The 121,896-nt window shown below is 50.5% G+C and overlaps 7 protein-coding genes across 17 annotated transcripts in view; all 7 read right to left on the bottom strand.

Moving 5' to 3' along the window:
* Positions 1-206: 206 nt before the first annotated feature.
* On the bottom strand, positions 207-4,245 carry DDN (dendrin). 2 transcript variants are annotated; one of them, XM_070789185.1, is made up of 3 exons: positions 4,027-4,245; positions 1,789-3,601; positions 207-1,556 (listed from the first exon to the last, which is right to left on the bottom strand). In XM_070789185.1, the coding sequence occupies exons 1-3, from the start codon at positions 4,233-4,235 to the stop codon at positions 1,548-1,550; spliced, it is 2,031 nt and encodes a 676-aa protein (XP_070645286.1). In that variant the 5' UTR covers positions 4,236-4,245; the 3' UTR covers positions 207-1,547. The 2 variants fall into 2 exon arrangements, with proteins under 2 accessions (XP_070645286.1, XP_019816227.2); XM_019960668.2 differs by having other exon boundaries at positions 207-3,601.
* Positions 4,246-7,195: 2,950 nt separating this feature from the next.
* On the bottom strand, positions 7,196-22,145 carry PRKAG1 (protein kinase AMP-activated non-catalytic subunit gamma 1). The gene is made up of 12 exons (XM_019960666.2): positions 22,025-22,145; positions 16,967-17,015; positions 10,106-10,215; positions 9,810-9,891; positions 9,655-9,713; positions 9,471-9,516; positions 9,314-9,368; positions 8,897-9,023; positions 8,634-8,799; positions 8,448-8,485; positions 8,033-8,179; positions 7,196-7,902 (listed from the first exon to the last, which is right to left on the bottom strand). The coding sequence occupies exons 1-12, from the start codon at positions 22,031-22,033 to the stop codon at positions 7,798-7,800; spliced, it is 993 nt and encodes a 330-aa protein (XP_019816225.1). The 5' UTR covers positions 22,034-22,145; the 3' UTR covers positions 7,196-7,797.
* Positions 22,146-22,273: 128 nt separating this feature from the next.
* Positions 22,274-62,906, bottom strand: KMT2D (lysine methyltransferase 2D). Of its 8 annotated transcripts, none has more exons than XM_070789176.1 (56): positions 61,434-62,906; positions 57,162-57,247; positions 56,786-56,912; positions 56,388-56,611; positions 56,163-56,272; positions 55,867-56,029; positions 55,133-55,298; positions 54,926-55,040; positions 54,619-54,776; positions 54,277-54,422; positions 52,516-54,138; positions 51,323-52,428; positions 50,433-50,546; positions 49,975-50,085; positions 49,330-49,434; positions 48,456-48,637; positions 48,140-48,304; positions 47,937-48,046; positions 47,796-47,843; positions 46,912-47,133; positions 46,278-46,397; positions 46,077-46,190; positions 45,732-45,862; positions 45,498-45,645; positions 45,249-45,314; positions 44,955-45,065; positions 44,658-44,795; positions 44,469-44,553; positions 43,995-44,236; positions 43,825-43,898; positions 43,563-43,613; positions 41,628-43,439; positions 41,361-41,540; positions 41,147-41,283; positions 39,068-40,929; positions 37,395-37,518; positions 37,164-37,248; positions 36,992-37,073; positions 36,668-36,900; positions 33,643-36,567; positions 33,367-33,507; positions 33,075-33,242; positions 32,757-32,916; positions 32,053-32,128; positions 31,695-31,870; positions 31,456-31,586; positions 30,673-30,805; positions 30,467-30,594; positions 29,173-30,313; positions 28,076-28,212; positions 27,831-27,961; positions 27,295-27,342; positions 25,853-26,138; positions 25,547-25,620; positions 25,311-25,419; positions 22,274-25,178 (listed from the first exon to the last, which is right to left on the bottom strand). In XM_070789176.1, exons 2-56 carry the CDS (start codon positions 57,208-57,210, stop codon positions 25,086-25,088), a joined length of 16,896 nt encoding a protein of 5,631 aa, XP_070645277.1. In that variant the 5' UTR covers positions 57,211-57,247; positions 61,434-62,906; the 3' UTR covers positions 22,274-25,085. The 8 variants fall into 8 exon arrangements, with proteins under 8 accessions (XP_070645277.1, XP_070645284.1, XP_070645280.1 ...); XM_070789183.1 differs by having other exon boundaries at positions 32,757-32,847; XM_070789179.1 differs by having other exon boundaries at positions 36,992-37,058.
* Positions 62,907-65,636: 2,730 nt separating this feature from the next.
* RHEBL1 (RHEB like 1) lies at positions 65,637-68,889 on the bottom strand. The gene is made up of 8 exons (XM_019960665.2): positions 68,623-68,889; positions 67,942-68,013; positions 67,517-67,584; positions 67,158-67,240; positions 67,011-67,067; positions 66,763-66,810; positions 66,345-66,426; positions 65,637-66,173 (listed from the first exon to the last, which is right to left on the bottom strand). Exons 1-8 carry the CDS (start codon positions 68,672-68,674, stop codon positions 66,084-66,086), a joined length of 552 nt encoding a protein of 183 aa, XP_019816224.1. The 5' UTR covers positions 68,675-68,889; the 3' UTR covers positions 65,637-66,083.
* A 19,508-nt stretch (positions 68,890-88,397) lies between these two features.
* Positions 88,398-93,212, bottom strand: DHH (desert hedgehog signaling molecule). The gene is made up of 3 exons (XM_019960663.2): positions 92,624-93,212; positions 89,658-89,919; positions 88,398-89,393 (listed from the first exon to the last, which is right to left on the bottom strand). Exons 1-3 carry the CDS (start codon positions 92,924-92,926, stop codon positions 88,768-88,770), a joined length of 1,191 nt encoding a protein of 396 aa, XP_019816222.2. The 5' UTR covers positions 92,927-93,212; the 3' UTR covers positions 88,398-88,767.
* A 2,047-nt stretch (positions 93,213-95,259) lies between these two features.
* LMBR1L (limb development membrane protein 1 like) lies at positions 95,260-107,830 on the bottom strand. 3 transcript variants are annotated; one of them, XM_019960662.2, is made up of 17 exons: positions 107,427-107,830; positions 104,790-104,874; positions 103,742-103,775; positions 102,601-102,740; positions 102,311-102,414; positions 101,298-101,424; positions 100,719-100,787; positions 100,517-100,581; positions 100,149-100,221; positions 99,974-100,057; positions 99,800-99,876; positions 98,761-98,838; positions 98,536-98,609; positions 98,210-98,300; positions 98,015-98,081; positions 96,031-96,192; positions 95,260-95,868 (listed from the first exon to the last, which is right to left on the bottom strand). In XM_019960662.2, exons 1-17 carry the CDS (start codon positions 107,496-107,498, stop codon positions 95,801-95,803), a joined length of 1,470 nt encoding a protein of 489 aa, XP_019816221.2. In that variant the 5' UTR covers positions 107,499-107,830; the 3' UTR covers positions 95,260-95,800. The 3 variants fall into 3 exon arrangements, with proteins under 3 accessions (XP_019816221.2, XP_070645276.1, XP_070645275.1); XM_070789175.1 differs by having other exon boundaries at positions 107,604-107,726; XM_070789174.1 differs by lacking the exons at positions 103,742-103,775; positions 104,790-104,874; positions 107,427-107,830 and adding an exon at positions 102,885-103,234.
* A 10,850-nt stretch (positions 107,831-118,680) lies between these two features.
* Positions 118,681-121,896, bottom strand: part of LOC109559142 (tubulin alpha-1B chain) — a 3,547-nt gene continuing 331 nt past the window's right edge. Inside the window, exons 2-4 of the mRNA XM_019960661.2 lie at positions 120,492-120,714; positions 120,200-120,348; positions 118,681-119,834 (exon numbers count right to left, since the gene is read on the bottom strand). Coding sequence (XP_019816220.1) covers positions 118,854-119,834; positions 120,200-120,348; positions 120,492-120,714 — 1,353 coding nt within the window. The 3' untranslated portion in view covers positions 118,681-118,853. The remainder of the gene's footprint in view (positions 119,835-120,199; positions 120,349-120,491; positions 120,715-121,896) is intronic.

Below are 121,896 nucleotides of genomic sequence, written 5' to 3'. Positions count from 1 at the left end.
ATCGAAGCAATGGGAAGAGTCAGCGGGGGTGGGGTGGGGGGCAAAGAAGGGAGAGTCCTCACTGGGGGAGACAGGGGTGGACCACCGGAGTTTCCATCAGAGAAAGGGGTCTCCTCCACCGCCCACCGAGCAGGAAGGAGCGCAGGAGCCCTGGGGGGAAAGATGCTGTGGGCAATGGGTCGGTGAGAGGAAAAAGATGCCAAGGCTGGACAAAGGGAAGGTTAGATTTATTGAGCGCCTGCTGTGTACCAGGTACTGTGCAAGGCGCTTTACATACATTATCGCATTAAGTCCTCACAACAACCCTGCGAGGTAGGTGTTTATAAACCCCCATTTGACGGATGAGGAGACTGAGGCTCAGGGAGGTGAAGTGATTTGGCCGAGTTCACATGGCTAGTAAATAGAGACAGAGGAGGTGTCCGAGATCGAAGAGAAAAAAATACTTCAGTGTCTGAATCCCAAGCTGTTTGCTGTGGACGAGTACAGAGAGGGGCTCCGCGCGCTCCAGAGGTCTGCAAGGCCAGAGGCCTACTCGCGATCTCGCATGGCTGGAGACGGCAGGGCAGGGGACCCGCGCGCAGGAACTAGGGAGCAATTGATTAACTGGCAGTGCCGGGGTTGGCAAGACTCGGGGACTAGCTACGAGGGAAATCCGCGACCTGCGCGCGCCCCGTAGTGGCTACAGCGAGTATCACACCCCACACCTACAGGCTTTTGGGGACTAGCCTCTTCCTTCCCTTGTTGGTTTCTGGAAGAGGCAGAAACATGTAAGACATTCTCAGGATTCTCTCAGATGGGTAATTCCACCTGGGTGGGAAATCGTGGTAACTATTTAGAGCATCACCAAGGGACACTGGGGAGGAGGAACAGGGGAAGGCCTAAAGGTCCCAAGCTGCTTCATTGGGTGCCTTCCCTCCCCAGCTCAGACCACCACAAACTAGGGACAGTGACAAGGCCACCATCCTGCTCTGCCTCGGGGATCCTACACCTAAACCTGAGAGACTGGAATAGGAGCCCTTGCCCACTTACTTGGCTCTTCTGCAAACCCTGCACAATCTCTTGAATTGAGCCACCCAGGGACCCTCAGACTCTGTTCACTTATTCCTGTCTTGCGGAGGGGAGGATTGAGATAAGAGCCTCTCCTAGGACTCCAAAACATCAGGAATGGACCTTAGAACTCCCTCATTTTACATATTATGGGAACTGGAGAGGGGAAATGACTTGCTTAAGGTTACCCAGCAAATCAGTGTCAGAGTTGGGGTTGGAACCCAAGATCTGTGAAACCAAAGTGACTCCTCTTCTGCTTTGCTGGTGGCTTCTGCCAAGGGCCTCTCTGTCATCTGATCCTCAGTCTGAGGCCTCTCCATCACCTTCTTCCTCCGGCCCAGAGATCCTGTCCTGCAGTTGCCCTGACTATCCCACCCCTGCCCTCCAGCCTAATCCCACCTAGGCCTCTCTGCTCAGCTCCATGTTAGTGCACTGGGCCCTGCTGAAGACCTTACCCACAGGCACTGAGTGGAACAGGCATTCAAATCTAGTGCACACCCTCAACTCTCCTGAAAAAAAAAAAAATCATGAATTGACATGTGCTCCCTCTCATCTGTGTGCCTTCTATGCTGAGTACGGGAATGGGTGGGTATAGGTAAGGGGTACAAGGAAGTCTGTGAGGAAGAAAGGGACACAAATACAATAAAGGGCCTCTCACTGTTGCTCCCTATTTCCCTGTGGAGTCCCCGTAATGTCCCTCGCCCCGTAGAGGACCTCCTCGGTTTTGCTGATGACACCTACAATCTCTCGGGCATTGCCGCTCAGCTCCGCTGTCTTTCCGCCTTCCGGGGGCCCGGTCCGCTCTTTCCGCCAGGAGGCGCCCGAGGCTTCTGTGTCGCTCGCATCAGAAGAGCTGCTATGGACGCTGAGCTCCGCAGCTTCGTCTGAGTCGGAGTCCGGGGCGGTGTGGCGGCGGATGCGGGACACGGCTTCCCGCAGGGCCCCGGCATAGGGTCCAGGGGCTCGCGCCCAGCCCCGGCCTGCGCGCCGCGTGCCGGACGCCACTTTCTCCGATCCCTCGGCACCGCGCGCTCCCCGCGAAGCCGCTGGGCCTAAGGCTGAGTGCTCTGGGCTACCTGGCTGCGTGGGGGGATCCTGTAGGTTTACTTCGCCAACCGGGAGCCCCAAGATGCGGGAGGCGCGCTCCTCCAGTGAGGAGTCCGCGGGCTTCCCGCGCTCAGCTTCGAGCCCGCGTCCCTCACTGGGTTGGAGAGAAGGGCGACTGCTCAATGGCAGCTTTCGGCAAGGGGAGGGAAGGACCGCGGCCCCCTCTCCCTCCTCTTTATTGGGTTTCGGTTGGCTGGGGGCATTCCCTACAAGGCGCGGCACCCCGGCGGGCAAAAGCTGCACATGCTGGGTTCGAGGGGTCGGGACGTACTGGGAGCGTATCACAACGCAAGTGGCATCAATGACAAAGACGCCTTCCCCACGAGCGGGGCCACGGGAACTTCGGGGCAGGGTGTGGGGGCGTCGGGTCGCCTTCCAACCCTCTAAGGTCTCGGGTCCTGCCTCCCCTCTATGACCCAGGGACTCTATCCATCCCGTGCCTCCTGGAGCCCAGGGTCTGGGGAGGGTCTGGCTATGCCGGGGCGGCTGCTTTTTAATGGAGGGAACCCAGCGTTTGGGGAGCCAGGTCTGGTCTCTACCTTCCCTCCCTTCCCCGGAGCCTCTGGGATGGGGTCTGGACCTGGGAGTGGGACGCGGGGGGCTAGGGGTGGCAGTGGCAGACCCCGCAGGAACTGTGCCTGGGCTCCCAGCGGCTTTAGCTTGGGGATGGCCGTCGCTACCACTCTTCAGACCAGCAGCAGCCAGCCTCAGGCTTTTCTCCGCGGACCCCTTACCGGACTCCAGCCTTGGCCTGTCTGTTCCACAGCCTGGGGATCCCCCCAAGAGACCCCGCCCCTGACGGAGACCCCAGGCCCCTAGGACGTCCCGGTAGATCCGAGGATCTAGCCTCTTCTTTGCGCACCCTCCCTCTGTCCTAGTCGGCGCACAGGTTGAAGAGGAGCGCGCCTGCGAGGGCTCGGGGCCTCGCTTAGTCCCCAGGGTCCTGTGGGGGCCCTCGTAAGAAGGTGGAGCCACGTAGGGTGGCGGCCGGTCCCAGCGGCGTCGCGGGGCCATCCCCGCAGCGCCTCTCAGCAGCAGGTGAGCCTCGTAGCTGGGGGGCCCTGGCCGCCGACCGCCCCAGGGCCCCGCCCACGCCGCCCCAGGATTGCTCTGCGGCTGCGCAGATGGACGGGGCGGTCGCCCCACCGACCCCAGGCGCTCGGGCCTTGAGGGAGCTGGGAGCCCTGCAGAGTGGGCCACCCGAAGGGCGTTCCGAGGCTCCGGGCGGGGCCGACCAGGGGGACTCCTTCGGGCCCCACCAGCCTTGCGCCTTTTTCGCTCGGTCTCCTTGGCCTCCCGCTCCTGCGACGCCGCTTTCCTTTTCTCTTGCTCCCGGGCTCGGGCCTCGGCCGGGGGCCCCGCCCGCCAGTTGGTCGCCTCCTGCAGCACCCTGGAGGCCCAGGGCCGGCGGGGCGGCGGCTCAGGGGATCCCGGGCGCGGCCCACACCTGGGACAATGAGCAGGAACCCAGGTGAGCAGTTTGTGGGGGAAGGGAGCCGAGGTCCGGGGAGCTGGGAGCGCTGGAGGCCACTTGGGGCCGCCGGGTGGAGGGGTGTGTGTGAGTGTGTGCGCGTGTGCGCGTGTGTGCGTGTGTGCACGTGCGTATATGTTAGGGTTGAAGTCGAAGCGGGACTCCTCACCATCTCTCCATGCACACTTTAACAGTATCTGCCCCATCTCACCTGCCCTTTCTCACGCCCACTCCTGTGCCCCCAAACAAACGGGATGAGTCAGGCCCCAGCCTTCGGGATGGGGTTGGGGGTGGCGTGGGGAAGAGAAGGGGTAACAGCAGCGCTGGCTGGTGCCCACGGGAAGGTCCAGACCCCAATCCCTGCCCCACCTCTCTCTTCCCCTTACCCGTCCTTCACTCACGTGCGGCTCTGGGGCCCGCGGAGCCAGTGGCTGGCCTGGAAGTCCATGAGCTGTCGAGGAGGGGCGCGGCGACTATAATGACAGGAAATAGTCTTCACTTCGATCACCAGCAGCTTGGATTTCTGCACCCAGAGGCAGCTGCCAGACTCCTCATCCTGGAGCTCCCGGGGGCTATCGGGCCCCTCGGAGAAGAGCTGGCCATCCAGCATCCTGCCCCACCCCACCCCGGCCCCCCACCCTCCCACCCGCCCCGAAAGCCCCCTCCCAGCCCGGGGAGCCGGCGCCCACTGCAGAGCGGCAGGCCCAGCGACTGGGGACTATATATACCCAGGCACACGTGTGTGCCTGTCTGTGTGTGTGTGCGCGCGCATGTGACACGGCGCGGACGGCTCCGCGCTGCTACCTCCCCCACGTGCACGACCGCCCCCTGGGGCCCGGGATTGGGCGCCCCTTCCCACTGCTCTTGTCCCGCAAGCCTAATGGGACCCGCACGAGTGGGCAGGGGATTTCTTATTCTTGCCAAGATGACAGTGCCCCCACCCCCGCCCCCGTCTCTTCAACCTTCCCGCCGTTTTAACCCTTCAGTCTCCTGCTTCTCAGGGTGCCTGACCAGCAGCATTCTGTCCCTGACATCCTGCCTCAGACTTTTATTTCTTCATCAGGGAGGTGATGGGAACAGAACTCAAGGTCCCCGCCTGCCACTCTCTGCTGGTTTCCAGGGAGTTGGGGTGCAGGAAGGGCTGGCCCACGGCTGGGGGGTTTATTTTTAGCGGCAGTGGCGTTCGGGTGCAGAGGAGATGAGTAACCAGCTTCCATGCGGTGGAGGGAGGAGGTGGTGGCTTGCCCGCAGCCTTTGTGCAACTCTGGGGGAGAGCTGCCTCCAAGCTCAAAAAGGGTCACCCCCACACCCTTAACTCCTTACCCTCTCAGTGTTGTGCCCAGGGCTGATGCCACAGCAGGACAGGAGTCTGTCTTAGCCATCGAAGCGGCCCACACTTTCATCCTTAGATGTTTGTCCTTGGGCACCCATGGAGCCCTCTCTCTGAAGCAGGCTCTCCCAACCCCCAATCCAGAAGCCAGGATTTGGGGGTCCTACTGTTCTCAGCCTGAACTCTGCTCATACTTGTGGAGGAAAGAGTGCTTACGCACTTGCACCCTTTCAGAGGGTGTAGAGGCGGAATGGTGTGCTTTCTTGGCTAAACTAATCCCCTAGCAACTGAAATGATACAACTGGCCCCCATTTTCCAGTGTAGCACTCTCTGTCACCACTACCACAGTGCCTAGCTCATTCAACCCCCACCTGGAGTGGTGCTCAAGGTGCCCCCCTTTTAGGCTCATTCTGTCCCGAGTGGGGGTGTTTGCCTGCATGATCCCTCCCCCCAAGCCTATACCAGGTGTCCCCTGATTCACCATGGTAATGTTAGTGGCAGTGCAGCCCACGCCAACCCTTCCATGCAGAGACTTAGCAACCATGCCTGGCAACCATGGCAGCAGCTCCAGTGGAGAGGAGGGGTGCGGGGAGGTGGGAGAAAAGTGTGTGTATGGCAACAGTGCTGAAGAACGGATAATGCACCTCTCCTGAGGAATAGGTTAGAAGGCTATGAGGCTCCCAGACTTTATCCCTTGTTTTTCCTTCTGCTCCGTCCTCATACCCTGAGACTGCCTGGTTGGGTTTTTTGGGGGGACAGGAGAAGCAGATCCCAATTTGTTTTCCACTAAAGTATACACAGCCCTTGGACACAGACCCTTCCTTTTAAGGTGATGAGCCAGGAGGGTTGTTTTAGAATGGGCACTGACTTACTGGGAACCACGGAAACAAAACCCAGGCCTCCTGCTCCCTGACATGGACCTTTAGAGAGAACCCAAACATCCTCTATCCCATATGCTCAGCCCGCTTTACACCTACCAGCTATACCGGTGGGATGGCTCTTGCTTGAAGATGGTTCCTTCTACCCAGGTCCCACCAGAGCCCCAAGGCTTTAAAAGTCCTTGCCTCCTCCCTAGACACGATGGAATGTGACATAAGGCGACATCTGTCCTTTCCATCATGCACACACCCACACTCACATAAACATACCCTAATTCTAATAACTCCCTCCCTCAAGTGTGGGAATGTGCTGTGAGAGCTTTGAAGGGGTGAATGCAGAAGCAGGGGCTTTGGAGAAGCCCCACAACGCAGCACTGAGAGCAGAGCTTGTATGAGTGCCCAGTGCTTTTCCCTGTGTTCCATGGAGAAGCCTGGTTTGGAGGAATCAGTACAGAATACCCGGGGTCATGAGTTATCAGGCCTGGTCTGGGTGGGGGCAAGGAAGTACTCAGAAACTCCTTCAAATCTGGGATAGGAAATGGTACCATATCTCTAAGGCAGTGGTGAGACAGTCCCCAGAATGTGGTTCATACCCAACCATCTAGCAGCCCTTATGGTGCCTGTTGCTTGGACTCCTGCTTTGGTCCATGTAGTTTCAGCACTGGGAGAGGTCTGACAGGGTGACCATAATCCTGCTGTTCCCCACCCCTCACTCTCCAGATCTTATCTACCTTGGAAGAAAGGGATTTATGAGTTCAAAGACAGTGTTGGCTCAGCAAAATCCAGAGTCCAACCTTCCCTAAGAAAAGTGGATGGTAGTGGCAGGTCTTTCTGTCTAATAGAGAGACTTTCTTTCTCTCTTTCTACTCAGTTCTACCCTCAGTCTTTCTACTCTCTGGAGACAGAGACCTAGCACTGTTATGGAATTTTCCTTGGGTGCCAGCTATGGTCCAGGCAGAGGAGAAAGCGAGGTGATAAGGAGACTGCAGGGAATAGGGTGGGAAACAGTTATGAACGGAGAATTAGAAAGACAGTGCATCTACTGTAGTGGTAAAGTGCATAAGTTCTAAAGCAAGACTGTTTCAGCTCAAATCCTAGCTCTACTTTTTATTAACTGTGTGGCCATAGGCTAGTTACTTGGCCTTTTTGTACCTCAGTTAAAAAAAAATTTGTAAAACTGAAATAGTATCTACTATTGTTCTGAGGATTAATTGAAGTAATATATGTAAAGCACTGAGAATGGTGGCTGGCACACAGTTTAATATATGTGTGTGTGCGCTATTATTGTTGATCTTAATGATGAGTTGAAGAAGCCATATGAAGTAGAAACATTGGAGCAACTACAAAAATCAAACACCGAAATACCATGAAGAGGCTCCTGTCATTTTAATTAGGTTTGCCAGGAAAAGCAATAACCTCAGCTAACCACTCTGCCCTCCCCCTCCCTGCAACTCTCATCTCCTTTCATATGCATACAGCACAGGAAGCCAAGGGCCCTCCTCCCCATGATCCTCCCCACTCGCATTAGAGGAAGAAATGCCACTACATGGACTCAGCCTCCTCCATACAGCATGAAACATGATGAATAAAAACATCTTTATGCAGAGTTCTGTTGTGCCTATTTTCTTAGGGTGGAGTCAGGGACAGAGGCAAAGGCTGGATGAGGTCTGGGGATCTCTTAGAGATCAGGATTTGCCTGAGGAGCACAGAGTCCATAGGTCACTCAGATAGGGGGCTATGTCTAAAAAGAAAGGGGCTAAGATGGGCTGGGTGAGGATAAGGAGAGCTAAAAATCCATTTTCCTTCCTCCCCCACACGTTCCCTCCTCCCATGTAGAAGGGTAGGGGGCTCCTGGGCAGGGAACAGTCACAATTCTCTAAAGGTCTCATTTGTGGTTCTCAGAGCTTTGGGCAGGCAGTGAGTGGGGCATATGCCCTGGTGCTGCACGACCCCTTCCCCCGGGCTCAGGGCTTCTCTCCGCCTGTGAGCACCAGCGCCTGCAAGATGTCAGACAGGGATACAATCCCCTTGACCACATCATTCTCATCCACCACTACAAGTCGGTGAACCTGCATAGAGCCATGAGGGAGAAAGGGATGTTCAGTGCCAGCCTCAGTGAAGGTGAGCCCGTCAGTCCCCACCCTCCATGCCAGACCAGAGCTGCTCCCCCAGCTCCTTCTGGGTTGCTGGCCCTCCTACCTCTGCTTCTACCAGCCTATTGATGATGGTTTCCAGAGTCTCATGCAGGTAGCACTTGAGAACACCCTCAAAGTAATGTGATCGATGTTGCAGGGCTTTGGTCACTGACACATCTAGGTTGTTGTAGGTCTTTTCTGCTGCCAGGTTCTGGGGAGAGAGAGGAAGATTCATGCAGGGAAGCAAGGGAGCCAGCCGCCAAACCCTGAGCCCACCCCACCTCACAGAGTGATTTAAAGTAGGTGTCAGCCATGCCCACAAGCCTCGCCCAGCTCATTCAATTCCTTTTCAAACAGAATTTGAAAGCTTGGAAGCTTCCAAAACCCTTAGGTCCCAGAAGAGACTCTTCTTCTCCCTCTCCACATTCAACACCCCACCCCTTTCCCTACCTCCCAACCCCGCCCCCACAATCACTCACGATAACATCAAACTTGGAGTAGATGTCCACCACACGCCCTAGGGGGACAGAGGCAGCTCAGCAAGGAGGATCTGGCATCCAAGGCTCCCCCTGCCTACAGAATCACCTTCCAGGTTGAGCTGAGGGGACAGCAGATTTTCCCACAGCCTCCCTGGAGCCCTCCTCTCCCTGTGCCCGATCCCTCACCTTTCTCATCCACCACTGGCAGGGCTGAGACTCGGTGCTGTACAAAGATGCCCAGAGCCACGTACACAGGGGTGGTGGTGCGGACCATAGCAATGTTGGCATAGGTGCCAATCTGTAGCTCTTCCAGAGACTTAGACATGAACTCTGGCTTGGGGAACTCGGTGATCTGAGGAAACAACCATCACCTTGATTTTTTTCAAGGCCCCTCAAACTACCCTTGGATACTCCTCCAACCAGTATCTAAGAAGGTGAGGAGCACTTACAAATAACTTGAGGAACTTGAGGATGCGCTTGTGGGTGAGGATGTACAGGGTGTTGCCTGATTCCGGGTCAATAACTGGCAGCCTGTGGATCTTGTTTCGAATTAATGAAGAGACAGCATCAAACAAGCTGTGGGAAGGCAGGGATTAATGGTAAGTCCCACAGTGGTGGGCCTGAGGGTGCTGAAGTAGCTCTAATTTAGGGTGTGCTTACAAACAGGGAAAACAGGTGGTTAAGGAGAGGAGCAGGGGGTTCAGACCAGACCTAAAGAATGTGCATGCGTGTGTGTGCATGTGTGTGTATGTGGGAGGAGTGTCTTTTTTTCTCTTCTATTCCCGGCTCTTTGGGTATCTAGGGCCTCAGCTATGCTGATGGCAAGGCTCTTTCCCCTTCCGGACAAATGGGTAGGTGGAACTCACCTGGCATTAGGAGAAATGCAGACAAGTGGTTTAAAGGAGTCCTGTAGGTACACCTCTGAAGGGAAAAGGGAGGTTCACAAAATATTACCATGAAAAACTGTTTCCCAGGAAACTCTCCATCCCTTTATCCTTTTACAACCCTCGGCTCTCCACATACCTCTCCAAGTTTCTATCTTGTGTTCTTCCAGCTCATAGATCTGCACCTGAAAGCAGAGGCAACAGAACTCGAGACTCAATCTCTCTGCTGTATTAACCCCTTGTAGTTTGCTTGGAAGAAAGGAAATGAGAGTGAGGGACTCTGGGCAGGAAAGTGGTTTTGGTCATGGGCTCAGGAGCCTTACCAAGGCTGATTTATAGTAGCGGTGCAGGATATTGATGAAATCAGTGATGGTCAGCATGCCTAGAGGCCAAGATAACAGCCCTCAGCACTGCTCAAAAGCTTCTCTCCATGCCCAGTACAAGATGCCAATAAAACAGTGTTCCAAAAACTGCTTACCCACAAAACTCTGCTTCTTACTATCCCACAAAGGGGCCGCCCGGACACCATTAGTCACCAAAGCAAAGAAAGCTTTCTTCACCTGTAGTGAAAGAGTAATAACCACAAAGGAAAATTCACAGGAGGCAGGGCTGGAAAAGAACAGGGGTTGGATATGCTGGGGAAAATGGGACCCTAACCACATAGAAAGACAAGCTCATCACCCTTGGGATGAGGTATTGAACCAGCGGCTCTGAGGAAGGGGTAAGGGAAAAGAGGATTTCACCCACCTGAAGGGAAAAGAGGATTTCACCCACCTGAAGGGAAGTATCAAATACAACCAGTTTTGAGCTTGTGGGAATCAGGTCATAGCAGCGATGAGACTTCATGAAGGAAGTATACACGCTATTATTGGATTCCGGAGTCTCTGCATGGGGTGGGATGATTAGTAGCTTCCTCCCATGCAACAACTCGCAATCAAAAGAGGCAGCAAATAAAAGTGTTGTAGTTGCTCAGATATTTACAGCATGATTTATAAGGCCCCCTTATAAAGGACAACAGGAACAGGTATTCTGTTTTGTTGCTATTGTTCCCACAAAACCTGGATAAACTCCTTAGAAACCATTTCATCCAACTTCACCCCCAGGCAGAACTGTATCTACTGGCTCCTTATGCAAAAGATGGCTGACTAAAACAGAAAATCTATTAAACTTTCATTAACCTGTTCTAGTCTAAAAGTTTTTTTTTTTCCTCACCTTTAACTCATTTTCCTTCTCATATATTTAGCACATTTTCACTTGTTCTCTTTCTCAATTAAAATGTAATTAAGCTTCTTAAAATCCAAGAAGTAAACTTCTTAAAATTTCTTGTTAGATTCACAGATGAGGAAGTCATGGACCAAGGTGGGCCATTTTAGAACAGCACTAAGTTAGAGCCCAGTGCTCAACTGACCTGGTCCCAAACAACCTGAGAGTCCATCTTGGGATGACCGTGTGAATCAGAAGTCACCCCACCTACTCTAGACAAATGGCTTTCCATTCCTCTGATTTTAACTGCTTGCTCTACTGGAGCAGCAACCCCCAAAAGAACAGCCCAAATGTGCTACATGGTATGCTTGTATATCTAAAAATATTATGTCATTTAATCTGTAAGGCAAATATTGTCATTTTTCAGCTGAGAAAACAGACAGAAAGCCATAAAACAAAAACTGTTCAACGTCATATCATTAGTAACAAGAAAGGCTCAAACATAGATCTACGTGATTCCAAAGTTCATGCTCTTAAATCCTAATCAGTTGTTTTTCATTTTTAATTTTTTTACCAAAGTCATATAGGTACACAGTTTAGAGAGTCAAATAGTTCTATAATTTTGTTAAGACAAAATGCAGTTCCTAGCACCCACCTCACTTCACCCCTCCCCAGAGATGAAACCTCTTTTAGCTGATTATTTGGTACTTATTTCTATGTATATAAATAATATGCTTATATTGCTACCTTTTTTTTTTTTTCACTTTTAGGCATTAACTATTATCATGCAAGGAAGATGACAAGCACTCTCTATTATCATATGAGGAAGATGAAAATTTTCAATTCTATTTCCTACCAGGACCCCATTATAAACCTGTACCTCCTAACTCTCCATTCTCCCAGAAGTTAAACTGCATCAGTATTTAAGTAATTTGACTGAATATTCATTATTCTGAGCTATGTCAAGTAGTAAAGTCTGATTTTTTTTTTCCTTCACAACTTTGTTTTCCTTGGAGTTAATAATTGTCTGTTTGCTTAGTTCTCTGTGTTTAGTACTTATAACTAATTCAATCCCCAAACTCTTTATCAATTGTTTAAGTCTCCTTTCAAGAAGTTCAGAAGCATGGGATAGTCTATCAATTTAACTACCCAAAGAAGTCTCTCTGGAGCCTTCTGACCTGCTCAAATCTGGGCTGGTTTGCCTGCCATGCACTTCTGACATCTTGAGATCTTCCTTCATTTCCATCCTGGGACCCCTTTTACGTCTCTCCTGTATTAGCACTCTTGTGTCCTGTATCCCATGATTTCCTCTTTTTTGATTATCCCCTTGTTTTGGTGAAGCACATTTTCCAGTAGCTTCCTGAGAAAGGGTGCATGGGAGGTAAATTTTTTGAGACCTTGCACCCTGCAGACATCTCTATGTTACCCTCGTCTTTGATTTAAATTTGTCTGGCTACAGAATTCTAGGTTGAACTTTATTTTCCTGCAGAATATTGAGGGCACTGCTTCACTGCCTTCCAAGCTTCTGGTGTTATTGAGAGTTTGGGGTCCTAGGCCCTTCTGATTCCTTGTATATGTCTTGTTATTTTCTCTCTGGAAACTCAGGATCTTCTCTTTGTTCGGTGTTCTGAAATTTTATGATGATTGTGCTTTGGGTGGGAGAATTTCACCCGTTGTGCTGAATATTCAACGAAAAAACTAATGTTCTTCAGTTCTAGGAAATGTTCTTGAATTACTTCCTTGATTGTTTCCTTCCCTCTGTGTTGTCATTTTTCTCCTTCTGTAACTCCTGTTATTTGGACTTCCAAAACTAACCCTTAACGTTTGTTTTTGTTGTTTTTAAAACACAGTAGTTCCCCCTGCCCCGCTCACCTAATCCAGGGTTTTACTTTCCACCGTTTCAGTTACCCACAATCAAACCTTGTCTGAATATTAAATAGAAAATTCCAGAAACAAGCAATTCATAAGTTTTCAATTGTGTGGCATCCTGAGCAGCGTGATGAAATCTCTTGCTATTCAGCTCAGTTCCAGCCCTGGGAGGCAATCATCCCTTTGTCCACCACATCCCATCCACTACTCATTAGTAGCTCTCTCAGTGATCAGACTGTCATGGATGTTATCACTGTGCTTGTGTGCAAGTAACCCTTTTTTTGGAGAACATCTCTGATGGCCTAGTGGTTAAGACTCCGAGTTTCTTGGAGAAGGAAAATGGTAACCCATTCTAGTATTCTTGCCTGGGAAATCTCATGGACAGAGGAGCCTGGCAGGCTACAGTCTATGGGGTTGCAAAGTCTGGCACTACTTTAGCGACTAAACAACAATAACAAACCCTTATTTTATTTACTAATTGGCTATAAAGCATATGTAAAATTGAAGCCCTAATGCTGTGTGTGTGTGATTAGTCGCTCAGTGGTGTCCAACTCTTTGAGTGTCCAACCCAGGGATGGAACCCATTTCCTGGACAGCAGGCGGATTCTTTACTACTGAGCCACCAGGGAAGTCCTAAAACCTAGAATGCTTCCTATAAGTGAAAAGGTGAAAGTTCTCAACTTAATAAGGGAAAGAAAAACAATCATATGCTGAGGTTGCTAAGATCTATGATAAAAATGAATCTTCTATCTGTGAAACTGAGAAGAAACAGGAAATTATGCTAGTTTTGCTGTTGCAATTCAATTGCAAAAGTTATAGGGTCAGTGTGTGAAAAGTGCTTAGTCAAGATGTGAAAAGTATTATGTTTGTACAGTAAGATATTTAGAGGTAGACAGACTGAGAGATGCAGGTTTGATCCCTGGGTTGAGAAGATCCCCAGGAGTAGGAAATGGCAACCCGCTCCAGTATTCTTGCCTAGAAAATTCTTTGGACAGAGGAGCCTGGCAGGCTATAGTCCGTGGGGTCACAAAGAGTCAGACACAAATGAGCACACATACACCTTATTCTTATTAGACTGACCAACTACATTCACATAACTCTTAGTACACTGTTATCATTGTTCTATTTTATTATTGTTGTTGTTAATCTCTTACTGTGCCTAATTTGTAAATTAAACTTTATCATAGGTATGCACGGGGCTTCCCAGGTGGTGCTAGTGGTAAATAACTCGCCTGTCAATGAAGGAGACACAAAAGATGTGGGTTCGATCCCTGGGTAGGGAAGAGCCCCCAGAGGAGTGCATGGGAACTGAAGAATCCCTTGGACAGAGAAGTATGGCAGGCTACATAGTCCATATGGTCACACAGAGTCAGACATGACTGAAGCAACTTAGCATGCATACACTCATAGGTATGTATGTATATAAGTCAGGATATATAGGAAAAAACATTATATATACAATTTAATACTATCTGTGGTTTCAGGCATCCACTGGCAATCTTGCAATGTATCCCCCAAGGATAAGGAGGTACTAACCACTGTTTCTTTTTTCTATTTTCTCTTTTTTCACTTTTTTCATTATAGTTTATTACAAGATACCAAATACAAAACATCCTTGTGCTATACAGTAAGACCTTGTTGTTTCTTTTATATATATAGTAGTTTGTATCTGCTAATCCTATACTCCTAATAAATCCCCCTTCTTTCTTCTTTGGTAACCGTAAGTTTATTTTCTATGTCTGTGAGTTCACTTTGATTTTTAATTCTTATGAGAGATTTATGAGAGATTTCTTCAACTTGATTTTCCAAACCTCCTACTTAGTTTAACGCTTTTGCTGTTATATTTTTAATCTCTAAGAGCTCCTTTTTTCTTTTCTGAACATTCCTTTTCTTTAAAAAATTGCATCCTATACTTGCTTCATGGTGGAAATATGTTCTTTGAGTAAGTATTAATGTTAGTTTTTAAAGTTTTCTTCTTTATGCATTGACTTTTCCCACTGTTGCTTTTTTTCCTGTTTATCTTTTTCTTTTTTCTTCTTCATTTGGGGGGACAATTTGGATCACTCTTTTCACATTAGAGGCTTTCTTTAGATGTCTGGTAATCCTTGGTTTAAAGGAGGATTCAAACCATATTTTAAGAATGGAGTCTTTAAAGCTGATTAGAAGTTCTATGTGTGTAGATGAGCCTTGTTAACTGTGAACCATTTAGATGGGGAACAGTCAGTACTAATATTTTTAGGTTTTTCCTTCAGTGGGATTCTGAAGAAAAGGATTATTCATTTGACTTTGTGCTTGAGGATGAAGTCTTTTCTGTCAGCATTCTGAAAACTGAGTGCGGGAAAAGGACTAGGGTCTCAGCATCTAGTTCACCTCACGCTTATGTTTTCAGCACAGTACCTCAGCCCCTTTCTGTACCTCCAGTCTGTGCCAAAGTTAGGATGGGCAGTTCTCCAGCTGCACTTAGTGGGGTAGGAAGTCTTGGGATGTGACTCCTCCTTAGACCTTCAGCGCTTCTAGGCTTTCCCCTCTGCTAGTTACAGTTGAGTTTTCTCAGGTATGCTAAGTCATTTACCACCCTTCTGTCTGCTTTCCAGCTTCCAAAAATTCATTGCCATTGTCTCCTTGCTTGTTCTCCCTATTTTGATGGTTTTTGTACCTTCAAGAATAATTCCTTCTGGTGGCTTTAGTGGCTTTTTTTTTTTTTAGTAGGTTTGTTTTTATAATGGTTTGAAAAAAGCAACTCTGAAACTATTTTAGAAATATTTTAGAATTCAGCAAATTAGTGCTTTTATGGGGATAATCAGCATTCTTTTGAAAGTGAAGTCGCTCAGTCGTGTCCGACTCTTTGCGACCCCATGGACTGTAGCCTACCAGGCTTCTCAGTCCATGAGATTTTCCAGGCAAGAGTACTGGAGTGGGTTGCCATTTCCTTCTCCATAGTGGCTTTTTGTGAAGGAACAAAAGTAGATACATGTATTAAATCCACCATCTCTTACTGGAAGGCCACCATTGTTCTTCGAATTTGAAAACTCACAGACTCCCAAGAACGTGTCTTTTGATACCAGTTCAAGACATGCTACAATGATAGTTAAATAATATTACAGGCTGCTGCTGCTGCTACTGCTGCTACGTCACTTCAGTCGTGTCCGACTCTGTGTGACCCCGTAGACGGCAGCCCACCAGGCTCCTCTGTCCCTGGGATTTTCCAGGCAAGAATACTGGAGTGGGTTGCCATTTCCCTCTCCAATGCATGAAAGTGAAAAGTGAAAGTGAAGTCGCTGAGTCTTGTCCGACTCTTAGCGACCCCATGGACTGCAGCCTACCAGGCTCCTCCATCCATGGGATTTTCCAGGCAAGAGTACTGGAGTGGGCTGCCATTGCCTTCTCCAGTATTACAGGCTACAGGCCTGCAAACATATTTGGTTTGGTTTTCATGGTATTTAAATAATTAATTTAAATAATTAATTTAAATAATTTAAATTAGTGCCCAATTAAAAAATTCTGGAGATTTATAAGAATCCAAATTCTAAGTTTCTTTTCATAATCAGAAGATCTGACAAAACTAGGTCTTGAATTCCTGAACAGCAGCAATTAACCAGACTAGGCTAGTTGCTGCCTCCTTTTAGATGCAACGAGAACCACAGGTTATTGTAATCATATGCAACCCACGTCACTACTTGATCCATGTAGACAATTTGAGTTTCTTACGCCTGCCTCAGTTGATGCTAATGCAAATGCACTCAGAAACACAAAATAAGCACTGACATCACGTTGCAGTCATCAATTATAAAGAATCATCCAGATAAATTCAAAATATGACTATATTAATTTCTGGATACTAACGACATGGAAATAGAACATTTAAAAATTCTTGTGGCGAACTCACAGACCTTTAATAATATATCCCAGAATCTCATCCCATATTTTAATCCTCTGAGAAAGTATGTATTCCTAATGCCATAAACACGTCCAAGAAAGACTAAGAGTGTTCCTGGGCAAAACCCTTTACCAGAGATGCCTATAATTTTGCTTCTTTCCAGATGACCGGGTTGGACCACCCTGCTCTAACCAGGTATTTGGGCAGATGCTGGAATTCCCTTCTCCTGTGTCCTGAATTTTAGGGTTTAGTGCCTCTATTTCTGGATTAGTTCTAAGGGTTTTCAAGTCCCTTCTATAATTTCTTGTGTATACTCAGTGGCTTTAGTGAGATCGCTAGATGGTAAAATCCTAGTGGCATTGTTTGGGCTACTCAGAACATTCCAGGGACTTCTAAAACATGGTTAGCCATCCCAGAATTGCCTATGGAAGTTCTCCCTGTACCTCAAAAGTTTCTCTCAAGTGGTTTGATGACTGAAGATATTAATCATCCTCACCATGCCCAAGATTTATTCTTAGGATTTCTCACAAAATCACTTGTTCCTGATTTATGTGGTTTGGCACATTATCTGGCCCAGCCTTGATTTTCCCAGGGAAGACTCTGGGAAAAATTCAAAAGCACTGCTGAATACGAATTAGGATCAGGTTATTGTTTTCATACCAGTTGCCTTTCCTCAGTAAACTTACCTTGAAGATGCTCATTTTCCACAGCTGGGTAGCTATCTGAAGAAGGGACCTGGAAAGACAAGAGAAACAAAGATTCAGCCTGTCTTACGCTCCATCCATCTGAGCCTGGAAACATTAGGGGAAGGGCTGGTGAACTAATGACTTCCTTTAAAGCACTACAAGGTCCTTCAGAAATATTATCTCATTTAATCTTTATAACCCTTGCTGCTGCTAAGTTGCTTCAGTCGTGTCCAACTCTGTGCGACCCCAGAGATGGCAGCCCACCAGGCTCCCCTGTCCCTGGGATTCTCCAGGCAAGAACACTGGAGTGGCTTGCCATTTCCTTCTCCAATGCATGAAAGTGAAAAGTAAAAGTGAAGTCGCTCAGGTTGTCTACTTGAAAGTTACACAGTCGTGTCCGTCTCCTAGCGACCCCGTTGACTGCAGTCTACCAGGCTCCTCTGTCCATGGGATTTTCCAGGCAAGAGTACTGGAGTGGGGTGCCATTGCCTTCTCCATATAACCCTTAGGTGAATACTATTATCAGCCTTATTTTCACAGATTAGGAAACTGAGGTTCAAGAAATATTAAGCAAACTGCCCATGGCTGGCAAGGGGTGAAATGGGGATCTGAATACAGGTTTGTGTGGTTCCAAAGCTCATGGTCTTATATACTACATTGCCTAATGAAACATTAGGACTTAAAAGCTGACACTAGAAAATATGAGCTTAAAGTTGGCCCCACAAGACTTTCACAGACTTATTTATAAAAACCTGGAAGCTGGAGAGACAACACTGCTTTCCTTCAAATAGTCACTAAGTGTAGGCGCAGGCTCCTGAGTCACCGACATGCACCTTACCATGAGAGGGCCGCATCTGGGGAGGGTCCCAGCAGTTGGCTGTCACCAAGGATCAAAGTTTGAATGACTGAGGGGTAGATGATAAGGATAAATGTTCTGAAACTAGGGAACTGAGTCCTCTCAGCACCCCTGTGAGTCAAAGCCTGCTATAGCCCAGAGGGGACTGGTTTTCTAAGCTTCCCTGTTTAAGACAGTCTGAGATTAGAAAGTGCTCTGAATACAGAGAAACCTTCAGAGCATCTCAGTGCTCCCTCAAGTGGGAACATTTGGAAATTTCATTGTTATCTAGAAACCCAGGAGAGATCATGATCATTTTTGTCTGCTGGAATCAATAGTTTTGACTCTATTTGCTCTTTTTGGGTAATATTCCCAAAGTAACTTAAAGTCACACTTCACCTCCACAGCTGCAGTAGTAACATGAATTTAAAGGCCTTGGCTTGAATCTGGGAGGGTGGCTGGTAAACAGGGTCAAGTTGGTTGGATAGCTCTAAATTTCCCTCCTCTAATAGGCCAGGGTTGGGGCAGGGGTGTAATCTCCCTCTCTTCTCTCTAGGCTGCATAAGACTTTCATCATGGCCTGGCATTTTGGCATAGCTATTGGAACAACAGCCTCATCATTTATAAGTGGGAGAGAGGTCTGTTTAGCAGTAAAGCAGTCTCACAAAGACCTATACAAAGAAGCAGAAACAGTGACTTCTGTAGAAATTATTGTACCGACCATATGATTGATACTTACTTACTTCACTGTGCTACAGTTATTTTGTTCATTATCTATCTGAACAGACTGTAAATTCCTGGAAGCCTGAAACTTTCTTACACTTCTTTGTATCTTTCTCTCATATCACCTAGCATGTGGGTTTGCATATAATTCTCAAGTGTTTTGCTTCTCAACACTCAAACTGGTAATGATTCACACTGATATGGACAGAGAGATCTAAGACTACATTACAGAGAGAGAAAAGACATACAGCTAAACAGAGACATATATACCTACATAAGAGTCAGACACAATTGAATATGACTTTCTTTCTGCCTGTTTCTCCACACAGGAGTGGGGCAATTATGTCTACTCTCTCTACATTTAATAACAGAGGGCACTTGAGACTACTGTACTACATAAGTACAAAATATTATTCACAGAGACACACCCTACATCTGCTACAAGACTCACAATTTCTTCCAAACTCCTGATCCACCTTTCCAGTTGTTTGCTGGACCACCACAGTTGTCACAGAGACGCCTCAAATGCTTCACTACAAGACAGAAGAGCATCTGTCCCTCCAATCCTATTATTCTTTTTTTTTAATCCTATTATTCTTAACTGTGGTTCCCACCTCTGCTTTTGTATTGCTCTCTTCCCAGGTGCCTGAACTGTGGTCTTGATTTCTCCAAGAATGAGCTATCCCAACATGCCTGCTTAGAATGATAGAGCAGGGTGTGACCTAAACTTGTCCTTAATGTCTATCAACTAAGCTGCTATGTTAGAAATAAATGCCTCAAATCTATCTCGCTCCTTTCCACTTTCACAGCATTAACATAGCCTCTTACATCACATTTCTGCAACATTCTCTAAACTGTTATTCCTGACAGTTCAAGAGAAGAGGAAATCTATTTCCTCTTCAATTTGTCTTTCATGCTGTCACTAAGTTCTCTCCCCAGGCATCTCAGGTTTCAACTCCAGGAACCAAGAACTCACTACTTTCTGAAGTAGCTCCTCCATTTACAGAAAGTTATTAGGAATATTCTTAAAGTACACTCACTACCTTGCTCATATATCTGTGTGTGTGTGTGTATGTGCATGCAGTGTCATGTCCGACTCTTTGCAACCCCATGGACTATAGCCCGCTAGGCTCCTCTGTCCATGGAATTTTCCAGGCAAGAATACTGGTGTGGTTGTCATTACTATTCCAGGGGATCTTCCTGACCAAGGACTGAACTTGTGTCTCTTGTGTCTCCTGCATTGGCAGGCAAGTTCTTTACCACTCACACCACCTGGGAAGCCCCAAATCTTCCATGGGTCCCCTTATTACAAAACAAAGTTCAAACTTAATGTGATATGCAATATCTTCAACCTGACCTCAACCTACTTTCCCAGTCTTTTCTCCAACTATGATCAAAATCCAAAGTTCCAGCAACATCAGCCACTGTTCAGTTCAGTCACTCAGTCGTGTCTGACTCTTTGCGACTCCATGAATCGCAGCACGCCAGGCCTCCCTGTCCATCACCAGCTCCCGGAGTTCACTCAGACTCACGTCCATCGAGTCAGCAATGCCATCCAGCCATCTCATCCTCTGTCATCCCCTTCTCCTCCTGCCCCCAATCCCTCCCAGCATCAGAGTCTTTTCCAATGAGTCAACTCTTCACATGAGGTGGCCAAAGTACTGGAGTTTCAGCTTTAGCATCATTCCTTCCAAAGAAATTCCAGGGCTGATCTCCTTCAGAATGGACTGGTTGGATCTCCTTGCAGTCCAAGGGATTCTCAAGAGTCTTCTCCAGCACCACAGTTCAAAAGCATCAATTCTTCAGCGCTCAGCCTTCTTCACAGTCCAACTCTCACATCCATACATGACCACAGGAAAAACCATAGCCTTGACTAGCCGGACCTTTGTCAGCAAAGTAATGTCTCTGCTTTTGAATATGCTATCTAGGTTGGACATAACTGGCTGGTCAGCCACTGGCTGACCCCCAATTAATCGCTACACACCCCAGTTTCTATGCCCTTGCTCACACTGTTCTCTCAACCCGCAATGCCCTCTAGTGGGCTGACAGTAATTTCTCCCTCCCCTAAGGTGCCACAGTCCTTTTTTTGCATCTTAATGATAGCATTCACTACAATCTACCTTAAATAACAGCTGTCACTGACTTGCCCTTGCCTCCACTGCAGTTAGGCTAAGCATTTTCAAAGTGGGGTTTCTCTTTTTTCTTCATTTTATTTATTTATCAGCTGCACCACGTGGCCTGTGGTATCTTAATTCCACCAGCAATCAAACCCAGGCTCTAGCAGTGAAAAGGTCGAGTCCTAACCACTGGACTGCCAGTGTACTCCCTTTTTTTTTCTTTTTAGAACAATTTCTATTCCAAGAAGCTTCTAATCTAGTACATAAAATATGATGGCTAAATTAGAAAATCCATATAATAAGTAAAAAATAATGTCATTTTGAATTTAATGGAAGAACACCTTTTATTTTTGCTCAAAATTCTAATCTATAAGAACTTACTCCCTTGCCTGGGTGACCAGCTGCAAATCATTTTACTTTGGTTTGATTTCTTCTTTATAACCTGAGGGACATGACCTCTCTGCAGGCAGAGAAAGAGCACAATAAGGGAATTACTCTGGGCATGTAACTGATGGAGAGAAAGGTGAACCTGCAGCCGTCATACAACTACAGTAGGAGATGATAAAAAAACCAGGAGAGGAAGAGCTACTCTGACAAAGAATACATGGAAGGAAGGAAGAGAATGGGAAGGGTTCCAGAGTGCCAGACCAAGGCTCCTGAGAGTGAGGGGAGGTACAAGCAGATAGTAGGGGGCCTGCAGCAAGTTAGGGAGGATGACAGGGTCCTGCCACAATCTGTCAATGCCTGCTACCCAAGAAGGAGCTAGGCCAACACACCTGCTCAGAATCGCAGAGCAGGGCATGACCTAAACTAGATCAGGGACACAGTGGCCTCAAACACTGGAAAAGTCCCTCCTTCAGGGAAACCCCACTTTTCAGTCTTATTAAGGCTAAGTTATCTCGCTGAACACCTCAAAGCAGTATAAGTCTTTCAGACGTCCCTCCTGCCAAAGATTCTATGGATCACACTCGGACAACTGGGGACCAGGTGCTACCTGCAAGCGGGGGTCCCTCGGAACCCCCTGCTTCACCTAAGGAAGCTGGCTCACGACCCTTCTCTCTCAGGCAAACCTCTGAAGGGCTTGAGGTGCTAAATGAGGAGGAGGTCCGAGATCGCCAGAGAGTGCGTGGGTTTCAAGGAGGGAGGCAGGAGTCATTGCCCGCTCGGGCTTAAAGTATCGTGGACCGAAGGCAGGCACCGGCGCGGCCCAGTCGCTGAGATGCGCTCAGCCAAAGAGCGGAGGAGCAGGGTCACGGTCTAGGACAGACACCCTGCTTCTCGTTGACTGGGCACCAGCGCCGGTCCCGGTTCCCCAGTCCTCTGACTGGGGTCTCGGGCTCCACAGCGCACCCCCGCCCCCCGCCACATTCCCGCGCTCCTCACCGCCTCCATCGCGAGACGCCGGCTGGGTTCTTTCGCTTTAGGAAGCTGGCCCGGGGCAAGGGGGCGGAGAAGGCCCCGCCCCACGTCCGGTACCGCGACGCACTTCCGCCTACGTCAGAACCTACGCAAGCCAAGGGTGGAAAGCGGGGAGCTCACCCTTCTGGTGTGTCCTGGCCTCAGAAACCGCCCTCCCCGGGTCCTCAGACCTCACTGATCCCACCGGCGGCGAGGGTGACGGGACGGAGTCGCTTGTATTTAAAATGTTCTTTTTTTTATTTGTCGTTTAAAAACAAACTTGGAAGAAGCAAAATCCAAAACTTGCCCTTTGCCTCTTGCAACATAAATTATGTACACTTCAGAATGATCGCTGATACAAAACATGCCAAGGACAGGGGCGCTGGGGGTGGAAGGAGAGAGGGCACTTTAAAAAAGGGAATCATTTCATCCGTTGTTACGAAGGACCAACCTTGCTGTACAGGATACACACAACACAAAATAAAGTCTTCACGGGATTCACACTTGTCAGAGATTTATTTTTTAAAAAGGGGGAGGGTCCTGGAGGTGAGGGGAGAAGACCATAAATGGGAAAAAAACTGAAAATTGAATATGTGCAAGTGTAAACCAACCCAAAGTACAAACATGGGGGGGGGCGAGGGGGAGGGAGGGAATTCTGATGCAATTATACAGGCGGGGTACTTAAAAAAAAAAAAAAACCAACAACCAAAATTCCAACCTTGTAGCTTGGGTCTGAGTTAGTTTATATAAAAATTAAAAACTGTATAAGGTTTCTTCACTAAATTCTACAGGACTATCAGATACCTAGCATATGCTTACAAAGTCTGCCCCATCCCCTTTTCCCAATCCCAGGGCCCAAGCCCCAATCAGAGCCTGACTGGCAGGAGCCAATCTCCCCTTCCCTGTAACCTAGACCTTTTGCTCTTGGAAAAGGAACATCCAATACCTTTGGGGGCAGAAGCCCAGTCTCCCCACTGTGATTTCATTACAGTGGTTTCTGTGGGGGTGGGGGATGTTATTCTCTTAAAACATTTGCAGCTTGAAACAGTTGAGGAAGCAGCTTAAAAAAAAAAAAAATTCCCTACCCCCATCAATCTGCAACCCCCCAAATTCAAAAACAAACAAAAACAAACCTAAAATCACAACAGCGACCGTGCTCCCCCTCCAGCAGGCCCACCCATACACCACCACCAAGCCCACCCCCACACTCCAGACATTTGATTCTTGAAAATATTAATTACAAAATGCCCTTTGCCCACAGCCCCTAGGAGAGAACTGCATATAAGCTTCATCTTCATCCCCATGGCTCCCTACCAGAGAGGGGTCTGGGGCCTCACCCACCCCCTGATCTACCCCTACCCCCAGGAAGAGGTTCAACTGCAGCACAAGCTTGGGCAGAAAGGGGAAGGAAAGGGAGGCAGGGGAACCCATTACCCTCTGGCTCCCCCTGGGGCCAGCTCACTTTTGTGCGTTATAACATAGTCCAACTATACAAAAGGGGGTGGGAATCGCCCAGCCTCTATACCCCCACCTTACAGCAGTCACAGCCAGGGGGTGGGGAGGAGGGGGTGAGGAAAAGGGCGGTAGGTTGGGTAATGGAGGGGGCTCCCCCACAAGGGGAGCTCCATGTATCCGCCCCACACCCCCCTACCATTTATAAACTGGTTTTGTAAAAAGAAAATAGATATATTTATATAGAATATATAAAGCACAAAAATTAGTAGTTTTACATTTGCTCTCCCCGGGGGTGGGGGGAGAGGGGAGGGTTCTCACCTCCAGCCGGCTCCCCCATGCCCCACAAGACTATGTACAATCCCATGTATAAATAGATAAATACCCCCCACCCTCCCCGCGCTGACACTAAGCTCCCCCACCCCCACATCACCACCCCTTCTCACCAGACCAGCAGCAGTTTGGTGACTGAGGGAAAGTGGGAGCTCCGGGCCACACCCTGCCTCACTGGGTATGGGCATGCCACTCAGGGATAGCCCTCACCCTACCACCCACCCACCCCATCCAGGGGCTGGAGGGCAAATGGGCTCATGATGGGGTTGGGAAAACAGGAGGGAGATACTCTGGTCCTAAGTTGAGCACACCCCTCCTGCCCCCATGTCCAGATGGAGAAGGAAGTCCTAGAGCAACTAGGGGCCAGTCATCCCCAATCTTCATCATCATTAGCCTCAACCACCATCCCATGCCCGTAATTAAAAACAAAGATGGATTTTTTGTTGTTGTTTTTTCTTCTTCCTCCTACCCCCCTTCCACCCACTCAGAAGAGGGCAGTGAGGTGGGGGAGAGGGTTGGGGCAGTAGGGGGCTTGGAGAGGGTCTCACATTTCAAAACAGCAAAAAATCCAACACTTAAATGAGGTAGGTGTGGGTGCGGGGTCTCCTTGCCCGGCTTGCCTGGCTTGCCCTCCTGGGCAGCTGGGCGCCTCTTTCCCATTCATGTTGCATTTGTCAGAGTGGAAAACAAGGAAACACAACCCATAGAGAGACAGAAACACAGAGGAGAAGAGGGAGACAGAGACAGATCGAGAGGGAAGGGGATGGGGGTGAGGGTGGGGGCAGGACCCGGCAGGCAGGGCCAGGTGTGGGACCCGGCCTTTGGGATTGTCAAGCTTAGTCAAGTCTCTTTGCAGCCTTGAGTTGGGCCAGAGAGGTCGGTGGGAGCAGCAGGGCTGTGAGGCCCGGCCACACATCCTCCTCCCGCCTCCCTGCTGCCTCCCAGATGCTTCTGGGTAGTTCCCGGCCCATATCCCCCTCAAACCTGAGATGCCCAATGGCTGCTTCTGTCTGGCCCCTCCTGGAGCTGGGGGCAGAGATGCCAGCCTGGGGGCCGGTGGCGGGGAAGAGGGTCATCCCTGGTGCCCAGGGTGGGCTTGGCCTAGGGCCCTCTGCCCCAGCCTCCTGCTCCAGGGGCTCCGGTCAGCCGGCAGCCCCAGCCCTGGGTCCTGGCTCTGGCTGCTACCTCTCTTCCCCCTCATCCCTTTCAGGGAAGAGGTTGGGGGTGGGGGGACTCCCCTGCCTGGTAGCCTCAAAGCTTCTTAGTTCATCCATTTCCGACAATTCCAGGCTCCACAGTGGCAGGGGATCTTGTGCTGATCGTCCTCAAAATCAAACTGATAGTCATATGTCAGCTGGAAAGAGAAGAGGGCACAATCAAGGCCAGTCCGCCAGAGGAAGTGGGGGAGGGCGGTGGCCTTGGGATTGGACTTTGGGCAGAGAAGAGGGAGCTGCTCTGTCACTCACTAAGAGACGCTTCCTCTTACCTCCTCTCCTTTGGGGATTCGCCGGCTGGAGATGATGATGATTTTGTCCTCCTTGTCAAATGTCACAACTTCCGCCACACAGTTAGGGGCACAAGAATGGTTAATGTACCTAGGCAGTGGGACAAAGGCAGAAATATCAAGCTACTGGGTTGGATGATGCTGGTTCCTTGTTGGCCTACCCCCAGAGTACCACCCTGAGGGACTCTAAATCCCTTCTTGCTCATCCCTCTTCTCACCTGGCAGGGCCTCCGGTCAACGTAGCATCAATGACATGTTCATTGTTTATTCGAAACATGTAGATGCCTCGATTCTAGAAAGGCAGAGGTTGCAGAAGGGGCAAGAGTATCAGAGAAGGGCAGGAGTGGTGGTGGTGGGGTCAGGTGGTGGGCTTGGGCAGTGAGCTCATCTTCATTTCTTACTCTTCCTTTCTCCTGCCTCTCCCCTCCTCTTCCCACAGCAGCTTTCCACCTGCTCCTCTGGCCCCAATCCTGCCCCTGCCCCTTGGCTAAGTGCACCATGATGGCCCCTCTGCCAGCCCATACCTGCTCCTCATAGATTTTCTCCCGCCGGTTGGCCACCTCATTGCGAATGATGGTGCCAATGTACTCAATGACCATTGTGTGCTTTTCTAGGTCCTTGGCTGCATAGAGACCCAGGCCCTGGATACGGGAGCGAGCCAGATAGACATTGTTCTTCCACTCAGTGCGCAGCCGCCGGTACTGAGATGACTTGGAGTGCACAAACTGCTTGCTGTACGGGGTGTTGGTCTCTCCTGTGAAGGTGCTCTGATATGCCTTGGACATGCTGGTGCTGTTCAGAGTGTGGGGCCTGGGAGGTGATACAGTCCATAGTCCATGACAAGACAGCTCTAGCCCAGACCGGGCACACACCACCCGCTTCCTCCCTGGGGTGTGTAACACTCCAATGAGGGCACGTGCTGCCTTGGGAGTGGAGTAGAGGCATCTGAGTCTTGGCTGTGGTGAGGCAGCAACTAGCTACGGGGACCCTTCCAACACCCTGTGTGGTGGAGAGAGCCCAGGATGGCGGGGTGGGGTGTGAAGGGAGGGGAGGGGCACTGATTCCCCTACACTGAGCCTGCTCTCCCATCTCCCCGCCTTCTACCACCCTCCTGCCAAACCAGACTCAAGGCCATGCTCACGACCTCTGGGAGGTCTTCCCCAAGCAGCCCAGGCCTGGAATTTAGGCTCACGGATTTGTTCAAATCTCTGAGTCCTATCTCCTGCTCGTGCTGGAAGCTCCGCAAACGGGGGCCATGTCTACCACACTGGGCTGGATTTGAATTAAAACTGGCCCTGAATTCACAGCCAAATGGTGGTATCCTTTCCTTTCTTTAGACTGTTCTCTTTCTCTGCCATAACATTGGGCTCTGTGCAGATGGCTCAGTGCAGGGGAATGACTGCTGCCTAGCAGGATGCCTTTTCACCACCCTAGGGCCCCAGCCAAGTTCTTGCCCATCCCAGAGCAGTGGTTTTCAAACTGACTCTTTCTCATACAGCAGAAATCTTGTATTTTTCTTTAACAAAACATTATAGGAATGCCAATATATAAACTAGATGGAAACGGAACTCTTCTGGTTGAATCCAATATGGGGAAGGGGAGAGTTATGCATGGAGAGGGCCAAGTTCTGCCCACTCAGTTTATGTATTCCAGGGCTTTCTGAAACACAGTTTGAAAACCACTGGTGTAGAGCATCAGGGACCAGGGCTGGCAGGGGTAGAGTCTGACACTCTACGACAGCCCAAAGAGCAACCGAAGACCTTCAAGAAAGCCCTCCTCTCATGGATTCTGCCTCCCTCTACCCAGGGACCAAGGTCAGGCTACTGTGGTACACAGCAAGAACAGTGAACCACAAGTCAAGAGGTAAGGCTCTGGTCCCAGCTGTGACCTTTGTCTAGTCACTTAACTTTCCTGGGTCTCAGTTTTCTCAGCTGTAAATGGGGATAATACCACCTGCCCTACCTACCTCATAAGGTTGTTGTGAGGATCAAATGAGATAATGGATGTGAAAACGCTTTGAAAAAAAAAGTATAAAGTGCTATACAAATGTAAGGTTTTATTATTTTTTTCTATTATATTCCTAACTATTTATTTTTGACACCAACTCAGCCTGAGGATGGGAAGGTGAATCTAGCACTTGTGGGGCATCTGTCTAAGGTTGGGGAGAATCACAGGCCCCCTGGAAGCAACACAGGAGAGGAGGTGGCATCTGGGTCCTTTACACATAAGATCTCACCACCGTCTTCCCAGAACCTCCCCAAGGGCCATTCCCAGGACACCCAAGAGAAGTGTCCCTAGATGCAGGTCAACCCCAAGCACCTGAGAGGCTGGGGGAGGAAAAGGATACCCTAGTGGTACCTGTATACCCTCAAGTCAGGAGGCTAGAGTGAACCCCCAGTCTTTCCAAGGGAACTCTGGTCTGTAACCCCAAACACTCGTAATTAGCCAGAGGGCCCTACCAACCACATACCCACAACCCTTGGTCCAGCCCCACAAGCTCACCGTTTGTAGTGTGTGAGGATTTTAGGCTCTGACCGAGCACAGCCAGTGGGGTTGATCATGAGCGGTAGCTCCATCAGGGGGTGGCGTCCATAGCGGAATAAATAATTTTGACAGCTTTCCACTCCAGGCAGCTGTGGGCACAGGTCACACTCACTTCAGCCTGAGCACTTCTGGGGCAAGACCAACATTTCCAGGGCCCTCCCGGCCCCCAGCCACCAGCCGCCAGCCCTCGGCCCTTTCCTTACTGATTCAGCTATGCGCAGCACGGCATGCACTGTCAGCCCAAAGAGCTCCTCGCCTTTCAGGTACTCAGGGAAGAGACGCAGCATGTCGGCCTCTTTCCTCATGGCTGCCACAGGCTCAATGATGCGATTCCAAACGGCTACGAGACAAGGAAAGACAGCAGCCCTCAGAGGCAACTTCTGCTTACTGACCTCAGCCCTCCATCTGATGCTAGGGTGGTTTTCTGTAGCCTGCCCACCTTGCTATCAAGAGGGTGTGTGGTTCTTCAGGAACCTCTCTTGGCCTCCCAGTCTCAGTCTCCCTCAACAAGCCAGGAGGTTTCCCACCCTGGAGGGGCATCAGAGAGCCTTGTGACACAGAAACATGAACCCAGGGCCCAGGATATGCAACACAGTCCATGCATCTTACATGAGAGCCAGAGCAACTCAAGCTCCAGGCATGTTCTGGAGTGAGAAGACTTAGGTTCAGGTTCTAATGCTGGCCATGGGGCCCTTAAGGCAAATATTAGGTAGGTGAAAAAGTTTGTTCGGGTTTTTTCTAAAACCTGAACGAATATTTTTTTGGCTAACCCACTACTTAAATCTCTCCACTACTCAGTTTATGTATAAACTTGGCATAATAATAGTACTTACCTTGAAGGGTTGCATGAACAAAATAACCTACATAAACCACTCAGCTCAGTTTGTGGCACATAATACACACTCACTACAACGTTAATTCTGTTACTTTTACCATTAATACTGAAACCAAGATCAAAAGATTTTATCCAGGGGAAAGCAACCATAAGGAACTCAAGCCTAGGATGAGATTGGGTAAACTGGGTGACAGGGTCTCAGACCCGTATCCTTCAGATCCACTGAGATTAAGAAAAGGAGCTGGAAAGAGAAGCAAAGTATCTTCAATTACATAGAGAATTCAAAGTGGCTGAGAAAGGCCAAAACACTTTCTCTGGAGAACTTCAAGAGACCTCTACCGGCTGGAAGTGGGGGAACAAGATCACTCAATAAGGAGCCTGAAGGTCTCGTCTCAACATCGGAAAGGTGACTCTGGGAGAAACTCGCCCAATGCTATACTATGGCTGCAAGGGTCCCGTGCTCACCCTGCGGAGAGGCGTCCGTGAAGACCATGTCCTCCAGGCCCTGCTCCATGACTTTGATCACGAACTCCGGCCGCCCATTGTTCTCGCCGATGGAGCAGCGGTAGCAGCAGCGGCGGTTGTTAGTGCGGAGGCTCCAGTAGATGCGCGTGGCCTCATAGCCCACTGGATAGAGGGCAGTGGCACTGTGGAAGTCGGCCATCTGGTGGGGCAGCAGCTGTCCGATGGCGTGGAACACAAGGCCCCCCACCCGGAACATGTGCAGCCGCTCTCCCCGCTGGATGATGCTGGCAATCTGCTTCACCTCATCCCGCTCAATGTAGACCCTCCGGAAGACAGCAAAAGAGCTCAGCTCCTGCTCACAGGGCCCCTTGATCTTATGCATTGGACATAGCATGGTCTTGTCCTTGAAGAACATGCACTTGGCGCGGATGGCGCAGGCAAAATGGTAGACGTTGGGGCAACGCATTCGATTGCAGCTGCTGGTGGCACCAGTGCGCTGGCACAGGGAGCACTTGGTGAGCAGGCCTCGGTGCAGGGCAACCTCCACGTTCATCAGCGCCCCGCCCTGGGTCTCATATACCTCTGTGGACCACAGGGCACAGTTGAGATGCACCCACAAGTCCAAGTCCAGGTTCAGCAGGCGGGCAGGCCCATCCGTGGCCCCATCCCCCTCCTCATGACAGAAGCAGCAGCGCCGCATGTCTCGAGGCACCTTGTCAGGTCGCAAGGCTGTGCCGAGCTGTTCCATGAACTCAGCCACTTCCCGCTCATCCTCCTGCCGCACACCACCCTTCTGGATAGTCAGCAGCAGCCGGAGCCGCTTCCAGCGCACCCCCTTCCACTTCTTGAGGCGAGGGGGCCGGGAATCTTCACCTTCTTCAGGAGGCCGGGCTCGGGGCTTGGGCCGGGTAGATTCAGGGGATGAGGCCAGTGGCAGAGGCGAGGGGATGGGTGGCTCAGCTGAGGGTTCAGCTGGAAGTTCAACCAAGGGTTCAGCAGGGGGGCTGGCAGGAGAGGGTGCCAGAGGGGAAGGAGGTGGGGAGGGTTCTTCAGGAGGTGGGGCCGAGAGCTGTCGCACATCCAGGTTGGAGACGTTGTAGGTGTAGCTGTGCTGGGCGGGGGGCTCTGGGGCAGGGCTCTCCTATGGGAAGATAGGAGAGCCCTGTACTGTTAGTGCTGGCTCCTCAATTAACTAGTCACCTCTTTCCTCCCACCCAAATTCCACTCGCCCCAAAGCCCTCTGCCTTCTCTGTCCTAGCCAGATACCCACCCTGTCTTCTAACAACAGACCCACCTGTTTGAGGAGACTCAAGATGTCTAACTGACTCTTGAGTGTATAGCCAGGCAACACAGCATCAAACTGCTTCAGCCAATCAGGGCCAGCCTCTGGGCTCTTGCCTCCCAGACTCTTTTCTTTCCCACCTGCAGGAAGGAAGGGGTCAGAGATTCCCACCACAATCACTCCCCGTGGGCCCCAAGGAGTTTTTCTGCCATACTCACCAGGGCCCTCAGCCTCCCCCTTCTTAGGCTCGATGCCAGCCCGGGCAGGGCTCTCTGGGAACAGCACCTCATAGGAATTGGGGATCTTCATGCTCAGCAGCTCTGCCACTGCCACCATCATGCCATTCAGGTTCTGCCAGGGCAGGAAAGGGGATATGACAGCCATGTCGGCAGAGTGGCAGAGTGAGAACTATCACCAGCTTGGTGGGGACCAAAGCACCCAGAACGCAGGTCCCTAAGCGGCCTGTCAGTCCTGCCCCTGTGCCATCTGGCTTCTTCTCATGCACCTCTTTTAAAGGCAGCCTTTCTCAAATCGCTGTGGGCATTAATGGGAGCTCACAGAAAGAGACCTGCGGTAACTGGGCTTAGGAAATGACACACTGCATCCACCCCTTGGCAAGTCCCAGTACACATGAGCAAAGTAAAGGATCTGCAGAGTCTTGTAACAAAGAAACCTGTTTTGCTATTTTAACTGAGATTTCCAATTTCCTTTGATCACAAGACCCTGATAACATTTTCAAAAAAAAAAACAAAAACAGAATTCCATGCAATGTGACTGGGGGGACATGTTTGGTAACACTTTACCCCTGAACTATGAGCTCCTTGAGGGCAGGGCAGCCCCTTGTGCTACATTTTTTCTAATCCCACACTCCAGCTCAGTGTGGGATTTCATTCACAGGAGGTCCTCAATACACAGGTTTAAATGACTGGATTTATCCAGAGAAGCTGGACTGCCCTCTGACCGGCATCCCCTCCTGGCCCAGAGGCATCCCCAGGACATACCTTGGCGGCAGCAGCAGAAACCGTCAGCATGACTGACACCTCGCTTCCTTTGCCCTTTTCCCAAGTTGGGGCAGGCAGCTTCCTGGTGGTCTCCAGATCCAAGACTCCATAAGGTTTGCTCTCTGGGAAGACTGAATGACAAAGAAGGACCTGTGTAAGCTCCAGCTGCCTCACTCCCTGACCTCTGACAATGCAGCCTGGCCAGGCCAAGCCGGGTCCAGGCCCAGAGTCACCTCTACCTGGAATGCTGGCCCGAGGAATGATAGGGATGACGGGGGAGAGAGCCCGGTCATCCTGCTCCCACCGGCCTGAGCCCAGCTGAGGGAAACGGGGAGCCTCCTCCCCCAGGATGCTCTCAGGGGATGAAGCTGGCACGATGCTGTCAGGAGAATCGCTGTCCTCATCACTCTCCATCCTGTGGGCCAAAAGTAGACACTCACTGCTATAGCCCAGCAGGTGCCCCCTCCCAAATCTAGAGATTTGTGGATGTTACAGCCCTATTTGAAATCTGCCATTGGTCAAAAGAAAAAAACAAGGAAAAATGAGCAACTGGTACCCCACCCCAATTCCTCATCCCCATCTCTGCCCCCTCCACACCTGACATCCTCAGTCTGATTGTGAGGGGGGGTAGGCAAAGCGGCCAGCAGGTCTAGACTTTTCACTTCTGAAGCATCTGCAGGGTAGGGAGAAGAAAAGTCAGGCTGAGGTCAGGCCAGAGCTGCTTGTGCTTTCTCCCACGATTCAGGCCTAACGGGTATAAGATCTAGCTCAGTTCTATGACCACTATCTACTCATCCACCCATCTGCCAGTTTGGGGTACATGAGCTATAAATTTATTGAGCCTTTCTAAAGAATGTACTCTGCAGTGTACGCTCATTGGTTATAGTCTTTCAACAACTCCATTAAGTGAGTATTGTTTTTATTTTAGAGTGAGAAAATTGAGGCTCACACAAGTCAATCAAGTTACTCGGCTGCAGTAGCCCAGCTAAATGAATGCAGGAGCCAGAGTTCAAATCCAGATCTGACTGGAGTTCATACCCTGTGGGTAAGGAAACTTGGGTCATTCCTCAAAAACAAAAGCTTCATTAATATTCTCCCTGCCCTGCTGCCTTTGCTCTGGACTCCAGAAGCCCCTCCTTGGCTCCAACAAATCAGTCCCGAAGAGGCCCTTCCTATCTCAAGTACCATCTGTTGTGTATGCACACACAGCAACACACAACCCACTCCTACCCCAAACCCTACCACAGGACCCTAGCCACCAAGACGGGGCCGAGAGGCAGCCCACTCTGCCCCTGACTTACCCCTCAGCACCCCTTCAGTATCCCGGGCACAGGCGGCATCCTTGGGGTGCTCCCCCAGCTCTTCGGATGGAGTGACGCCATTAACCATCTTCTGCTGCACCGATGGGGGTGGGGTGGGGGGCAGCGACGAGGGTGGTGTCGGCGGGTTACTCAGGTTATTCTGGGGGCGGGGTGGGGTGTTGTGTGCAAGATGGCATAGGGAGACTGACATAATCTCCTGGCCCCACACTCCATCAGCCCTTTGCTCAAGTCTGCCACCCCCAACTCCACCTCCCCAAGAACCTCATCATCCCCAAAAGGTACTGCCATTTTTCTGACCTTGGTAAGCAGCTGGGAATAGTAGTCAGGGCCCGTGGGCAGCACCCCACTTCCAAAGGCCCCCCTCAGCTGGCACTGCCCACTGATCGGGCAGCCGCTGCCAAAGGGAGCAAAGAGGCTAAAATTGGCGGTGATGGTAGGCTCCGTGAGGGGCAACAGGGACAGCTCCTAGAAGGGGAAAGATGACAAGGTTGGAATCCTGCAGCATGTACCTCTCTGCTACTGCACAGCTGGGGGCCAGGCTGCCCCCTTATCCTGGGATGGGACCAGGGGACTGGCTCCTGGGGGTCACCTGTTTCAGCTGTTTCAGCAAGGCCTCGCTGGCCCTGACCCCGTCCTCCTTCCGCAGCTTCTTTCGGGAGCTCACCAACCTGTCGCTTGCCTTCTGTACCCGCTTGGGCTTCGGTGTCAAAGGCTTCCTTGCTGCTGTATCCTAAGTCGGACAAACCCACAGTGAAGGCCACCGTGCCCCTCAGCGCCCTCACCTCTTGTTTCACCCAGACCTGCTCGCTCTGCCCCTGGGCTCCAGGCCCCACAAAGTCTGCTCCACTCTAACTGGAGTACTCACCTCCTTGGTGCTGGGGGTACCCTGTGGTTTCTGCTCCAGCCCAGCAAGCTTGCTGTCAATGTGCCCGTTGATCTCAGCTCGCAGCCCCTCAGGCCCCCGCCCAGTGCTGAGTTGCACATTCTTTGCTCGTAGAAGCTTCTGCAAGAGCAGATGCCCAGCTTCTGAGCGGGGCCCTGCCAGCAGGAGGTGGTTGCTGGTACCTGGTGCCCCCACAGGCTCCCCGTTGGCCTCCCTCTTCACCGCCTGGGACCCCAGGGCACACGGCTCTTCCCGAGGCTCCTGCTTGATGTTGAGATGCGGTGGCTCAGGTACCACCTGCCCATTCACCTGGTCCAGATGCCCAGGTACCAGGCTGCTTTGCTCCAGCTTCTGGGCTTCCGCTAGGTGGTCTGGGGGGTCCCAAGGTCCCAGTCCCTTGCCAAAGAAGGTATCCGCAAGCTGGGCAGCAGCAGGTGAGACCCTCCCAGGAGGAAGCTCCAAGGGTGGCCCCTGGGGCTTGGGGGTTCCTGGCTGGGTGGTAGGGAGCTGGGCCTCTGAGGGGAGCTGGGAGCTAGGGGAAGGTAATTGGGAGGAAGGTCTCTTTGGCTCTTGGGGGCTGGATGGTGGAGGTGTGGGATGGACAGGGCCAAGAACTGGTCCTGTGGATAAGGCTCCTTGTGGGGCGGGGAGTCGGGGTGGGCCCTGAGGTCGAAGCCCGGCCCCTAGCTCCTGAAGAGGGCCTGTCTGGGATCCAGGGAAGCCCCCAAGTTGGGGCTGGCGGCCCAGGAGGCCTTGGAGGGGAGAGGGCTGGGTCCCAGGCTCCTGGTATGGTGGGGCCTGGCGTGCTGCCTGACTCTGCTGTAGCTGCCGCTGCATGAGAAGTGCATGGAGCTGCTGCTGCTGCTGAGGACTCAAATGCCGCAGCTGTGGGTTTTTGGCCAGGACTCCTTGGAGCTGTGCCCGAAGCTGACCCACTGTAGGCATGACCCCAGCCCCTGGCAGGCTCTGCCCAGACTGCGGGACAGATCCCGGCTTGGCAGGCTGTGGCCCTATGTTATTTTGCATGGGCCGCTCTAGTCCAAGGGGCTGTTGGGAGCTCAGAAGGTTCTGGGTCACGGATCCAGGCTGTTCCCCTAAGGAAACAGAGGATTGGGCCAGTAGGTGGGGCACAGACGAGGCCTCAGATGATCCACTGCCTGGTTGCCCATGGCTTCCTGCGCCTGCTGTGTGGAGCAAGTTAACCGGCGGCTGCTGTTGTCCTGGGAGCCTCAGAGGTGGCTGCAGCTGCAGAGAGTTGGGCTGAGGCTGGGCCTGGGGCTGGACAAGAAGGAGTTGTGAGTCCCCAGACAGTGAGGGCTTCACCTCTCCTGGTTCAGGGGCCACGGACTCTGGTACAGTCCCCATTGGTAAGGGCCCTCCCTGATGTGTGGAGGACCCCTCACTGGCCTCTGAAGGAAGAGCTGTCTCTACAATGCTTTGTTCCTTGCCCGTTAGGATAAGGGTTGGGCCCAGGGCTCCGGGGCTAGAAAAGTGTTGCAGAGGCTTGGCTGGCATGCCAGGGCCAAGTGTCATCTGTTGCTGCTGCTGTTGCTGTTGAGGAGACAGTAAAGCTCGACTCTGGCTCAAGAGGCCTATCTGCTGCTGCTGTTGAAGCTGCTGCTGCTGCTGCTGCTGTTGAAGCTGCTGCTGCTGCTGTTGAAGCTGCTGCTGCTGCTGCTGTTGTTGAAGCTGCTGTTGCTGCTGTTGTTGAAGCTGCTGTTGCTGCTGCTGTTGTTGAAGCTGCTGTTGCTGCTGTTGCTGTTGAAGCTGCTGTTGCTGCTGCTGCTGCTGTTGTAGCTGCTGCTGCTGTTGTAGCTGCTGTTGCTGCTGCTGCTGCTGTAACTGCTGCTGCTGCTGTTGTAGCTGCTGTTGCTGCTGCTGTTGTTGAAGTTGTTGCTGCTGTTGTTGAAGCTGTTGGTGTTGTTGAAGTTGCTGCTGCTGCTGCTGCTGTTGCAACTGTTGCTGCTGCAAGGCAGCCATGGGCTGAGCGCCCACTTTGGGCTGCCCACTGTGTGGCATCAGACCCTGTTGAAGATGGGAAAGCCCAGCCATGGATCCTTGCTGTTGGTGCTGTTGCTGCTGCTGCTGCTGGGATGTGACCAGCCGGTGTCCCATAAGGCCCTGACCCTGCTGTGCCATCTGGGGGGAACTTAGCACCCGTGGCTGGGTCAGGAGCACCTGTCTGTGAGGGCCCTGGGGGCCCAAAGCTCCAGGGTGTGGTTGCTGCTGCTGCAACACTGCAACCTGGGCAGGGCCCAGCATGCCCTGGGGTCCCGGGGGTGGTTGCGGGGACAGCTGCTGGACCAAGAGGCCCTGGTGGCTGCTGGGAGGCAGAAGGCCCTGGGGCTTGGGACCCAGAGCCTGGTTTGCCTGTACTCCCGGGCCCTGCTGCTGTTGCTGCTGGATTGCCACCTGTCCTAGGAGATGCTGCTGCTGCTGCTGTTGCAGTTTCTGGGCCAGCTGCATGCGCTGCTGTTGGAGCTGCAGCTGCCTTTCCTGTAAAAGCCTCGAGTCAGGTCCCAGGCCTCGAAGAGCAAGGTTGCCAGGGAAAAAGCCCCCTGAGGGGCCAGCCAAGGCCCCAGCTCCTCCAGAATGTTGCTGTTGCTGCTGTTGGGCCAGGGTGGTGTTGAGAAAGGGGCCACCAGGCTGTCCAGGTAGGGCCATGCCCCCAGGGGTCAGGCGAAGGCCTGCAGCTTGGCCCCCAGGGGGTCCTTGAGGTGGCTGCAGCCCATGGCCTGGGAGCAGCTGACCAGGAAGCTTGGTGAGTAGCCGGGGACTCTGGGAAGGGCTAAGGGCAAGTACGGCTGAGTGCTGCTGCTGTTGCTGCTGCTGCTGCTGTTGCTGCTGCTGCTGCTTATTCCGATATTCTGCCATTAGGTTAGTGTGCTCCTTCTGCTGCTTCCGGACCTAACACGGGAGGGTCAGGGAGGTCAGCAGGGAGGCTACCCACCAGTGCCACCCCTCTTCCCAAGTTCCTGGTTGCTAGGCTGAAGTCTGCCTTCCCTACCTGATCCAGCTGTTTCTGGATCTTGCTCTGTTGTTCTGTAACCAGCTTCAGCTTCTCAGCATCAGCCTCGGGGAACTCCCGGCCAGCCTTCTTGGCAGTGCGCTGCTTGGCACACAGGGCTTTCCGGGACTTGCGGTGCACCCCTATCTGCTCCTCTAGCACCTTCAGTTGCATTTGTAGGAGCTGCTGGGTATGGAACAGCCACTCCTCATACTGCCGCTGGTCAGCCTCATCTGGGAAAGGAAGTGGACCGGTGTCAGGGGATCCAAACCCCTCTTTCCCCAAGCCACTTCCTTGTACATTCCTCCCTATCACCATACTCACTGATTACTCCCTGGGCAAAAGTGGGTGGATTGGGACGAGGCTGGGAGGAGTCACCGGCACCCCGCTCCTGGGATGAGAAAGACTGCTGAAGGGTCATTGTTCTGTAACAGGCCCTAAGAAGTATGGCCCGAAGGCATTGGACCCAAGTTCCTGCTCCCACCAGACCATTTACCTGGCCACTCCCAGCTGCCACATGGTTCTGCAGATCACTGCCGGGCCCCCCTGAGAGCCTCTGAGCTAGCAGGGACACTTGCTGCCTGGAGTCCGCCAAAGCAAAGAGGATGAGTTAGTGATGCGGAAAGTTGAAGGGCAGAGAGGTGGGACAAGTAGGAAGGAGGATCATGAAGAATAGGGGAAGGACTGGAAAAGGAAAAAGCCAATGCTCCCACCTCATACCTCTTACCTGTTCATACCAGGTGCCACTCCAATGCTGCCCTGAGCCATCACCTTCTTGATGCCTTTCAAAGCCACCATCTTGGCCTTTGCAATTGGATCAATGATATCTTCTGCAGCAAATTTGTCCAGGTCTAGAGACAGAAGAGCCAAGTGAGCCTGGCATTGAGGTCAATGTTGCAACTCTTTGACTTCCACCAAGCCAAGCAGAACAATGGCATGGCATAGTGGAAAGACCACTGGACTAGAAGCCAGGTAGCATAGGTGACTCAATTCTGTTATTCACAGGACACATAGCTGTTTTTACTTGCATGGTGTTAGGAAAAGGTACTCAGTAAATATTTACTGAACCAATGCATTAAAGTCACTTCACCCCTATGAGCCTCAGTTTACTCTTCTATTTGACACAGATCATGATTCCTTATTCTGCTTATCTCATGGAGCTACTGAGAAGATCATATATGACCAGAATATGAGTTTACTTTATGACCTAGAAAACAATCTTCAAAAGTCATGTTCTTAGGACAACTAAGTGCAGCCCAAGAACCCAAGATATGGGCAGGGTGCCAAAGCCCAATGCCAGAGTTGCTTTGGCCACAACACACACCACCTACAAACCACTATTCTACCTGTTCAGGACACAGGGCAGAAAAAGAGAAACAAGCAGATACCAAATCATCCTAAAATCTTATACACTGCATATTTCTCCACTACTCAGAAAGCTTAACTGACTCCCTACTTTTAAGAAGATTAACCAAACACCTTCTCCTGGTTATTCTGAGGTGGTAAAACAGTTAAAAGGATATGAGGGCCAGGCTTCAAATTCCAGCTGTTAGTTGTATGATATTGAGCAAGTTAATCTTTCTGCCTCAGTTTTCTTTTCTATAATCTAAGATAATAATAGTACCTATTACATGTACACACTGCTGTATTTAAAATGGATAACCAACAAGGACCTACTGTACAGCACACAGAACTCTGCTCAATGTTATGTGGTGGCCAAGATGGGAGGGGACTTTGGGTGAGAATGGATGCATGTATATGTACGCCTGAGTCCCTTAGCTGTTCACCTGATGCTCTCCCAATACAAAATTAAAAGTTAAAAAAAAAAATAATGGTACCTATTTAATGTTTTTGTTGTGATGATATTACACAATAAATGCAAAGTCCTCAGCAGTGTTTAGCAGTCATTATTCAATAGATACTATTATAGTTTGAGGTCTTCTTCAATCTGGGCCCCCACCTTACCTCTCCAAAGTTAGGGCAGTGCCCACTCGCTTCCTTCCACAAAGCCTACCCCAGCCTAAGCAGTCCACTCATGGTCTCCAAATACACCTGACCTTCCTGCCACTAAGTCTCATTAAGTCTTTTACCAGGCCAACTACTTCTTGCACCACTCTGCTCCAAGTCCTAAGCTCTGGGTCTCACCACAGCTACAAGGACTCTGCTAATCAGACTTCAGGTGTCCATTCCATTCATTCACTCAAACATCTGAACACCTGCTAGATGCCAGGCACTATTCTCCCTTAAAAGGTACAGTGTTTCTGTCTACACCACTCTCTGTGTCCAGTCTCCTTAAACTAGGGAGTATCTTGGGTCTGCAACCTCAGAGAGAATTCAGTTAGTGGTAACCGTGATCACTCCTGAGTTACTAAGCCAGTCTCTCCCCCCAGCTGAGATTACCTGTATCAGGGAAAAAGCTGTTAGCCAACTGCTGCTGCATTGCCAGCTGCTGTGGTTTCATGCACATGGACGGTGGCACGGTACCCATTGGCTTCTGTGCCAGCACCGGCTGTGGGTTCTGCTGGGGCACCAAGCCTGCCTGTCCCCCATGCTGCCCACTTAGCATATGCCCTTGGTTGGATACCATGGCCATGGATGGGGCCAGGCGCTGCTGGAGGGCATGAGCTGGTGGCTGGTTGGGCATCAATGGTTGGGCCAAGCCTGGCTGTCGGGAGCCTCCAAGTCCCAGGGCAAGCTGCTGTTGAGGGCCAGCCAAACTGGGAGAAGAGCCCTCATGGGGCAAAGACACAGCCTGGCCAGGGCCTGGGGTGGACAGCAGGGAATGCTGCTGGGGCTGCTGCTGCTGCACAGGCTGCAGCTGCGCTGAAAGCTGCTGCTTCTTTTGCAGCTCTTTCTTCTCATGTTCCAACAGGTCCTCAATGAGCAGGGGTAACTCACTGGCTACCAGTGAGCTCTCCATCTTGTCCAGCTCATCCCCAGATGCATGTCCACCAGGCAAAGTCAGGGCCCCACTCTCTAGCTCAAACTTTTCCAGTAGGGAGGACCCTCCCGGGCCACTTAGTGGGCTGGGCGTCAGCAGGTGAGCTGGTGGTCCTCCTGTGGTCCCAAAGGGGACCTTCTCAGCTGTGTGCCCACTGCTAGAAAAAGGTCCTGTGCCCATTCGAGTGTCCCGGCTGCCCGTCACACTCTGACCTGGCTTCACCCCCAGGCCTAGGGAAGTGGTGACAGGTGCCAGCTCTGCCTTGGGGGTGGTAATGGTAAACTGGCAAGGGGAAGGGTGGCGCCCACCCTCCTCCACCTTGGGCTTCACCTCGGGAAGCCCTGACGCCAGACGGGGCTCAGAGGCATCAGCGGCCGGGGGAGGGCGCTCCTCGGGGCCGAAGGGTCCTGGCTCCACCCCTCGCAACAGAGCCTCTCGTTCAGCCTTTTCATTGGCCGACTCCACCAGCCTCAGATGCTCATTGAAGATGTCCTTCTTGTCCCCCGTGTCCAGCTCAGGGTCAGTATAGGCCAGCAAGTCAAACTCATCCCCATTGAGCAGGTCATCGAGGTGGGGATCATTGGTCTCCAGGTTCTCCAGAGTGCCCAGCTCGTCATCTCCCTTGGCCACATCCACGCCCAGGCCCAGGTGAGCCAGCTCCTCGTCGTCCTCCAAGGCCTTGTGGGCGTCAAAGTCATCATCCAGCTCAGGGTCCTCACAAGGTAGTTTTCCAGCTTCCAGGGTCAGAGGAGGGGGGCGGCCAAGCTCAGTACTGGAGGGGGGCCGGCTGACTAGCTCCAAGCCAGTGGGCAGGTTGGGACCCTTGGTGTGGGGCGTTGGATGGAGGCTGTTGTTCAGTTCAGGAGCTGGTGGGGCTGAAGGTTTCTGTGGGGGAAGGCCTGAGACTGCTAGGCCACGAAGCCCTTCAGGGGCCAGTCGGTGGGAATCCTCAGTTACAGGGTAAAAACGGGGTCTCTGTGGAGGTCCCTGACCGGGAAATGGAGGCCCCCCCGGTCCGAGTCCTTTCTGTACATTGTGCCGCAACTCAATGAACTGGGCAGGACCAGCTGGGCCAGGCACTGGTTCACCAGGGCCAGGCAGGCGGTTGGAAATTCCAGCCAAAGGGGAACCTAGGGTTTGGCGGCCAAGTTCAGGCCCAGGAGTTGATGGAAAGCGCGCAGATATGGTAAGTCGCATGGAAGCTGCTGCTGTTGCCTGTTGCTGCTGCTGCCACAGTTGCTGCTGCTGCTGCTGCTGTAAGGGCAGGGACCCAGGATACGGTGCTCGCTGATAGAAGGCTTGGGAGCCCCCCACCAATTGCCTGGAAGTATACGCAGTAGTAAGATAAAATCAGAATGAAAAAAGAACTAGAACTGGGCTTCCCTAAAGAAGGAAAGAATTAATGCAGTGAGGGGGAAGGAATGGGGAAGAAAAGAAAGTGATGCTGAGGATTAGAGAGACAGGAAAATCAGGGGCAGTGCACACTGGATACAATATACTCCCTTGATTTTTCCCCGAGGGAAGCCCAGGAGCCTCACCGGCTGTTAACATCCATAGAGGAAGGGGTGGCTGGTGGAGGCGGCCGGGAGAGTCGGTCATCACTGGGGAAAGCCCCTGGCCCCAGGATGGGGCCACCCAGCTTGCTTGGGGGCAGTCCCACAAGGCTGCTCTTGTCCTAGGAAAGATAAGGGTAGATGAAAGTGGGGCCACCTTCAGCATCTTGGATCCACCACCTCTTGCCACTCTACCTACCTGGGTCCCAGCAAAGGGGGTCTGGCCTCGACCCAGCTGCTCAAATGCGGGGCTACTAGGCTCAGCACCCCAGTTGCCTGGGGGTCCCACCGCTCCGGCAGCTGCCGCAGTCTCCTTCTCCTGCCGAAGGGTGTTGCGCTGCATCTGCTGCCGAATTAATAGCTCCCGTAGTCGCTGGCGCTGTGCAGGGTACAGACAAGATGGTAAGTCCATTGGACGAGCACCAAAGCCCAAAGGGCTGGCCCACAAACAGAGATGTCGACCCACCTGTCGCTGCTTCTCTAGTTCTGTCTGACTGAGGCCAGACATGCCTGGGTCCTGGGTACCTGAAAGCTCAGGTGCCGCCAAAGAGCTGCCCGTGCCAGCCCCTGGATCTTCTCGCTTCTCAACGGGAGAGGTGATGCCCGCCCGCTGTGTGGCCCCATGGGGCAGGCAGGGGAGGGGCCCATCGGGTGTGGGTTGGGGCAGGACTGACGGGGGGCGCAGTGGGGACGGCCCGTAGCCCTCTCCTGCGGGCCCGCTGCTGGGCCCCAGGGGGCTGCCCGATGGGCGGAAGTTCCCTGCGGCTACTGCGTAGTTTGTGCTTTGAGGCTTGCCCATGGTAGGGCCAGGCCCAAAATGGCTGTTGATCCCATGGGGTGGAGGGAGACCAGGCTGAGGGACAGGCGGCTTTAGGGGAGGCTCCCCGACCGCCTGAGGGAAAGTGAAACGCATGGGAGAAGGGGCGCCCACAAATGCACTGGTCCCAGGGGACCGGGCAAAATTCGGGGGTTGCACACTTGGGACCTTGGCATGGAGCTCACCTGCTGGCCCTGAGGGCAGGGCTGCTGGGAAACCCCCAGCCCCCAGCGGAGTGTGGGCTAGAGGCCCAGCCTTGAAGGCAACTTCAGAGGGCTGGGGGCGGGGGGGCTTATGCAATGGGGCAAATGGATCCCGGGACTGAGGGCGCGAGGGTGGACGGGAATAAGGGTCAGGGGATTGGAAGCGAGGGGTAACAGGGGATGGGCAGAAAGCCTCAGCAGACAGAGGACGGGGTGTCAATGGGGACTGGGAGCTGGACTGGGACTGGGGACTGGCGGGCACTCGGGAGAAAGGGTCAGAGGGCAGTGAGCGGGGAGGCAGGGCACAGCAGCTCTCAGGTGGTGGGGGTTGGGGCCGAGGCGTCAGCGGGGGCTGGGCGTAGGGGTCAGGGTAGGGACCAGGGCGAAAGATGTCTGAGTGGCTGGGAGGAGAAGGGGCCAAAGCCTGGGCAGGGGGTGGCTCCTGGGGCCTTAGGCCCAAGCCCGGGCTCTGGGGCTCTACCTGAGATGCCCGAGGGGTCAGGGGGGCTTTGAAGACATCAGGTGCCTTTAACTCCAGGCCACCCAGGTGGGGGCCTGAGGAGGGAGAGTCAACAAAGCCCAGGTTTGGGGGCCCATAGCTCGGAGAGGATCCCCCAAGCTCTTCCTTCTTCACCTCCAGGGCCTTCCGAGACTCCCCGAAAGGCAGGGGCGACAGCAGAGGCTCAGCAGCCTTGCTTCCCCCTCCTCCTGGGCTCTCAGGCACAGCCAGGTTGTCCAGGGAGGGGCAGCGGGGTTTGAGGAAGGGGTCAGGCGTGGAGGGCTGGTGTCGGGGGGTGCCAGGTGGGGTAGTATGGAACTCCCCTGGCTGGCCAGTCCCAGGACGAGATGAGGCGCCCAGCGTCGGGGGCGGTGCAGGGGCCCCAGTCGGACTAGGATAGGGAGGGTAGGTGGGTGGTGCTGTGGGGAAGCGGGGCTCCAGAGCATAGGCAGAGGCCAGTCCAAAGGGGTCCTGCGAAGGCACTTGGGCGGGCACCTGGGGCGGGAGCTTGAGGAAGAGCTCACCAGGCGAGTCGGGGCCGGGCACCGTGCCCGCCGGCGGCTTCAGGAACCCGTCCGCAGAGGTAGACAAGCCGGCGGGGGGAGTGGGGCTGCCAATGAAAATGGTGGGGGCAGCAGCAGGAGGCGGACTGCCCAGGGCCCCTGGCTGGGGGGGAATGCGGAGATGTAGGGCCGGTCGGTCAGTCTTGCGGGCCATGTCGCCCACCTTGGTCTGCTTGTTGATCTGGCTCTCAGCCTGCTACAGGAGGAGACCAGGCACAGAACAGTTAGGCTGCTGTAGGCAGGCCCTCTGACCCCCACCCTCAGGGAGGCTGCCCCACAACCAGACTTGGATGCCCCTGCGCACCCTGAGCCCACTTACCTTCTGCACCTTGTTGATGCGGTGAGCTGCCCGGTTATCTTTGGCCTTTTGCTGAGGAACAGAGGACACAGCCTGAGGCTGGGACTCAGTCTCAAGCCCAGTCCCACTCCCTCACCATGCCCTCACACTCCCCACACAGAAGCCAACCCCTACTGGCCCAGCTGCCATGAAAGTGGGAAGTAGAAGGAATGAAGGTGACTTTCCCGAAGACACGCTGCCTATGACTCATTTCCCACGCCACTCCAGGCTCCTTCTGTCTCACCAGGTAGGGGGCTTTATCAGCAGCTGGAACTTTTCTCCACAGCTTCATGATTTGTTTGCAGCGGCTTGACCAATCTGGAGGACAGAGACGACGTGTGAGAGAAGAACTGGCAGGTGACCCCTGCACTGGTCGTGTCGCAGGCTGTCTCCCTTGCTCTGTCCCACAGGTACCTGGGTAATCCTGCTTGAGACTGGGGAAGTTAATATTGGCGTACAGCACAGGTGAGATGGTGGAGAGCTGGCCCAACTCCTCGTCCTTCTCCCAGCGCTGAAGACTCCGCTGATTATAGGAGAGCCCGTCGCCCTCACCCTCCGTGGTGGGGGTGGTGGGGGTGGAGGGCGTGGTGCCCCCCGAGCCTGTCCAGGGGCTGTCTGGCTCACCGGGTTCCGGGCTAAAGAAGCCCCCGCGCTCCCTGGGGCGCAGGGGCAGAGAGTCACAGAGGGCAGGGATGCCAAGCCCACCCCAGACAAACTGCCCAGAGTCCCCAGGCTACTGCCCTGCCCCAACAGAAGACAGTCACTAGCAAGGCAGCAGAGGGAGGGAGGGGTTGCCACAGCAGCACCCGAGAGTCCAACATTCCCTCCCCCAGTGTGGCCCCACTGGAGGGAAGGGACTGCCCACAGAGGTTAAGCACAAATACCAACCTAGAATCCAGGAATGGGGACTGGCAGAGGCCCGGGTAAGAGTCCATTGGGCTGTTGGAGGGGAGATTGCCCAAAGGGAGTCCACCTACAAGAGGCATAGGATCAGAGAGAGGGAGCAAGCGGCCCAGTCTGGAGGCAGGCTTGATGGTACCTGCCCACCCAGTCTTCAAACCACCCCCATCGGCTCACCTTGAAGAAAGGGCCTCTGCAGCGGTGTCCGGCTGCCGTCCAGGCCAGGGGTTCCGCAACCCAGATGCTGCTCTCGTTCGGAACCCAGAACGTCCTTGAAAAGCTGCTGTAGGTCCTTGGATTCCATCTTAGGCAGTTCTGTGAGGGATCAAGGAAACATGCTGCTGAGGAAGACTAGGGGGCTCAGGGGATACCAGGGAAGGTGCCCATGACTCCCCACCAGAGGAGCTATATAAACGAGTCCCTCAGGCAGAGGAAAGGACCCTTATACATGAAGAGTGTGGGTCCCAGCCTCACCTTCTGTGGGAATCCTGTCTAAGTCAGAGCTAAGCATCCCTTCACCTGGGGTGCCTGGCTTCTCAGGGTCACTGGGCACCGGGGATGCCTTTATGCCACCATCCTCAGGTCCTGCAATTGCCAAGAAAAGCCCATCAGCTAAGGTCGGTGTGGAGGCACCACAATGGCCACTCTGGCAAGGACCACAGAAGGCCTGAAACACTTTACAGCCTCCAACCTTGATGGTGCTCAGGGGCAGAACAGGTTGACAGAAGCAAAACCAAGATGGCACCCAGTCCTCCCAGCAGCCCTCACCTGGTGTATCAGCCTTGCCCTCGGGGCCACGGGATTCTTCATCTGCAACATCCGGACCATCATCTCCTATGAGCAACAGCCCCACTTCAATCAAAGATGCCCAGAACAGGACCCCAGCACCAAGGCCAAGGCCCTTGGCCAATCCTCAACTCCTAGAGACCAGCCCATTTCCCACCAAAATCTCTTACCAGCTTCCAAGTACAAAGTGAAGTTGGACCCCTTCAGACTACCTTACCCCACATGACTGACCTTTCTGTGAGGTCGGGAGCTCCTTCCTCTCTGAGCCTCCATCGCCCTTGGCTTTGGGGGTTCCCAATCCAAAGCTTGGCCGGCCCACGCCAACTGCAAACAGGGCCTTCCGGCTCAGGTCCAGCAGCTCCTTCCCAAAGAAGGCTTCCTGTGGGAGGAAGCAGAAATAAATAGGCTTTCTCAGGCCCTGCAGGCCAGGAGCCTGGCCAGTGGCCCTCAGAGCCTAAGACCCACCTGCAGGTAAGCAGGGAACATGTCCTCCAGTTTGTTCTTCTTGCGCCCTCGCCGCTGCTGCTTCTTCTTTTCATCCCCATCGGCTAAGCCCTGGTCCACAGAGCCCTCGGCAGGCAGGTCGGCAGGCAACACTGAGGACCCAACAGGAGGGTCAGCCTCTCTGGGGACTGTGAACACGCTGCTCCCAGGTTGGCCTGGGGACACTTTTTGCCTATTCTCCCCCGACACCAATTGGGCCCACTACTTCCTTGACCCTTTGAGAGCACCCCTGCCCCCAGCCTCCCTGGCAATGTCCCACGGGTCCTGCGAGCCCCACCTTCTCCCAGGCCCCACTGGAGCCCTCACCCGTCTCACCCTCGTCGGGCTGCCCATCCCCACTCAACACCTCCGCCTGTGCAGCAGGCCCTTTTTTCACACGTGTGTGGGATTTCCGCTGTCGCACCATGAAACCACCGATGCCTGTAAGGAGGCAGGGCTGAGGCTAAGAAGCTGCTGGGGACCTGGTAAGCTGCCCCTCACCACCCCACCCACATCCCAGGGCCTCACCAGGCCGATAGGGTTTGCGTTTGCGTTTTTTGCTTTCCTCGGTCTCCTCTTTGCCAGGCTCTCCATCAGGGCTGACAGGACCCTCCAGTTTAATTTCGCACTCCATGTGCTCCACACTACCTGTGTATGGAGACAGAAGAGATGGAGACAGGTCAGAGGCTTGGATCCTTTGAACCCTGTCATCCTGTCAGTTAAGAACAGAGAACTGGGGACTCCCCAGATGGTCCAGTGGTTAAGAATCTGCCTGCCAATGCAGGGGACATGGGTTTGATCCCTGGTCCAGGAAGATCCCACACACCAAGGGGCAACTAAGCCTGTGAGCCACAACTACTAAAACCCGCACACCCTAGGGCCCATGCTCTGCAACAAGAGAAGCCACCACAATGAGAAGCCTGTCTACTGCAACTATAGAGTAGCCCCCACTCACAGCTACTAGAGAAAGTTCACGTGCAGCAACAAAGACAACACAGGCAAAACAAAAAAGAACAGTTGAGTTCCCTGTCACAGAGCCATCGGACAAGACCCACAGTGGCCCAAGGGTGACTGGGAGTGGCAATGCTGCCCTGACCCAACACTCAATTCTCACAGGCGTGATCCCAGAACTCTGGTGCTCCCCGAGATCCCCTAGGCTGACCTTCAGCCTTGAGCAGCTCGTCCGTGTCCAGGTCACCATCCTTCTTGTCATCAGGGCCCAGGACCTCTGAAGGCTCAGCCCCCTCCAGCCCCGCCTCGCCTGGGAGGCCGGGCCGTCCACGCCTCTGACGCCGCTTGTGCAGAGGCGACATGGTCAGGTTACGCAGCACCGCCATGCCCGTTTCTGTCAGCCACACGCCCTCAAAGCGAAAGTACTGGGGCTCTGCACAAAGGGGGAAAGCACGTGACTCCATGGAGCCCCAGGGAAACTGGGACTCTGAGTTTCGGCCTAAGTCCCTAGCTGGGACAAGAGCAATGAGAGACAACAGACTGAAGTCCAGACTGGGGATCTGAGGGCTATAGAGAGACCACTGATAGGCACCAGCTGAGACCTGAGTGCTCTCTCAGTGACCCGAGGGGGTCTGAGAGACAGCGGCTGCTGAAGCTAGACTCTGCTCCTAATGAACCCTCAGGTCACCAAATATATTCTCTGGCTATATGGACCACCCCTCCTTGCCGAATGCCAGCTCATCGTGCCCCAGATGCCAGGAGCAGTGCCCACATCATGATGGATGGAGGTGGGAGAGCTCCTTCACTAAGGAAAAAGAGCAGGGTTCAGAAAGAGTTCTGTGCTCTCTGAAAATGAGAGTCTGGCTGTACAAAGGCCATGTTGGCTGGTGAATGGAATTCTGCCTGGAACCTAAAGGCCTTGAGTGTCACCACAACTTCACCACTGACCTACGGGGTGACCTTGGGCAGGTCACTCAACATCCCTGGGTCTTAGCTTTTTTTCTGTGAAAAATAAGATAAAATTGGGGGACTGGAGCTGGACTAAGTGTCTAAGGGTCTTCTCTGGCACTGGCATTCAGAATTACTGTGACTCACCAGGCTCTTTCACCTTCATAGGTACCAACTCTGGAGGTGCGACAGGTGCTGTGGAGAGGACAAACAGCTGGAGGCCCTGGCCCAGAGCAAAGCATCCCTGCGCTGACCCCTCCTCCCCTCTCCCTAGCACCCGGGACTCACCAGCAGGCTTGACCACGTAAGGCTGGCAGGAGACACAGTCGAAGCCCTCATCAGCTGCCTGCTCCACATCATCCTCTGTGAAGAGGCTCTCACAGCCAGCATGCATCCACCTGGTTGAAAGGAGACAGGAGGAGGTGAACAGAAACAACGAAAGGCTGAAAACAGCGGAGGGGGGCCTATCTGGGGGAGACGGGCACCCTCACCGTTCACAGTGGCGACACTGGATCAGCAGGTCCTCCTCCACGTAGGGGGCGTGACAGATAGGGCAGGTCACCAGGCTGGCACAGGGCCCGCAGTGTGTGTAACTATTCTGCCATTCACAGTGGAAGCCAGGGGAGGCGGCCCCACACTGCATACAAGACACACACCTGGTGGGGGCAGAAAGACAGACCCTCAATACTTGACCTACCCAGAGTACCCAAACCAGCCTGGCCTTCTAAACCCAGCCTCAGCCATGTATTCAACATCATACCCACTCTTAAACATGTCAGGCCCATCTGACGTTGCTAGTCTCCTTACCACTTGCACTTCCAGCCACCCTTGGGCACGGTGAGCAGTGGGGGGTCCAGGCAGTACGTGTGGTAGCTAATGTCACAGTCATCACAGAGCAGGAGGCGGGAGGGGTCTGAGGCCTGGCCACACACCTCGCACACGATGCACTCCACACAACGCCAGCCCTTCAGCAGCATCACCTTGGTGATCTGGTGCAGGAGATGGCAATTCCTCAGGGGGTGATGCAGAGGGCAGGGCAGACCTCTCCAGGGGTGCTGGGACTTATACAGGTGGGGCTGGAGGACCCCCATACCCAGGCCAGACCTTCATTTGAGCACAGGGAAGATACACGGAGCACCCTCACCCCTAAAATAGTGGCTCTTAAACTTAGGCTTCCAGGGATCTCCGCTGATCAAAGAACAGCCTCACCCAGCCACTGCCTGGTTAAGATCTTTCACTACCCAGGTTGTATTTCCCCCAGCTTTTCTTGAACATACTGCTCCAAGTCAGTGAATGTTAGCAGTGGACAAGTTCTAAATGTTAATGAAAACCCCAAAATGACTGATCATGCTTGAGTCAAAAACTGCTTTCTCTTTGTGAACATGTGTTTGGTGCTGATTTTATATTTTATATCCAAACCATGTTTTCTACTAGAAAAGTTCTCACAATTTATACAATGTACTCAATTATACTAGGAAGTCATGACCTATCACAAAGAAACTTATAAGACCACTATGTTTTCCAAAACATTTTTCCCAAGATGAATTTGACAGCCACTGGAAACTGAGGAACAAGTTCCATGACCAGTGACCACTTTAAGTAGAGTGGCCAGGAAAGAGACCTAGGATAAATAATAACTGATCCCATTCCCCAGACCAGATCTCTGGAGCTCTGAACTCACCTTGCTGTTGACACAGTAAGGGTGATAGCACTGAGAGCACTGGGAACAGGCAAGGAGGTGGCCCTCTGCCCCCCGGCCAAAGCTGCCACACACCACACACATGTCCTGGGGAAACACACAGAAACCCAAGTGTCCCGCCTCACATCCTCAGCACCACTCAGTCCCCGTGACTGACTATGACACTAATCTGACAGGAGAGAGTCAGAGAACCAAAAGCCTATCCCTGCATTAGGACACAGTGAGCCATCACAGGACCCTGCTCCTTCCTAGCCTGCCTGCTCGTCTGATCAGGTAATCTGAAATGATACAGCCTACCATGGATAGAGGTAATGAGAAGTGAAAGACAAGGTGGGTGAAGACTGATCAGGATCACAGTAACTTACACGACAAATTCTGTAGCTTCAAGATTACTCATGTTCCTAGACTAGGAGCTTCAATAGAGCAGAAATTGTTTCTGCCTTTTTCACTGCTACATTCCCTGCTCCCAGTTCAGTGTCAAGCTCATTTTCTAGTATTCCAAGAAGTAGGTCTTTGGTTTTCCTCATTTACCCTCCCATCAAAACACATATATCCAAATGCCATCCTGGCATTCAGTCTGCCAGGTGTTACTGCTGAAGATGGGACTACTTGAGTCAAGTACAGTACCTGCATTAGCACAAATTTGTCTGTGTTGGAGAAGAGAACCACAGTATTTTGCATGGTATCATCATCATCGTCTTCTTCCTCCTTGCTGGGAGAGCTATCGATATCAGCAACCTTATAGGCAGAGAGTTGTGCAAAGTGAGGCAGCTAAATCTGCCCCGACTAAGCTGCTTTCCTCTTTGGTGTTGGGGGAAGGCGGCATAAACCCCCGGCTAAGATGAAGGCCAGGAGCCAGGACTAAGAAGCAGAAGAACACCCCAGCTCCCAAACTGGGCCTCAGCCCAACATCACATTTCAGAGAAGCCTGGGGACCAAGAGGACAGAAGGAGCACAGACATAGCTGGACAGGCCCTAGGCTAGCAGGCAGGCAGAGCGTGCAGGGGACTGGCAGGATTTAAAGGGTGTTTAATCTTGAAGGGGCCAGCTGAAGCATGTTTGGGGGATGGGAGGCCTCTCCTTACTACCAGAGTCTCAATGGAAGAAGTAGTTGATTTTAGCCGGGCCCGTCCTCTCCCACGTCCTCCATGTGCTCCTCCACGTGGCCGGCGTCTCCCTGGGAAACTACTGCTGCGACCCTGAGTGAGGGAAATGGGTGATTACAGGAGAAGTAGAGGGCTAACAGGTGGGGTCCATAGGCTTATCGGCAAGAGAAGAGACAAAGGGACAGAGCATGGCAGGTAACAAAGACCAGGCTTCCCAGTCAGGGCCAGAGAGGAAGCCCAAACTCTAGGGTAGCAACAGGTAGAAGCTCTGGTCCAAACCACTCCTGATCTTCCAAGAAAGAGTGGCCAACATAGTACTATACAGTAAGAAAAAAAGAGTAGCTTGAGAGATCTGAGTTTCTAGTACCGATTCTATTGACTGAGGAACCAAGAACCTGGGCAAGTTATTTTCCCCTCTGTTATTGGTGTTCTCTTTAATAAAATAACAAGATGAACTCAAGAATCTCTGAGAACCTGCTGCTGCTGCTGCTGCTAAGTCGCTTCAGCCGTGTCTGACTCTGTGCGACCCCATAGACGGCAGCCCAGCAGGCTCCTCCGTCCCTGGGATTCTCCAGGCAAGAACACTGGAGTGGGTTGCCATTTCCTTCTCCAATGGAAGAAAGTGAAAAGTGAAAGTGAAGTTGCTCAGTCGTGTCCGACTCTTAGCGACACCATGGACTGCAGCCCACCAGGCTCCTCCGTCCATGGGATTTTTCCAGGCAAGAGTATTGGAGTGGGTTGCCATTGCCTTCTCCCTCTGAGAACCTAGGATTCAATAAGTCAGGTGGGAAGGTATCAGTGAGTAACAGAACCGTACCTCTGACAGTGACGGGACATCAAACACACCCAGCGGCTGGATAGCCCCTCACCTGTTTGATGCGGGAACGAGCTGGGGAGCTGCGCCGCCTCCCCTTGTCCCCCTCGGCTTTGCCTCCTCCAATAGCTGTCCCAGCATCACACAATAGCGAGTCATCAGTCTCTGGAAGCGAGTCGGTACAGAGCCGCAGGGAGCCCTCATCTCGGGCTGGACTAACGTCTGTAGATACCCCCAACTCCATGGACAGGGAGCCACCCCCCTCGGGATCTGGAGAGCCTAGCAGGGGCTCTGAGCCAGGAAAACTGGCACTGGCATCGCCCTGGCTCAGATTGGAGATCTCATTAACGATGTCGGATTTGATGAGAATAGGTGGGGTTGGGGCCACTGGTGCACGTGGCTCCTCTTGCTCTTCACAGGGTGAGCCCTGCCCTGCCTGCTTGCATTCTGGGCCATAGACCTCCATAGGGGTCACAGGGGCCAGCTCCTCAGAGTCCAGGAGCACAGGAGAACCCTTAAGTTCACTAGCCAAACTGCCAGGGGTCTGTCCAGCCTCTGGCTGTGAACCAGGAGTGTCAGTCCCATCCAGAGGGGCTGTATCTTCCCCCAGGCCACAGAAGTCATCCAGGGCTGGGGCAGGGCTGGGTGCAGGGCAGGAAAGGTTCCCCAGAGGAGATGGAAGAGGACTAGTAGGGCTGGGTTCCAAGGCTGGGCACTCAGGTTCTGGGGCTTTCTCAGTCTCCATCTTCTGTGGCTCAGCCTCTTCTGAGACCTCCACTGCCTTGTCCATGGGACTCAGCGGGGAAGGAACCAACAGCGGCAGGGCAGGAGAGCACTGGGAAGGAGGTGAGTTTGAGGGAGGCAGGGAATGCTGGAGGAGAGGGGAACAACGAGGGGGGAGGGGCTCCATCAGGATGGGAGAGGCCGGTCCCATGGGGGAGCCTGGGGATGGGGGAAGGATCATAGGGGGTACAGGCTCAGGGTCAGTGCAGTTAGCTTCTGGTGGAGGGCTGATAGGTGTCTCCAGGATGGGGGCAGCCAGTGGTGACTCAGGGTCACTGTCCCCTTTAGCATCAAAGGGGTACTCTAACTCTCCCAACGGAGACAGAGCTGGTGGGGCCACAGTTGTGATGATGGGTGAAAGTGGAGGAGGAAGAGGATCTGGAGGAAAAGAGAAGCTCTTAGATTAGATGTGCCATAAAGAGTTAAAGACCATCCCAGAGTAACAGGGTACTAAGAGCCCCTTACCTGGTGGCATCAGCTGAGGTGACAAAGATGGCTCCCCAGATGGGGACAATGGCAGCTCCTCAGGCAGAGGGGACAGAGGTGGTTCCCCAGGCTCAGACAGGGCCGGCTCTCCAAGCACAGGGGATAAGGGTGGCTCCCTGGGTGGGAGGAGTAAGGGCAATTCCTCAGATGCAAGACACAGGCTTGGCTCCTCAATGGGCTCTTCAGGTCGAGGGGACAGGTGTGGTTCCTCAGGCCGGGGGGTCAGGCGCGGTTCCTCAGGCCGAGGGGACAGGCGCGGTTCCTCAGGCCGAGGGGACAGGCGCGGTTCCTCAGGCCGGGGGGACAGGCATGGTTCCTCAGGCTGGGGAGACAGGCGTGGTTCCTCGGATGCAAGGGACAGATGTGGCTCCTCAGGCACGGGGGACAGGTGCAGCTCCTGAGGCGCGGGGGACAGGCAGGGCTCCTGGGGTGCAGGGGACAGGCGCAGCTCCTTGGACGCAGGGGACAGGCGTGGCTCCTCAGGCGCAGGGGACAGGTGCGGCTGCTGGGGCACCGGGGACAGGTGCGGCTGCTGGGGTGCGGGGGACAGACGCGGCTCCTCGGGTGCAGGGGACAGGCACGGCTGCTGGGGTGCGGGGGACAGGCGTGGCTCCTCAGGTGCAGGGGACAGGCACGGCTCCTGGGGTGCAGGGGACAGACGCGGCTCCTGGGATGCGGGGGACAGACGCGGCTCCTGGGGTGCAGGAGACAGGCGTGGTTTCTCAGGTTGAGGGGACAGGTGTGGCTCCTCAGGCCGGGGGCAAAGTCGTAGTTCCTCAGGCAGTGGCAACAGCGGTGACTCCTCCAGCGGCAGGGACACGAGCAAGTCTTCCGGAGGTGGGGAAGCAGGCGGGTCTTCAGGTGGCGGAGATGTAGGGGAGTCCTCAGGTGGAGGGGACAGGCGTGAAGCCTCAGGTGGAGGGGATGTGGGAGACTCCTCAGGTGGCGGTGACAGGGGAGACTCCTCAGGCGGGGGGGACAGGCGTGACACCTCAGGCGGGGGAGACATAGGCAAGTCTTCAGGTGGTGGGGACATGGGTGAGTCCTCAGGCGGTGGGGATAGGCGTGACGCCTCAGGTGGCGGGGAGAGAGGAGACTCCTCGGGTGGAGGGGACAGGGGCGACTCCTCAAATGGTGGGAACAGACAAGAGGCCTCAGGTGGCGGAGACATAGGTGACTCTTCAGGTGGCGGAGACATGGGTGACTCTTCCGGTGGTGGAGACAGGCGAGATGCTTCCGGTGGTGGGGAAGTAGGCAATTCTTCAGGGGGAGGGGACAGAGGAGACTCCTCCAGTGGTGGGGACAGGGGTGACGCTTCAGGTGGTGGGGGTAAGGGTGTATCGAGTGGGGGATGTGGGGGGGAGTCCTCTGGGGAAGAGAAGGGTGGTGACTCAGGTGGGGGAGACAGAGGAGACTCCTCAGGCGGTGGAGAGAGGGGTGAGTCCTCAGGCGGTGGGGACAGGCGCGATGCCTCAGGCGGCGGGGACGTGGGTGAGTCCTCAGGTGGTGGGGACAGGGGCGACTCCTCAGGTGGGGGCAGCAGTGGCATCTCCTCATTTAGGGGGGCCTCCAACTGGGGCTCAAGTTGGGCCCCTTCTCTCCCTGCAGACATAACACACTCTGCTCCTACCTAGCTCAGCTGCACCCCCACAGCAAGTATAGGGTCGGGGCAAAGCAGAGATTGGCCCTTGCTGCAGGATAGAAGGGGATTACTTTCAGGAACCCTCAAACCCTACTCACCTAGTGGTTTGGCTTCACATTGCAGGGGCCCCGGTTCCTTGGGTTGCATAGAGGTCACGTGTCCACCCTTTGGCTGCCCTTGGCACGCAACATACAGACTATTGGGCTCATCAGTGGGGGTAGCGCCAGGCTCTAGGGGTGAGAATCTGCAGAGGGCACAGGAAGCAGACTCGCATCACCTACGGACCCCTCTAGAGCACACAGAGGTGAGGCATGGATGCTCTAGAATGTACTGCTCACCCGATGGCCCTCCTCTCAAAGGCTGTTTGCTTGAACACAGCCCCTGCCCATCTCAGTACCTCCCAGGCCCCCTCCCCACCTCTGCCAATCCACACCACTTACCTGCTACAGACCGGGGGGTGCTGCTCAGCAAGAGAACTGACAGGCTGTCCTCCCGGGGCTTTGTGACAGCGGTGACAGAGCGAATAGTTCTCAAACCACTCAGAGTTGGGATTCAGCTCAGCTGAGCCTGCCCCACAGGCCCGGCACACCCGGCATGCCTAGCGGAAGGGAACAAGCAAAATGGCCACCGGTCAGACAACAGAGACGCAGAGACGGGAGAAGAGCACAGGGCATGTCCCAAAGGGGAAACCTGGGGCGCTGCAGGAAGTGGAATTAGGGAGAGTAAGGAGCACTGGGGCACACTCACCTTGCACTTCCAAGAGTGAGCAGGCAGTTCTTCCATTGGTGGTTTCAGGCAGAAGGTATGGTATCCTTTGTCACACGTCTCACAGACCAACATCTTAGAGTCATTCCCAGGTTTCCTGCGGGGGCACATAACAGGGTTCTCCCTGCCCTCCTTTTCAACCCTGACCTGTGCTTCACCTAAGGTTCCCTTCTGCCCTCCCACTTTTACCTGCAAGCTTGGCACACTTTGCATTCAGGGCACTGCCAGCCAGCACGCTTGCGGGCAGTCAGAGCAGTGTCCAGACAGGCCCCGTGATAGTGATGCCCACAGCTGGTACAGAAGAACAAGTCACACAATTCCCCTGGCCCCTCACATACTGCACAGCGAGCCTCCTCTGCAGTAGGAAGGGAAGGATGACACAGGTCAGCTATGGATTCCTTACAGACTCAGCACAGTGCTGTCTACATAACTGGCATTCCACAGACACAGAATGAACAAAGTTTGTAAGTGTCTGCCTAACATACACCAGGCACTGCTCTAGGCACTGCACTACATCACGCATGTATGCTCAGTCATTTCAGTCGTGCCTGACTCTTTGAGACCCCATGAACTGTAGCCCACAAAGCTCCTCTGTCCATGGGATTCTGCAGGCAAGGATACTGGAGTGGGTTGCCATGCCCTTCTCCAGGGGATCTTTCCAAATAGGGATCAAACCCACGTCTCTAACTTCTCCTGCACTAACAGGCAGGTTCTTTACCACTAGTGCCACCTGGAAAACCCAGGTACTGCAGAGACCACGGTAAATGAGACAGGCAGAGCCACTGCACTCAGAGTCCAAGCCTATTTTCATGGGGCAGACTGACAGCACGTAATTACAGATTTCAGAGCACTCTGCAGAGCATAAAAACCCCAGGAGCCGTGGACCCTCACGTGTCCCCTGTCCAAGGGGCAGGACTCCTCACCCAGATGTGTGGCCCCCTCACTGTGCTCTGGGCATAGCAGCTGCAGTGTTTTCATGGATAAGAAGGAACCGCTGGCAGTTGCACAGGGGAAGTGGTAAAGACGTGAACATCCAGGCGAGCGGCAAGGGATGGAGGCACCAAGTCTGGTGCAGTGGGAGCAGCGCTGCCAGGGTGGAAACAAAGCCTCAGGACTGGCCAGCTCTCTCCAGAGCCACAGGCCAGGCACCAGTTCTAACCCAGCATGCCCTCTGCCCACCCTGCCCTTTGCCTGTGCCATTCCCTGGCCCCTGCCCCACCTGTGAGATCCCTGAGAAGATGGCCTTGTCCACACCACATAGTTCTGGGCCCTCCTGCCCCCATACGCCTGCCGACCATGCAGCGCACCAGTGGTGAGCCCAGCAGGACCCTTTATAGGTGGAAAGAGGGAAAACAGTTAACAAGAACGTGACCCCTGGTTCAGGACCACCTAGCCCTTACCCCATTTCCTCCCCAAGTCAGCTACCCCACTTCCCTTCCCTTACCTCCAGGTTCTCCCAGGTGGGCAGGTGTCAGGCCCTCAGGGAAACCAATCTGTGATAGGTCCTCACTGGGCAGCGCTCCCTCACTGGGCCCTGGGTTCCCCCCAGGGGACACCACGGGACACCGGGGCCAGTCAAATGGCAACTCAAAGCGCCGTAGCTCCCGCTGCCCATGTAGACTGGGCTCTCCGCAGTTACAGAGAGCACAACGCCGCACCGGACCCCCGCTGTGAACACACAAGCATCAGCACCACGCCAGTCCTGCACCCTCAACAACCCCACGACTTGGCACACCTATGCTTCTTGAACACTCATTTCCTAAATCTTCCACTTTGAAAGCCCCAGATGCTCAAATCAAGTCTTCATACATCCTTATATTCTCATCTCCCCAAACTAGTTACCTGCAGTCCTGGGGAGGCTCCTGAAGCCGGGGACCCCCAGAACTGGGCACAGAGACCTCCCCAACATGTGGTTTGGGAAGGTCTGGCTCAGTGGCACCTGACTCCTCGGAGGCTGCAGGTCCATCAGCTGAATGAACAGAGAAAAAACATGTATCAGCCATTATCCTCTGTTTAATACCAGTCCACTCATCAGACCCATGAGATTACCCAAAACCCTTGGTGGATAACAGTGATGACATTTCAACTTCCGTCCCAAAGAACAAAGTCCTTCAATTATTACCTGTCTATCAGACAGACTTAGCTTCTGTCCCTGTGCTAGGACCAGAAATCTAAGATTTCCTGGGAAGAACAGAAACCCACTGTTCGTCCTACCCACCTGCTGGTTCCGAATCTTTATCCTCACCAGGCGGCTTCGGGCTGTCCATCCCTCTCTCCGACTGGGCAGAGCCCTCTCGGGGAGACCTGTCAGAGCCAAGAGATATCTATTTGTCTAGGAAATCTTCCCACTAAACACTTTCCTCCAAATCCTGAGGAGAAGGCAGCTAATGTTATCTAGAACCTATAGAAATCAGAGCAAAACCACACCTACAAACTCCTGTACTAATGACAAGGAAAATCCTTCTCCCCAACCCTTGTCCCACCGTCTACTTCCCCTCCAATAAACACATATCCTCTTCTTCCACTCTGAATTCCCGGGGGGGTCCACTTCCCATCTCCTGCCTAAGAGTTCCCAGGACAACCAGAAGCACCCACAAGCTACATCTAGTACCCCTCTTTGCCTCACATCTGAGTTCTTGGCTTCTGGCAGGCCCTATCCCTTGGACTTTTCCCTCAGTTCTCAAGTCAGCTACCATCCTAGAGGTCTTTCAGCGCTAACCCAGGAGTAGTCATAAACCAAGAAGTCTGAGTTCAGCTGAAATCCCTCTACTGGAGACCAAATTTGGGGTCTTGCAAGATGTAGAACATGTTACTGGAACGAAATCCCAGCTTTGGATGGATCTCCCCCACCTCCACTGGTTTCAACCAGAATATTCCAATCATAACAGAAGAAACTCCCAATTTCCCACCAACTGCCCATCTAAATCTAGCTCAGGCCCACCCCCTGGCCCCTGCCATGACTGAGCTCAAGTTCTCACCCAGCCTGAAGGCCTCAGGTCGTTGCCCTTAGCAACGCCAACTGCCCTTCCTCCTTAGATGTCCCTAGAAGTTAACAGAAGGGGCCTTAAGAGTTACTGAGCATGTGTAGCCAGGCCTGACGCTAGGCATGCTGGGAGTTGTAGTCTCAGGAAGCACACAGCCACTTGGAGCTGTTCTAAACGGGGGCAGGACACAGCAAAGCAGCTTCCTTCCTCTTCCATCAGGCAGGGTTTCCACACACACTATGGGGGTGGGGGGTAACGGTCCCCTCTTCTAAGATATGCCTGCCTATCCCAGAGCCAAATGAAACACACTAAAGTTATACCTAAGAAGGTCAAGATACACACCTTTGGGCATATTTTCCTAAATCTCAGAGGAAACTAATAAACACAGTACAAAAAAGAGAGAAGTAAAGAATTACAGAGCTGAGGAAGAGGAAAGGGGTCCTATAGAAGAAGGGAAGAAAGGGACAGGTGCCAACCGCTCTTAGTGGGAAGGGTAGGGGCTTAAGCAGAGAAACTATATAAAGTATAATTTTCCCATAGCAGGTGGAGCAGGTTACAGAACTCTAAATGAAAGTTTGAGAATTTTCTGTCTCCCCTTTTCCACTCCTCTTATTTAACCAGAAGGACCACACCAACCTTTGTAAAGACAAGCCTCTCTCCCCACACCAAATACCCCAGTCAGCCACTTGGGGTTGAGTGCATGGGGCAGATGAGGCTGGGGGAATCCTCAAAGGTGCCCAGGATCCATAAATCAATCACCTAAGAACCACAGTATCAGTGCTCTTTCCCTGAGTTAATATTCCATTTCCAAAGACTGGCAATGGGCCTCATGGGACATGCCACAGGAAGGGCAATTTTTACTCCTTTCCCTTTACACTATTAGATTCTACTAGACTGGGAAAGTGAAGTATCACTTGATACCTGCTACCTTTACTCCCAGATCATCTCTTTCCCAAAACTGTCACTCACATAATCACACCTAAAAGGAAAGCAGGGTGGCCATCTAGCCAGCCCAGAGAAAAGATGCTCTGGCACTTCAAGGGCCCCCCAGAAGCCACCTATGTGAAGTAGGGGTTGGAGGTCAGGGCACCAGCTAGGCTCCTCTTCCTATTCAGCCACTCAAGGCCTGACCACACCCAGAAGGCTTCAAAGTTTCCTAAACATGTGCAATTTTCGTGGTACCTTACCACTAAATATCCCCAAGAGCTTCCAACTGTTGTACTCTCAAAGTTGAGGCTAAAGGAGTCACAAACAGCAAGAAATCAAAAGCAACAGTGATAGCGCAGTGGGTGGGAGGACTGCCTCACACAAGGCCAGAGGGACGAATTCCTCCGCCCTCCCACAAGCGCAGCCCTCTCAAACTGGTAACGCTGGCACTGCCTAGGGAGGTGCAGAAACCACCTGCATCTAGCTTTGGGAAACAGTACCAACATCCTCCAAAGCTGCAGCCTCATTTATGGGATCATGGAAGATGAGAGATAAGCCAAGGGTTGAGTGTCCTCCAAGCTGGACCAGAGAATCCAGAGGCTCTTCTAAGGAGTCCCATTTCCCTTTGGACAGTCCAGCACCTCCCCCACCAATGCTGAGTCCGAGTTGTCAGGCCCCTGAACAGATCCAAACAAATAAAAACCACAGGTTCCCCTGTCTCAGCATTCAAAACCAGAAACACACATATACTCCAAGGGTTTTTCCCTGGGTCTAAACTGGGCTAAGGCCTGGCCAGGATTCCTCAAGGGAACTAGGGATCCTAGAGAAACACAGATCTAGCGAGTGAAACCATGGTGGGTCCATTTGATTCCAGGCTAAAGAGGCCCAGGACAGCAAGAAAGAAGGCAGAGATTCATCTCAACCCACTCTCCCCTCTGCCTCCATCCCAGACCAAAAGCTTTAGCTCCATTATGCCAGCCAAAGGGGAAATGGAGGCTTGGAGAGGTGAAAGGCTGAAGCAGGCCCTTGAGTGAACAGCTCTTCTGTAGGACTTCAGGACTTCCTGGTTCCCAGCCTGAGAATCAAACCACACCTCTCCCCACCCCCATTTTGGGCTGGCCCTCCAGGGAAGAACCCAAACGGCAACAGGGGCTCTGGAGACCCTCTGAACTATATCCCTGGGTCATTCTAGGGTCAGCTACAGCCAAAAAGGAGTGGTGTCTCTTAAGGAAGTTCTTTAGGGACAGACAGCCGGAGAGGCCCTCCACAGGAGGCAGGGGCAGACAGCATGGGTGACAGCTAGCCTCATTTCAGCACCCCTGTGCCACCTCTCACCTCAGGATTACCACCCAAAACCTTTCAAGGGCAAACCCCTATTCTGTCTTTTCCAAGACCAGGCTCAAAGTGGTTGAGCCTCTGTATGTTGGAGGAGACAAAGTGAGGGAGCAAAATACAGCAGCCAAATCCTGGCTGGGCAGCATGACAGCTGTGAGAGGGGCTGTCCCAGCCCAGGGTCCAGAGGCTCATGCTGCACCCTTCATGCAATCACACACACACACCCCTTCTCCCCAACACCTCCTGCCAGGGCTGAAAACACTGGCTTCAGAGACATGCTCCTATCAGGTCATTTCTCCTCCAAAGAGGTACTGGCCACCCTATTCTGCAGGGTTGGGACAGGATCACAGGACTAGTTAACATTCCCTGACTGAAAAAGGTTGGCGAGGTCTGGGAGGGGCCCTGCAGGACTGGCCAGAGACTTACGGGCGACCAGGCCCGGAGAAAGCAGGAGACAAAAGCCATTTTTTGCAGCCCACATTCACAGGGAGCAAATCTCAACGGCCTCCTCTATAATCCCCTAGAGATTATGTCCATCCCAAGAGGAGGGAAAGCAAAGCAGGCTAAGACAGCACTAGGCCTCGTTGGGGTCACTTTGCCAGGCAGGGGTAGTTTAAAGTTGACCAGCAAGGCCAGAGCTGCCCCCAGCCCCGCCTCCTTCTTGCCCCAGCCACCTCCTTCATCACAATAGTCAGTTTCCACTCTGCCCCATGCACAGTGAAATAAGGCCTAGTGCAGGAATCAGGATTCCTTGAGTCTCCCAGAGACTGCTCTCAGTGCCCGGATGAGCAAGAACAACCTTAAAGTCCAACCTGGCACTAAGTCTGACCTGGCAGTGGCACCCTACCCCCGTTCCCAAGTTGTTCTATTCCCAAGGCCCACAAGGAACCCTGAAGGAGAAGCAGCTGACTGGGATTGGTGCTGGCATCAGGGCTTGGGTCCTAGTTTAGTAGAGCTCCCCCCAACACAAAAATAAACAGGCAGAGAGACTTTCTGGCCAGGTTCCCAAACTCCCGTGGTTCCCTGAACCCCCCAGTCTTTAAAGAGGCACACCCCAGGACACCAGGCCTCGGTTCTCCTCTGGCGACTGGCTCAGGTTCCCTTGACAGACCCTGCCAAAGGAACCCTCCTCAGCTCTGGCACCCCCTTCTCCAACCTACAGGCCAGCTCGGGCCAAGATAGTCCATCTGGCTATGCCCCCAGTCCAACCCTTTCTGGGCCCTGGCCGGGCGGACTTCACTCACCTCTTCACAGGGCGATCCAGAAATCCTCATCCGAGAACATGGCCAGAGCCCGGGCCGCTCCCCGACCTCCAACCGCCAGAGCGATCACAGCCGCCCCCCGCACGGGGGGGCTTAAGGGGGCCAAGAACGGTAAATCCAGGTCGGAGTGGCCACCCTCCCCCCCCCTCAAAAAAAGCAAGAAGCCGAAGAAGGGTTCTCTGCCTCGGGTTCCAGCAGTTTAGGTTTCCATGGACAGCCCCAAGGCGGCGAATCCCGAGCGGACACAAAGAGAGCACCGGTGGCTTTGATCTTGGGCGAGCAGGCTCCGCATCCGCGTCGCCGGGCGGCCTCTCAGTCCTAGGGCCGGGCCAGCGCCCCGGTCGCCCGCGCCGGGCTCGGGCGGAACGTCGAGGCTCTCCAGATGGAACGTCGAGGCGCCTCCCCAGCAGCCCGGAAGGAATGCCGCGCCGCCGCGCCGGGCCCGGATGGAACGTGAGACCCTCGCAGGAGCGCCGAGCCCCTCTCCCCCTCGGGCCGGCGCCCCGGGGCCGCGCGAGCTACGGCGACACGGAGCCGGCGGGGCCGCGGGGCTGAACCTGACACACACCCAGTGCTGGGCTCCTCGACCCCGAGCACTCTCCCTCGGCGGCTTCGAGCCCCCCACCTTCTGCTCCCCCCTGGGGAAGGGAGGAGGGTAGGTGGGCGAGGAAGAGGAAGGGGCGGGCGGTGCGAGCCCTCTGCCCGCTCCCCTCCGGCCGCTCCAGGCCCTGCGCTCGCCTCCCTTCCCCTCTGGCCTCGGGAGCTGCCCCGCCCCCGGCCTGGCCGGCTCAGATCGGCGGCACCCCCTCGACCCCCGGCTGGCTGTGATCGCGGGGGGCCTAGAGGTGCATGGCCCAACCCCGGCTCCCGGCGCCGGGGGGTCAGGAAACTGAGCGGAAAGTGGGGAACGAGGCAGCCATTTGCAACCGGAGAGGAAAGTAGTGCAGCGCGGCGCCGCTCCGCCTCCCCCCCCCTCCGCCTCCTGTTCGGCCGGTAGGGTGGTTCCTGCGAAGGGGCTATTTCCTGGCCCGAGATCTCGGCAGCGGTCGTGAAGATTCAGGAAGCCTCCGGCGCGAGATCCGGGTGGCCCTTTTGCCCGGGGAACCCCACTCCAGAAGGGGAGAAAAGAGAAGACGCGGCCCTATTTTGTGTTGGAGCGGAGCGGCGGAGGGATTCGGTCCTCTCGGAGGAAAGGCTGTGACTCTGCAGTTCTACGCACACGCAGCGGGATCCCTCCGCCATAGGTTAACCCCGACTGCGCCGGGCCGGCCGCTGTGCAGACACGTGGGAATGAAGCCCCCCTCCTCTTCGCCCCAGACCTGGAACTGCCTCCTTTACCACCAGGCTAGTAAAACTAGGACTCTGGACACTTTCTAATTCCGTTTCGCTGGAGTTATCGGTCCCTGAAACTCTTAGCTGCCCCTTGTCTTGGCCAAGAGCAATCTTTCCCGGGAGGGGGATGGAAGAAGAGCCTGGAGATTGGCCGCTGCTCTGCATCCTGGGAACTGGAGTCCGCAAATGGAGAAAGTGAGGCACGGCGCCTGGCGCTGCAAAGGGTGGGTTCCTGCCACGTTCGGGGGCCTAAAGGAAAGCGGAACGAGTCCCTAGTCGTTCCTGCTGGCTCTCAACCCCCCTCGAGAGGAAAGAGGACTGTTAGTGCCTCCACAATCACCTCCCCTGTCAAAACAGAAATGCAGAGTTTCCCCTCCTTTCCCTGGTGCTCCCAGCCCCAGCCCTTCTTTCCGAATCTTCAGGGCCTGTGCTCCCCAGCACCCCCCCCGCCCCCCCCCCCCCCCCCCCGCCTTTTCAGTAAACAGAGGGCATGTAACTTGTAGCCTTGCTACTTGGCTAGAGTACTGTTATTCTACGCAAGATCCCAAAACAGCTTGCAGGGACGCCCCCCCGCCCCCCCCGCCCCCCTCCTGCCCCCCTTCCCCCTACCCCCCGCCACCAATTAGTCTGGATGAGAAAGGGTTGGAATGATTTCTCTGCATTAACTCTACCCACGGGATAGACAGGAGGAGACAAATTAACAAATGCGCTGGATACTTAAAATATTCTTAGTTATTCCTCACCCTCGTTATGAATTAATGTGGAATTATGTCCATATTACAGATGAAGAGATTGACACTAAAATACATAAAATTGTTCAACAAACCACATCTAGTGAGAAGTTGAGCCTTGCCGTAATGCAAGCCAATGGCCATGTTTGTCCTAGGATGTGTGTATGTGTATATAAATATTTTTTAAATTTTTATTTTAATATGTGGAGAAAGACACAAACCAGGTGCAGGGCTGGTTTTGTGGGAAGGGGTTTACAGTGCTGTCCAATAGAACTTTCTGCAATGATAGAAACGCCCTATACATTCATGTGGCTTAGTCACATGTAGCTATTGGGTACTTTGAAAAGTAAGTGGTGCAACTGAGGAACTTTTAATTTTAAAAAATTTTAAAACTAAATAGCAATATATGACTTGTAGCTTTTATACTGGACAGTGCAGAAGACCTAAATGCCTACTGGCCAGAGTCATAGGAGGGATCAGGACTAGGTATGTCTTGGCTAGCCAAACACTGTAATATGCTCTGCACTGACCATTCAGGTCTAATTCAGCAAAAAAAAGTCCAGCAGTAACTCCTCACCTGTAAATGGAAGGCCTCTCCCTACTTTCTGCACCCAGAGGCCAGGAGGCAGATCCTCACCAGAAAAACCTCAAATAATACACAATAGCCATCTTTTAAGGGTTTATTATGTATGAGGACCTATGCTAAGCATTTCATATATCACCTTAGTTTTATTCTTACCTCAATCCTATGAGGAAGGTTTAACTACACATAGTAAATGAGACACTAAGAGAGGTTCAGAGGCTCAGAGAGTTTAAGTGTCTTCCTAGCATCACACAGTTAAGTGGAAGAGGAACTCTTTTTAACCCAGCCATTAACCACTATTCTTTACTACTATCAGGCTTTGAGATTGTTTGATATGCCTCTCAAAAACCTGATATTTGTTATCCCATTTCAAACCTCATGGACATAACAATAGTATAGATACCTGTAATGAGAATTCCAGGTCTGATGTGCAAAAAGACCTAATATTAGTGTAAGGAGAGAGAGTGATGAGAACCCTAAAGAGATTCCTGAGCCCCTAAGAGATTGCTCTTTGGAATATGCTTTTTTCTGCAGCCCTTATTTCTTTTTAGATTCAATATCAGAGATGCAGAAGCTGCCAGCAGGACTTTTAAAAACAAGCATGACAGACCATCACCCCCAGTTATAAGCCCAACTAGCCGGGAGCCAGGCCATAACAAGGTCATAGCTAAAAATCACACCCGGATTTTGTCCATTTTTCCCAATTAAGTGCATTGACAGAGTACCTCAGGCTCTCCCAGTTGGCAGAACTCTATGCCTTTCCTGTGAAGGATACCATTCAGGTCACCCTTATAAGTCGTTGCAGGAGGTATTAGGCCACTTAGGACCTAGGGCTGCTGGGGAGGGGGTGGGGGTAAAGGCAGTTAGGACCAAACTTTCCTAGCTGAACCCATCCTCCTACTGAGGTGGTGGGTCAACAAGAACAGAAGCAATAGCCTTTGACACCTGGAAAAGGTAACACAACTTCAAAAGTGTGAAAGGTATGAAAAAAGCAAAGAACATCTATTTTAATGAAAGGCACTTGAAGAGATCAGGGGCAGGGAGTGAGGGTTGATCGGGGCATTATTCCTTCCTTTATTCAACTCTCTTAAAAAATTAAAATCTTTGCAACACTTTAGTCCCTGCCTTCACACTACTTCACAGTTGTTACATCATTAGGAACAAGGGTCTTTCTTCCAACCCAAACGTATCCTCTCTGAGTTCCAACAAATCCCAAGGCCCCAGGAGGGAAGCTAGGGCAGCATGTGGCAGCTGGCCACTAGAGGGCGGTGTTTCTGTAGTTAAGGGAGTTGTGAGAGCCTACAAATTTGGATGGGAGTGGCAGTCAGTTGGTTACCTGTATGGGAGAACAGGGTAGAAAAGAAAGTTGGGAAAAATAAGTAGTAAGTCTTAGGGTGATGGTCCTGAATGAATTAGGGGTAAGGAATAGGAACAAGGTTGGAGGAGTAAAAACCTTGATTCTCTACCAAAGGCCACAGTCATCACTCCTTAGAAAAGAAGATACTGGCCCTGAGTGCTCCCCAGACACAGAGAAGTCAATTACAAAAAGATTTCTCAGTTTATTTGCATATGTACATTGTCACTCCTGGGAGCCAGCTTCGCTTCAGGAGTCCCCAGCTCCCCTCACCCAGCCAACACCCAAAACCTACAGAGGAGACTGGGTCCTGAATAAACAATGCCCAGGACTCATATACCAACCCCATAGGTTATCACAGTTCATATATTTAGCAAAAACAGAGCTAGAGGACAGTGCCCATGAGACATCCTTGCCTCTTTGTAAACATGGACAACCAGGCCACTGGAGCCTGGGTAAGTGTGCAAACATGAGGGTACCTCACTGTGTGCCTAGAGGGCCAGGGACACAGCTGGCAACCAAACAAACCCGTGAAGTCCTGAGGGCGCCCCCACACGCCCCCACTGGAGCTTGGAAAGTACCAGGGGCAGAATCAAGGCAGCTGCCCCTTGCTCAAGAGCTCATCTCTGGGCTCACATGAGATGGCAGCGGCGCTCTTGTCCATATGAATTCTCTACCCGGGCAATCTCCTGGATGACTTTGGTGAAGATGCCTTGAGTCAGCTGCAAGGGATAAGGATTCAGGGCAAAAAAAAAAATTGGTTGAGTTCACTGCCAATACCACCCAACTCTCAGGTGAATGCCCCACTCCCCCACCATCCCCACCACCAAGCAGTGGCATAAAAAGAAAAACACTGCTACCCCCACCACCTTCCTACTCTTCAGGCCCAGTACCTGATTATTTCGAGCAGATGACTCCATAAATGTTGCACCCCAGGATGCTGCCAGCTTCTTCCCCTCAACAGCCTGGACCTCCCTAAAAGCAAATTCAGGACATGAAAATGAAGAATAGCAATAGGCCCCATGTTCTCTGAAAAATCTTTACAGAAACTAGACTTCCTCTGACTCGTCTCATTCCAAGGTTTGGGAGAAGGTTTGGGAAAGAAGAAAATACAAGAAAACAAAGGAGCCTAGGACTAAGGCTTGAAATATGAAATTATAGCTTTTGAGATAGAAGGATCATTTTGTCTTAACCTTCAAGTTAGAAACAAAGAGGTAAAACGACTGGTTCAAATCAGTGGCAGAGCCAGGACAAGAGCCTGACTGATTCCTACACACTTTCCTTTGCCTTAAGCTACAGAGATTTCCATACCTGTCTGGAGAGAGATCGGCCTTGTTTCCCACCAGCACCACCGGCAGCCTGGGAGGAAACAGCAGTTACAACAGAATCCCCTCTGTTCCCCATGGACCCCAACCTCCTTCACTTCATAGCTGGACAACTCCCCATCAAACCAGATAGGATCTATGTCCCGGCTTCCTCCTTAATTTGGATCAATACGCCCCTCTGCCCTCCCTCTTCCCTGGTGTCCACACTATGTCTTTATCCCCTGTGGCACGTACCGGGTTTTCCCGTGGCCTTCATGTAGCTTTTGGTACAGACTCTCAATGACTTGGAAGCTTTAAACACAAGAAAAGAATCTTACAATTTTATTCTGGGACAGCCCTCAGGTCCTCCCAAGTCCCCCACTCTCAACCTTGGTCACTTACCTATGCAGAGAGGTGACAGAATACACAAGCACATAACCATGGACCCCAATGATGAATGAATAGGGCAGAATGCTGTACTCATCCTGACAAGAAATAAAAACATCAATACCTTGATTCACAAGACTCAGATGGCCAAGTTTGCTGGGCTGCATCCTGGGGACCCTCCCTGTGGCACTCCCTACTCCAGTCACTTCTATCCAACAAGTACTTATAGAGTAGCTCCAAACAGCACTGCACACTGAAATACTGCTAAAATGCTTTTCTTTTAATACTACTTTACAGATGAGCCTCAGAGGCTACCAGACTTCATCTCCCAGGACTGAACTGCCACATTTAGACACCCTACCCCAAACTGGTACCTGCCCTGCTGTGTCCACCAGGTGTAGGTGAAACTCATCTTTGCCAACAGTCACTATCTTGCTGTAAGCTGAAAAGAAAAGAAAACTTGACTGTGAGGTACCTTGTAGGGTGAGCAATCTGTGCCCCTATATATTAACACAGATGGGCCAGGTTCAAGGAGCTCTCCAGGAAACTTAAGATACAATGTTAGGCTTATTATTGTCTACACATGCACTATCCTGGACTCAGTATCTTGGAAAATGCACACTCTAGCTCCACTCACAGAACAGGATTGATAGAGAAGAGATTAGATTTAATATCTAATTAAATCATCCCTTTGGCACCCGGAAAATCCCAAATTGTGGCCTTGGCGGGGGGGGGGGGGGGGGGGGGGGGGGGCACCCAAGCCCTCCCTACCTCACCCCAAGGGGAGAAATTTACTCACTATTCTCCACAGTAGGATCATAGTCTTCCAGGAACTCGCCCTCCACAAATTGATGTGCTAAAGATGTCTTCCCTGTGGGAAGCAGAGGTAATTGTAGCCAAATCACCCATCCACATTCATTTCCTCTGTCCTTTTGGGCTGTGGCCCTGGACTAAAGGAAACCCCGAATTAGCATCCTAGCCTGTGAATGCCCCATGCAATGCTGTCCCTTAGACTCCTTCACCCTCTTTTCGCCCCAGGTCTCTGCACCTTGGCCACCGGATGCATACAGTAGCGACGCAGGAAGCCTTTCCTGCTGTCTTTCCCCACCCAACTCCTGGGAAGATCCGGATTCCCCAGGATTCAGTCAGCCTTGCATCCGACACCTGAGACTTGCCCCACCCAGACCGCGCCCCCGCCATCAAATCCTGCCCCCACCTCCACCCCCCAGAGTAACGAACACTGAGGACCACTGTGATGTTCAAGCCGTAAGCCCATGTTAACTCTTCCATGCTCCAGCTTCCTGCCGCCTTGAACACTACCACCACCCCAGCCTTTCCCACTCCAACCTTTCAGTCCTCGCTCTACAAGCTGGTTCTAAGGATGCCACCATTTCTCCCTGGGTCGCCTTCCCGCGGCAGTGCGCCTCCTCTGGCCACAAAGCCGCGGTGCATTGGTGCTCTGCCCTAGACGGAGACTCACCTACAGAACGGTATCCGAGGATGACCACCTTCCTGTAGCGAACTAACGGCATGGCAGGAGCCGGCCCCGAGGGGCTTGCAGAACTTGGAGCTGAGAGAGCCCCAAGAAGAGAAAGTCGCAGTGCAGTCAGGTGTGGCAACCGGCACGGGAAAGTCGCTCACTCTGAAGCTGCCAGGGGCAAGCTAGAGGGAAACCAAAACAAGCGCCGCGCCCGGAGCTGGCCACGTGATCACAACACAGCAAGACTAAGGCGAGGGAGCCGGGCGACCGGGGAACTACACTGCCGCGCCGCTCAGGGCTCCGCCCCCCAGGCCGCTCGCCATTGGTCCATTAGAAAGGATAGGGGCGGAGCCGTTAGCAGGAGGGAAGGGCGGGCCTCACGTGGAGCGGGAGAAAAAGGAGTTGCGCATGCGCACACTAGACCCGGTTCATTCATAAAGAAACAGAAAGGAACCCGGGGTCCTAGAGGTGTTTGCGCGTTTGCAATCGAGTAATAGTGGCTGCAAAGAATCGTGGATGGAAAAGCGTTGTGGCTGGGCTAGAATTTATGGTCAAAAGACTCTAGGTCTCCCTTTTCCAAGATCTCCGGAGTCCTTGGGTAGGGGAAAAAGGCCAAAGTTTTAATATATCCCCCTCCAAACTTTAGCCCCAGATATTTTATTGTCAGGTTTCTGTAGTCTTCCAGGATCTAACTTCGGAACTGCGAGTCTTATTCCTTGAAAAATTGTTAGAATTTGTGGCCAAGTCCTCTGAGGTTTAGCTGTTATCGTTATTACAATCAAAGCATTTATTTATTCAACAAATATTTATTAAGCATATATCTGATCTGATCTGATATGTTTTAGTTATTGCTCTATCTTTGAAGATAGAGTGATGAACACAATAGATAAGGTCTCTGAGTTCACAAGCTTAAAATTCAGTTGGGAAGAAACAAACATAAACAAGTAAATGTTAGATAATATTAAGTGCAACAAAAAAAAGCAGTGTTACAAGGGACTTCTGGGTGGTCTAATGCAGAGTACTCTTCGTTCCCAATGCAGAGGGCGGAGATTCAACCCCTGGTCAGGATACTAAGATCCCACATGCTGCAATTAAGACCCTGCGCAGCCAAATAAATAAAAATAAAGGGGGGGGGGGGGGAACTGTGGTAAGAAACGACTGGATTAGTCATTAGTGACACAAATTAGTGACTTTTCATTTCAAAACAAGCCCCATTTAAGCTGAAGTTCAAATGACAGTAAGGAGCCAGCTAGGTAAAGATTCAGACAGAAGAATCCACCAGCACTAGAATGGAAATAAGTTTGTTAAAATCCAGAAAAGAGAGAGAAAGCCAGTTAGCCTAAAGTAGATGAAGTCTAAGAGGATCGCAGGTGCTAGCCCCTGTAAAGTAGTTTGGGCTAATTCTAAATACCTAGAAAGCTGCTGGTGATGGCTGTTGATGGTGTCATTAAGTAAATTGGGGCATGACATGATCTGAATTGTGTTTCTAAAAGATCTTTCTGACTGTGGAGAATGGACTGGGGTTTGAGAGAAACAGGAGCAAGTGGAACAAACAGGGAGATCAGTCAGGAGACTGTTATTTGTAGACCAGGTAAGGAGTGAGAGTGGCTTGACAAGAGTGATAGTGATGAATGAATTTCATTCAGAGAATTCGGGGTGTGTTTTGAGGCTGAGGTTAAGTTCACTTGCTTGCTGAAGGTGTGGATACAGAAGGTGAGGAAGGAAAAAGAGGAAAGAAAACACCTAGATTTAGAGAGAGTTTTACTTTATGCCAGGAGCATTGCACTGTCATCTAATTTAATATTCACCACAGCCTGAGGTTGTTAATTGGCATTGTTCACACATTCATCAACAAATGTTTATCAAACAACCACCATGTCCCAGTCACCCTTCCAGGTGCTTAGAATACAGCGGTGAACAATACAGACAACGAAAAAAAAAACAAACAAACAATACAGACAACATCTCTGCTTACAAGGATCAAGTATTCTTTTGGGAGAAGACCAACAATCTACAAGCAAACAGTAAATAAGTTACAATTTAAAAAGTAATAACTGCAATGGGAAAAAAATAAATAAGACATTAGTGGGCTAGAAAGTAACTTGGGGTGTTATTCCTCTCCTTTTAAAATAATTTTATGTATTTATTCATTTTTTTGGCTGTGCTGGGTCATTGTTGCTGATTGGGCATTTCTCTCTTTGCAGAGAGCAGGGGCTACTCTCTAGTTGCATTGCTTGGGCTTCTCATCGCAGTGGCTTCTCTTGTTTTGGAGCACAGGCTCTAGGCATGTGGGCTCAGTAGTTGTGGTTCCCAGGCTCTAGAGCACAGGCTCAATAATTGTGATTCGCAGGCTTAGTTGCTCTGTGACATGTGGGATCTACCCAGACAAGGGATAGAACCTGTGTCTCCTGCCTTGGCAGGCAGATTCTTTACCACTGAGCCACCAGGTAAGCCCCATACTCTCTTTTTATATATCCTAGAAAGCCTGAGGAGGTAACATTTGTGTCCGTGACTTGAGTTGTTGCTGTTATTTAGTTACTAAGTTATGTCCAAGTTTTTTGAGACCTCATGGACTGCAGCCAGCCAGATTCCTCTGTACATGAGATTTCCCAGATAAAAATACTGGAGTGGGTTGCCATTACCTTTTCTAGGGGATCTTCCTGACCCAGGGATCAAACCTGCATTTCCTACATTGGCAGGTGGATTCTTTACCACTGAGCCACCAGAAAGACTTGAGTAATGGGTAGCTGTTATTACTGTTCTCTTACAGATGTAGAAACTGAGACTTAGTCATATAGGTAGCATACAAAAGTTATTTCTTCTGGAAGACCCTGATGAGGTGAGTGTGTAGGAGTTAGATTGTATTAGAGGACAGGCTTTATAAAACTAAAGAACCATCTCATGCTTAAAAATATCCATATCGGAGAAGGCAATGGCACCCCACTCCAGTACTCTTGCCTGGAAAATCCCATGGACGGAGGAGCCTGGTAGGCTGCAGTCCATGGGGTCGCTAGGAGTTGGACACGACTGAGCGACCTCACTTTACCTTTCTCTTTCATGCACTGGAGAAGGAAATGGCAACCCACCCCAGTGTTCTTGCCTGGAGAATCCCAGGGATGGGGGAGCCTGGTGGGCTACCGTCTCTGGGGTCACACAGAGTCAGACACGACTGAAGTGACTTAGCAGCAGCAGTAAAAAAAAAAAAAAAAAAATCCATATCTACAAAAGTTATTTCAAAGAGCCACTTTTTAATCTGGTCTCAGAAAAGGACCTTTACTGTTGGGTAAAGGAAGTTCCTTGTAGAGCAGCAATTTTATGTTGGATTATTGGGCCTGAATGAGGTTGGCAGTAATCCCAGATTAGGTTTTAAACACTGTAGGATAAAATAAAGAACTGGATTCAATTCAATAAAATTTTCTTCATCCCTTCCTTTGTATCAGGCACTCTTACCATATCTTGCACAGTAGGTATATAAAGGTAAGTAATAGATGCCTTTTTTATTGCTTGTCTTTCCAGGTTAACTTTCTACCCTTTTCCACCTAGATTTGTGTCTAAGAGGTAGACCTTGATCCTTGGATCCCAGGTGGGTTCAGCCAAAGAGGAGTACTCACAGAACAGAAGGAAGAGATGGTCTATTCCCACTATGAAGGTCACAGCAACTCTCAAAGCACTCCCCTTACCCCAACACAGGCAGCTCTCATGTTCTATTTCCAGTAATTGCCTCCCTCACCCTTCAGGCCTACAGTAGTTAAGAGCTTCTCTGATACTCACCTGGGGTGCTGCTCTATCCCCTTTGTTTTCCTACACCCTGCCTGCACCTTGAAGAAAGCAAAAGGACTAAAACAAAGGACTTTCTATTGCGAGGTGTTTTTTTTGTTTTTTGTTTTTTTAATGCAGAAACAAGATCTCATGGAAAATTTTCTCCTACATCTTGAACAGAACTGTATCATATGGTCATCTCTACCTACAAGAGAGCCAGGAAATTTTGTTTAGCATTTTGTTTTCCACTCTTTGCAAAGGAAAGCAAAAGAGAATAGGAACAAATGTTTAGTGAGCCATTCTAATAGACCTGCGTATCTTGAGACCAAGATATTTGTTAAATATCAATCACCATAAAGGGATGGCATAAATGGTTACTTCATAAAGATCACAGATATGCAAAGATCACCAATAAAGGATAAAATGAGGGAAGCAAACTACCCTAATGTTCAATAAATAAGCTTAGCATAAAATTTCTAGAGACAGCATCATACATTGCTCTATTTCAAACAGCTGAGATAAAATGAAGATGAATTGCTGCCAGAAAACTGTTTTAAGTATCTCTATGAAAAATGAAGGGACTTCCCTGCACTCTAGAGTGCGCTTCCATTTCAGGAGGTGCTGGTTTGATCCCTGGTTGGGGAGCTAAGATCCTACATGCCTTGAGGCCAAAAACCAAAACATAAAACAGAAACATTGTAACAAATTCAATAAAGACTTTTAAAAAATGGCCCACATCAAACAAAAATCTTGAAGAAAATAAAATGTTTTTACTATTAATATGTTTGCATTGAAATGATGGGTCCCATTTCACAGATCTTCTTGGTTTCTCACAGTTTTGGTGGAGGAATAGTTATGGCTTCACCTTCCTGCTGATATATCAGTTACCTATTGTTGCATAACAAACTATATCAAAACTTGGTGGTCTAAAACAACATCAATGTATTATTTCTGATGATTTCATGGATTGAATTGGCAGTTCTTCTGTTGGCTCTCCTGGACTCACTCATGGGGCTAACAGAAGCCACACACCCTGTTGGAAGGCCCTCTCCTTCAACTAGTTACAGTTACACCTCTCTCGGGTTCTTGAGACCCTTTCTTCCCTCGGCCTTCAGGTCTAGGGGTTAGCACCTCTGGTGACTCCCCACTGAAGACAGACTCTGAATACTTCAAAACACTTGTAGGTACTCCATTATCCTGTCCACACTTTTATGAACATTCCTTTCATTCTATGCTCCTCACTTCCCCATTTGAGTATGCAATCTGTTTCCTTCAAGGATTCTGAATGATACACTTCCGAATGTCGTAGTAGGAAAAATTATCAAACAAAATTATAGCAAGTTTCACATTACAGTAAAACTAGCTAGAACCATAGAAGAAATTTTTCTTCAAGAAAAAAAAAAAAAAACAAGAAAAAGAGGAAGGAAAGAAGAAAGGGAGGAAGGAAGAATGAAAAGGTGATTGATTCTATCTGGAAAGATCAAAGAGATTTCACATGATAACTGATAAATGAGCTGAAACTTAAACATTGCTCAAGAATGCCCTGAGCAAAAAAGCAAAATGCTGGGATAGAGAGGGATAAATTAGGAGTTTGGGATTAACACAACTACTGAGTACCGCAACTACTGAAGCTCCTCGCCTAGAGTCTGTGCTCTGCAACAAGAGAAGCCCTGCAGTGAGAAGCCTGCATACAGCAACGAAGAGAAGCCCCCATGCAGCAGTGAAGATCCATCACAGTCAAAAATAAATCAAATTATTATTTTTTTAAAATGGAGGTACTTCCCTGGTGGTCCAGTGGTTATGACTCCATACTCCCAACATAGCGGGTACGGATTTCATCCCTGGCTGGGGAACTAAGATCCTGCATGCCGCACAACTGGGCCTAAAAAAATAAATAAAATGGATAACCAACAAGGACCTACTGTATGGCACACGGAACTACACTTAATATCTTGTAATAACCTAAAATGGAAAAGAATCTGAAATATATATAATTGACTCACTTTGCCATGAATCACTGCACTGAAACTAACACAACATTGTAAATCAAATATGTTGCTGTTGTTGTTCAGTCCCTCAGTCGTCTCCAACTCTTTGTGACCCCAGGGACTGCAGCACACCAGGCCTCCCTCCCCTTCACCAACTCACGGAGTTTGCTCAAACTCATGTCCATTGAGTCAGTGATCCCATCCAACCATCTCGTCCTCTGTTGTCCCCTTCTCCTCCTGCCTTCTATCTTTCCTAGAATCAGGGTCTTTTCCAATAAGTCAGCTCTTCACATCAGGTGGCCAAAGTATTGGGGCTTCAGCTTCAGCATCAGTCCTTCCAATGAATATTCAGGGTTGATTTCCTTTAAGATCAACCAGTTTGCTCTCCTTGCTGTCCAAGGAACTCTCATTCCATTAAAAAAAAAAAAAAAAAGTTTTAAGGCAAAATGCTAAGAGAAGAGCAAAAGCACAGTGTATTTGGAAATACAGAGTGGATCCTGTACTTGCAGCATCCTATGTGTGTAGGCTATGTGTGGAAATTAAGGCTGGAGATTTGACTGGGATCAGATCAAGGAGGATTCTGAATGCCAGATTTAAAAATTTGATCTTTATTCAGTATCCCAAGGGCTTTCAAAATATACCACTAGCGGTATGTAAGATGACTAAGTTAATACACAAACTTAAAAAGTACATAACAAATTTTTTTGTTATGTAATTTTTAATGTGTGGTAGGAAAAATAAGAGCCTTAATGCCAAAACGATGACTTCACAAATATTCTTGCTTAGATGAGGCTGAAATTGATAGAAAGAAAAGACAGTAAAATACTAAATAATTATATGGGTGGAATGGGACTATAGACATAGTCATCAAAATAGTAAGAGGTTTCGGAAGCTCTGCAATGAGCAGTGGGACCTTTGCTATTTCCCAGGTGGAAGTGTTGTGGGGAGGACAGTACCATGAAGACAGCTGTGCTTTGTAAGGATCTCGCTGGTGGCCCTGTGGAGAAGGGTGTACCAGGAGAGACTGAGGCTGGAGGCAGCAGCACAATTTGGAAGCTGATATCCAGGAGGAGAAAGATGAGGGCCTGGACCACAACAGCAACAGAGAGGATGCCGAGGACTCATACAAAGGGTGCTCCAGACAGAACTTTAAAAGATGATGACCTGATTAAAAGAGGCCAAATTCCATTTATAGATGTGGAGGACATGGGGAGAACAGGAATTGCTTAGTGGGGGAATGGGGAGAGTATTGAATCAATGCACTGATTTTTTACATAGTTGTTTTGTTTGTTTGTGGATTTTTTGTTTTTGCCACATCTCACGGCATTTGGGATCTTTGTACTTCAACCAGGGATCAAACCCATGCCTCCTGCAGTGGAAGTGCGGAATCTTAACCACTAGACCACCAAGGAAGTCTCTAATGTACTTATTTTTGACCTCTGGATTTTGAGACAACTTTCAGCTGTTCACATATTAATGAGCCAGTTAAGGACATATATCTCTAGGCACTCACCAGAAAAAATAACCAGGATACACGTGAAGGTATCTCCCCTGCATGTTCATGCATCTGTACTTTCCTCATCCTTATCCCTCTTCTTAAATTTTGCTATCATGGAGTTTGATAAACACCAACTCATTTCAGAAAAATTAGCAGTACTTAGCTCCTCTAAAGGGACCTTGCTTGATCCAAGGACCACAATCAGCAACTTCCAAAATAACTGAATTATAACATATGAGAGCTGGAGGACTTTGGTGATTATCTGGTACAGTTATTCTGAAGAGTGAGGACATGTTAGAGTCACTCAGAGAGTTTGTTAATGCACAGATTGTTGAACCCTACACCAGAGTTTTTGATTCAATAGGTCTGGGTAGGAACCAAAAATGTGCCTTTTGAACAAGTTTCCAGGCAATTCTGAGGTTGCTGGTCTACAGACCACACTTTGAGAACCACTGATGGAGCACAACTACTCCAAACTACAGACTGAGAAAATGCAGCCTGGAGAAGTAAAGTGCATTATACCAGTGAAATATCATGGAAATAATATGGACTTTGCAGTCAACCAGACCTGGTTTCAGATCCTGACTGACTCACTTTGTGATCTCAGGCAAGTACTTGACTCCTCTGAGCCTCAGTTTCTCTTCTATGAAATGGTTAGAATAACCAGGTAGTAAACATTTGTCATTCTTTCCAGCTGCCACAGAAAGACTGAGTTGCCAGGTAGTGGCCACGGTGTCAGCGGTGCCTTCCAGCCTCTAGTCAGGGCATCAGCCCGCACACTGCACTGTCCAGTGTTTAATGGCAGTTGCCACAATGTCCCTGGCTTGATTCTGTCATCTGAGGCATTGTTTTTGGCTGTACAACCTTGGAACCAGACCTTTAGCCCTCCTATGACCTGAAAAAATCTTTCTGGAATCAAATACTGGCTTTTGCACAACTCTTGTGAGAAGTAAATGAGATAATCCCTATCACTCAATTGAAAAATATTTGGTACTCATTAAATTGAAGCCATCAAAAGAACTATCATTATTAGTTTGAAAATGAATGAGCAGTTTGGCCAGAGAGGTATTCACAGAAGCAGATGACCTGGCTCCCTCCCTGGACACCACTGAGAAAGGCAATGCAGGGAGGAGCAATCAGTCTAGCCAGCTTGGGAACTGGACTTTCTCAGGACACCTCCAAATGGTCATGCACTAGGGAAGCCTCAAATTAATTCATGAACACCAGATCTGGGTTTCCACCATGCTTTCCCTTTCCACTACCGAGGAAGTCTGTGCTCCTCTATCTAGGGCACTCCCTTTTCCAGTGAGGTACCAATTTGTTGCCTGATGAACGGAAAATTAGGATAAAGAAGAAGGTATTTCAACCAGGTCATATGGAGACCCAAAGAACCATCCCTGACCCACCAGTGACCACATTCAGCACCTCTCTCCTCAAGATAATTCTAGGCATGGACTTCTCTGGTGGTCCATTGGTTAAGAATCTGCCTGCCAACGCAGGGGACACAGGTTCAATCCTTGGTCCATCCCTGGTCTGGAAGGAGTCCACACACTGCAGGGCAACTGGGCCTGTGCACCGCAACTACTGAAGCGTACAAGCTCTGGAGCCCATGCTTCTCAAGAAGAGAAGCCACCGCAGTGAGAGGCCCATGCGCCACAACTAGACATCAGCCCCCACCTGCGCCACAACTAGAGAAATTCTGAGCGCAGCAATGAAGATGCAGCACAACTCCCCCAAAATAATAAATTAATGCATAAATGAAAGATAATTCTAGACACATGGTAACAAACTGATTGACTGAGTTGCCCATTTGCCACATTCCATTTTGGATTAATAGATTGATACTGGTTGATCAAGGACACTTTCTTTCATTTTGTTGTTGTTCAGTCCCTCTGTTGTGTCCGACTCTTTACAACCCTATGGTCTGCAGCACGCCAGGATTCCCTGTCCTCCACCATCTCCTGGAGCTTGCTCAAACTCATGTCCATTGAGTCGGTGATGCCATCCAACCATCTCGTCATCTGTCGTCCCCTTCTGCTCCTGCCTTCTATCTTTCCTAGCATCAGAATCTTTTCCGATAAGTCGACTCTGAATCAGGTGACCAAAGTAGTGGAGCTTCAGCTTCAGCTTTCCAATGAATTCCAATGAATTCAGTCTTTAATGAATATTCAAGCTTGATTTCCTTTAGGATTTACTGGTTTGATCTCCTTGCAGTCCAAGGGACTCTCAAGAGTCTTCTCCAACATCACAGTTCAAAAACATCAATTCTTCGGCACTCAGCCTTCTTTATGGTACAACTCTCATACATCACTACTGGAAAAACCACAGCTTTGACTAGATGGACCTTTGTTGCCAAAGTAATATCTCTGCTTTTTAATGCACCATCTAGGATTGTCATAGCTTTTCTTTCAAGGAGCAAGGGTCTTTTAATTTCATGGCTGCAATCACCATCTGCAGTGATTTTGGAGCCCAAGAAATAAAGTCTCTCACTATTTCCATTGTTTCCCCATTTACTTACCATGAAGTAATAGCACCAGATGCCATGACCTTATAATGTTTAGTTTTAACATTTACCCTATCTATTTGTGAAGTGATGGGACCAGATGCCAGCTTTTCACTCTCCTCTTTCACATTCATCAAGAGGTTCTTCAGTTTCTTTCTGCTTTCTGCCATAAGGATGGTGTCATCTGCGTATCTGAGGTTACTGATATTTCTCCTGGCAATCTTGATTCCAGTTTGTGATTCATCCATCTGGCATTTTGCATGATGTACTCTGCATATAAGGTAAATAAACAGTGACAATATACAGCCTTGACACACTCCTTTCCCAATTTTGAACCACTCTGTTGTTCCATGTTCAGTTCTAACTGTTGCTTCTTGACCTGCATACAGGTTTCTCAGGAAAAAGGTAAGGGGGTCTGGTATTCGTATCTCCCAAAGAATTTTCCACAGTTTGTTGTGACCCACACAGTCAAAGTTTTTAGCATAGTCAATAAAGCAGAAGTAGATATTTTTCTGGAACTCTCTTGCTTTTTCGATGATCCAACGGATGTTGGCAATTTGATCTCTGGTTCATCTGCCTCTTCTAAATCCATCTTGAACATCTGAAAGTTCTCCATTCATGTACTATTGAAGCCTAGCTTGGAGGATTTTGAGCATGACCTTGATAGCATGTGAAATGAGTGCAATTGTGCAGTAATTTGAACATTCTTTGGCATTGCCCTTCTTTAGGATTGGAATGAAAACTGATCTTTTCCAGTCCTGTGGCTGCTGCTGAGTTTTCCAAATTTGCTGGCATATTGAGTGCACACTTTAAAAGCATCATCTTTTAGGATTTGAAATAGCTCAGCTGAAATTCCATCACCTCCCCTAGCTTTGTTTGTAGTGATGCTTCTTAAGGCCCATTTGACTTCACATTCCAAGATGTCTGGCTCTAGGTGAGTGATCACACCATCATTGTTATCCAAATCATTAAGATCTTTTTTTTATAGTTCTTCTGTGTATTTTTGACACCTCTTCTTAATATCTTCTGCTTCTGTTAGTCCATACCATTTCTGTCCTTTATTGTGCCCATCTTTGCATGAAGTGTTCCCTTGGTATCTCTAATTTTCTTGAAGAGATCTCTAGTCTTTCCCATTTTATTGTTTTCCTCTATTTCTTTGCATTTTTCACTTAGGAAGGCTTTCTTATCTCTCCTTTCTGTTTTTTGGAACTCTGCATTCAGATGTTTTACTTTTCTTTCTTTCATTTCAGATACATTAACATAAAGCAGAGAAAGTTGAGAGAAATCTTTTTCTCTTTCTGCCTTACTCTTCACTCCCTGCTTTATCCAATCAACCACCAAGTCCTATCAATCCCACAAATATGACTGTTTCCTGAAATTGTCCTTTCCATCTCTACTGCCATCTCTTTAACTCAACCAACACCATCACTCATTATCTCATTATCCATTTTGCTCGCTCCCCTCTAACTCCACTAACTCCATTCTAATCCATTCTCCACTTAGGAGCTAGAATGACCTTTTCAAAACCCAAATTTAATCAAGCCACTCCTTTCAGCTAAAACCTAATTAATTTAGTCCATTAAAATAATTGCTTATTTCCAGCAGATTCATGTCAATGTATGGCAAAACCAATACAATATTGTAAAGTAATTAGCCTCCAATTAAAATAAATAAATTTATATTAAAAAATAAAATGATTGCTTATTTCCTAGAAAAATGTCAAAAATCCTTAGTATAGTATTGCTACAATGCCTAGTAGTATTTGCAAGTTCAGTTCAGTTGCTCAGTCACGTCTGAATGTTTGCAACCCCATGGACTGCAGCACGCCAGGCCTCCCTCTCCATCACCAACTCCCAGAGTTTACATGAACTCATCTCCATTGAGTTGGTGACACCATCCAACCATCTCAGCCTCTGTTGTCCCCTTCTCCTCCTACCTTCAATCTTTCCCAGAATCAGGGTCTTTTCAAATGAGTCAGCTCTTAGCATCAGGTGGCCTAAGTATTGGAGTTTCAGCTTTAGCATCAGTCCTTCCAATGAATATTCAGGACTGATTTTCTTTAGGATGAACTGGTTGGATCTCCTTGCAGTCCAAGGGACTCTTAAGAGTCTTCTCCAACACCACAGTTCAAAAGCATCAATTCTTCGGCGCTCAGCTTTCTTTATAGTCCAACTATCACATCCATACATGACTACTGGAAAAACCATAGCTTTGACTAGATGGACTTTTGTTGGCAAAGTAATGTCTCTGCTTTTTAATATGCTGTCTAGGTTGGTCATAATTTTCCTTTCAAGGAGTAATCATCTTTTAATTTCATGGCAGCAATCACCATCTGCAGTGATTTTGGAGACCATGAAAATAAAGTCTGTCATTGTTTCCACTGTTTCCCCACCTATTTACCATGAAGTGATGGGACTGGATGCCATGATCTTAGTTTTCTGAATGTTGAGCTTTAAACCAACTTTTTCACTCTCCTCTTTCACTCTCATCAAGAAGCTCTTTAGTTCTTCTTCACTTTCTCCCATAAGGGTGGTGTCATCTGCATATCTGAGGTTATTGATATTTCTCCCGGCAATCTTGATTCCAGCTTGTGCTTCTTCCAGCCCAGCGTTTCTCATGATGTACTCTGCATAGAAGTTAAATAAGCAGGGTGACAATATACAGCCTTGATGTACTCCTTTCCTTATTTGAAACCAGTCTGTTGTTCCATGTCCAGTTCTAACTGTTGCTTCTTGACCTGCATACAGATTTCTCAAGAGACAGGTCTGGTGGTCTGGTCTTCCCATATCTTTCAGAATTTTCCACAGTTTGTTGTGATCCACACGGTCAAAAGCTTTGGCATAGTCAATACAACAGAAAAAGATGTTTTTCTGAAACTTTTTTGCTTTTTCGATGATCCAGTGGATGTTGGCAATTTGATTTCTAGTTCCTCTGCCTTTTCTAAACCCAGCTTGAACATCTGGAAGTTTGCAATTTATGTACTGTTGAAGCCTGGCTTGGAGAATTTTGAGCATTACTTTACTAGCGTGTGAGATGAGTGCAATTGTGTGGTAGTTTGAGCATTCTTTGGCATTGCCTTTCTTTGGGTTTGGAATGAAAACTGACCTTTTCCAGTCCTGTGGCCACTGCTGAGTTTTCCAAATTTGCTGGCATATTGAGTGCAGCACTTTCACAGCATCATCTTTTAGGATTTGAAATAGTATTTGCAGGAGCTTTAATAAATATTTGTTGAAGGAAGGGTGTCTCTGGACCTGAGAGGAACTGCCTTGTCTCTTGTGTGTTAATCTGACTTGTTTAAATCTCAGAGCACCTCCTTATTTCCAACCCCCTGGAAGCACCTCATTGTAGTATAGTAGCCTCTGGCATTACAAAGTGATTTTCCTCAAGGTCACAACTGGTGACTAAGCACCAAATAGAATATACAGCCCTATTGTTCTTAACTGGGGAACCACTGTCAAGTGAGAGGCAATCACAGTTCAAAAGTGACAACCACCAGTAGGACGTTTGACCTTCCTGCTACACTCCCACCAAGTTTCCAGGCCTTCATATAGAGTCTTTCAAAGATAAAGGAAATCCACCTTCTTACCCTCCCAAAGAAGTCCCATTCATCTTTAGACAATTCCACCAGTTGTTGAAAATGAGACATTTCAAAAAAAAAAAGACAATGAGACATTTCAAAGAATAATCTACCCTAGCCAGTTTATCAAGGGATAGAATGAGGGCAAGCAGGCCATAAGAGAGAGAGAGAGAGAGACCAGTTCTCCCTCCTGTGGTGGTGCTAAGGTACCTTGACCAGCTGCCTCTAAGAGAAGAGGAAGGTGGGTGACTTGGGCCTCAGCTTAGCTCAGGGAGAGATTCAGGCTCTCTAGCCTCAGAGATTCTACAAGCTCCTATAGACTAGCCAGGACTAGAACAAGGAAAGGATGTGTGTGGAGGAAATGGGATTAATCCCAGCTCAAATGTTGGGTGGAATCCCAGCTGCTGCAGCTGCTGAGGGCTTAACCAGCTGTTCCCTGGGCAGCTGCAATGTTCAGCCCAGACCCGGCTCTCAGGGTGGCAGCTCTGTATCAGCTTAAGGCCATCAGCTCCAAGCAAGTCAAGGCTCTGTGGAAAGAATCGCTGGAAAGCAAAAGAGAATAGCAGAGAGTCCCCAATTCCGAGAACTTTTGTTTGGACATCATGTGGTTTGAAATCAGACAACTGTGTTCTTAGGTTATGTGGTCTCAAGGAGGGAAGTTGAGAGACAGTTTGGGTTTAGGTTTCAGAGAGAAGCAAAGCAAGGACTGGAGGTACTGCCTTCAATTCTCCTTTCCTTTCCTGTCCTGCTTCAATTTCCCTACACTTCCCCCACCACCATGGGTTTCCATAACATGTCCCCCATGGGAATGGATGCATTTCCTACTTGTGATCAGAATTAGTGACACTCACATGCTCCAATGAGGACTAATGTACTTAGGGATAAAGATAACCCCAAAAGCCCATCTAATTGTGAGTTTATTTTTTAAACAAATATTTATTTTTGGCTGCAGTGGGTCATGGTTGTGGCACTCAGGTTCAGTAGTCGCAACGGACAGGCTTATTTGCCCCATAGCATGTAGGATCTTAGTTCCCCAAACAGCAATCAATCCCATGTCCCCTGCATTGGAAGGTGGATTCTTAACCACTGGATCACCAGAGAAGTCCCAGCAGTTTCTTTTTTTAAGTGCAAGTTTGATTTTCCTCTTCACCTGCTTCAAATCCTGCAATTGTTTTCCAAATTTCAGACAGAATTGAAAATCCTTCAAGTTACCGCATCTCCCTTGCACTGTACTGAACCTGTCAGTGCTCCTCAGATTCATCTTATCATCACTCCCCAACTCCAATCCTTGGCACATACTGTTCTCTTTGCTTGAACAACTCTTATCCATCTCTCAGGTCTCAGCTTAAACGTCATTTCTCATCTCCTCACCACACTCAACCACCTTCTAACCACTTATGCCTATCTCCCCAGAGGACTTGTAAGAACTGTGCTTGACTTTACTGTCCTATCCCCATGGTACAACACCATATTTGGCACATAGCAGGTACTCAACAAACCCTGATTAGAGATACCCCTTTCTCATGGGAGATGTTCATCTTCAACCAGGTCACATATAGAGACAATAACAGAGAAGCGGGCTTGAATGTGCTAACTGGCCACAAAATCCCCCGTAGGGAAATACCCCAACCAGCCATAGACTGCTTCCCATAGACAGCTGCTTCAGGCTCCCAGACAGAGAAGAAAGCTTCCTCCAATAGAGCAGGAACTACAAAAGCAGTCAGGGATAAACATCTCAAGACTCTAGGTCAGAAATGCTAATTTTTCAAACAGAGTTCATTATTTTTACTAAGGACCCCATCTTAGCACTGGGTCCTTTTTATGCTTTGTGGCTGTTTAGCATCTTCATTGCTGTGTGTGGGCTTTCTCTAGTTGAAGGGATCAAGGGCTACTCTCTAGTTGCAATGCGCAGACTTCTCCTTGTGGTGGCTTCTCATTGCAGAGCACAAGTTCTAGGGCGTGCAGGCTCGGCAGTTGTAGTGCACAGGCTTAGTTACCCTGAGGCAGGCGGGATCTTCCCAGATCAAAGATCGAACCCACGTTGCTTGCATTGCAAGGTAGATTCTTAACCGCTGAACCACCAGAGAAGTCCTGGCCTCTTCTTATTTCAAACATTTCTAGAAGCGTACTTTATTCTGCTAGAGCTCCCATAACAAAATATCATAGACTGGGTGGCTTAGACATCAAACATTTATTTTCTCATAGTTTTGGAAGCTAGAAAAATCCAAGATCAAGGTTCCAGCCAATGCAATTTCTGGTGAGAGCTCTCTTTGTGGCCTGTAGATGGCTGCCTTCTCACTACGGCCTATCGTTGAGCATGTGAAGAGAGAGAAAGCAAGCACTCTCCTGTGTCTTCTTGAAACGACACTAATCCCGTCAGATCAGGGCCCACTCTAATGACCTCATTTAACCATAATTACTTCCTTAGAGGCCCCATTTCCAAATATAGCCACACAGACATGAGAGCTTCAACAGATGAATTTGGGGGTGACATACATTCAGTCCATAACAAAGCTCAATATTTCCTCTCCTCTAGTTCAAAAAGAGCTGAGAGTCTTCTCTTGCTTTCTGGGTTGGTGTACCCACCTGCTATGGATTACTGCCAGAAACTTGCACCTACATCTATATTTCCTTAAGCAGTGGCTAGGTAAGGAAGCCAGTCCTCCAGACAGGAGGAAGAAGAGTCAACGAAAATGAGAGAGTACTGTCAGAAAGTGAGACTTACTAGTGACTCAGTGAAGGGAATGAGGAAGAGTTAACACTAGCTTAAGACCCCATAGGATGTGGCCCCATCCATGAAGGCAGTCTTATAGTTATTCCTGCCCCAGTTTCCTCTTCTGTAATAAATCTCACTGAGTTATGTGAGGACTAAATGAGGACGCAGGTAAAGTGCCAAAACAGGGCCTAGCCTATAGTACGTTCTCAGGCAGCGTTAGCTATAGTTACACTTCCCAGTCTCCTGTTCTAACCAGCCTGCGCATTCGCATTCCAGATTCCAAGTCCTTGCTCACATTGTTACTTCTATCTGGAATAGCCTTTCTAGTCTCCTCCACCTACACATTCTAAAACATCCTATTCAGGCCCTACTTTCTCCACAAGGCCTTCTGGGTACAAATATGACATTTACCACCCATTCAACTCATCTTAAGTAACACTGTTGCTTAGGTAGTTAACCATCTTAAACTTTTGAGAAACTATTTCTTAATTTTTATGTTTTTCTGTGTCTAATATGATGCTACACTGTGTATGTTCAGCAAATCCTGATGAAGAAAGGAAGGGGAGAAAAATCTGAATTCTGGGTAATAAAAAGGTCACAGAAACCTTTACCATCTGAGCCACCTGGGAAGCCCCCAAAGTTCACCTGAACCTCAACACAGTGCTTCTCAACTCCAGTTTCCCAAAATGCCAAGAGGTCTTGGCAGGATGATCAACAAAATGCTCTGTAAATTCTCAAAACAAGATTACTTTTAATTATACTTCAGTTCTAAAGCAAACCCACATCTGTCACATAGCACTTTCTGAAGAACGGAATGTTATGAAATCAGACAAGTAAAGAGGCAACACAACCCCTCAAAAGTCCAGGAACCACTGATAATGCTGATTCTGGTAGAGTGGTATGGAGAGAAGCAGACAGTCTATAGACAGCAGAGCAGCAAAGGCAGCGAGAAATAGATGCAGAGCATAGAACACTTGGTAGTTTCCATTCCAGTTGGGCACATACACTGCTATTGTCAACGATCTTGTCAGGCAGGGATCAGTAACTCCAGGTCTGCCTGACTTCCAAGTCATGCCCTTTCCCTAATTCTCACTGCCTATTTTGTTAATGAGAAGGGGTGTTGTACTTAGAGATGTCCTGTGGCCCAGTTGAATATGCCTCCTGGCCATCTTCATAGAGATGGTGTTCTTTGCTGCTTGAGGGAAGGTAATGGATTTTATTTTAGGAAGCTAGGAGAGCCTCAGAGGAAAAGAATAATGAGGAATGAGAGTGGGGGTGCGAGTGGGGGAGGTGAGAGGTGAGCCTTCAACCTGGGAAGTAGTCTATAGGATGTAGTTTAAGGGAAACCAATTAATTGTTGTCCCCAAATATCTCCTGCCCAACACATTAAGGTGCTAGGAATCAGCACCATTATGGCTTTATGGTTTAAGGCCTTATTTTCAGCAGGTCTTTTAAATACATGCATTATATGAAAAGAGTAGTAAAAACAAGGAGCCCATCAACAACATAGAAATTTGTAAGTTTAGTCATCACCTGGAGTGACATGACAGGAGGGCATCAGGATCTGACAGAATGAGACAAGGGCAGGTTTAGAAAGTAGGAAAGGTCCACAGCTTGGAGTGTGTTTCTGAAGTCACTCTGAAAGGGGAAGAGTGGTGGTAATGGGCACTTGGTGAGGACAGAGGGAAATGGCTGTGGAAGAATATAAAGGTAAACTTAGTTGTCGTTTAGTCGCTAACATGGGCTGTAGCCTGCCAGGCTCCACTGTCATGGGATTTCCCAGGCCAGAATACTCGAGTGGGTTGCTATTTCCTTCTCCAGAGATCTTCCCCACCCAGGGGTTGAACTTGCTTCTCCTGCTTGGCAGGTGGATTCTTTACTACTGAACAAAGGTAAACTTCGCCTGTTTCCAAATGTTGGTTTTATCAAGCACTACCTGGAACCCTAAATATGCTTTCACCTCCAAACACTGAACCCAAAGGGGCCCAGGGTGAGGGAGATAAGTAGGTTAACTTGGATGCACATCAAAGTCTGGATTACTACAGGCTACAATATACTTCCAGCTTCCAGGAGCCACAGGGCTAAACCAAGAAAGAGGGATGCAAAAGTGCCACTTTCCAAATGAGAGGCAGGTGGGCTCCTCACCAGCCCCTGACACCTGTGGCTCAGCCTGGCAGCTTAACAGGCCCATCCACCCCCTCTTGCCCCGGGGGAGAAGGCCTTTTGCACAAATCCATCCACCATCTGTACAGCATATAGTTCCTCTTTCCTCGGGGCTAGAAGGGAACCGATCCTGAAGGCCACTAGAGGGCAGTGTATAGCAGGGTCCTTGCCCTGGAAGAGCACAGCTGCCCCAGGGAAAGGTGGGCTCCTGGTGGTACCAACATTTAACCATCCTCCAGGCCCTGACACTCTCCTTCCAGTGCACTGCAACTCCCTCGGAGCTTCCATTCCTAACTCAGAGGCACCTGCCTGCCTAGATTCCAGGGAAGCAGAGCTAGCAATAATGGGAGAGGGGAGAGGGGAAAGGGGGAGGAAGCCAGTAGAAACAACAACCAGGAAGCTGATCAGAAAGGGGACTCAGTTTTTAATTCCTATATTCCCTTGCTTGGAGAGCCTGTGTCCCCTCTGCTGCCATACATCTGGGCTGAAGTTGCTCTCTGTGCTCAGCCCATCAGGAAGAACAGGTTCCAGCCCTCTGTGCAGGTTCTTTCTCTTGATCAAGAATATATGGAGACTACCAGTTATGAATTAGCTATGGTTTTTCCAGTAGTCATGTATGGATGTGAGAGTTGGAATGAAAGCTGTCCACCGAAGAATTGATGCTTTTGAACTGTGGTGTTGGAGAAGACTCTTGAGAGTCCCTCGGACAGCAAGGAAATCCAACCAGTCCATCCTAAAGGAAATAAGTCCTGAATATTCATTCGAAGGACTGATGCTGAAACTGAAACTCTAATACTTTGGCCACTTGATGCAAAGAACTGACTCATTTGAAAAGACCCTGGTGCTGGGAAAGATTGAAGGTGGGAGGAGAAGGGGACGACAGAAGCTGAGATGGTTGGATGGCGTCACCAACTCAATGGACATGAGTTTGAATAAACTCTGGGAGTTGGTGATGGAGAGGGAGGCTGGTGTGATGCAGTCCATGGGGTTGCAAAGAGTCAGACATGACTGAGCGACTGAACTGAGCTGAGGGATTGCCATGAGTTGTCAGTTGGTCCAGTCTCCTCCCAAGGAGAAAAAAAAAATCAGTCCCATGTAGACACCCCACCCTCACCCCCCACTGCACACACACCAGAGTAGAATGCAGGCTATGGTGATTCTTGAGCAGGGGAGACTGCAGGCTAACAAATGGGAGCCAGAATTCTTTAAGTATCAGTACCTAAAATGGCTTGAACCTCCTTTGGAGCCCCTATGAACAGAGAAAGAATGCGTTTGAGTTGTCTTGTTCTTTGGATAACCCTGGTCTCTTCAACAGTCGGGTATGCAGACACGTGGGCAGAATGCTAGTCCTCTCTGATGGGAAAAAGAACTAGCAGCCTAGAAAAGGGCAGACTCTTCTGGTCTCAGTTGCTGCTGGTCGACAGGGAGGCCTCCAGAGAGGAGGAAGCAAGGCAGGACGACCTGCTGGGAAACAAGGGGGGATGGGAAGTAAGGTATGGTCCCCTTTCTCCATACCCCTCCCCCAATCTGGAGGCAAATCACCATCTGAATAGAGATATTTCCCAATAAGCTCCTGGAACCCTTTCTTTTATTAGCCCACTTGTAGGAAAATGTTATGACCATGCCTCGGCCCCTCATCTTGCCAGGCTGGGCAAGCAGATCATTATATTACAATTTATAAATAGAAAATAAAATAAAATAATCGAGTGGGGCTGAGGCACTGGGGAATAAGAGGAGAAATAGTCCTCGTCAAGGAGTATCCATCATCAACTCCATCTACCTAGGACCCAACCTCCTAATTAGAGGTTGCCCCTAAACCATCTCATCCATTTTCTCCCTACCCCTCCCCGCCATCAGCATCGTCTGCTGCGCATATCCCCGGATCTCAGCCCGCACGCTCGCGTTTAGGCGGGTGCCACGAGTTTTCTATGCCTGGAACGCTCAGTCCAGCAGCTCCTCAGCCAAGCGATAGAGGAACCGAGAGTACCAATGCATGCCAGTCGGCTGAACGGCCCCGCCCGGAAGCAGCGCCCCCAGCGCGTGCAGCAGGCGCAAAGGAGCAAAGGCGCGGTGCGCCCACTGGTGACTTTCGAGAACCGCGTAGCATGAGGCCAGGACATCGTTGACCAGCAGCGTCCCGTGCGCTGTGAGCGGTGCGAAAACGCCCACGGCTTCCTCCCGCGCCACGCGGGCCACGCGCGCCGGCCGAAGGGCGTCCCCGCCTGGCGCCAGCACCGAGTCCCCCGCGCGCAACCGGCGCGCGAACACCGGTGCAAAGTCGCCTGGCGCGGGCGCTGGCCCCCGAGCCGCGAACACCAAGTGCCAAGGCGTGAGCAACAGCTTGCGCGGGGGCCGCTCGGTCTCCACAGCTACGAAAGAGGCCCGGCGCTGCAAGTCCCGGTCCAGGAAGAGCAATACGGGCGTGGGCACCACCCGGCCGGCCGCGTCTGCCGCCAGCACCCAGTCTCCGCGATGCAGTTCCCGCAGCCCCTTCCGCTCGCCGCTCCGCAGGCGCACGGTGGCATTTCCCGGAAAGCAGCCGCCTGCCCTGACCGCCAGGGAGTTATCTGCAAGGAACAAGCAGAGAGAGAGGACTGAAGACCAGCGGTTCCAGAATGTTAGTAAAGATTCTGAAGGACGTGGGTCAAGCTCAGGACAGACTTCACCAGTCCCGGAACAACAAGCACGTTCCCCCAGATCGGGTCCCAACCGGGCAGAAATGGAAGGCTGGTTTAACAACGCCAACGCCTCTTTGGTCTCCCCTAGGGTCGCAACCGGGTTGTGCACCCTCAGTTTCCCGAAGGGACCTCACCACCCACCCCCTACTGTACCAGCTTTGACCGACACGTGGACGTGGTTGCGGGACTCATAGTAGACCCAGTCGAAGCCGGCTTCCACGGCCAGGCGCGCCAGCAACCCATACTTGTTGCGGTCGCGGTCGGATGTGGTGATATCCAAGGCACGTCCTTCGTAATGAAGTGAGTCCTGCGCGTGGTGGCCGTCCTCGTCCCAGCCCTCGGTCACCCGTAGGCGCACTCCGGGCCACATGTTCATCACGGCTATGGCCAGCGCGTTCACCCGCTCCTTACAACGCTGGCGGGGAATAAAGTCAATCTGCTCAGTACCACGACCACCACCACGGGGGCAAAAGCGACCTGGACGGGAGAGTTGATTCTTGTTTTCCCGACGCACCCCTCCCCCCACACCGAACTCCCTCCTAGATTTTGAGTGCCCTGGGGAAGTGAGAATCTGAATGGGTGTCGTCGTTAATCTACGCCCTCCAGGGCGGCTTTGCGACCTGCGGAGTCACCCTGAAGTTGAAAGGGAGCACCCAAACCTAGTTCTTTCCCCTACTTTTGATTTCTGCCCTTCATCTCTAGTTGTTCTGGAACTTTGTTCTGGAACCTCAGCTCAACCTGGTAGAGGGCAAGAAAGCGGGTGGGAGCTTGGTCAAGGAAGGGCTGAGCAGCCTGGCTCCGCGAGAGGAGCCCCTGTTTTAGCCTGGCCCCCGCCCCAAGCCCCGGCTCCCCTCCCTCCTCCTGATTCATCTTTTGTTTCGTTGCCTTCCCTGGCACCGGGCACCGCTTCCTTCCTTCCTTCCTCCTCCTCCTTTCAGCCCCTAGCATTAACCCTTTCGTGGTGCGAGTGCCCCCCACAGAGGTGCCCAAGCGGAGCCGTGCGGGATCTAGGCTGCTGGAAAAAGGGCTGGGGTGGCGGGGGCTGCGCGAAGTACAATGGCCATTCTCCGGGATGACTTAACCGAACGAGAATCCCGGGCCGAGGCCGGGGACGCGCCGGGAGAAGCGGACTCAGCAGCTCCATCCACAAAGGCGCTTTTCAGCCGCCCCGGCGCAGGGAGAGGAAAGGGCAGAAAGCCGCGCCCCCCATCCCAGCTCCGGCCCGCCGGGTCCCCTCCCCCAGCGCGACCAGCCCTCCCAGTTCCAGCTCAGGCTCTGCCAGCCCTAGAGAACCCCCCATTCGCTCGGTCTCTTGTTCCGGAGGCCGCGCAGAAAGGCGTGGGAGTAGCACCTGAGACTAACGCGAGCTGCCCTTGCGCGGATCTGGGGGGCCCCCTGCAGGGTGGGAGTGGAGACGAGGAAAAGCAGCCGCGGCTGGAAGCCTGCACCGGGGGAGGGAGACCACGGTTATCTCGGCTGCTCCAGTCTGGGAGCCGGAGACCTTGGCGCGCACCACAGCACGGACCTCACGGGAGGAGGCGCAGAGGACCGCTTCCTTTTCTTCTCCCCGCTCCGGTCTCTCCTCGGACTTGGTTTTTTCCTAACTGGCCAGAGGGACATTTCCCCCCTGCCCTTCTTTCCCGAGTCTTCTACACCTCCGCAGGGTTGGAGAGGAGGGGAGGGGGAAGACAGGAAAAGTGGTAACTCCTTCCAACTTTTTGTCGTTTTGTCCCCTACGGAGGCCCTGAGGCCTTGACCTGCGGGGGCAGCAGCCCAGTGCAGAGCCAACTCAATGAAGGCCTTTTGCAGCCAGGGTGTGGGAGATAAGCAGGACGGAGGGGGTTCCCGTGCCTGTCAGAAATTCTCCTGGTCCTGTCCCTTGTTCTGCCCCCTCTGCTGCAGGTGGAAGCCAGAGGAAAGGGCCAGGATACTCCATGACCAAGGAGGGAAGGCGTTTCCCCTTCCCAGTCTCTGGGTAGGTAAGGCTTCAGGGAATTCTTTCTCCCCTGGACAGGTTTTCCTAACAAAGTAACCTGGAAAACTATGGCAGTTAATCAGAGGAAATCCGTCCCCCTCCCGCTCCCCCCACCTTCCCACTCCATACACAATTAGGTGGTGTAATGGAAAGTGTATAGGACTTAGAATCAGGAGTCCTGAATTCTAGACTCAGCCATGCCACTAATTAGTTTTAAGACTTTGATTAAATCACTTTTCCTCCTGGGGCCCAGCTCGGAGATGTAAAAATGGGAGGTGGAGGATGGAAGAATGTGACCTCCAAGTTCCCTTCCAGCTCTGACAGTTGAGATCACAGGCCAGAGGTGGTCCCTCTCCTCGCACCCTAGGTTGTTGGTTAGGTTCTGGTCTGCAGCAGATGCTCAATACATAGTCGTTGAATTCATTTTAACCCTTTAATTCCAAGGAAAGTCCTTGAGCTAAACTGTGTTTGAGGGACACAGGAACCCTTTGGGTCTCAGGTGTGTCCATCTATTCTTCCCATTGGAGATTGGTTTTTGCTCCAGGACAGTGGTTTAGACTCTAGATAGATAGCTTTACGCAGTTCTGGGATGCCTCCCCCATACCAAAGACAATTCTTGCCCAGCCCTCCTCAGGTAGATGTCCCTGATGATCTGTCCCTTGGTCACCACTTTCCCAGTCCCATCAGTACCTTTGGCCCTTGAGCTTTAACATTACCAGGTCAGGAGCCAGGCTAAGGGTAGAGTTCTGTCTGCTGCCTAGCCAGCTCCTGGCCCCCAGCTCACCCCAGCCCTTCCTGCCTGGCTCGGTAGCTGACCCCCGGTCCACGCCTCAGCCATTTCCCGTCTCGCCTGCCGCCATCCTCCTTTCCCCGCCCTCCCTGTCTCTCCCAGCTTCACTCTCACTAGTCCCTCCTCCCCCTCCCCAGCCCGGCCTCTCCCTGGATCCCTCTAGATCAGTAAATCCAGCCAGCAGAGGTGTTCTTTTTTTTGGGGGGGGGGGGGAGGGGGTGAGAAGTGGAGGTAGGTCCTTGAGATTAAGGTCTCTATAGATGAAATTCAGCTCAACATCCCTCCCCCCCAGCTGCCAGAGGAGAGCAGAGAAATTGACGTGCCCTCGAGCAGGTGGGGAGAGGCCCTCCTTACCTCGGTCATCAGGCGGTCTGCACCACTGTTCTCCTCATCCTTGAAGATGATGTCGGGGTTGTAGTTAGGCACCAGGTCCCGGAAGCGCTCAGAACCTCTTGTCACCCTCCCCTCAGCTGGCCCACTGGCGCCCAGGGTCCGCTCAGGCACGCTGGGCACAAACTGCTTGTAGAGCAGCGGCACGAGCTGTTTGCGCACATAGCGGCGCCGGCCGACCGGTCCCCGGCCCGGCCCGCAGCTCTGAGCCGGCAGCGCCAGAAGTGCCAAGCAGCACAGGGGCACCAGACTGGCCGGCAGCGCCATAGATGCAGCGGACTCGGGCCAAAAGGGAACGTTCTTGTTCTCACCAGCTCGCCCGTCACTTGGGCATCTCCCCAGGCACCACAGAGCGCAGCAGGCAGAGCTGCCCCCAGAGTGCCCTAGAGCTCTGTGGCTCTGCGCACCTGGCTGCTGCTAGCTTTGCCTACATACCCTTGGGGGGTCTGGAACCTGCTACTGACGGGCCATCATAGCAGGGAAGGGGGGGTCGTGGGTAAGTGCCAACCCTGCTGGCTCTGCCGCCTGGCTCCGGCGCTGCCAGAACGCCGGCTCCGCCTTAAGTGGCCCCTGGCCCCGCCCCCCGCCCTTCTCCCAGGACCGTCCCGCCCCCTCCCACCGGGGCGGGGGCTCTAGCCGGCCACCACTGGTCCACTTCATTTCCATCCCGGAAGCCAGGCAGGCACCTGCCTCGGAAATTCTAGCAGCTTTAATCCTTGGCTGCCTGGATAAGCATCCTTCTACCTCTAAGTTTATGCGTGGCACCAAACCATCCTCCTCTGATACTTGAATTAGATCTTTGCTCTCCCCAAGCCTACCCTGATAGCGCGTCCCGTCTAGGAGGTATGGGATCCAATTTCTGCCCAAGGCCAATAAAGCCCTTTGGGCACACAACTCCTTTCTCTGTGTCCTCCCCCAGCCTCCCCCACTTCCATCTCTCCTCCTTAGCAGTAACTAGGACTGGAAGGGATGGGTACCAGAGAACCCTTTTCCCTGGTAGCTTTGTAGTCTTCTGCTAGGAGCTTCCTCAGAATCAGGAACAGATCTTCATAGTGATAGTCTGGTTCAGGACTTCAAACTTTTGTCCCCTCTCTTATCCTTGCCGGATACCCAGTTTGTGGATTGGAAACTGCTGGAGGACCTGTTCAGCAGGTACTTAAAAGTCATAGTCTCTAACAGACTGATGATCACTTCCCTTTACCTTCCATCAGGGCATCTTATTAGGGCTTCCCTGGTGGCTCAGATGGTAAAGAATCTGCCTGCAATGCAGGAGACCCAGGCTCAATTCCTGGGTTGGGAAGATCCCCTGGAGAAGGGAATGGCTACCCACTCTAGTATTCTTGCCTGGAGAATTCCACTGATAGAGGAGCTGGGCAGGCTACAGTCCATGAGGTTGCAAAGAGTCAGAAACGACTGAGCGACTAACATACACACACACACACATGGCATCTCTATCTTTTTCCTTCTCCAAACCTTCTGGAGCTCTGCTTCTAGCCACTCAGGTCTCTCTCATGTCAAAGGCTTTGAAGTTGCAACACTTCACCCATTGATCTACTGTCATTTAGAAGTCTTTCTCTAAGAAGCCTTCCTTAATGTACTGACACTGGACCTCTGTTTCCTTGAGAATGAGAAATTAACCACCATTTATCGCAGTATGGTATTAAAATTATGTCACCTTTATCAGGGGGCTTCCCAGGTGGCACTAGTGGTAAAGAACCTGCCTGCCAATGCAGGAGACCTAAGAGACGCGGGTTCAATCCCTGGGTCAAGAAGATCCCCTGGAGAAGGGAATGGCACCCACTCCAGTATATTTGCCTGGAGAATCCCATGGACAGTCCATACGGTTGCAAAGAGTGACTGAAGCAACTTAGCATGCATGTACATAAACACGCACCCTTACTAGACAAAGCAATTCCTAAATACAAACTTAGCTGAGTGCCTGGCCTATAGTAGGTGTTCAGCCTACTACATCTGTGTATCTGTGGCAACTACATTCTTTTTTTGGATCCCATACTCACTCAGCTCCATGGCTAGTATTCACAGTAACCTGTGTACCTTAGAAAAAAGCAGCCCTTCCTCAAGCCATTGGCTTGCCATTTGCAAAAAAATAGTTGTAGTAACCATGCATACAGTGACTAAGAGGTGAATGGTGCCCCTGGAAGCTGTGCAATGTATAATCTGCATAACCATGAGCAGAAACACTGTCCCTACCCCCAATATAGCAGGAGGGCTTGCAGAATATTCAAGGCACCGATAGCCTCTGGAAATACAGAGTTAGGCTCTTTTCAGAGGTAGGAATCACAAACCTTTGTCAGGCAGCCCCTTCTTTTACCTCTTCCTATGCTGATGCCCATTTACCCCCAATAACCAAGGCACCCAAGAAATAAGGCTTGGGTATAAGGAAAAGTCAGGTGACCAGCCAGGTTTTAGCAAGGCCAAGGGAGGAGGAGCTTCCCACTGCCTGATTGTATGGCCTAACACCAGACCCAAGTCCCCAGAATGCAGATAGAGAAGAGGGAAAGGATGGTGGGAAGGACCCCTCTATTTCCCTCTGTAGACTCAGGACTGGTGGGAGCAAAGCTGTTCAAACAGACAGACAGGACCTTTAAAAAAATACCAAAGAAAACCCTGGTATCAACTTTATTGCTGATGATTGTGGCCTCTTCCTCCCTATGCCTTCATCTCTCCAGCGGTCCACAGCCCCTCCAGGATAGCACAGTGCTTAGGCTCTGCTGGGCCAGAGGCAAGGGAAGACAATCTGCCTCCCAAGTTGGCCACTGGCTCTGACCCTCCCCTGCCCCCACCCCACCCTATTGCACATCAAATCATGTAAACATGGCTAAGGGCATGGCCCTGAACAGCAGTGAGGCAGATTGACGTGTAAACAGATTTGAGACCAGGAGCCAGACCCAGTCTTCAGCCCCACCCCATGCTGGGGCCCACAGTTAAATCTGCAGAAGCAAGGGGGCCTGGTCCCAAACTCTGGCTCAGATTATGCAGCAGTGCAGAAGGCTCAGCTCCCCTCTGCCACCCACCCTCTCAGATTCCAGGTCCTGAGGGTCACCCACCCCTGGGCGTCTCTCCAGGCCTGGGCAGCAGATGGCAGTGTCCAGTTTTCTCCCTCCCACCCCCAGCTGAAGGTCACTGGTGCTGGGTCTTCTTAGACACCCGGGGGAAACCAGAGACAGGCAACGGTAGTCTGTCCAGCCCTGGAGAAGAGGCAGGGGATAGTCAGAAGCAGGGTTTAGGTCAGTCCTCAGAAGCCACAGAATGGGTGGTGAATATGCCATCTCCCCTGCTTGGGATGACCACTGTTCCAGACAGTTCCATCTTACAACCACCCCACCAGCCTCTCCCTGACACCCTCTCACCAAAGGCCCGGATCAGCTCTGCCCGCACAGCTGCCGTGAAGGTCTTCACCAGACAGAGAGTGGTGAGGCCCGCAAAGGCTGCATTGTAGAGGAACACGATGTAGAAGTTGCCCAGCCAGTTGAAGCGTCCAAAGTCACCCAGCAGGTCAAAGCGAGTGAGCCCTGAAGTACAAAGGCCAGGATGGGAGGTAGGCTCCCCAATCCTTCCCTGGCTCAGAGCCGAGCTTTCTGCTGCCTCCTGGTGGCCACATCTCAACACTGCAACGGATAGGTTGGCTTCTACACATTAGTTGTTCCTACATCCCAACTTGTCTCAGGGACAGTTCAGGGCAGCTGAAGCAAGTATCAGCTGCTAGGCTTGCTCCAACTTCCCTTCCAGAGTCTGGCATCCTCTCCTGGAGTGTGTATGTGTGTGTGTATGTGTCTGTGTGTGTTGGGGTTGGGGGGATCCCCTCTGGCTCCACGTGTCCCAAGGAGCTCCCTGGGCCTGCTCCTTGTTCCTGGGCCAGAAACCTCAAGCTGGTCACCAAGTGTTCTTTTTCAGTAGACAGAGCAGTGTGGCAGCTGAGAAACTGGGCTCTTATTGTGGCTGCTTTGGTTCATATCTGAACTCCACCTCATCTAACTGTGATCTGAAGCAACTTCCTTAAACGTCTGTGCCTCAGTTTCTTCAACTATAAAGTAGGGAATTAAAAAAAAAAAAAGTAGACAAAATAATGGGACTGTGAGAATTAAATGAGACAACACACATGAGGAACCATATGTGCCAGGTGCTATTCCAACACTTACTGAGCCCCTAACAATAATAATATAATTATCATAAATTAATATTCTTGAGCCCCTCCCCTACTTAAAAAAATATTCCTACCAGCTTCCAACCTAAAAGGAACTAACTGCTGGACACACAGGCCAAGTATCCTAAATCCCAAGGCATAAAGTAGAAATGGCAGAGTAGAGAGAATATAAACTTAAAAACCAAATAGAACTGATTTAAATACTAAATAAGGCTTCCCTGGTGGCTCAGACAGTAAGGAATCTGCCTGCAGTGTAGGAGACCTGTGTTTGATTCCTGGGTCAGGAAGATCCCCTGGAGAAGGAAAAGGCTACACACTGCAGTATTCTTGCCTGGAGAATCCTATGGACGGAGGAGCCTGGCAAGATACAGTCCATAGGGTTGCAGAGAGTCCAACACGACTGATAATGTACAATAGATGGACGATAATGGTGGGAGAGGTGGGGAGCCTATGCAACTCCCCGACTACCTTGGGGTGAACACTTTTACCAGGTAATGCTCAAAAGTGTAACTAGTTTACCCCGAAGTAGTAGGGGAGTCGCATAGGTTCCCCTTCTTCCCCATCATCATCTAGATCCTAGCTCTAAAGATGGGAGGAGAATTGAGCTTAACATTTGATGCCCAGTGTGCAGAAAAAGCACTGGACGGGGGCTCAGGGTAGAGAGGTTCTGGCCTGACGCGGCCTTGCCTCAAGCTAGCTGTGTAACTCTGGGTAAATCAAGTAGCTGTCCTGTTTCTCATCTCTAAAATGAGAATGTTGGGACTTCTCTGGTGGTCCAGTGGTTAAGACTCAATACTTCCACTGCAGGGGGCATTGGCTCAATCCCTGGTTGGGGAACTACGATCCCACATGCCCTATGGGTGCAGACAAAAGAAAAAAAAAATGTTTATCAGATGATCCCCCAAAGAAAGATTTTGGGGAAAGTGGTATTTCTTCACTGAAAAAATGGAAATAAATAAGAGAGGCCATGGGATGTAGCAAATGGAAAAAAATATGAGCTTTGAAGCAACACTACTCTGAAGCCCAGCACAGCACTTTATAGAGCCTCTGTTACTCCATCTGTATAATGAAAGTAATACCTCCTCATAGGTTTGTTGTGGGAATCAGAGAGAGCAAGAATATAAGGGGTCTGCCTAGTACCATTAGCTACTCAAAACAAGCCACTTTGTTTACCTCCTTTTGCTACTTACCCAGGGTTCGAGAGAAGACAGGAAGTGCTGAGCTTAGAACCAGGAGACAGACACAGTTTCCAATTATCTGGGTGGGAGTGAGGAAAGGGGAGGTCAGGGTCACAGAGCTGCCAGCACTGAGTGCCCAGGTACGCCCCCAGGATGCTTCCTCCACTCCCGTCTGGCAGGTTCCCGGCTACCTGCATCATGGCCTACCTGCGTCATGGCCGTGTCATGCCATCTGGGCCGCAGTCCCCGGAAGAGTGGAGAGCTGTAGAAGCCCACAACTGAGGAGACCATCAGGTAACTGCCACTGGGTTAGGGAAGAACTGGCCCACTCCCAAGGATCAATGCCTTGTCTCAAAGGGGATGGCCCTCTCTTCCTCCAGCCCTCCTTTTGAATCAACTGTTTTTCTTCTTTCTGAACCTCGGGCTGGCCAAGTCTTGCCCACTTCCCCCTCACTCCCACTGTAGCTCTGCCCAAAGCCCCAGAGGAGACGGGTTTGAAGAAGAAAAGCAATGGTGGATTTCCAGAAGGATACAAGATAAGGACGACCTGAATGACAGCACCAAAGGAGCCCAGCTTGGAGAAGGAGACCTGGCCCAGGGAGGCACCCTGAGGGACAAAGAGGTGTCACTGTGCAGCACTCCCCATAGTCATCACCACCACCAGCGCCCGGCCTCCCCTCTGGCCTCACCTTCTGCCCCCTCACCCAGCCTTGCTTAGGCCCTCCCCAAAAAGATGTGGTGGGTGGGCAGCCCGGTACCTGCATGCCCCGGGGCATGGCAGCCTCGTCAATGAGCAGCTCCAGGATGTGGATGGCCACAATCAGCACAGACAGGCCCTGTGGGAGGCAAGGTCATGGACTCCCACCCCTGTCTGAGCCCACAAATGTATCCAATGAGTTGAGAATGTTAAGAGCAGACTCTCTGGTCCATCATTTTCAGTTTTCAGTTAGATGTGTGGGACCTCCCAAAGGTTAATGCTAGCAACAGAGCACCTTTGAGACTACCTTATATCGAACTTACAGGTACAGATGCAAAAAGCCCAAATAGTTTTATTTGTTTGGGGTGTTTTTGGATGTGCCACACAGCTCATGGGATATTAGTTCCCCCAACCAGGGATCGAACCCATGCCCTCTTCAGTGGAAGTGCAGGTTTAACCACTGGATTGCCAGGGAGGTCCTGTGCATGTGTGCGTGCTAAGTCACTTTAGTCGTGTCTGACTCTTTGTGACCTTATGGACTGTAGCCCACCAGGCTCCTCTGTCCACGGGGACTCTCCAGGCAAAAATACTGGAGTGGATTGTCATGCCCTCCTCTGGGGATCTTACTAACTCAAGGATCAAACCTGCATCTCTTATGTCTCCTGCATTGGCAGGCAGGTTCTTGACTTCTAGCGCCACCTAAAGCTCCCAGGGAAGTCCCCAAAAGGCAAAAGAGAAAAAGATACATCTTTCTTCAAACCAATAAGACTTATTTCCAAGTCCATGATGTAGCAAGTTGAGGGGATGGACTGGATTTTAACCTTTATTTTCATCCCAGAGCAAACCTGCATAATGGCTTAGGCCCTGTGTGACCCTGGGTAAATTCTTTTTTTTTTTTTCCCTCTTTTTGGGTAACTTTTTAAACTTCTGTTTCTTCATCTACAAAATGGGGACTGATGTGCTTCACAAAAGTAGGTACTCGTTGAGAGGCAGCTACTATTATTGAAGGAGGTCCTTGCACCTCCTTCCTCCTCCCTGTGAAGGGCTAAAGTACTCAAGGTGCTACCGCTGCCCACCCCCACCAAGTCTGGTGTACGTACTGTCAGCACCAGCAAGCACAGCATGGCCAGGGGGTAGCCCAGGTTCCGCTGCCAGGCTGAAGCCTTCCGCCGCTTCTCTGTGCAGGAATGGGAAAGCAGTTTGCAAGGGCCTGAAAGGAGGAGCTTCTCTCCTTGGGGAAAGCCAGGCATCCCAATGCCTACCAACCCACATACCCAGCAGGACCCTCTGTGTCTGCAGAGCCAGGACCTGTCTGTGCAGCAGTTCCATGTCCAAGGGCAGCCAGCAGGAGGTGGGATCTGGGGGCAGAGATGATAGTGCTGTGTCCTAGTCCCGCCACCCCTGCCCAAGCCACGCCCATCATGCCAGCTGGGAAGGACTGTGTCTCACTACAAATCCTGCGGGTCAAAGCTGCTTCCTCAAAGGCTGAGCAGTGCAGCTGCTCCTCCAGGTCCTCCAAGAGCTGTGGGCGTCAGGAAAGGGAGGGATGGACTGTCAGAGGCTCCTTGATCACAAGAGCCCAAGAGCTCCCTGCTCACCTTAAGGATCCATTGTCCTTTTCCTTCCCCTCCCCTCATCATCACCGTGACTGGTGACCTTATCCAGTCCCTCCCAACTATCTTGTGCTCTGCTTGCCAGCAAAGGCTGTGGCCCTCTGCAAGGTATGAACAGAACAGCTGGACAGTGGCTTCATAGATAGGCCCCAGCTCTTCAGAAAGCTCCCCCGGCAGGGTCCAAGGACAAGGAGCACTACATACCCGGGGCTTGACCAGCAGCTTCCCAGTGACCGAGAACATGCGGGCGAGGCCCAGTGGGGTACACACTGTGGGGACAGGAGGCAGTCACCCGCCAGAGCCTTTTCTCCACCGCCTGCCCTGCCCGCCCCTGCATTCCGCCTTCTACAGGGGGTGCTCTGGCCCCGGGACCTTCCCCACCCGCTCCTGGGCTCTGGACACTCACCCAGGAGCAGCAGGACCCCAAGGAAGGAGATGCAGGAGTAGAGGTAGGGGAGGTAGTACTCCCAGAAGTCTGAAGATGAAAAAAAAAAGGACTGTCAGCCCAGCTCTCTCCTCCTGCTTACTCGGGGCTGACAGGCCCCAGAGACCAGGCAGGGGTGCGACACCGAAGTCTGTAGGGGCAAGGTAAGTCATGAAGATGAGGAAGACTGGCTGACAAGAGAGGGAGTGGCAGAGACTACAGCAAACTGCAGCTCCTCAGCCCTCTCTAAAGGGCACAGCCACTGTTTGGCCCAAGTCACCGGGGCCTAGTGTGGCCAGGTCCTCAACCTGCTTAAGCACAACCAGAAACCTGGATATCAGTGTGAAATCTCCCAATTTCAACAGACTCATATATTTTTTAACTCATTGCATGAGCCCAGCGGAACACTTCCACAGGTTAGATGTGGCCTGAAGCCCATCAGTTTTGAAACTTCAGTCTAAGGGAGGAGGTCCCAACTTCCGCCGTTTTAGAGGGATATATTGGTTCTAGACAGAGGAACGTGAGCCAGCTGAGGGGTGGGGAGGAAGCTGGTCTTCTCACCATAGAGGGACTCCCTGCTGGCCTTGTTGTTGTCCACAATGGCAGAGGCTACCCACACCATGCCCAGGACCAGCAGAGTGAGGAGCATCAGCATCACCACCGTCTCATAGACCCGGGCCAGGACACCCTGTGGGAGGAGGCAGTAGGTTTCGGGGGTGGGGATGGCAGTGTGGGAAACGAAGGAGACAGGGGAGATGGCAGCCTGGCTTGGGAACCAGAGAGGACTGGATTCAGGAGGCAGCAGAGGGTGTTTCCTTCTTATTCTGCTTAGTTACTCTGTCCTCCTACCCAGCAATCTGGGGCCATTCCCTCTACTGGATATTCTTCATTTGCAACCCCCCTTCCCAGACCCCTTCTCCATCCTTGTCTTGCCCTGGGAAGCTGACCCCCGAGGTCTGCATCACACAAGCTCTTTGCCCTCTTGGGACTTTCCCGGCAGTCCAGTGGTTAAGACTCTGAGCTTCCACTGCAAGGGGCATGGGTTCAATTCCTGGACTGGGAACTAAGATCCCACAAGACACTTAAAAAAAAAATCAAGCTCTGGTTTTCTGTTCATCTTGCCCAATGGAGAGGGCTGGCAGGAGAGTGGAAGGTAGGAAGAAAGAGAGGCCAGGCTGTTTTTTCTGTTTGGCACCTCTGACACTAACTCCTCTCTTGGGTGGCCACACCTCTTCAGCTTCAACTACCAGTGGGTTCTAGAAATTATTTCTTCCTTTGGCTCCCTCAGGTCGAGGATGGTAATGACTTCCTGTTGTCACTAGTGCCTCAAGCTCCTCAGTGCTGACTGCTGCTGCTGCTAAGTTGCTTCAGTCGTGTCCGACTCTGTGCGACCCCATAGACGGCAGCCCACCAGGCTCCCCCATCCCTGGGATTCTCCAGGCAAGAACACTGGAGTGGGTTGCCATTTCCTTCCTTTGCAAATAGTCTCTTCATTAAAAACTCTTCAGTTGAACCATCTCAGTGGAATACTGTTTCCGGTCTGCATTGATTGATTGATACGTTCCCCGACTCACCTTTCTGGAGCCAGCAAAGCCCTCAGACTCAGTGAAGAAGTATGCAAAGGGCATGAGGAAGATGAGGGACAAGTTGGAAAAGAGAAAAACAAGGTTCCAGAGGCCTAGTGCAAAAAAGGAAAAGCAGAGATGGTCATTAAGGGGGACGCCCCAACCCACTGAGGACTGACCATGTGACAAGGGAAAGTGGAAGGGATAGGGTGATCTATGACTGACTAGCCCCAGGCTGTGTCTGCCTGACCCTATCTGCTCCCGGTCCCCACCCTCAGCTGCAACCAGGGTCAACGCACCATGGATGAGGGAGCCGTTGAGCCACTGGATGTAGTAGTTTCGAGGCAGTGAGAGCAGCACCTCATTGCTGATGATAGAGAAGGGCAGGAGCAGGACAGCGCCCAGGGCAACTGCCAGGGTGAAGGTGCACAGCTCAAGCCTGGGCAGAGAAGGGGTAGTGCCCCTGCTTAGCTCCGACATTCACTTCCCTGGGCCTAAGAAGCCCCATCCATCCCATGGGCACCTGTGACTCCTAGAACCAGCTGGAGCAATGACAGACCCAGGGAAAGAGCTGGCACTCTACCTGCTGCCTCATACCCCAGCCTTCACCTCCAGGGAAGCCTTGGCACATGGGATGGGCACATCTCAGGAATTCATGGGAACCTGGTCACCAGCCATGTCACTTGCCCAGACTGTCCCCAGGAATGCGGTCTTCCTGCAGTGTCTGTAGGGTGTGCCAGGCATGATGCCAAGATAATGGGCCTGACTTCTCTGCTCACCTCAGGGATGTGGATTTCTGAGCCTGGAGAGAGTAGGGTCACCCCATATGCATAAGGGCACTAAGGCAAAGGGAGACAAGGGGAGTTGAAACCCAGCTTCACAGCCAAGACCTGTGCACTAGATTGCATCAGCTCAAAAGAAGGGACACTTATCTAGTTGGTCCATGAGGGATGAGAGTGGGGGTTGCCTTTTAATTTGTTGTCTGTTGAACCACAGGAGTCATCTCTATATTTTTCTCTATAAGTGCTAGTAGATAATAATAGCCTACAGTTAGGGCCATTCTCTCAGAACCAAGCAAGCCCCACCCTTGGGGGTTCCACCTTCCCTATCCCCTGGCATTTCCATCAGTCTGCAACCCTACCCCACCCCTTCTCCAATGGCTGCTGGGAGGTGGAGCCAAGTTGGAGCTGCTTCTGGTGACTCAGGCCCCCAGCAGACAGCTCCTGGCCAAGAGGCTCCTTGAAGCTCCCAGCCAAACCAGGCGGACAGGAAGAGCAGCTTTTCCAAGAGTCCCCAGGATGGTGTAAAGCCGGAAAAAAGCAGAAATGGGGCGGAAGCAGAAATTGTTTCTGACATTTCATTCTCTCCCTGCTCCCAGGGCCTCACTAGATCCCAGCTTCCAAAGGCTACAAGTGCCGGCGTTGAGGCAGCAGTACTTACGCAATCTTGTTGACCGTGGCATCTTCTTCATCTACTACAAAAGACAGAGGCATGGGGAAGAGGCAGGTCATCAGTGGGCAGCTCTGGGAACGATCTGTGTCACACAGCACCCTCCTGCTCCCTCTCTGTCCCCTGAAGAGGGGCCTGGGCCCACTGAGGCAGAGCTGGACAGGAGGCTCAGGAGAGCTCACACTATGAACCCCACAATCCACTCTGCCTGGGTGGCAGCTTAAAGATCAGTGGTCCCAGGGGGTGAGAGCATGAAATTCCCCCACTTCCCTCCTTCCCCAGATCTTCTCCACCATAGGTTCCTCTTTGTAAGCTGAAAATACAATAAATGACCAGTCTGTGAGCTTGGTTACATCAGTGGCAAGGTAGAGTGAAGGGAAATGGGGAGAGGGATTGGAAATCACAGAGAAAGTCCCCAGGGGAATCACGCTGAGGAGTAGCTGCCTCCTTGGCTGAGGGTGCATGAAGCCATCTGGAGGGGAGGAAAGGTTCCGGTCAGGACCGGACGATCTGGAGTTAGGAACTGGGACAAGTGCGTCCCCCTCAATCACAGAATGCCTACTGAAAGCCTTAATATGAATTCTCTGCAAAGAGAAAGGTCACCATCACCACTGGGGTGGGACCCAGTGGTCCGGGAGGCCTCTGGTCCTGGGTGTAGGAGCTCTAGGAGAGGACATGACAGGGCTTGTGCCCATGACAACATTCACCCTGCAGTTGCCCTGCTGAGGTTCACAGAGAGTTTTCACATTAGCCATCATATTTGGTCCACACAATAACAATGGACTGGGTAGAAATTGTTAGGCTCATTTTATTTTATTTTTTGAGAATGAAACTGAGGTCATAAAAGTTACATGACTGGCCCTCCTAGACTCTCCACTCTACCGCCTTGTCTCTGCCTGTGGAGGAAGGGAGGCAGAAGCTCAAGAACAGACACCTCTACTTTCCCAGCAAGCAACACAGCCCTCTTCCCCTGAGGCTGGTGCCATAGCAACAGGAACACTGGCAGAGGGCAGGCAGGAGGGAGGGAAGTCACAGGTACCTGTGGTAAACTCAGCAGGCTTCTTGAAGTGGGTCAGGGCGATGTGGCAGAAGATGTAGAGAGTCGCAAACAGCAGTGTTGAGATCTGCGGCAGAAAGTGAGCAAGATGAAAAGCGCTAATCCCCAAACATTTCACAGCTCCAGCGGCCTCTCTGTTAATTCCATGGGGACACTTTCCCCAAACTAGACTCCATACATCCAGGGGTTCCATCTTTCTCCCCAGTACTTCCTTCTAATCAAGGCCTCAGGGACTGACCCATGCACTTGGGGACAGAGCACCATGTCCAGCTCTATGAGGGTTTTTTCCCCGGGAGAAAATAGTTTCAGCTGAACCCTGGTTGGTGCATGGGCAGAGAAGACTCCTAGAGATGCACATATCCACACATCTGAAAAAGGCCACAGAACCAGAGAGGATTTCTTCCTAGTACATAATTTGAGAAAAGCAAATTTGAGGGGAAGAAAGGGATGTCTTCATTGTGCTGGCACTTCACTCCCTCTCCCTCCACTCCCACCTTGATCTAAGCTCCAGGAGAGAATAAGTAGGAATCGTGTTCCTAGACCAACTCAGAACTTCTACTCTGTTTATTCAGGGGCCCTAAAAGATCAGGTCTGCTCTGGGCCAAACCAGAGTCTCTTTCATGCCCTGCCCACAATAGTAGGCTTTAATTGGGGTTCCACATCTATAAAGCTTCTAGAGCTGGAATCAAAACCTTTAAAAGCTATCAATCCATGGTCCCTACCTAAAGTAATTTCCAGCTCCCAGGGTAGGTCTCTCAGGGTCTGTCCCATGCCCCTCATGACTAGTCCTCCAATGGACAGTTATGGCAGGACTTGACCAGGTTATCCTACACATGCATACATTCCCACCCTACCCCAAGTAAGCTGCTATTGCCCAGGGGAGGAGCCACTGGTCACCTTGGCTCCACAATCAGGGTCAGAGAATCTTGAGATGCTATTGTGTTTGAAGTGGGCTAAGAAGGCAGGATCAGTCTCATAGGTGCTCCAGTCCCCAAGAGAAGCTGACCCTACAGGGAATCTGCATACAGCTATCTAAGCAAAGAGAGAAGACACAGACCCCAGGAGAAACATGGGTCTAGGACAAAATTGTAGCTTTTAACAATAGGGAAGTAGAGTAGAATGAGCCACTTGGATTTCAGCTCCAAGATTTTTACTGCCTAGTGCTCTGCCCTGGGCGGGCGTAATAAGCAGGAAGACAGGAGGGCTCAAAAGGTCAGGCTGGAGTTCCATGCAGGTCCAGCAGAGGCTAGGTGATTCTCTAGAGCAGGGGACTGGAGCCACGTGTGAGATGTACTAGAAGCCCTCAGGATGCCCTTGACCAGCGCTGATGTCCTCAGCTAATGGGACTAAAGGATGGGACGACATCCAGGAGGCTGTTTCTCTCTCCAAGATCTCTTCCCTCCCTGTTCTCTAGGAAAGTGGGTCTCTGGCTCTCCACTGTCTCAAGGCCCGGGTATGACTCCAGGATATGCCCAACCCTGCCATGTGCAACCCCCCACTAAGAAACGTACAAGGAAAGCTTTCTGAAAGCAGATCTGGAGTTCCCACGCATGGACTGATAAACTCCCTACTTTTCAGTCCTCACAGATAAAGGCAGACCTAGTTATGCCTTGGCTCACTTTAGCCCTCCTCCAATCTGAAGCTGCCCAGGGCAGACTGGAGCCCAGTCTGAGAAAAATGAAGGACGACCCCTACAGTGGGTCCTCCACTCACTAACTTCTATTCTTCTAAACCTTTCCCTTTCCCTTTAGTATTTGGGGGTGAGGGCTACCCTGAGGCGCTCTGAGGAAGGAAAGGAGAAAGGAAAGATATGAGAGTTTAGAGCAGGTGCAAGAAAGATGCGATCCCCTAAGCTCCCCTGGGTGCCCCTGGCCCAGAAGTGAGGAGTCCCTAGCTGTGTGACAGTTTCAGCTGTTACTCTAGGTGGCAGTGAGCGAGTAAGGAAAGCAGCCAGAAGCCCTCGGTCGCACCGGGGACGACCCTTCAGAGGAAATCCCTGAATGGCTGCGAAGCTAGGAAACTCGGCTTGCAGGGTCTCTAACAAAACACCAATAAGGGCGAGGAAAAGAAGGGGACACTTTAGTTGTTCTCCATTTCTACACGGTAGAATCCACCCCAGGAAGAGTCCTTTCCTCCAAAGTGAGAAACCCCCCAAAGTTCCCGGTTCATCTCCCCTTCATCAAACATCATTTGGGTTTGAGAAGTCGTTGCAAACAAGCCTTCCCCAAGTTAAACCCATCCCTCTCCGACCATCTGACTGAAATCGGCAGGCTCAGTAGATTCCCAGACACGGGAAGACCCGCACTCCGATCACTGGCGCGAGGGGGGCGGGGGGGCGGACAGGAGGGAGGGCGGGGAGGGGAGGGGCGTGTAGAGGGGAGGAACGGAAACCGATCGGCTTTGTTTATCGCACAGCTACTCAGCTGGAGACGATCTAGGGATTCGCCAGCCCGAGCACTAGTCGGACCAGGGCTCTTGGTCGCTCGTCCCTGGACCAAACAGGGTCTGCCGGCGCTGTGCCCAGGGGGTCTCACTCCGATCTGGACGTCTCCCTCTCCCGCGACACCCGTGCTTCTCCCCAACTTGGTCCTACCCTTCCAGCCCGGATCCCGGACTCACAATGCACTCGCGGACCCGCTCGTGGAATAGCTGCTCTCGCACGGATAGCACTTCGTAGTCAGCTCCTTCCATACTCTGCTCAGCATGACTGGGGCTGGGGTGTCTCTGGGCCCGGGGAGGACCAGCGGCGATGAAACCGCCGCCGCCAAGCACCCGGACCCAGCGAAGGAGCCTTACCTTGCAGCCTGTGACGGAAACTCGGAGTAATCTGGGGCTCAGATTCTGTCGTCTGAGCGCCCCGCCCTTAAAGGGGCAGGCACCAGCTGGCCTCGTTTTAAAGGGCCCCGGTTCCCCTCTGCTTCCTCCCCTTTAAGGTCAGGCTTTCAGTATAGTTTCAACGCAAACACCCGCCAACAGGCAAGCTAAGGGGAAGCGTAGTCTTGGTTCTATTTTACTGGAGGCCGAGTGACGACACAACGGATGGGCGGGATAATTCTAGGGAGCGGAACTCATTGGCTTCTAGGGAGCTGCCGCTCTTCGCTAGAGGAACGCTGATAGGCTTGCCCCGTGGAAAGAGGCGGGATCTTTGGGGCCTACCGGTGCTCCTTCTAAAACTAAGCAACTGCCTTTTTCACCTCCCTTAGTTGATAAACGACCAGTATGACCTTGGCAAGATGAGCCATTTGAATCAGGCCAGCCAGGTGGGATGTGAGAGTACCATAGGGGTTCTGAAAGGTAGCGCTGCTCAGTAACCCAAGATCCATAGTAGCTTTTTCTGAAAGTGTTTTTGTTGGGGCGAGGAACCCTCAGCCGCCAAGAAATTTTCACTCAGTCACTTTTGTGGGAACCCCTATGTGTGCTGGAACAAATAGCAAAGAAAACGGAATAGAAAACTACAGAAGTATCCACCCTAAGCTTTGTGAGGAAATGCCCACAGGGGATCATGGGCTGAGTCAAACATTAACTGACCACCTGCTATGTGCCACTCACGTTCTAGATTTTATCATTTTATCTTTACCTGAACAACCCTTCAGGGAAAGGCGTGATTAGAATTTTAGAGTTTAGAAAATGGTGAGAGGTTGTCACAAAATTAAGGAATGCAAGTTCCCTTCCTATGACCATGATAATGGGTACTGTTTGGGAAGTCCCACCTTCATAGACTCAAACCGATCCTCTCAAATAGAGGGAGCATTACAGAGAAACGTAAAAGAAGGCCTGAGTTTTGCAAAGCTCCCAGCTAAAGAATAAGAACACAATTCTAGTGGCCTAGATCGTGTCCCGTTACTATCTGAGCAAGAGTTGGGGCCAGAATGTACAACTGAGTTCTCTACTCTTAAAATTTCTGCAAGGCAAGTTACTCTTATCTCTTTTCTGTTTCCCCAGTGATTTGCAGTAGAACCTTGGAAATATACACTTGTATATACGCACATAGGGCTTCCCAGGCGGTGCAGTGGTAAAGAATCTGCCTGCCAGTGCAGGAGAGGCAAGAGACACAGGTTCGATCCCTGTGTTGGGAAGGTCCCTTGGAGTAGGAAATGGCAACCTACTCTCCAGTATTCTTGCCTGGAGAATCCCATGGACAGAGGAGCCTGGTGGGCTACAGTCCACGGGTCGCAAAGAGTCAGACACAACTGAGCACATACATACAATACACATATATTAGTGTTTGTGTGTATATATAATATCTATACATATGTGTATGTATAGATATAGTAGCAAGATAATGAATGGACCTGAAGAGCTGATTTCCCTTTTAGTAACCAAACTTGGAGTGAACAGAATCCAATGGGGCGAGTGGGCAGAGATAGTAAGCAAATACAGCAGGCTGGATCCTTGGCTTTGTTGCATGGAAGAAGAGAGCACAGAGAAGTGGGTTGGGCCTGCTGAATGACCCTGGCACTTATCTCAAGCAAAGTATTTTAACGATCTTGTTAAAACACAAATCTGCCCCTACTCAAAAGCCCTCAAAAGCAGTCTACTTGCACTTAGAAATTCACCTGCCTTAAAGTAAGAATACAAAGCCCCGGGGAATTTCCTGCTGGTCCAGTCGTTAGGACATGGCACTTTCACTACCAAGTTCAGTTCAGTCGCTGTCCATCACCAACTCCTGGAGTTCACTCAGACTCACGTCCATTGAGTCAGTGATGACATCAGTCACTACCAAGGGCCTGGGTTAAATCCCTAGTCCAGGAACTAAGATTCCACAAGATGCTAGAGGCTGCCAAAACAACGACAACAACAACAAAGGAACAAACAAAAAAGCCCTCAGGGGTTACAGAATGGTGACCTCTGGGCTGCAGTAGACATGCTGTGTTTTGTTTGGCTTACAGAATCTTTAGCAAATTTGAACAAATGCACCTTGTCAGCCCAGTTGTGCATTTGAATTTGTGACCTGGAAGGAAGCACTTCTCTGCTGCTTCAACTTGGCCTCATCCTCACCCTGACCTTTCCTCAGTTCCTGGTGGACACTGCGCATTTCTTTCCTGCCTGGGAAAGAGCCATACTTGCTGTTTCTTCTCTCTGGAAGAGTTCTCCCTTCCCCTCCTTCTTCCCAGTTCACTTTTGCTTGGCTCTGGTCTCCTTCAGATTTGAACTTAAATGTTACCCCAGTACCTTATCTAAAGCAATCTAATTTTGTCCTTTTATTTATCACATGCGTGCTAAGTCACTTCAGTTGTGTCTGTTTCCTACCCTATGAATTGTAGTTTGCCAAGCTCCTCTGTCCATGGGATTCTCCAGGCAAGAATACTGGAGTGGGTTGCCATGCCCTCCTCCAGGGGATCTTCTCGACCCAGGGATCAAACCTGAGTCTCTTAGGTCTCCTGCATTGGGAGGTGGGCTCTTTACCCACTAGCACCACTGAGAAGCCCTTTATTTATCACAAGTTGCCATAATTTAATTTGTTTGCATTTGTTTGTTTCCCCCATATAGGTTCCTAAAGGGAAATAATCATATATGTCTTGAATACAGTTACTCTTAAACTCTTATCCCCATGTGTAATTCACATAGGTACTCAAATATTGGCAGATGTCGTGAGAAAGATGGCAGACATTGCTGATTATCAGAAGAGGCGGGTTCTGGTTCTAGCATTGTCATCCTGGGTTACACTTGCCAAACTAGAAGACCCTTAAGATTGCTTCCAAATTTATGAATCTAATGTTCACTGCCCTTTATAGTTTACACAGTGCAGTGACATCACCCAAGTCACAAACTGTTACATGTGATTCCTTTAGCAACTGGCTAACATAGGTTCTGCTTAGAGATTTATCATCATCCAGAATGTACAACTGAAGTAAATTTTTAAGAGGCAAAATATCCATAAACTGGAAAGTGCATAGTTTAAGCTTAGAACTGAGAAAAATAATCTAGAAGACTTCCTTTGAGAAAGTAGTAATCGAATTTATTTGCTTTCAGGTCCTTGAGCCCTTGTTTACAAATTTGTTGGAAGCAAAATAACTTTCTTTCCATTGCCTATGTTTAGAATTAGCAAAAGTATCTCTGTTTACTGACTTATCACTCAGAACACTAGGCAAAAAGACACTACACATTCTCTTCTTAAACTTATCAAATCTCCCTTTGTCCATATCCTATCTTCCAAGGCTCAACCCAGCTATCTTTTCTTCCATCTTTTCTTGAAGGGATTTCCACCTTCTCTAGGCAGCATCCATTTGCATAGTTAGTTCAGTGACCAATTAGACATATATGCCCTGTTTTGGAACATTCATTACCTTGAGCTGTTATTTAAATCTTTTGTATTGTTTAACTTTACCTCCATTTGTGTCTTTTCTCCTTTCCTCTCTCCTTAGAGGGTTGGAAACCTGTATTTGGCTTCTAATTCACGCCTTTCATTTCAACCCCAGTTCTTAACCCAGTGTAGTTCTCACAGTAAACACGCTACTGGTACTAGACAATGTTTGTGGATCTGATCTGCCCAGGAGATTAGTTACCTATTCTTAGTAGGGGAGGGGCCCCCTGGACTGTGGAGAGTAAATTTCAGTGTCCTCAAGCAACACAGGGAAGGGAACTAATCCAGACTGAGCCTCCACTAAATGCTAAAGATTAACAGATACTTTACAAAGATTAGTTAATTGGGTGTCACAAGGACCTTACAAAATAGACTTTATTTATTTATTTATAGATGAGGAATCAATTCAAAGAGATTAAGTAACTTGTACAAGGACTTACAATAGTAAGTGGTGTAACTTGGCCTTTCTGACTCCAAAGCCTCCTTTCCCCCCAATATTCTGCAGTTGTCTTTTAGTAGATTCATTCCCCCTACTTCTGTATTCCCTTCATTACTATATTGCTTAGATACTTAGGGTAATAGACTGCTAAAATTTGAACTTCAGTATCCTCAAGAACCTTGGCACCTTCCAGCTTATTTAAAGGGCTCACTGGGGACTTCCCTGGTGATCCAGTGATTAGGAATCCACCTTCCAATGCAGGGGATATGGGTTCAATCTCTGATCAGGGAACTAAGATTCCACATGCCACAGTGCAACTAAGCCCTCAAGTCATAACTAGAAGCTGCCTGCTCTGAGCCCAAACGCCACAACTAAGACCCAACACAGCCAAATAACTAACTAAATAAATACAGAAATAAGTATTTAGATGGATAAATAAAGGGCTCACTGTTCTGTTCCTTCTTGAGGGGCTATCTTTGAGCTTCCAAATGATAAAGACTTCTTGCTGAATAGCACTTTGAGAGGAGCAGACAGAAGACCCAGGGCCACCAGTCCCAGAGGTGACTGGGGAGGGAGAGGGCAGAGAGGGGCATGAGAAAAAATTGCTCTTTTCTTTAAATGAAAGTCTCAAAAGCTTTTCATTCAGATTATAGGTTATTTTCATTTTCTCATTGCTTATCTACAAGGCCTAATTTTCCCCACAAAAAACACAGTATTTACAGAAAAATTCCTGTTCACTCTGACTACCATGGGCTGAATATGTATCCCTAAAATGCATGTTAAAACTCTCATCCTCAGCATGATGTATTAGGAGGTGGGAACTTTGGGAGGTAATTAGGTTCAGATGAGGTCAAGAAGTACAACCCTCCTGATGGGATTATTATCCTTTTTTTTTTTTTCTTTTTGGTAGCTCCATGCCCTATGCAGGATCCCCTACTAGGGTTGGAACCCATGTCCCCTGCATTGGGAGTGTGGAGTCCTAACTACCGCACCACCAGGGAAGTCCCAGGATTTATCATCTTTCTAAGAAGAGGAAGGGAATAGTTGTTTTTTCTCTTCTCCACAAGAGGACTCAGCAAGAAGACGGCCAGCCATCTGCAAACCAGTTAAGAAGGCTCTCTCTTGCCCCTGAATCTGCTAGCACCTTGGTTTTGGATTTATCAGTCTCCAAATCTTTGAGAAATAAATATTTATTGTTTACACTATCACACTATCTGATCTGTGGTATTTTGTTAGACCAATCCGAATTAAGACAGGCTATAAACCTCCTTCCTTATCTCTGGTGGAATTTGGACCAGTTTCTAGAAATAGACCAGCAACTTTGGAATTGCCCTCTTGTCTAGGGTGCTAGGGAGGCCAGAAAACCAGGGGTTCCCATTAAGCAAGGCCTCTCTGGGTCTGAAAACTTTTATTGTTGTTGGCAAGGGTGAGGGAAAAGGTTTAAAAAGCATGTTTTGATAGATTCTGTTCCTTTGTCCCTACCTATCTCTGCCCTCTCCAAAAATATTTGAGAGAATAGTCATAATTAAAGATTGGCTTGAGACACCAGGAAAATTTCTGAAATCCTAGTCTCTGGGAATGGAGAAGAATCTTAGAAGTCTTCAGTTCTACCTGTTTGTCCTTCATGACATGGATGGCACTATGGCCCATTGTTGGTCCTAGCTAACAATGGACCTCACTTTGTTGTTACAAAGTGAGCTGTGATGTTTTTATTTTGTGGTTGTTTTTGTTTGCTTTTTTAAATATTTATTTGGCTGTGCCAGGACTTGGTTGCAGCATGTGGGATCTTTAGTTGTGGCGTGTAGAATCTAGTTCCCTGACCAAGGATTGAACCTGGGACTCCGGCATTGGGCCTGTGGAGTCTTAGCCACTGAACACTGCCAGAAACCCCTGCAGTGTTTTTCTTCACGCTTTGCCGTCCTCTCTGGGTTCCTGCCATTTCTGGACAGTAGCTCTTCATGGGTTCCTCTTGTAATTTAAACATCCTTAGTTCTCCAAGTTGCTTTACCCAGTACCGCATCCCATTCTACTTGCCCCTTGGAGGAAGCTCTCTGGTCTGTCCATATCCTTCTTGAGGTGCCCAGAACTGGGTAGCAATTTGCACAGTAGGGTGATCAGTGAAGAGGCTGGTGGGAATGATCCCTTGCCTAGCTTTCCACACTGTTGTATAGGAGTGCCTACGGTGACATCAGCCTGTTATGGCAGCTGGGTCACAGCTTGACTCATGGCACATGTGCATGCATTTGATCAACATGAGCCAGTAGAAGTTCCTACATGCCTGTATCATGAGACATTAGAGCTGGGCCAGAGAGAGGCTGAAAGATCTTATTTATGAAGAATCTTTAGAACAGAACAGCAACTTTCCCTTCTACCTCCATTTGATGTCACTGTCCACCCTAGAGTGTCTTCCTGAGGCATTTTAGATCTTTGGGCCTGGGGAAAAGAGGAAAGCAGTAGAGGGACAGTTACCTCTAGTTTTCAGAGTTAAAAGTCTGAATCTCTGCTTCAAGATTAATTCTCAGACTATGAAAATATCTAATGGATAAAGTTTAAAAATAAAATAAAATTATTTAAAAAAAAAAAAAGAAAATATCTAATGGAGAATCTGACTGCGTCTGACCTAGCCTTCAAGGCCTTGAATAGATGACACTTGGGTTTTTATCATCAAAGGAAGACAGAATGAGTTAACAGGGCAAAGGTGGTAGGATCAATTATGGTTGTAAAAGGTCTTATAGGCTGAGAGAAGAGTCTCTGAAGGCCAAAAGTAGGAATGCGGTGATGAGCCTAATCCATCACTGTTGGACACAGTAACATACAGCAGGCTGTCAGCTGGGAGATGAGCTGGTCAGCTGAGGGATGGATGGATGGGGTAGGGTATTCATTTTGGCAGAGAGGAAGAAGATGGCCCTTGCAACACAATGATATCTGTATCTACATGATGATGCCCACATCATGTTATTAACTTTGTATCAGTATTGAGTTAAGATTGATTGGGCAGCATGCCTCCTCCATTACTACAGGTTGACCGCAAAGCCATATATTTGAACTCATTCCACACTGGGAAGTACCCTAGAGGCTGGAGATGAAGTCAAGAACTCGGAGTGTGGGGCTTTCTGTGGCTAACTGATTCACAGTGGCCTAGAAGGAGGCTCAGCTGTCTCCAGGAATGGACAGAACAAGAAATGACAAGCCCATGAATGCCAGGTATGCCAGGTCAGTCACTTCCTCTTTGTGGTGTATCTTTTAGGCTCAGCTTCAAGGTGATAGGGAGGGCAGAGTTCACAAATCTGAGCTTGACTCTTCTGGGCAGAGAACTCCTTGTCAGTGGTGCCATCTGCAGGGCATTAAGGAATTTGCCAGGAATTTGATGGGATTGGGAGAGGGAAATGGCATCTCTCTCTCTCTTCCCTCCCTCAAACCTCTTAACCTGAGCATGTCCCTAAATCATAGCCCTGGGCCTCCATAAGGCTAAAAGATTCCTATTTCTCCTGGCCCTTTGGCAGGCAATATTTAAGACATCTTATCCTGCAAGGCAGGACACAGGGCTGTGGTATGACTTCCCTTAAATCTGTCCTCTGTAAAAAACAAAGAAGTGGGCTCCTCCCATTTTAACCTCAACTCAACTCAATGAGGTTAAGAATGCCAAGTAGTGAAGGCACTTCACCTTTAACAGTCTTTTAAAGGTGGATAGGTATAAGGCTTCTTGGTGGTCCAGTGGTTACCTGCCAATGGGGGGGACATGGGGGTTCGATCCCTGGGCTGGGAAGATTTTGCACCGTGGGGCAGCTGCTTCTGTGTGCCTCAACTGAACCTTTGCTCTAGAGCCCACGTGCCCTGGAATTGGTGTTCCACAACAAGAGAAACAGCTGCGATGAGAAGCCCACATGCCACAACAAAGAGTAGCCCCCGCTTGCCACAACTAAGACCCAGCACAGCCAAAAATAAATAATTTTTAAAAATAAAATGATGTGTAAAAAATTTTTTCTTAAAAAGGTGAGTTGGTGTAAATTGAAGGTGTTGTGGTTAAGGTTAATAATCATGATTATCTGTATTATCATCCTCACCATCTCTAAGTAAACTCTTCTTGTGCTTTATTTATTTCTATTTCTTTTCTAAATAAATGGCTCAGTCTTCCTGGACAGTAGCTCTGGTGTCCTGCTGAGGAGGGCTGTCAAGTCCTGAGGAGGGCTGCTTCACCTGTTCCTCACTTCCCAAGTTCAGACACACAACTATAAACTTACAAGTTCTTTCAGATTTGAGTGCGCTGTTTGCCACACTCAACTCCCCACAGTCACCTGGAGAAAGATAGGCTGGAACTCGGTGCTGCAAAAAGGAAATAGGCTCAAAAAGATGCAGAGCCCCCGACTAGTAACAGAACAAGAAGTATCTCAGTCAGTTTCCAAGCCCTCTCTACCCTGAGGTACAATTTCTCAAGAGGTGCTAAGAGAGACTTGGCCTGAAAAGAAAGTGAATGCATTTTACAAAACCTGAATTTACTGTTTATATGAAAGAGAACCAATAAAGAATCTGGCCTAAGAGGGAAATAAATAATTATTATTTATTTTTACTTCCATTAAAGCACTGTGTGGGCCATAAACATTACTGTGATTGCTGCTGGGACAGAGATGTAGATAATAAGACCCACAGCGCGCCCCCAACCTCCACCCCCCACCGACCCCCCCACCCCACCCCCCACACACAAAGGAATGCTTGATGGCATTTCCTGGTTGGCTCAGCATTTCATTATAGCCATTTCCCACCTCCCACTCCAATGTCCCACACTTAGTATCTCACAGTACCAAAAGCTTTGACTACTAGTACCTACTAGTTATCTTGATTTATGTGATGATTGGGAACAGACAGGACAGAAGGAAATACTGAATTTGAGCAGCAACCAAATAACTAGGGTATAAGGGAGATTGGATAGTTTAGGAGGAATGTAAATAGAAGGTGGCTTATAAGGGCAACAAAGTGTGTTAATTGCTCAGTTGTGTTCAACTCTGCGACCCCATGAGCCTGCTAGGCTCCTTTGTCCATGGGGATTCTCCAGGCAACAATACTGGAGTGGGTTGCCATGCCCTTCTTCAGGGAATCTTTCTAACCCAGGGATCAAACCCAGGTCTCCTGCATTGCAGAAGGATTCTTTACCATCTGAGCCACCAAAGGATTGCTTAAAAGGCAACCAAAGACACTGAAATTCGAGTTGGAACTATAGAAAATGGAAAACTCCTTCTCTCTAAACTACAGGTTTCCTCCCTTTTAAAAGATGAAATATTCCAAGTATCCTTCTGGGTTTTGTATATAACTCCCAACAACCCACATCTCCTACTATTGTGTAGTTTCCTCCCACACGGAATAGGACTGACACGTGTAACCAATAGGATATTGTAGAAATGAGAATGTTTCAAGATATTGCAGTTTTCGACTTGCCTTGTCCTGGATCACCCTGGACAACACCCTTGTCCAGGATGTTGTGAGGACAATGAAGCAGTCCTATGGAGAAGCCCCTGTGGTGAAGAACAAAGGCTACCTGCTAACAACCAGCACTAACTTGCCAGGCATGTGAGTGAACCCCCTTGGAAGTGAATCCTCCAGCTAAAATCAAGCATTCTGGGGAGGGAGGTGGAAAGGAGGGTCAGGATGGGGAACACATGTACACCCATGGCTGATTCATGTGAATGTATGGCAAAAACCACCACAATATTGTAATTAGCCTCCAATTAAAATTAAAAAAAATCTTAAAAAGAGAAAAAAAATAAAATCAAGCATTCAGATACTGCATCCTCAGTCAACATCTTTACTGAAATCTCGAGAAATCCTGAGTCAGAACCATACAGCTAAGGTGCTCCTGAATTCCTGACCCTCAGAAACTGCATGAGGTCATACATTTTTAAAAAATATACATATATTAAGCCACATATACATATAAGTTTTTTATATACATATTATTTTTATGACAATAGATAATGGCATTACAAATACCTATGTACCCACCACCCAAACTGTCATAACTCTTTATTACATATCTTTTCTTAAAAATACAAACATCCACCCCCCACAAAACAAAATATCCTGTGCCTGCTTTGTGCCTCAGGACTCAAAAAACAACATGGCACACCATAGTGTGTGCTTTTCCCTCCAAAACCTCCTCTGTATTGGTTTGGTTTCCCAGGATCCAGCCCAGCTACCTCTCTCTCTCTCGTCTGGCAAGCGAGAGACCTTTCAAAGGTTCTTCAGTCAGCTCTAAAAATGGCCTCCCTGAAAGTTCAACACTAATGCAAAGCCCTATCTTCATTTGGGCACTGATTTATTAGGGTTCCCATCAGTGCTATAAAGGCCGATATCTGCCTTCTCCTGGGACCTGTGGTTTCTGGCTACATTGGGTTGCTGTACTTGGCCTGTAGTGCCTCCCAAAAGAGCTCTCTAAAATGTCTGTGGATTTTATCAGGAGTTGAGAACTATGAATATTCTCTAAGTTTATAGGATTTATTGACTAGGGAAAGAACTGGCAAAATTTTACTCACCTCTATTCTCAACTTTTCAGACCTTTATAATCCATGTGCTTCCTGAACTTTTAATTATATTTTCTCTAGGCAGAGGACTTAACCTCTCTTCTATAGTGGGCTTTAGATGTAGCCACACTGTATACTGGAAAGAATGTAAACTATGCCCAGTGCTACAAATTGTAACTTTGTCTTAACCTTTGCAAGCGTTGCCATTTCATCCCTCTTAAGCAGCTGCTCTTCCACAGGTGTAGGGCTTAAACAATTTCATATTGTTTTGTTGGTCAGCAGGAATTCTGATCCTACAACTTTCCTCCTTCCATCATTACAGGGTAGGAGTTTTTATCTTTTGGCTCAAATATTCCCCCAACCAAATGTTTACCTGTTCCAAAACTGGAGTACCAAAATCACTCTCATCTGAAATTTGCATCATTCCAAGGCCTCTGAGCTGGATTTCAACAAAATACTGGTTGAAGTGATGTTAACAGACCAGTTTCAGAGTACACCTTCCCACCAGAGATATCTGGAGCGAATTCCTTGATATTACTTCCAGTGGCAGGCTTTCAGGTATAGGAGTGAAAAGTACTTCTTGGAGAAACCAATTTAGAATAAGCACAGAACTCTATATTTTCTTTCTTAAAATCTTTACTTTTGAGACAGGACATAAGTGTTACAGACACACATGGAAAAGCAATACATGATCATAGTTGAAAGCGAAGACAATCTAGTCAAAGTTTTTACGCCTGTCAGCTAATGCTGAAGTTGAGTATGACATGCTGCAAGGCTGAAAGGAATGGTAATTAATATTCCTCTCCTTCTTCCTCTCCCTCTCCTTCCACAGAATCCACACCAACCTCCTCATAATCCTTCTCAAGGGCAGCCATGTCCTCACGGGCCTCAGAAAACTCTCCTTCCTCCATGCCCTCACCCACGTACCAGTGAACAAAGGCACGCTTGGCATACATCAGGTCAAATTTGTGGTCCAGGCGAGCCCAGGCCTCAGCGATGGCTGTGGTGTTGCTCAGCATGCACACAGCTCGCTGTACTTTGGCCAGGTCGCCACCAGGTACCACAGTGGGAGGCTGGTAGTTAATGCCAACCTTGAAGCCAGTGGGGCACCAGTCCACAAACTGGATGCTGCGCTTGGTCTTGATGGTGGCAATGGCAGCATTGACATCTTTGGGAACCACGTCACCACGGTACAACAGGCAGCAGGCCATGTATTTCCCATGGCGAGGGTCACATTTCACCATCTGGTTGGCTGGCTCAAAGCAAGCATTGGTGATCTCTGCTACAGAAAGCTGTTCATGGTAGGCTTTCTCAGCAGAGATGACAGGGGCGTATGTGGCCAGAGGGAAGTGGATGCGGGGATAGGGCACCAGGTTGGTCTGGAACTCTGTCAGATCCACATTCAGGGCTCCATCAAACCTCAGGGAAGCAGTGATGGAGGACACTATCTGGCTAATAAGGCGGTTAAGATTTGTGTAGGTTGGGCGCTCAATGTCGAGGTTTCTACGACAGATGTCATAGATGGCCTCATTGTCTACCATGAAGGCACAATCAGAGTGCTCCAGGGTGGTGTGGGTGGTGAGGATAGAGTTGTAGGGCTCAACGACAGCTGTGGAAACCTGGGGGGCTGGGTAAATGGAGAACTCCAGCTTGGACTTCTTGCCATAATCGACAGAGAGGCGTTCCATCAGCAGGGAGGTGAACCCAGAACCAGTTCCCCCACCAAAGCTGTGGAAAACCAAGAAGCCTTGAAGACCTGTGCATTGGTCAGCCTGTTAAAAGAGGAATAGAAAAAACATAGTTATTGTTCTTTCTGATGTCATCATAGTAAAGACTTCTACTTTTCATATTAATCCCAAAAAGATTGTATTTTGACATGAAACGCTTAAAAAAAAAAAAAGTAGATCTTCCCTAAATTACTCAGCATTTTATTAAAATTATCTTCATAAATATTTATCAAGTGACATCAAATAGTCCATATTTTAGTTGAACTTTTAAAAAACTATAAAGGAATAATTAACCTCACTCTTAATTGCATTTCAGTTGTTTTTGAAAAAAAAAAAAAAAAAAGAAAAAGCATATTTCAAAAATCTCTCTTTGGTTCATTAATTTACTTTATTCTTGAGAATACACATACCAGTTTCCGAATTCGGTCCAAGACGAGGTCAATGATCTCCTTGCCAATGGTGTAGTGACCCCGGGCATAGTTATTGGCGGCATCTTCTTTGCCTGTGATGAGCTGCTCAGGGTGGAAGAGCTGGCGGTAGGTGCCAGTGCGAACCTCATCTGGAAAAGGAAAATGAAGCAGCCACCCATCATTAACAACCCACACAAGTCTGCTCCACCCCAGGCTATCAGTGGAGCCCACAGGACACACCTCCTGTCCCAGACCCCCAGGATTCTCACTGAAGCTACTGAGGTCAACTCACCAATGACTGTGGGTTCCAGGTCTACAAACACTGCCCTGGGCACATGCTTGCCAGCCCCTGTCTCACTGAAGAAGGTGTTGAAGGAGTCGTCTCCTCCCCCAATAGTCTTGTCACTTGGCATCTGGCCATCGGGCTGAATGCCGTGTTCCAGGCAGTAGAGCTCCCAGCAGGCATTGCCGATCTGGACACCAGCCTGGCCAACGTGGATGGAGATGCACTCACGCTGTGAGAGAGGGAAAAAAACCGCATTAAAACACACACACAAAACCCACAAGACATTTAACAAAAATGCTAAATGTTTATGGAAACCTAATCTTAAATTTCCTTCTAAAATGGAGTGCTTTTTAAAAAAAATCTAGGGTAGAAGGGCTATAATTCTGATGTACATTGCTTTTAATTAATTTCCTTTCCCCGTCTAAATCGGGAAGGCCTCCTTCTAGACCAAGAACAGAGCTTAGTCATTGCTTCCTCCTTTGAGGATCAAGATAAAGAGGAGGTCATCCATTTAGCGCCCAGAGCCCAGAATGCCATTCTAGAGTAGGTGGCCAGATTTCCGGGCAGCTCCCAGCACAGGAAGCACGTGGCCAGAGCAGTGCAGAGGAAATGCCTGGCCACAGGGACGAGGGGGTGGGGCTCTGCGGCAAAGGATGAATGAGCAATTCAGGGCGCGCGCGCCCGCGCCCCTCTGCGGTTCGCGGAATCGCGCAGCTGCAGAAACTCTTAAAAGCCACGTCTGCAGAGGCGCAGCCATGGCCGACCATCTTCGCTTCGTGCAGGCGTGAAGCTCAGTTCAGCATCTCCACACCTGTCACGACGCAGCAGGGGATTATTGGAGACCCAGATCCGATTTCTATTCCCTCAAAACCCCCACCGCCACCACCTGCTCCCACACGCATTCCTAAAACAGCGGAGGGAAGGGAGAGACAGATGGCCTTTACAGGCTGCTGAGAGCTAGTTGTCTTAAGATATTGGTGCAGTGCAGCACATCGATAAGGGGTCCTCCACATTCACCTTACTCCTTATTTTTTAAAGGAGAACTCAGGGTAACAGGAAACAGGCCCTCCAGTCATAGACCTGCAGCGCCCCAGCGCGCACGCGCGTACCGCAGTGGCGGGCTCCCGGCCACTCCCAGGCGGGAAGGTAACGGTCGCGCGTGCGCAGTTCCTTCCCGCCTCCGGTTTTCATGCTGAGGAGGAAGTGAGGGCGGGGAGAGCCCGCGCGCGCGCTCGCTAAAGGCTGGGGAGAATGTAAGAGGGGGATGGGAATGCGCGGGAAAAGACTGCAGGGTCTTGGGGGCGCCAAGCCCAGAAGCTAGGGCTAAATGAGAGCGCTAACCATGGTGAAGGAGAACCAGTGCCCCGCCATCCCGTTCTACACTCTCAGAAGAAAAGGCGGTGGCCCCCTT

This window comes from Bos indicus, chromosome 5, assembly GCF_029378745.1.
Source record: "Bos indicus isolate NIAB-ARS_2022 breed Sahiwal x Tharparkar chromosome 5, NIAB-ARS_B.indTharparkar_mat_pri_1.0, whole genome shotgun sequence".
Lineage (NCBI taxonomy): Eukaryota > Metazoa > Chordata > Mammalia > Artiodactyla > Bovidae > Bos > Bos indicus.
Note: the sequence above shows the minus strand (reverse complement) of the source record. Positions and strands in the feature narration are given on the sequence as shown.

Bases quoted from the DNA above. Each gene is read 5' to 3' on its own strand.
- DDN (XM_019960668.2), bottom strand. From the start codon at position 4,235: ATGCTGGATGGCCAGCTCTTCTCCGAGGGGCCCGATAGCCCCCGGGAG. The intron at 3,602-4,026 runs GTGAGTGAAGGA...TCATTGTCCCAG, and splicing joins CGCGGGCCCCAGAGCCGCAC to GTGTGGGCCGCGCCCGGGAT.
- PRKAG1 (XM_019960666.2), bottom strand. The intron at 8,800-8,896 runs GTAAGTGCTCCT...TTGTTTCCTCAG, and splicing joins TCAAGTTCCTCAAGTTATTT to ATCACCGAGTTCCCCAAGCC. The intron at 8,180-8,447 runs GTGAGTGATTGT...CTCTCTCCCCAG, and splicing joins ACTCCAAGTTTGATGTTATC to AACCTGGCAGCAGAAAAGAC.
- KMT2D (XM_070789176.1), bottom strand. From the start codon at position 57,210: ATGGACAGCCCGAAGCCGCCTGGTGAGGATAAAGATTCGGAACCAGCA. The intron at 55,041-55,132 runs GTAAAAGTGGGA...GTGCCCCCGCAG, and splicing joins AAAGTGTGCCAAGCTTGCAG to GAAACCTGGGAATGACTCTA. The intron at 37,519-39,067 runs GTAATCTCAGCT...TTCTGTCTCTAG, and splicing joins CAGCTTTTTCCCTGATACAG to ACCTGGACAAATTTGCTGCA.
- RHEBL1 (XM_019960665.2), bottom strand. From the start codon at position 68,674: ATGCCGTTAGTTCGCTACAGGAAGGTGGTCATCCTCGGATACCGTTCT. The intron at 67,241-67,516 runs GTACCAGTTTGG...ATTTCTTGTCAG, and splicing joins TGGTGGACACAGCAGGGCAG to GATGAGTACAGCATTCTGCC. The intron at 66,427-66,762 runs GTATGGAAATCT...ATTTGCTTTTAG, and splicing joins GCCGATCTCTCTCCAGACAG to GGAGGTCCAGGCTGTTGAGG.
- DHH (XM_019960663.2), bottom strand. From the start codon at position 92,926: ATGGCGCTGCCGGCCAGTCTGGTGCCCCTGTGCTGCTTGGCACTTCTG. The intron at 89,920-92,623 runs GTAAGGAGGGCC...ATTCCCCGCCAG, and splicing joins CAGACCGCCTGATGACCGAG to CGTTGTAAGGAGCGGGTGAA. The intron at 89,394-89,657 runs GTACAGTAGGGG...TGTTCCTTGCAG, and splicing joins CCACGTGTCGGTCAAAGCTG to ATAACTCCCTGGCGGTCAGG.
- LMBR1L (XM_019960662.2), bottom strand. From the start codon at position 107,498: ATGGAAGGAGCTGACTACGAAGTGCTATCCGTGCGAGAGCAGCTATTC. The intron at 102,741-103,741 runs GTAAGTACTGCT...TTCTCTGCCCAG, and splicing joins GCCACGGTCAACAAGATTGC to GCTTGAGCTGTGCACCTTCA. The intron at 100,058-100,148 runs GTGAGACACAGT...CTCTGCCCCCAG, and splicing joins TTTGACCCGCAGGATTTGTA to ATCCCACCTCCTGCTGGCTG.